Genomic DNA, 144,179 nt, shown 5'->3' on the forward strand with positions numbered 1-144,179 from the left:
GTCTATCCTATCAAGGAGCATCTGCACTTTGACAGTGGCTGTAGCAGATGCCTATGGAAGAATAATCAACTATACAGTCATATTATACTGTCTCCCTCCTTCCCAGTTTTCAGTTTCTAGTGATCTATAGCTCAGAGATTTCCTGTGCTGGAGAAGGTATCTTAGTGTTTAATAGCCTATGATGGATTTTTCTTCCCACCCACAATATCTTGTGACAACGAGTTTCACAGTTTATAAAATTGTGTGTGAGAGAAAGGATATCCCTTTACTTACTTGTACCTGCTGCTTGATGTTTACTAGCTCCTGCCATATGAGGCACACTGAAAAATTGTTCCCTGTTCACTATCTTCCTGCCATACTTCAGGATTATTCAGGTGCTTGTCATATCTCTATCTCCATCACCTCTTTTACAGACTGAAAAGACCAAGTCAGTGTACCTGCTTGGTATCCTTTGGTTGTACTAGTCACACTTTTCAGTGAGATATTATCATCTTACTGAGAAATAAAAAATTTACATTTGAATGAGATAAGGGAGCTTAAAAAAATCCCAATAAATTCTCTTAAGTTCTGACACAAAATACTTTTTTGAGTATATACCACATAGATACCACATTTTTGAGTATTTTTGAGTATATGCCACATAGAAACATGATTTCAGGAATGTTCAAAACAGTTTGCAAACTTTTTATAAGACTGATTCACCTATGTCTTTGTTAGTATGGCTCCATATATAAAAAATTGAGAGGAACCTTATAACCTCTTCCTTCCCTTCATCTAGCATCAAATAATTCATTAATATTTGGAAACGTGACAGCTTAGAAATCTGATCTAAGAAATCTTGTTGGTCTACATGCAAGAAACCCATGAAACAAATGGGATAAGCCATGCCTACAAAGGAAAAAGCTGACAGATCTTGTCATGACCATTTTGTATACAGAAAAAATACTCCCATTGTTATAGGAACAAATCTACTAATTTCTAATCTTTACTTACATGAATTTGGGAATGCAGATTTCATAATGGAAAGAAAACAGTAAATATTCCTAATGCCAGTTTGATTACATTCATTTATTCATTAATGTATTTGTTTTGATGTTCAAACTGTCTTTTTGAAACTATGTATTTGATTTTTCTAGTCATGATTTTACTTAAATGAACAGGATTTGAAGGTAGCAGTCTCATAAACACTTGCAGAACTGGAAGAATTTGTGTATATGGGGAATCTTAGAGATAAAATCATCATAAGAAAAGGCAAAACTGCTATGATTATATCCCAGGAAAATAGCACTATACAGTTCCTACAAGCAGTATGTATCTATGGCTTTTCCTTAAGTTTTAGCACGGGTAATGCTGCCAGGATTTTTTAAAAAATTATTTGCACTAACTTTTCTCATAGCACCTTCCTTTAGCATGCTGGCCAAATGCTTTCCTTCTTTTGCTTTGAGGCAATCCACTATTCCCTAGAGAAGGGCAAACCAGAGCCATTGCATGTAATTTGAGTCTTACCCCTAGGATCTTGCTTTTATTAAAAATCACCGCAGTGATTTTTAAAAGTAACGGTAATCATAAAAAATCACTGCAGTAACTCTTTTGTAAATGGTTGGTTTTTTTCTGTGTGTGTCAATTACAGTCTATGGTAATTTTATTTTAAAATAAAATGAAGGCAAGGGGTCCTATGAAGATGTTAGGTCACTGGTCTCCCTCTTAATTTTCCAGTCAATAACTAAGGGGAAAAAACTTCCTTGGAGCAGTTCCTCTCCAGCAACGTGTCTTCCACAACTTGGTTCAGAGGGTGCTCTAGGAAAGGCTCAGCAGGCAGTGATCCAAGATGCACTGGGATGGGGAGAAGGTACTGAACGCACTGAGCAGCTAAGCATGAAAACAATATATGAAGCTTCTCATATCACTCCTCAAGCAGGTGTGTCGATAAACCCTACATACACTTCTAAACTGCATGCAATCCAAACTGCTCTTACAAGTGTTAAAAATTATCACTGCTGGAAATGCTTAATCTTTAGATCAAACAGAGCAGAAACATTAAAAATGTTTGAGAATTAAATCCAACAAGAAAAAAACCCAAATTATGTTTTCCTTTATGTGGTCTGCCTACTATATTGGTGTTGTGAACAGTTGTGTGGAAATGAATGCAACACAATTAACAGCAACGCTAGAAACATTTCTATACTACTAGATAATTAGATTTTTTGGGTTTTTTGTTTTGTTTTGGTTTGGTTTTTTTTGAGAAATTACTACTTCATGTCTCTTTCTAATTGTAGGTGTGGTTTCCAGCCAAGTACTTGTCAAGTATTCTTGGTGATAGCAAATTGCAGGGTACAATTCTCTATGGAAATTTCCTCTAGCTTAAAGCCAATTTGCCTGCTCTCATGCACATGAAGCTAAAATAAGATACCTATGTGCACACACCTTTTTTGTATATTGGTTTGTATACAAAGTAAAATCACACCGGATTTTCCCATGTAACAGGTAACAACCACCAGAGAAAAATGTTTTACTGTAAAGTACAGGGTGCTTAATGTTCTTTCTGCACTAAGAGCAGCAGCAGACAGAATTGAGGTATCATCCCACAGTAAAAAGGGACATACTTCCCCTGTGGCAAGCTTTGCTGCATCATAGCAAAACCACCTTTCTTTTAGGTTGCTATTTCTTATTGAAACGTGGGGTGCCATTACAAGGGTAATTTGTAATCTTTTGGGGAAATGTATAAGGCAGGATGTCAATATACATTTAGTGGCTTTTATTCTCTGTCATCATGAGTTTTACTTGGTAGAAATGCCTGTTTCCTAGACAGATAAAGAACTTCTGACTAAACAGTGTAGAGCACCACCTAATCCTGATTCCTGTCTCTGGTGAACACTAGTCCATTTTCAGTGAGATGTGGAAAAAGATTAAGCAGCTCAGAAGCTGACCTGCTGCAAGGCTGAATGTGTGGCCATGTTGATTTTGTTTATCTTGACTGGACTATCTCCTTAGGAACTTTATTTAAAAATACTTTGCAATTTGTTTCATCTTGAACAATGCTGAGTTAGCATCTGATAAGGTTACAGCTAGAGTATGCTGATATAAAAGACCCATAATTTTGTTTCTCTGAATGAAATCAGACCGCTATGTTTGTGTAACTCCAGTTTTGGAGCTAAAAGGGGTTCAGGAGCAAAGAACACTGAGCACAGTGGTGAAGGAAATCTTAACAGGACAGGTATAGAAACCACCGAGCTTTGGCAGAAAGCTTAAGTTTCATTGTTTAAGTTAACAGAGAAGGTGAATCACAAGAAGGAGTAAGTTTGGAGGACATTCAGCATATGTAATTTTTAGTCATAGCAGGATGAGAATGCCACGTAATTCTATTGCGTTATTTGCCTCTTTTTTAGTAGTAGCAGCTATCCACAATACTGATTTATTTGTGTATGTTCACCTTACGTATGGGTTCCTGGGCAGGGTTAATTGGGAATAATTAGGCCTCCTATCGTTCTGACTTCCCATACAATTTAATTAGGTTTTCTTTTTCTCTTGTATGTCAGAAGCCTTTTACGGACTGAGATCTTTGATGTGAGAAAAAATCTCCAATTGCTAAAGCATACTTTGGAATTTCCTAGTATGTTCATGCCAGCAGTGCAATTTTATCGGTTTTACTAACAAAGGGTCTTTAGCCTGGGTTTGAGCAGCTACACAGCACAGTAGTATATTTACTAGGTAGCCATTGCTATTTCAAAGGTAGTACATACAAGGGAGGATGATAGACCTTCCTACGCACTAGTATGCTTTGAATTTTAAATATGAGTTCTGATGTTTACGTATTTGTGGTGCAGGTTTGACTGATTCAGGCTGTTGAACACCCGCTCTGAAGCTTCATTTGCCACTTTCTTTCCCCCAGATGTGGGTGGTCTTTGGATATTCCATAAGTACATTTTTGTATTTTAAACTGCCTCTGAAATACAAACACTATACTCTATCCACTGTTTTTTTATTTTGTAGTTACATGATGAGACTTACTTTTATTTGTGGTGCACGGACATGGGTAGTTATCAAGCACAAAGAAGACTTACTAGGGAGGTCTTTTAGTGTTAGATGTTAATAAATGGCTTTCAGTTCCATCACCATTCATATCTCTTAGCCCAACAGACCGGAAATTTGGAGAAAAGCCTCTGCTTTAACTACAAATTTAGAGTTGCCAGGTGTGTACGCAGACTTGGACTCAGTGCCTACAGTTGTACAGGGTGTACTCATTTACTAGCCAAAATAGGAAAGATCTCCTGCCCCTCCTGCTTCCTTTCCTTGTAGCTTTCTGTTTTAGGCTCCCATTGCCTACCTTGTTCTAGTTCTGGGTGTCATTTGAGTCAACTTATCTTACTAATATGGCAAATAAAAATGTCCATCTGTCTTAATGAGTTGTAGCAGGTCATGGCAGGATCCAGTGGATGCCACATCCTGTGCAGGAGACACTGAGTCGTTATGGCTAGGAGAAGAGGAGGAAGACGGGCCAGAAAAGGAACGAGGTTGCAGCCTCCTTAGATAGGCTCATTTCTACCTATGAAGCCAATGTCAAGCTTGTTCACTCCCGACTAATCCAAATGAAAGTCCAGGTCCTTCTCAGATCCTTAGCCCAGGCTGACACATGCTGCTCACATGCTGAGGTCTGGACAGAACAAAAATCTTGGCAACGCTGGCTGAATCCTTCCTGCTGCACTCCCTCTTTCTAGAAGACGGGAGAGATGAAGTGCCAGATAGGACAGAAATCTCTACCTACAACATAAACTGCCAAGAATACAAAAAGTAAAATTTTAGCATAAAGGGCAGCTCTTGTTACCCTGCCTCGTGTCCAGGGTAACTGGTAACTTTACTGGTCCAGATTGCACTCTATCTTGGATACTTACTAGATGTTTCATAAGTGCAAAAGTTGAGATCAATATAGACATCTGGGAAATCATTTGTGGGCTACTCAGAGCTGCTCCAGGGATCCAGCATCATCAGGTACTGCCGAGCTACAGCTTCTCTGTAAGGGCAGACTGTCTGGAAAATGGGGCAAGCATGCATCCCTCAGACACTGGCTGTGCAGTCGTATTAGCAAAACCGAGTCTGCAGTGTTTCTTTGTTCAAGCAGAGAACATTTACTGCTCTTTGTGGGAACAGATAATTGGGGAGGAAGTTCTGCATCATAAGGGGCATTCTGAGAAGATTCTTGGGTATGCTGTAGTTGATTTTCAGGGTGGTGCGTAGAGACCCAAGTTAGCCTAATGCTATTCTTCTGAAGTTTATAGAAAGCATATTCAGTGACTGGGCCAACATGATATATTGATTTTGTTCATGTGTTTCTGTTTATGGTGACTGAAGCTGGGATTGTGGTGATATAGTTCCAAAGATCATTAATCTTCTAGCATCTTTTTTGTTCTTTCCTTTTTGTTCAAGTTATAGATCCTAGCTGTAGATATAGCTGGAAAATGGCTGTCAGAATGGAATACGATAGGGAGCTGCTGGAAAGGAGCCATTGCTGTGCCTTGTTACAGATTCAGAGCAAAAGCTTTCAAAGAGCATTCATCCAGCATTCCTGCAACCACAGTGTGTGGCACTCCTGAAAAGTGTTTGGATGAAGGCATCTGACCCACCTACTTCACTTGTTAAAGGACATATTGACTACAGGGTTAAAGCTGGTGTGAAGAAAAGAAACCAGTGGAGGTTGATTTTAGTTTTGCTGGGTTGAAACAAAGTCAAAAGGTCTTTTGCTTAGTCAGAGCAATTAAAATGCAGTAAGCCAAACAAAGCACAATAACGAGTAAAAAGAGCTGTTAACTTGTCTGTGATTTGATTCATTTGTTGCAAGAAATGGAAATAAAACTGAGAATCCACTTAGAAAATCAGACGTTTAATTGTTCGAAAAAAATAACTGTTAAAGCAATCATGAAATGCATGCGTCCTGTGAAGGACTCTAATTCTAATTGCTGTGTGTATAACTCCAGCTCTGAGTGTGAGAGATAAATTTAAGTGAAAGCAGTGCCTCTGAGTGGAGTGTTTTGATCCAGGTGTAAAAAGGGATCCCGAGTTATCATCTGTAGCTGTTTCCTTGCTGATGCCTCTCACAGTGATGAGATTGCTCCCTCACACTGCTGTATAACTGAAGCTTCAGGTAGATAATGATTTAATTACTCAGTTTTTGGATCGTTGATCAGTGTCATTCGTCCAGGATGTGCTTTCAGTAACTCTGTGTATTTACTGGGTTGGTAGATATATGCACATGGGCTGAACTCTGATCTGTTCAGCTGAGATAACAGCATAGTATCAGTCTATAATTAATACACTCACTTGTGCTTACTATATGACTACAGAAAAAAATAAATACTGTTCCTAACAGTGTTAGTATTCATCCTTCTCTCTGAAATTCCTTGAGTAATTTTGTAAAGCCTATGTTCTCAGAAAGCAAACTGCAAGGAAAAATTTAAGAAGTTTCCTAAATTATGTTCTTTTGTTCATAATATAGTTTGAAAGTTTTATGGAACAACTAGATAGTGTTGAAGAACTTTAATTAGTTAACTTTTTACTTAGCAGCTTGGTTATTTCTGTCATTTTGTTGTTTCATTATATATGCGGCAGAACCCAGTTACAATCTTCTCCTTCCAAAGCAATGTATTTGTAACATTGGAAAACTGCTGGGAGCTGTGATTTTGGTATGCTTGAGTATGTGAATGGATATAGCTATCCATGTGTCTGAGGACTGTTCTATTCACATTGCATTTAACTGTACATCTATAATCTACTCAAATTCCCAACGTCACCTCTGTTCATGGTGGCTGTGGAGGTGCTATTATTGCCAGGAGACTGGAATATGCTTGCAGCGTAGCTACTGCGCATAAAAAGTGCTTTGTGTTTTTCACTGACAAGAACTTCAAAAGCGGTGGCCCAGAGAAAGATAGTGTCATTGAGAGCTTCTCTCTTGGCATTTGGAATATTTTTAAAGTAGAAAATGATATCTCCAAGCTTTTGGCAGTTTAACCAAATATTCCATTCAAGGTCACCCGGGCAGATCTTGTGCACTTCATACCAACTCGCTCAAGCTGAAATCACAGGGAGGTCCACCTCTTCTCCAGGTCCCTCAAGTGTATCTTTCTTCTGCTGGGATTTAAACCATTAGGGCAGTTGATTTCTCTGTCTTCTGTGGAGAAGTTGAGTGAAAATACTTCTTCCGTCTCTGGTATGGTATGTGCTATTTCTGATGTCTACATTGTGGCAGAACAGCCAGCTTGGAGTGAGTGGTTCAGAAACATGGTTAGGACTAAATAAATGTTCCCATGTTCAAATTAATGGCCTGGAGCTTTTTCCTTACTCTGAAACTGCTTTTATCCTAACAGAAGGAGTAGCCAATAAATAGGTTTGATGTATGGCACCGAAGTATAGTATAGCACTGTAGCAGTAAATTGTAGCAGAGTACATGCTAACAAACACAGTATCTACAAATTGATGGGTTTTTATTATTGTTTACTGTAAAAAAAACTTCCTGTAAAGAGACAGGCAATGCTTTTGTTTTGTTTTAATTTTACTATAAGAATGGATAAGGGACAGAGGGCGCAGCTTGTCATTCAGGGAGTGGCAGCTCTTTAGCTACCTCCTGTGTGAGCAAGAGGCAAGGCCAGCTCTGGACAGAGGCAAAGTAGTCAATCACTTGCGACAGCAGGCTCTTGACAGAATGACTCTGGATCCCTAACTGCATCTATCTGTGTTAGAGACAGGGAAAATCAAATTTGCTGGTGTCAGACAGTGGTGTCAGAAAATGTGAGAAGGCAGCTGCTTGGGGGAACATTTACTATTCTCCGACCAGGAACAGCAGGATCACAAGCCCAGTTTCCTGGAGTTTGCTGACAAACCTGTCTCATCTCTCACCTGTCTGTTCCAAGCAACTCAGTTTCAGGTGGGGTTCAATTTTTGCTAAGAAACTCTGAGAAGCTAACTCTGGCCTGGGGTGATATTTGGCTTGTGAAGCTGGATGTGACACAAGTACAAGCATGCAAACACACGGGAGTAGGAAAAAAGAGTAAGTTCTGTTCATAAATCATTCTCATTCATCTGCCTTATAAATGCAGGCAAAAGAAGATCACTTTATATAGGCAACAGGAACCTCTAACCTTTTGGTTAAAACACCTTTCCCAAGGCACTTTGTATAACTCGTACATCTATATTCCACTCATAGAATCATCACAATGCATTTCTTTCAAAAGTCTGTGCTTGTAAAGACATGAAAATTGCCTTGTCTAAAAGCTGTCTGGAATGCATGTTTCTGTCTATTAATATATGTCCATTAAAATATTTTTTTCCAGAAGAGTTATGCAGAAAAATAACTTTATTAAATGGGAATTGAGACTGGATTTTAAAAGTTGTGTTTTTAAAAAAGGAATCTCTGTCTCTCAAGTTGTTCAGAGTTGAACTTTTAAAAGAATTTCCTAAGCACTGAAAAAGTTGACTCTAAATCCTGGTCTTTCCCTTACTTTAAAATAGATGTTGTCTGCCTGCATTTTTTGAACTGCAGCATGTTTCCTACATAGTTCAGGTGCACCTCCAAGGCATCTCTGTTTTTACTAAGAGAGGAAATGACTCATCAACTGCTATTCAGCAAACACTATGTGGGCACTCTGAGGATGCATTGGCATTCCCAGCCTCCCAAACTAATCTCACAGTGGTACCCTATGAAACAATTATCCTGTCCCATTTGTGAACTATTCAAGAAGTTCCCCCATCTCACCACTTCAAAGGGTGTGGTATATGTCTTGTGACTCTCAAGACAGATGAAGATTTTGTTATATCTCACAGAGCAAGAAAATTTGTCAGCAGCCTTTAAAATGTAATGACAGGACCTGAACTGCATCCCTTACCGGCCTTGGAACAAAGTTTTGTTTGTACATGAATTGTTCTGAACCTCATTTTAAATATGAAATCAGCTTGGTTGAACCCTCATGCACACTTTTTGTTGAGACAGCTCAAGATATTAGAAGAAGTGCTGAATTGAGCAACTCATGGGTTCGCAAGACTCATGGGTTCACATTTTTGACTTTGCTTTTCTTCAGGCATGGAGAGAAGTCTGCAGAAGCCATAGTATTTGCTTCAGCTGACAGTGAAGTGCAGATTTCTTGGTTGTATGCAAAGCATATTGGTATACTCTGCAAACACTTACAGCTTCAGTTGACGTGGTATTGATATTTACACAGATTTCTTCTTGTTATACAATTATGCAAATGAGCCCAAAGGATGCTTAATCAATGACTAAATAACAGGGCTGAAATAGTGGTAATAAGAGCACAATATCCTTACTAAGTGAGCACAGTCAGAGAGAAGCAATGATAATCGTGAATTATAAACAGGTGCTCTGGAGTACCACATCATTGCACATTTTCATACTAGGAGAAAACAATCCTTTCATGTCCAGAAGTAAAGATGCAACAGAAGCAAGGACTTCATTTATTTGTAGTAGGGATAGCAATTTTAGTAATATTTTCACAAAGAGTCTTTTGCACGTTCCCCACCCTTATAATCTTCCTTGTCTGCAGGTTTTCAGTCTGTATTTATGAATTTATTTTGCTGTGCATCCACTTATGTATTTGAATAAGAGGTTTTCTACATGTATATTTTGTTAGGGCACTTCCTTTACTCCCTTCTCCAATGTATGTACAATGTGTGATTACATGAGGTTTTACTGGAGAAATGAACTTTTGAAGACAGAAGTCATGTTTGTTGCTTATCATGGTCCATATTCTATGTGCATCTATGGCAGTAGGTCTGAACTCATTCCTCTGACAGGAATATAGTATAATATATAATTGACGTTTCAATCTGAAAATTCAGTATTTTTTAGAAAGAACAGAGTTCCTCTAAAATAGGATGCTATATTAGCTGCTGAGTCTTACAAACACAGCATAAATGGCATCAGTCCTTGGCGCAGACCAAGCTGAGAAGAACTGGAGGCAGTTTTCATCCTAGCTATGAGTTCCCAGCCGTGCTGTCAAATAGCTACTACCTTTGTGTGAACTCTAAGGACAACAGAGATCAGTGAACCACTAGACCTAGCTTAAAGGCATAAGTAAGAAGTACTTCTTGCAATGTACAGTTGTACCTTGGAACTCAGAATATTGTGGAGGCCAAAAATACAGATGGATTCAGAAGACAACTGGATGAATTAACGTAAAAAAATTCCGCAAGAGCTATTAACTGCAAAGATGTGGGTACAGCTTCTGTCTTATGATGTCCTAAGAAGCATGTTTTCACAAGCTGCAAGTTTAAGTATCTCCGAATACTTTTTCCTTATAGCCTTTTCCTAGATAACACCACTGATCAGTTAGAGTTGGGACGTGGAGCTACACTGAGCTAGGCTGTGTCTAGGTAGACCAATATAGCCACATTTATTTGAGATGCAGGTGACTGCGCATGTCCCAAACATTCTCTTAAATAACAATCTACATGATGCACCCCAATTGTCCAGAGCAGAGTAATGATAGTAGTTAACAAGAGACATGGAAATTCCACTAATTTCCTGGTCAGGCAGTCAAAAGCTGGAAAGTATGGAAAAAAAACAACAGCGTGACATGGTACCAAAGGCAAATAAACAGTCTTATTTGCACTGCTCGCCTGGAAGGTGTTTCCTGGTGTCCTCGCCTGCAGGTTGTCCTGTTCCAGCCCCTTCCTCTAAGATGCTCACCTCTCACCTTCACCCCAAGGAAGAAGGAGGATGGGGTGGTTTGCTAGTGGGCTCACTACCAGGCAGAGCTGTGGGAAGCTGGGGACTGGCCCTGCTGTGGCGTTGCTGAGGCAGGGGCGGATGGCCGGGAGAGCTGAAATGGGGTACAGGGCTGTGGGCAGGGTGGGAGGAGCACCAGGGGCCTGGGCAGGGACAGGTGTGCCCTTGGGCCCCGGGCAGACCCTTCACTCCTTTTCCACAGGGTAGGTTAGCTCTGGACTCCACATGCAACATTTTCTCACTAGGAAGCGAAAGGAGTGAGTTTAGGCCATTTTAATGGGCACTGGCTGACTAACAAAAAAAGCCCATACTAATAAAAAACATTGCTGAAATAATAATAAATAATAAAAAAGTATTGCTGAAAGAAAAACCAAGAGAAAAACGCTTGTTTTCTTGTGTCCTTTTCCAGAAGGCAGAAGGGAAAGACAGAATGGAAAAAACTGAATTATAAACAGCACAGGAAAGATCAGCTCAAGGAGCTGTTGAGAGAAAGGAATTTGAATTATAAAGAACTAAAAAAGCCACAGCCCGCTTGCCTGAAGTGCTGGAAAGGCCATGCTGTTCTAGGGTCAGAGGTGGCCTCAGGCAGGAGGACACATTTGCTAGTGTGATCCACCAAACTTGCTGGACATGTTTAAGCTGGAATGGGCCACCAGCTTGTCCAGATGCTGGGGAGATCCCCTCCTCCACAGGGGTACTGGTGACTGACCATGCTGGAGATTAGACTGAGGTTTTTGACTCAGGGAAGACATGGAATATGGGAGACAACTTCTTGAGAGAAAAGCAGGTGACCAAGAAAAGGAGCCGGCTATACAAGACAAATTAGAACAGCCATCTAGCCTATGCATAATTCCTCAGGCAGTATGGATCCTGTATTTTTTACCTCAGGATAAAAACAGGGATGATGTGGAGATATTTCTAAGTGCTTTCAAGAGGAAGACTGAATTAAAGTAGGAGACTGATGGGAAAACGTAGTAATATTTCTTTTCGTGTTTCCTTATTCATAGAAAAGGCCTCTAGATATCGCATGGCTGACAGTGTTACGGAATATAGTAGTGGACTGCTTCAACTTCCCTTACTTAAAAAACTGGAAATGGTTTGAGATGGTACCCAGAATGTTTACGAGGAAATTTTAAGGAACTTACGAAATAGGTTGATCTTGAAGTATTTTAAATTAGGAAATTACTTCTAATAAGTATTTAACAGCTCTTAAAGAGTTCTACATGTTATCAGAGCTTCAGATATTTATGCTTTATGCCCGTATTAACTAAATTCTGTTACAGACCACAAACTAACATACAAGTAGCTTGTAAGATGTCCAGTAAATACTTGGAGCTCATTTCCATGTTTTTTACTGAAGGTTAAGAAAGCATGTTATCTATGCAGAGGCTGCAACAAGCAAAACCAGTAATTCTAGTGTCACTGTGAGGTCCATAACACATAATTGTCACCAGCAGGCTTATCCACATTAAAATGGAAGTGCCAGCTTCTGTTTGTGGTTTTGCTGTAGGATATATAGTTCACAGGCTTTAGTTACCCAGAAAATGGAGGTCCCACACTCTTTCAATAGCGAAGATGTGTTCTGAGAAAATAAGCATGGGAGTAGTCATAACTAACTCTAGATGCCTAAACAGTAGAGACTCGCTTCAGTTGCCTAAGTGTAGGCTTCTATGCAATTTGTGATGGCATCCAGTGTGGCTGCTGGCTACCACACCAGAACAGAGTAGGCTTCTTATACGTCCCCTGTCCTATCTGCCAAAGCCATAGGATGTGTACGATACCCTGCAGCAACTCAAATCTTACTAGATGCCAATGTTTAAGCAACTGAATTCAGTTCCAGAGAACTAGTCTAAGCAACTCATCTGTGGTCTCTCTATAGGCAGGGGAATTCTCTCCTTACTTTAGAAAACAATAATGAAAATGATACAAAAGTCAGTCTCTTTAATCGTGCTTCAAAGCCTTTCTGTATTGTGGAAGCTGCTCCTCAATGGGCAGGTCTCCCTCCCCTGAGATGGGGTCTGAGGTAGATGTAACATTCCCTCTCTGGAGATGCAGATCTTTCTCTTCTGATATGGTAGAAGATAAATGTAGAAGAGATCGCTAGCTTAGCCAGCAAATGCCCGTGTGAGATAAGTGTAGCCTTAGACACAGTCTTAAGCTGGAACAAAAGAGTATGGGCAGTGTGACAAGGTGTGGAGAGAATGAGGAATTGCTATCTAGGTAGAATGAGTAGGCCTGGTGAACTCGAGGCAGACTGGGAGGAGCAGTGTCCTGTCTGTCTGCAGGAAACCAAACCATTGCATTTAGAATCAGCACCGCATTCGCTGAGAATACGAACCTCCTAGTAGGACCCTCGCTCCATGGAGTAGATTCTGTACTGAGCCTGCTCTGTAGGCCAGTTACACTGCCAGCAATATTACAGCCTAGCTAGTTTAAAATTAGCCTCTGTACGTATATGTGAGCAGGATATATTCTTAAATGAAGCACTGGAAATCTCCCCACAAACTGATCGTTAACTCTGCTATTTATACTTAGAAGGAAAATTCACACTACTGTCCCAGCTAGTGAATAGAAGGTATTGATGATGGAATTTGGTCCCTAGGTTCTGCTACATGAGAGTAATGTGATTACGCCTTAGTAGAAATGGTGGCTGCTCTGGGAATTATTTTAAATCAGATTATGAATGTTGAGGTTCCTGAATGGAAAGTTATTTTATGTTATCTGAAGCAGAACAATGATCCCTCCTAAGTTTGTGTTCAATTATTTTGCTAAGTGCAATTATGTGTTGGTGAGCTACCACAATTTTAATAGGAATGCCTTGATACTTTTATAGAATTTACTGGATTATCAAAATGAAATGGTAAGTGAACAATCTGAGCATTTGCAATTGTTCATTGTTAAACTGACTTCTGTCCTAGATATAGAAACTAAAATTAGTGCTATTTACTCAGGCTTAACACCCGACATTACACTTGCAGGAAATGATAAGCTAGAGAGGAAGAATTCAAGATGGGGGGTAATCTTTAAGCAAAAATACAGGGGTGGGTTGGGGTTTTTTTGGAAAGCCTAGTTCAAAGAGTATGTAGGCATATAATTTGGGCATGCAATGCAATTACCAGAAATAATTTAAAATGGGTTACTTCACTTGAGTATGACTCTTTGAAGAATAAATAGTAATTGTTTTAAATGCATAATTACTTTAATATTGGCTCCTTTCAGCAAGTTGCAGACTCCTAGATTAAGCTCTAAGTCCTGTGCATCTGTCCACTCAAATTCGGTTTATTCTTCAGGCTGTCATAGTTCCATTATTAAACCCCTTGAAGCCCTTTGATGTGTTCCTGCACATAAAAAGACTGGTGCAGTCTTTCATGCAGCCTGATCTTTGCTGTGCTAACTTTTTTTCAGCACAACTGAAGTCTGAGAGCAAGTTAAAGTCATCATTAAAAAATCCTGCTAACACGAAATGCTGTATTTTAGAAATGTATTTATGTCCACATAAAAAGTTTTTTGCAAAGCCCTGTATGTGAGGCTGCAGATATATTTCTGATTTTCAGAAAGAAATCCAGTATTGGAACTTGGCTGTGTTTCTTTGGAAGGCACAGACTGCTCTCTGCGCTGAGCCACAGAACGGCGTGCTTTGATCTTATAGCTAAGTACGGTGCTCTGAAGCCTGTTGGGAAGCAGCGCTTGGGATTTATGTAGCAGGTCCTTTTTGGACAGTGCTGTGAGTACCATCTTGTGGACTCTGAGGTCCTGACCACCTGTGGCATTCAGCTGGGCTCTTGATCTACACCACCAAAACAACCTTGATTGGTTGCTTATTTTTTGCCTGATTTGCACAGGGTGACAACCATACCCGTGGCACAATTGTCTTTCTGCTGTCCTGAATCACAAGTAAAGGTTCTCTGTGCTATTATGTACCGAGTGTATACAGACATCCCACTTCTGTGCAAATACTTAACAACATAAATATAGCTGGAGGCTTCCTTAAATCTGTTGTATGTCCTCTCTGCTTTCCAAAAGCTCCTCTTACGGATGGCTCTGTAAGGCTTTGGCTGGTGAGCTGCTGAGATCTTGACTCCAATGGAGTCACATTGCCAAGAAGCTGGCAGAGAAGAGCATTCACATCTCAAAGCGGAGAGAAAAGGCTTTCTCATGGATAGTTCCAGTTTCTGCCAGATCCCTAAAATCTGTACAAATACCAGAGGAATCCAGGGAGTTTCTCTGAGGTGAGAGTGAAAAGAAAAAAGAGGCTGTTCTTTTATCACGATTTATTTGAGGAAAAATTTCCTTTACATTTTTCTTCTCCTTGATCTTGCTCATGTAACTTTTAGCTATTAAGAAATCCACGCCATCTTTTTAATGAGCAATAAAACATGCTGAACTCCTTGTGTTAGCCCAAATCTGATCTGAACAACTAATTTCTATTTTTCTGCAATCCCCTGTCTCATTTCTATTGTCTTTCACCTCAAGAGAAAGACTTCTTAATGCCGATTAACAATGCAGAGAACCCACATGTGCTTATTCTAATGCATTTTATAAGCCTTTGTTTATAAGAAAAGAACATTGTACAGAATAGTGAAAACTAATAGAAGTTAAGCTCTCCAGGAAGCATGGTCATCATTTATTCTGTTCTCTTTCTTACAATGCAAAGTTATGTTTTATCAGAACAGCCTGTAACTAAGTATTATTGACACAGCACTGAGACATTCATTGTTTCTTGCCTTTTCCTCTGGTTTACAGTTTTTGAGAGCGCATTTTACCTCCATGGGGGTTCTGCTAGTCCTCAGTTTGGTCCGAAGGTGGCAGCATCTTACTTCAATAGAAAGTTTCAATCCTGTTTGTGTTGTGGCTTGATCCTGGTATTGTCTAGGTCTTCTACATTAGACACACTTTTAGCTAAGCAAATGAAGACGTATTCTCTGCTTGCTTTCTGGAGCAAAAAGCTTTCAGTGTGAGGTACAACATCCCCAGAAAGTCTGCTAATTGTCTACAGATAACTTTCTATGTATGGTAATAAAAGCAGAATAACTGAATACTTTTCTGTTTGCATTTTAATGCCATGGTAATACTGTTACAGAATGCCTCTGACTGCAGCTACCACTTGCCCCTGGTACAGTGTTATAGCATGTCTGCTGTGACAAACCCTTGGGGGGGACGCTCATTTTCTGTAAATTTGAGGTCCCCTTTTAGCTACTCTGTACCCTCCAGTGCTCTTTGGATTTTGGCTGCTCATCATGTCGAGGGTGGAGGGGTCCGTATGTGCCCTTGTTATCCTGGATAGAGTTATTACCTAGGCCAGTTACACCTGGGTAAGGAGTTGACAATTTTACAAACTTCTGTTGGAAGATGGTTTTGTGATCAAAGTGCCTGGGGACTGAGATGCTGCTGGCTTCCCCTCCTGTCGTAACCTTCCCTTGTGAATTCAGGCCACTTCCCTTGGGTCTGGGTGCCCCACTTTCCCAGTTTGGAGGAGAGATAGCAACAGTGTCGCCCACACACCTTTTTTTCTGTCCTGCCAGATTTGGCTGTAGACTTTGCGGACAGGAAGCTTCTCTCCATCATTTGGCCAGGGACTAGCACTGGGGTGGGAGGATGGTTCCCCATCGAGACCAAGCAGGGTTGTCATTAGCACTGTAACATAAATAATGATTCAACACCCACTGAGCACTTTAGCCCTTCACTAAATGGGAGGGAGGGGGAAGTGCAGGCTGTGCTGCTGGGGTCAGGCTGGGTAGCTAATGGTTTTTTAGCCTCTCTGGTAAATCCGTGTCTGTAACAGCACAACAGTTTCTCTAGCCGTAATACATCTCCCTGCTTCTGCTTTTTTGATTTTTTTTTTTTCCACTTGAAATGGCACTGCTGAAGACCTTCATAATGGCTGAATAGACCTAAACAATAGCTGCACTGACCACGCCAGCTCGACAAGGCTGAATCACATACAGCTTATGCTTCAAGATCTGAGTTCAGAAGGAAAGAAAGTGGAAAATGTTTTGTGCCTCTGACCTCTCAAAAGTCATCTTCTTAGCAGCTCAGATCACTCTTCAAAATTATTCTATTACTCGTCCAGCTCCCTGACATCTGTTTCATCGTTTCCTGTCCAGGCAGTAATCCAAGTAACCAAAATAAATATTTTTTTTTGAAGCAGAACACCTTGTCTGTAAGCTTGCAGGGATGACAAACCACAGTAAATACTCCTGATTGTGTGAAACTCCATCATTACAACTTGAAAATCCAACTGAGAGGAGGGACAAGGTAAAGATGTGTGTTTATAAGAAGCAGTTCGTTACTGAACTAAGAGTATGTGGCATACCACATGTATCCCTATCAATGACATCGCCACTGTCAGTGGTGACGTCACTGATAGGAATATGCCACTGATTTACACTCACCAGTCTATATAAGGATTGCACTCTGAGAAGCAATAAAGACAAGTATGAGTGGATCAATAATTTGTCTTGATGCTAAATTACTTGGATGATAAAGAGTTGTCAACACGGTAGCGTTATGACTCGAGCTACAGACAGTCAAAACATCAGCTGATATTGATAATTACAGAGCTACGACAATAACACCAGCTGGGGGTCTGCTCTGTTAAATGGGCCCGGTGCTGATCTCATTTGCTGGGACAAATGTAAATTCATTATTTCACTGGAGTTACTTGGAGTATTGGTGAGCTCAGAATTTGGCTGACTATCCATTACTGATTTCTGAAGCATCATTTTACAACATTAGTTGCTTATTCTAAAAATCTAGGACTGTGGGTAAGCCATCCACCACTGCTTTGCATTACCTTTTAGTAACAGGATTCCCAGATTCCCTGGCGAAGCTAACAGTAAAGCAGTAAAGATTATATTTTTCCAGAAGTGTGTGGAAGTCCCAGCGATGCTTTGGGTCGCAGCTTGTCCCCTGCAATCATAGATGACCATGCAATGGGCCTTTTGCTTGTGCAGAACAGTCCTGAAGACGCACAGCCTTTCCTCCTATACATCTCCAAACACTTTATGAAGGCAGTTAAGCATTATAACTACATATACAAGACCTATTTAAATAGCAATAAGCCATAGTAGGCTGAGAATACTTAGTCTATTGACACACGTTACTGGTGGCTGAATCCAAGACTGCTTGTGATCCACCTGATAGATATGCCAGTAAGTCTCTCACTACAATTTGTCAGTTCATTGCTGTTGAAGCACACAGCAAATTACATTCAGCCAGAGTCCTGGGAGTAGAAATTGCAGTCGATATTATCTATCACAATTGTGGCATATCCTCTAATAGTGACCCAGCAGGCACTGGGTGTTTAAATTAACTACGATGCATTAGCCTTGAAGATAATTAACCTTTTTAGATTTTTTTAAATTCAGATACTTGTTCGTACATGCAACATAGGTCTGTGATACACTGCAAGAAATTTCTGGAGATTGCCCTGGCAACATACAGAGAGCAAATGACAGTGCCTTGTGCTTGCTGTTTAATGTGAACAGTTCAAGAGGGTAAGGCCATTTAGACTTCATTGAAAGGATGAAAATTGATTCTGTTTGTTCAGTGTGCTTCTGTAATATGTGGTGTAGGCTTGCTCCCTAATAAAGGGGTTAGTTTTTCAAATGGGTAACTTTTTACAAAGTAAGCATGGCACATGTGAAAACGATGACTGACAAAGTACAGGCAATTAGGGGACTGATCTGGCTCACTTAATCATGAAAAAGTTTTGATGATTTGGTGAACCTCCAAGATATGTGGCACATTTTGAGGTTTGTATTCCTGACCCTTCCCACTGACCCTCTTCCTGCCAGCTGCAGCGATCCACTGTTCTCAGTGCATGAATGCAGCTTCTCTTGCTCAGAGTCATGGGGTAACTCTGTGGGCCAGTGCTCCCGGTCAGCAGCAGTCAGCAGAAATGGCTACTGTGGTTGGATTGCTCAGCACTACATCCAAACAGACCCTGTTTGTTGTGTTAAATATGGCTGCAACAGGGCTCATGTTACATGGCATCACTGGTGGCCTCGGTTTGTGTGACTTAAACTTGCTCTTATTCTTTAAATTCAGCTCAGGACAATAAAAGGGATCATTAGTGGGAGAGTGGCCAGTGAGACATGCTTGGTGGAGACAGACAATAATTTAACTAATGTTGAACTTAGAAACAGATCAATATCTATCTAAGTCTATATCTAAGTTTATGTATATATATATTGAAGTTAGTTTCACAAGGGGAAGAAAGGGTTTTTTTGACACCTCTTATTTTGATAGATTCTACTGTGCTTTGTACTGAATAGCATCACTAAAGGACCTATAATATATAGTTGTCCAGCTGACACTGAAGCAAGAACATTCTCACAGGGAATTTTACTCAATCTTGTTTCTTAAAAATAATGGTGAGGCAGGTGAATACATTTTTAGAAAACCCAGCAGATTGTACTGCTTTGCTCTATTAAGTCCCTTAGCTTCTGCCAGAATGTCTCTGAGAAGCAGCAGAACTTTTATATGAAGTATAGTAGTGAGATGAGGGTGCTGGAATGGAAACTTCAAGCTTTTATTTCCACATGTCACCAATTCAGTGCCTGACCTTTGATAAATCCCATAACTGCTGTACAACTCAATTTTCCTTCCAGTGGCCTTGCCTTTCACCTTCATTAATTCCTGAAAGGCTGTTAACGCTTCAGAATCTTTGTCTGAAAGGTTTTAAGGAATGTGGAGCATTGTAGTAGGCAATAATAATAATAATGATGATAAATATCTAGTTCATGCTTGTATCTTTTTACTTGCTTTCTTTCTGAACCTAAACCACACCATTTTTATATTTCCCCCTCTTTTACTTTCTCCTGAAGATCTGTCTTTCTCCCTATCATCTAAAATGCACTATTCCATTGTAAAGCATGCATTCTACATTTATTCTACAATTTCTCATATAGTCCTATATGGAATTTAGCCGATAGATAGATGCATTTGCTAAACAGCGTGCAGTATTATCATTTGCCACAACACAGCATCCATCTGGGGGCAATCAATGTATTTCTACACATTTTTTTGCTTATATCCAAGTAATCTTTTATGTTTATCATAGCTTTGCATTTATTCGAAGCAGAATTGGGTAGTGGAAGTACCCTTGGAATTCAACTAAAGCACAAAAAGTTATTTCTGTGTTGAATCCTGTATGTGAATAAAAATTCCCCATATCGATACTCTACTCTTATAAAACTGGAATTGGAAAGAACTGCTGTATGTTCCGAATTGCAAAGTTGATGTTTCCTGATATTGCTCTTTCTGTGGCTGTAGTTCTGGCATCCAGGGCAGCAGAAACCCAGGGGAAGGTGTGATAAAATCATAGTTTCTGTCCTTACTGTGTTTTCAAAGAAGTTTTTCTCTTAGGCATTCAATTCCTAATTATTTAGACTTTTTTTTTTACAACTTTTAAAAAATTTACTTGCGAATGGAAAAATCTATAAATTCCAGGGAACTGTTGTAAAGTGTGCTCTCTGCTAACTGAACAAAGGACTGGATTGTGTTAAACTGTTCATGTGAAATTAATGTTATTTGTTCCCTTTTTGATAACAGGAAAACAAAGAGCTAATTTTTTTTTTAAATCTCTTTTGTATATTTATTTGTAAACAGTGCTAGAGGCTGTATGTCTCTCTGTGTAATACAAAGGTCCATAATATAATGATATACAGATAATATCCATCCATATGAAAACCATCAAGTATATTGGAAGTCTTTATAGTGATCTAAGACATGGAGTGGGTTATCCAAAAGTATCAATAAAGTGCTCTCTGAAATTGAATTGAACCATAATTACATTTTTCCAGATACTGTCTATAAAATCTGTGCCTGCATACACAAGCCAAATACACATTACCAACCCAAACTTCACAGTCATCTCTTCGACCATGTAAAGTGCATATTGTGCTTTTTGAGAATTTTGCATGTATAAATCTGGTTGTGTGTTTAGAAGTGTGCAAAATTGTGCAAGTGGCTCTCAGATTCTACTTGCTTATTTCAGATAGTAGGGAACAGGCCATCACGTAAAAGATTAAGTATATATTCTCTCAGAAATGCAGATGAATACATTATTTTTCATTTATGGCTGTCAGAATATGACAGTACTCTTGTCCTCTTATCACCACCAAACCGGACCGTTCCAAGTGCTGTTTTCTCTAGAATGCCATGGCAGGTCTTAAGTGTAAATGGGACTTGTCTCTTTACTCCTTTTTGATGGAGTGCATTTGACATAGGAAATTTTGCATTAATTGTTACTGTTACATCACTATTTCTTTTGTAAATGCAGGGCATGAGCTGTTGGCTTGCATAGTTGTAAGTTGAATTATGCCTCAATTCTGCACACAGTCAGGAAACAATAAATGAAGAGGCCACAAACACAAGCAGAAATATATTTTGTCATTTTCTGAAACTTTTTTAAAAAAAGAAGTAGCAGAAGAAAAGACTGTGATAGCGTAGGAAGAGAAGACTGTGAGAAAAAAGAAAACAAAAAGGGAATGAAGTGTAAAATATGACTCTAATGAAAAATTGCTTTCTTTAGATGTACATTTGCTTTGAAATCCATGCTGGGTCTCCTAGTACCTGCTGAGCTTAGCTTTAAGCCCTGAAGCTATGATTTAAAATAATATATATTTGCTCTTTCATCTCTGTACTCTATTGTATCAATTTCCATGAAAACACCTGGAAGGATTCTTAGAGCTCGTCATGAACTCTGACTCTAGAGATTTTCATCTTTAGTTCCTGCTGTGAACTGATACTACACATGCCACGATCTGTCTGTGGTTTCTTTCTAATCTTTGGTATAAAATGTAACATATATCACAGGAACCAGTGCAAACACATTCACCTGGCTAGCAGCCTTTTACAAATTTGTTTCCTTTTGAGATTGCAATCTGAGCTCATTTTTACTTAGAAAACTGATATACAATGCTGATCTCAAAAAAATTGGAATTTCTAAATCCAGAAAGTTTAGGCATGTGAATCCATTCAAAGTTTGAGTACCTAATTTCCAAAAGTATTTAAGGCTTTAAGGTATCTTTTCTTTTTCTTTCTGCTTTTTCTTATTTTTCTAGTGGTTATCAGGGGGCCTTTACTCTCCATGCCAGTGACAAGGACCTCAGGCCCCTCTCTTTACCAGATGCTCATATTTTTCCATTGCAAGGTCTTCATTGACTGAAAACCCACAAAACCTTCCGAGACTGTTTTGTAAGCGAAGGAATATTGATTTCACTCTGAATTAGATTAGTCACTGGTCTCCTACTGTTAATAGAGGGACAAAGATAAAAGCATCCTTTAGAGAATATTATGGGTTACATTATGATGATTTTGTCAAGGATCCTTAGTAAAATATGTCTGGGTATCATCCTCAGATGATATATAATAATATTGCAATACAACTCTACAGTTTTAGAAAGGTGCTTAAATGTCACTCCTTTTCCATAAGTCTTGAGAAATAGAAAAATTATGCAACATTACAGATTCATTAACTGAGTCACGGTCCCAAATTGAACAGACAGTCTTTAAGATTTAAGTGAGGAGGACTTTTTCCACACTTGTTATTAATTTTTGTCACATAACTTCCAATTCTTTCCAGTTCTTCAGAATAGTTTTAAAAAGAATTAAACAAAAAAATCCAAATTCAAACTGAGCTCTAGGGTGACGTTATCAGGGAGAGTGATACTATCAGCTATATGAGTCAGTCAGCTACCAAAGTAAATTCATGTTGCTAATTTTGCAGAATAAGAGTCGTTTTTTGAACACAAAAGGTGCCCCGGCTTTATGAAGTTTAGGCTTTTGACTGCAGTCTTTTGTAAGATGTTTTGATGAGATGGATGCTGAAATGTGCAGGAAGAATCTGTAGGACTTTTGAACAATGTTGTACTCATCAGTGCTTCTCTGTGCGTGAAGATAAGGCCCCTTGGCATTTCCTTCCTTATCCTGCATTAGGAGGAGTGTCACCAACAGGTCGAGGGAGGTGATCCTTTCCCTCTGCTCAGCGTTGATGACACATATCTGGAGTGCTGGGTCCAGTCCTGTGCTCCCCAGTACAGGAGAGAAACGGACATGCTGGAGAGAGGGCTACAAGTATGATGAAGGGACTGAAGCATCTCTCATAGGAGGAGAGGCTGAGAGAGCTGAGACTGGTCAGCCTGGAGAAGAGAAGGCTCACGGGCATCTCATCAATGCCATGTAAATAAATACCTGAAGGGAGGATGTAAACGGGATGGAGCCAGGCTTTTTTCAGTGGTGCCCAGTGACAGGACCAGAGGCAGTGGGCACAAACTGAAACACAAGAGGTTCCCTCTGAACATCAGGAACACTTTTTCATTGGGAGGGTGATGGAGCACTGGCACAGGTTGCCCAGGGAGGTTGTGGAGTCTCCATCCTTGGAAGCTGTCTGGATGTGGTCTTGGGCAACTGGCCGTAGGTGGCCCTGCTTGAGCAGAGGGTTTGGACCAGATGACCTCCAAAGGTCCCTTCCTACCTCAACCATTCTGGGATTATATGATCCGCCTCCAAAATTTGGACTAGAAATGGCGGAGGGATCTGAGAAAGGAAAAGACTCACACTCTCTCCCCTCAGAGAGTGGAGAGAATCAAGAAGGCATTCAGGCTCTGCACTGCAAGGCAAGGGCAGGGGTGGCCTTGTCTCCTTCCCAGGTGGCAACTGATGCCTCTTGCTGTTGCAAACCCCAGCTAGCTCCCACTGTCACCCATCTTCTGCCCCAACAAACCTCATCTAAACCATGCTGCTCCCCAAAACTCCTCAGCTTTCAAAAATATAAAAGGGCCCTGAGTATAATTTGGCAATGTCATCAGTTCCTTCATAATTGGCTGCAAAAAGACACTATGATATGCCATCTTCCAGGGGACAGAGTCTCTCCTTCCCAGCTCCAGCTGTTTCCATGGCTGAGCAGCAGGGGAAGGCGGGAAAAGACCCCAAAGATCTTCTCCATTCCCAGATCTGCCAAATATAAAGGTCTGGGCCCTATATGGGCAGCCACTGCTGGCTTCATCCTTGACTCACAGGAGAAGCTGGCTGTGGCTCTATATGAGAGCTGTATGTGGCTCTTAGAAGGTAACAAGCCAACGCTAAGCTCTTAAATCTGATGCTGTAGGAGATCGGTGTCTGCTCACACCACTCTGTTGGAGGCGTGTGCACCATACTCCGTTGGAGTATGTGCACCAGCACTGCAACGTTTTGTGAACTACCAGTATAACCTGGTTTTTGGTGGCAATTTTTCTCTACACCTTCCTAAAACCACCTTATTTAACAAGGTAAATATGGCAAAATTGAGATTGAATTTCTTTTATGCGACTTTAAATTAATGTTGTACAACAGTCTCTACAAAATGCTGTGTAAGTTGGTTACTTAGGGCCTTTTTCAGAATTTTTGCTGTAATCCTGGCAAAACCTTAGTCTGGATTTTATGTAGCCTCAAATACCTTAATCAAAACAGAGCATAGCAACATTATGGCTATCGCCAGAATTTGAGGAGTGGGATTTGCTAAGCAGTTTAGTGATATGAGTCCCATTAAGCCACTTGTTACCACTCCCATAGCCACAAATCCTCAGGTCTGCTTGTAGAGCTAGGGAGTCTCCACTGAGTTTTGGGGTACTGCAAAGGATATTGTGGTATTACTTTACACAATAATTAAATGCAAACTGAAGAAGAGAAACCTGCCTGTGTTCAGTAATAGCGAATCTTCAGATCAATTAGGGGGATCTGTCTATCACATATTCTTTGTTAGCAATCCGGGTTCCCTATAACTGAGTTTATGAAAGGAAAAAAGTTCTGTCAAACAGGTAAACAATTTTTACAGTCTCTATCCTAAAGAAAAAAGACACAAAACCGCTCTAGTCCCTTCAAATGATTTGCAGGGCACTGGAAGCACATTGGCAATCAAGTAATCTCCGTGCCTTTAGCTGCACTTTCTGCCATCTGGAGACAGAGTGCCTAGAAAGAGTAAAAAGCACAAAAATCCATTGTCATTGTGTAATGGGAAGAACTTTGTGTCTTTAGATATATAGGGAGAAATAGTGGGTTAAATAGCACAGTAAATGCTCATTTTTAAGAACAGTTGAGTCAAGCAATGTAACGATATGACCTCTACTCACAGATTTTAATGTTGGGAATCTCTCAGCCCTGGCTATTCCTGCAAATGACTGTTAGCAGCTGTAGCAAACTACCTAATTCTGGGAACTGCGAGTTACTATTTGGTGTCATGAAGCCTGAGCAGCTGCAGAGAATTACTTAGCCTGGAAGTGAGATGCTTCTTCAGGGATTGTGTTAGAATTGTGCTTTTTGCTGTTGCAGTCCTGGAAGCTTCCTGGTGCTGTCCTGACAAGGCATCTTGAGACCCACCTCCAGCAGAACATCACTTGCTAAAGGTAAAAGCCATTTGTTAGGTTTTTCTGGATGTTACCAGCTCAAATGCCTATTAATGGCAGATGCAACTGTTATCTGTGGACTTGACATATTTTCCAGATGTTCCTGGAAAGCCTTTTTTTTTTCTTTTTTAAAATAAGGCAATTATTTAAAATGTGAAGTTAACCACTGGGGAAATACTGAATTTCTTTCAAAATCTTCATATCTGTTTATCATTTGGGAAAATATGAAAATATGCTTTAACTGAAACACATGGAATGCTTTAATCAGACAATACAAGTTACTGGCCTCAGAGACTGGATGAAATTTGCTGGCAAAAGGGCAGACTAGATGACCCGCTGGTTCTTCCAGGCTTCCCGTTCTGTTAATTTGCTAATCACATCTGTGGGATTAGAAGTGTGTTTAGAGAGTTATGATGTCCAGACTATTTGTTGTGCTAGTTTAGTAATGTCCCAGTCCGGGGGAAAAAGAAATACAGCTCACTTGATGTCCTCCAAGCACAGGACTTGTCTGATGTCTTTTGGATTAGTTCAGCCCGTGTAGTGATTAAAAGAACTTATGTGAAGCTCAAACAAAGTTGTTTTTCCTTCAGTCTAGCAACTAGCAATCACACTAGTGGGCCTAATTCTCTGCTCTGTTATGCTGTAACCCTGCTGGTTTCAATAGAGTCATGCTGGTGCTGAAATGATTTAAAGGACCAGTGAGTGAAACATAGCAGCTGAAACATATAGACTATACAAAAAAGCTTACCAAATCTGGAAAGTTGATTGGCAGCTTTTTCTTTTTTAAAAAAATTATTTTATTTAAAAATCTGTTATTCCAGGACGTGGATGCTCATGTTGTGGGACTTGCCATAAAAGTTACAGAAACTGAGGTCTGGACTTCTGTTTCCCTTGGGCATCTGTTTATCTTTCCTTCAGTTCATGATTGTTCCTTCCTCTCAGGGTATTCTTTGGTGCTTTGTTCAGTACAAGGAGGCTCCTGCCACTTCCTTTGGGCGATGTGAACTTGTCTGGACACCGAAAATGAGAAAAGAGAGTACTTTCCCTGCTTTTACTCTGCTTTGTATTGACTTCTCTGATTTGAATGTTTTTCCACATATTGTTTTTCGTCATCTCACACCCTAACAAGATATTATCATATAAGATAGCACAATCTGTTATGAAATACTTAGGGCTTGCCAGCAGTTTTTATTTGATACTTTAATAATGATCTTTAGGAGAGTACTGGGAATTGTAAAGAACAAAGAATCTCCAGATGTCCTAAAAATGTACGACGTAGGATTTGCAGAATATTTCTCTACTTGAGAGATTTCTAATTTTTGTTTGGAACAGCACAGTCCTGCGTTACCCTTGCCTGAAGTAAAATGAATACAATTTCGTTTACAGATTGTCTCTTAGATTAGCCCTGTACCCTGGATGTGTCTGGTTTATTACTGGAAGTGCACTCCTTGCTACTTCTCCTATTCGCTGTGGTTCTTGTAAACCTACTTTAACAAAAATGCAGTATCTGAACTTAATTCTTTTTGCAGCTCACCTTCCTCTCAGACAAGGAAATAAATGTCAAGAAACTAACTATAAGGTTTTGGCATATGTCTGCTGAATGGCAAGCTAGCTCTCAGCTTCAATATTTTGTGCTATTTGAATTGTGCTGTACAGAGTCACATGCTTTAAGCTAATTGCTCCCATGCAAGAATTGTAGGAAATAGAAAAGCGAAGTTCCTGTGGTGAGTTTTTTTTGATTTTTCTGGGGGCTGAGCTGAGCCTGAAATAGAAAAATTCCTTCTCTACTCTGGTTTTCATCTTTAGTTTCATGTCTGTCTGGTTTTTTTTTTCTCTTTTTTTTTTAAATCACATAAGAAAGATGTATGTGAACCCAGTGTGTTTCTCACCATTAGATCAACTCAGGTGTCATAGAAGCCTAACCAGTAGAAGAACCATGCTTGACCAGATACTGTAGAACATATAAGAACAGCAATAAGCAGATTATTTCAAAGAACTAATTTATAATTCCAATGTTTTCTTAAAACACATTCGTTTAGACGTATCTTCTCACATGTCACCAATCCTATCTTTGCAGGAATGATGGCTGTTGTTCTAGGTGATTCTGTCAGTGGAGTTCCCCTGCTGGACACATGATAATAGGAAAAAATGCAGAGAGGTAACAGCTTAAAGCTTTCCCCTCATCGCTTCTTAACACCATTTCAGGAGAGGCTTATCTTAGTTTCCTGTTCTGAACCTCCGCAACTTCTTTTCTCACTTACGTTTGGACTTTTGGTACAGCTGTTACAATCAGTTCACATCTTTATTTGTTTTAACATGAATTACATTCTTTCATTTACAGGGGGGAAAACCAATCCTGTAGCTCTTCAAGTTGGGCTCCTTAACAGTAGGGAGGATTTCTAATGTGTATTTTACTTATTTTTTTAAAGATGTACCTATACTCGAATGTTCTAATGTTATTTCCAATAGCTTATTCTGTTTCTGAACGACTCTCTGTGGGGACATGCTTTATAAATAGTTTCTTTAATAATTTTAATTATGCAGCTTTAGTCTGTGATTTGACGATGAACTGCATGGAGGCACAAGGCTTTGCCTACTGCAATCACAGATTATGGCAGTCACAACAGTTTAAATTTCTTTTCTAATTAATGATAACATAATTTTCTAGTTACCCCATAACCTTATGGTCATTCATCTTAACTGTTGTTTTTAAATAAAAAGATTGCAGTCAGGAACCCAATGCTCAATGTTATAAACTACTATGCTATTAGGAGGAGTAATTTGTAAACTACTTTTTGGAAGCTACCCATCCCCAGTGCTGCCTCCAACATTTTCTAGTGCTGCCTCCAACATTGTGCTCAGCTCTGGTGAGCTGGGTAATCTGTGGTTCAGGCAAATAGTTTAGGTGTATACTGTCGTATCAACCTAGAACCAAACTCCTTGCCTTTCTGGAAAAGGGGGGGGGGAGGGGAGGGGAAGGGAAATTTCAGAACAGAGCAGTTTACTCAGATGAAATGAATATGAGTCAGGATGATCACTTCCTTGGAAAACTGCTCTTGTTCTTGACAAATTCAGGATGTAATTTGCCTTTTGCTGAAAAAATGCCAACATAACCTCTGTTTAGAAGATAAAAGGGTTGGTTTTTAACTTACAGGAGCTTAGAAAATAACTCATATACTAGAATTTGGGTTTTTTGCACCTAAGTCTACGTGCTTATAGTTGGATATATCCAAGTAGCTTGTCTTGTTAGGATTGTATGTATTACATTTATAGAAACGTCTTTCAGCCTGAAGGATCCCAGTGTGCTTATGAATACTTGCACTCATTGCTAGAATGAATTGTCTTCTCGGAATAAAGAGGGAGGTAAGTCTAAAAGTCGAAGCAATAAATCTAGAAGTATTATAGACAAGAAAAATAATGTATTGGGTTTTTTTTCTTTCTTCTTAGAAATTCAGTTTCACTATTATGTGTGTTAAAAACACTTTGATGTGCTCTTCTTTAGGGGACCAATGTGCATACATATACCTGATATGAATCAATTTTATTTGTAGCTCTGTGCTGATTGGAGTGAAAGTCTCTGTGGGAGAGGGAAACTGCAGTTATGAAAGGCAGCCACAAGGCTTCCAGATGCTGCACTCTTGCTTAACCAGTAATTAGTGGGTAATTTCATGAGTTACTGAGCGAGGCTGATAAGGTGTGGGTTATGCGGGTGGTATAATGATGTCTTCTGGGCTTGGAACTCATACTTCTGTCTGTTCTTGTGTTTGTGTTTTTTTTTTTTTTTTTTTTTTTATGGGGGATATAACTCTGTTGAAGCTAATTTTGTATGGGTGTTCTAATATCCAGATGGAGCACATGACTGAGAAATACTGTATAAATTTAAAGTAGGAACAGCTTTAAAGAGACAACAGGAAAGAGACTACAAATGTGTTAAAATCTTGGGGGCTTGAGGGTTCCGGACCCTCAAGTTTTGGAAATAGGAAGGTGGAGGTGGTGAAGAGTAGTGCAAGGAGGCTGAAGAAAACCTAGGAAAGACAGGGAAGTGTGAGGTTGCTTAGGCTACAGCATATTTCAGAGGAAATATAGGTGCAGAAGAGTGTGCTTGAACATCTAACTACTTTTGAAGGAGGCTTCATTCTGCAGGAGGAGGGAGATTCTTCTTGAATTCCACCAACCTGGGAGGTCAGAGGTGTGGACAGCCTTCCTGTTTTGGGAAGGAAGAAGGTTAAAGATACCAAAGGAGCCAACTAGAACAAATCTTGTTGCCTCAGGTGTGGAGTCTCCTATGTTTTGTGTGTCTTAATCAGGTTGTGCCCACCATGCTGGGAAAATAATGTTTTATGGTATATCATAGCTTCTGTGCTGCATGACTTTAATATCCTAAATTTGTAATTTAGAGAACTGAGTCAATAACACTCTCATCTGAGGTGAATTTGTGTGTTTACCTTGATCATCACAAAAAGGGTGTTCTGTCCTTCTGTTCATTCATATAGGAAATGCTGTGAGTCTTGTAAAATTCCCAACTATGAAATACAGATCATTCCAGGAAAAAAAGACTGCGAATCCAGCAGAACAAGTGGAAACTGCTGAAAACATTAGTTTGAAAAACACTGTTGTACCTCTTCAAAAGCATTTAGAAACAATTTAAATGATTAATAGGTTCTAAAAAATATTTCCTATGGTTTTCAGATATTCCTTCCCTCTTGGCCCTTATTATAAATTACTGTTGTTGTGTGAACACAATCTTTACTCCTTTGAATGAGTATATAGAACTCTTCTGCCCTAGTCACAGCCTTCAGGATATTGCAGATATTGTCATGGAAATGGCTTATCGTTTTTCATAGAGAAAATTCTGCCTCCAGGGTGCTTAGTATAACCTTATTAGTCATTACATGGGTGGAAGACTTTACTGAAATATTGGTGCTGCTTGAAACGGATATTCTTATAGGAGCTAATACTATCTGCCTTGAGGCAAGCATGCTAGAAATATCCTCCGTAATTCTTGATTAGTAACTTCCATCATACACTATTCTGGGAGGATCCTTTTCTTTTGGGATGAGAAAGGAAACCCTTTCAGAGTGTTACAGCTATGGCATGAGTGTCTCAGATTTTCTGCTCCTGCTAAGCCTCTTCCTGATGGATACCAGTCCCCAGGACCCTTAGTTGCTAGTAGAGATGGGCCTGAACCAAAATTCTGAGCACCAAGCTTCTCAGGTCCAACGAAGCTCTACTGTACCAGGCTTCTGAAGTTGAGGCCTTCGTATAGCTGTTGACCTTCCTCTTTAGGAGCATGCAATACTCCAGGTAGCAGTAACTGAATTAATTAGGACTAAATTAGCAATTAACTAAAATTTTGTATGGCCATGTTAAGGATTGTCTGTGTTTGCCATTCACTAATAATAGCTATGCTTTTCCTTGGGCTAATGAGTGTTTGAGTGATTGAGAGTCTAAGGGGGTGTCCTGCATGGTATCACCATTCATAGTGAGCATTTCCAAATGAGGAGAAGGAAATTATGTGTGTAGGTGTGTCTGGCACAACAAAAACATTTATTGAGGTCTTAAGAAATCCTGGAAAATGCTATCTGCAGTAGGATTGCCCAGATAGTCTGGGATCTTCTGAGGAAAACGGGGCTTTGTTCCGCCTGCATCCTGGGGCAGCAACACGCATGTTCAAAGTCTGTAAACCAGCCTGTGTATCAGGCCACTGAAGCCTAGAGGTTGCTTTTGCCAAACTTCAGGCCTTTTTTTTAAAGTCTGTTTTGCTTTGAAGTTATTAATGTTATACAAGGAGATTTCTGTGTCTCCACTGTGGTCAACGGTTACAGCTTCAAGAATGACAACAGTGAAATACCATTTGTACAAAAAGTGGGGACAGGAAAAATACATGTTCTTTTGCAGAACTCTGATGGACTCAATTTACATAAAATAACTTGTTTTGTGTAAATAAATAGGTGTAAGGTGTAAATGGGGATGGCAGCACTTTATTTTTGGGAGGAAGGATCCTGAATTAATTTCCCTCAGTATGTTCAGTGGCAAAAAGGAAATTACAGGCAAAGCCAAAAAGAGAACTGGAATTTTTTGTTCTCAGTGAAAACCTCAAGGATTAAAAGCAAAACTCCAAAGCTTTTCATGAAAGTTCAGGGTTTAGAAGTGGGCCATTTATCACAGAAGAAACCATGTTTTTGAACGGAACATTGTGTCTGGCTTAAAATCATAATGAATGATGGGGACAAACCACTTGATTCATTAGGTACATAGTTCACTTAAAAACCTGTCCTGTTCCTGTGTTGCTGAAATCACTGAAAACATTGCCTTTCATGTCAGCAGACCAGGACTGAACTGTAAACCACAGAAATAACTTATTTATTTAGGAGATGCTAAATCTTCAAAACACCGAGCAGTTTCTGTGATATACTGAGTACCCTTGTTTCCTGCTAGCTTGTAGGGTTAGCCCCAGCATTATGAAAAACTGACTGTTATGTGGCCCCTCCGTTTAGGAACCGCTGATACTCTCCTTTGTTGCTTATCAGTGTAATTTTTTCCTGAAATACTCTTGTGCTTTCTCTCACCACCGTTCAAGCACTGGAGGATTTCTCCATAAGATAGGATCACAAGGTTAAAAGGGACCTCCTGACCCATTGAATTTAGAGCTCATGAGAGCAAAATTTACATGTGGGAAAAAGAAAGCTTTTGGAAGACATCCTATTGCCGCCATTCTCTAGAGCAGGGCTGAAATTATGTCTGCTCTTGCAGCAGTACGTTTTACAATGACCCTCATAAACTTATTCAGCTTCCTTATAGTCTGGTTTTGGTCCTACCAACATGGCTGCAGAATCTGCTGACTCTACTGGCTGGGGAGTCTCTGCTGATCTCCAGCCTGCAGCTTGTCCATCTTCTGTACATTTGTTCATAATCCGTTGTTGTCCAGTTTAATAGCTATCCTCTCTTTTATCTCTGTCCTCATAGAATCATAGAATGGTTTGGGTTGGAAGGGACCTTAAAGATCATCTGTTCCAACCCCCCTGCCATGGGCAGGGACACCTCCCACTGGACCAGGTTGCTCAAAGCCCCATCCAGCCTGGCCTTGAACACTTCCAGGGACGGGGCAGCCACCACCTCTCTGAGCAACCTGTTCCAGTGTCTCACCACCCTCACAGTAAAGAATTTCTTCCTAATATCTCATCTAAATCTCTCCTCTTTCAGTTTAAAACCGTTCCCCCTTGTCCTAGCACTCCACTCCCTGATAAAGAGTCCCTCCCCATCTTTCCTGTAGGCCCCATTCAGGTACTGGGAGGCTGCTGTAAGGCCTCCTTGGAGCCTTCTCTTCTCCAGGCTGAACAATCCCAACTCTCTCAGCCTGTCTTCATAGGAGAGGTGCTCCAGCTCTCTGATCATCTTCATGGCCCTCCTCTGGACCAGTTCCAACAGGTCCATGTCCTTGTGCTGAGATAATGTACATTTCAGGCAGCACGCATATTCCCTCTCAGCTTTTTCGCTGCTCTTTTAAACAAACTAAAATAATTTAGTTCTTTTCTTGTAAACAGAACTGTGCTTAGTACTGTAGATAAAGCCTCAGCATTGCTATGCACAACAGCCTTAATACTTCCATATCTTATCTAAAAGTATCTGTTTAGAATAATTTTAAGGACCATGTTAGCATTTTTATGGGCACATCATTTTAGTGATGTTGTTCTCCTTAAAAGGAATCTTCTGTCTTCATTGTAGCCTGGGATGGTACAGTTTTAACAGAATCAAGGTTTCATCTGCTGCCTTTACGTTATTTTTCACGGTACTGTCATCTCACAACTTGTCTGTTATGTTTTGACGTTACTTAATATACCTTGTCATACTTCTGACACAATCACACATCCTTTAATTCAGGAACAACCTTTGTTGGGGCCTTTCAATACTACTGTAGCGTTATCCAAAAAAACAAATAATTCATGAAGTACGTATGGAACAGAATAACCCAGCTCTTAGCTGCTGTTATTTTTTTCAACAGCGTCAGAAGCAGAGGACTGGTCTTTGCTAGAATGCAGAAAGAAACAGAAAGAACTCAACAATTTATGCATCCTGAGACCTCAACACCACCTGGACTTCCTTTAAAGCACATGAAAATACTGCTTAGAAAGGGTGAGAAGTCAATTTTCAGGATAAGGAAAAAATGTGAGAGACCACAGCTAAGTAAATACATGGAAAGAAAGACTAGACACCAGGGGAATGGACATAAAAATGTGGAGGTACCTCAAAGGAAACCATAATCAACAAACACAAAGAGAGACATTGCTGGAAAAACTTTGCAGTTCCACGAAATCTTAGCAAGCCAAGCCACAAGTCTATAGTTGTAGCAGCTGTTAATTTCACAGCCATGGATGACATGGCATTTGAAGATACACCAACAAAGTACAAAAGTCGAGTGTGTATCTATTTTAATAATATGGGATTTTTTTTTTTTTTAAAGAGCAATACTTTACTCATTGCAAAATGCTACCTAGGGAGAAATGAGTTATCTATTTAGACTGTGGACGTACTGAGCATACTGGCAGTAAACTGTGCTTTGTAACTCCTACTGCATAGTGTTATTTTATTAATGAAGTGAACCTCGATGATATTTTAGAATTGATTACCTCGGGTAATTTAGCATGCATAATGATTCAAACAATTTTAATTCAAACAAGCTACAGGCCAGCGAAGAACCATTCCTGCCTGCTGTGTGCATATTCAGGACACTATTTCAGTAGGTCCTACTGTGACACAGGAGAATGTTTTTCGCTTGCATTTTCTTATCAGCTGGGGACACATAGGATTTCCTTCGCTTTTTTTGATTAGGGAACTACTCTGTTGCTTCTCCTGGCTCCCACTGGATAGAAGACACTTGGCATACTGTTGCGTGAAAAGGGGCAAAGCGGTTTTAGCAGAAGATAAACCCCCTTGCGTTCTAACACTCCTCACCGAGGTGGGAGGCTAGGCGCGGCTAGGTTTAAATTCTGAGTGATGCCCAATTCAGCACTATCAGTCCAATCGCGTTTAATATGTATTAAACTATTACGATTTGGATACACTAATAGTGGACTGCACCTTCAGTCTAGTCGTGCTCGTGAACTAGCACGGCCACTCTCGAGTCTTTGGTCGCGTTCAGTGAGAAACCAAAACGACTAGCTACTTAAAAAAGTGCAGTTTATTTAAACAACAGATATATAGGTTCTTAGGATTGCCGGTGATAAATACACTGTCTGCAAAGCACGTGCAAATGAAAGTATTGTTACATATACAAAACGCGCGACAAAGTTATAAACGATACAGCCTGGCTTTAAATGTAGGAAAAGAGAGTCTCTAGAGAAATTTCTAAGTTTCCCGAGAAAGCACTCGGTATAATCTAAGTCTTACCCAAAGGCGTCCCTATGGGGGGGAAGAGAGGCTCAGCCCGTCGACTGATCCCAGAAGTCAGTGATGTAATTCTTTATGGTGGTGTCTTCCCTGGGTATCCCCCCTCTCTTGGGCTATTTTTATACTATTTGTTATCTTCAAGGTGGAGTTTGAGTGACTTTAGTCATACATACTTTTATCATGATTGGTGTAAATTTCTCTCGCTTCACAATTAAAGGTATAGTTTACGAGAAATTCAGGGCGCAGACTCAAGAAGGAGTGGTCGCACCTTGGAGGCGGGTAGCCTTCGGGATGGAGGTGTGTTTTGGTATTATAATGACATTATAATGAGCAAAGTTCGCACAAAGGACAGCATTTCATCAAAATTTGACAAAATGTTGGCTCTGAGCATCTAGCGGGCAGCTAATTGGCAGCTTATCTGTTTCATGGTATCATCCCATTCCTGTATCCGCTATACATCATAAGGTAAAGCCACGGAATAATTGCATCCCGTCCCGTACCTCATGTAGCTTATCAGGGAACCACAGATGTTGTGTCCTTCATGCCAGCTGCGGCTATTTTCTACCTCAGAAGCCTCTTGATTTTATACTTTTCCTTAATGTGTGAACAATGCTGTACTTTTGTATTTTTTAGCCAATTTAGTATTTATTCCACACATACGTCCATCAAGATCAGCCTTAAGGTCAGCTTCTAGCCCACCATTGTACCCTTTCCACCCAAGTATAAAGCTTACTCTTGCACTGCCACCTTTAATCCTTTAAAGGTGCACTAATAACAATTCCACCATGACCCGTTCCTGACTTCTGGTCCTTCTGCACTCTGTATTTACTGCCTGTTCTCCAGAAAAGAGTTAGGAAGCTGGAGAAGACTGATTCTTAAAAGAGCTTAACAAGACAATAAAAATAGCCTCTAGAAGGCTGATGGATACTTCAAGCTAAGATACGTATAAAGTGGTTCTGCCCAGTTGATTGTGACTGGTCAGGGTCACACCTCAATGTCTGTGGAAGCTTACCTTGAACTGCTTAGTCCAAAGTCTATGCCTTGCAGTAGAGCTTTGCAGCTATTTCAGCTTTTTTGGATTAAACCTAGCACACACAGTAATGCTAAAGACTCCTAGAGTCAGTCTGTATTCTTTCATTTCTATGCTAAGATGAAATGGAAATCATCAGTTTTCAGGAGGTGATGGAGCAAGTATTAACCTTAAAGTGGTCACTGTAGTTTGAAAAGCAGAGTATGAAAATTGGGAAAATAAATGCTGCAGCACAAATGGCTTCAAGAATATCAAAGTCAGGTCTGCCATTGAACAAAAGCAATATGTGCTGGCTCTTTCATCATCTGATTGCTTAAAAAGGCCATGCTCTGGGACTGAAAATTAGTAACATCTTGAAGTTCTTGAAGCTGATGATATAAGGGAAACTAATTACGTCTGAAACCAATACCAAACTATTTTCAGTTAACGTTATCTCCTATTCTACTTCAAAGGCTGAACCCTAAACTGACTCAGAATATATAGTGAGGCTATCTTTGTAAAATCCCTCATTTCTGTTGGAGGAAACATGATGGACTTAAGATACACACACTCTCTGTCTGAAGCATTTGCCAGCAGATATTGCTGTTTGAGAATAGTACAGGTGTACAGGGAGGTCAGTCGCCTGACTGACAGCCGTTTGTGCGTATGTGGCATTGCTTTGAGGGTTACCATCCTCCCATGCTGTGCTGTCCTTTCAGAAAGCAATGCAACTCCAGGGGAGGACCCTGCGGCATCTCCCTGGAGCAGCTGATGACATTACCAGCGCCTCTGCAGAGGTGTGTGGTTTTGCACTGCAGAAGAGTCTCTGTCACATAGTTCCTGGAGTCCCCACTAGTGGCACCTCCAGTGGGCGGGGGGTCATAAAGCAATCCAGCGGCAGCAGCATCTTCTAGTGCTTTGGTCATCTGCAAAGCAAGTAGGAGCTTTTGCATCCAGGGACAGAAGTTGTGTAGGTTTGGAGGACATGTACACATAGATCCGATCCAGAAGGGGAGAGGGGAATCACAGCAGGTATAGGTAATCTGCCGAAGTCTATTTCACATCTTTAACCAGTCTTTGTATTTCTGAGCTCCTGAAATTTTAAGTCAATCATTCTGGTTTTGATCAGGGTCAGCTTAACTAGTTTCTTTATAGAGCACATATGGACCTGTCACTGGGCTGTTTAACTGACACATTTACAGTAATCATTCATCTGGCATGCAGCCATTAGCATATAAAACACTAGGTCTGCAAAGTTAACTTTAATAACGATATATTAAAAATATTCAGCAGACTTCCCCACCTTTTTCCAGAAAAACAGTCTGTGGGCTATCAAATTTGCTCATAATTGGGCACAGCAGATGAACAGCAGCCATCAAAAGCCACTCTGTGACCTGCTGGAGAGGAATGTTTCTTTCTTTATTGATGGGGCAGCTATTTAGTTCTCTTTTTTTTCATGGAGTGGTGAACTGGACTGGCCAAGCTTCACACCCACATAAGTTTCATTTCTGTATATGCCACATGTGACTGGTCATAACTAAAACACAATCACATTCCTTGTTCCAAGGCTCCTGCTGGCACAAAACCTTTGCAGTTGCACAAAACCTTTGCAGTTTTGCGTAGGTTTAACATAAGGGTATGGGGTTTGCTTTCCAGATGCATTACCTGAATACTTTTGTAATATTTGGCAACCTCTGGAAGTGCAATGCTTCATTTTTCCTGCGGTATTTGGTGGCTCCTGGAGAAGTCTTCTCCCATCATTGTTAGCATTGCCATACAGACTCCTTCTTTCGATAGAACTGTCTTTATTTAGCACAGAAAACAGGTGCTTGATGTTTCCATTTCTTTCTTGTCTTCTACTTACTCAAGTAATCGCAAGCTGTATGTGTAGCAAGAAGACTAGAAAGTATAGTACGTGTAGCTGAATTGCATATCAGCTGGATTGTACTCATCTCAGGTAAAATGTTTTGATTTTTAAACTTTCCAGTAGCAGCAATTTGTGCTTAAGGTTCAATAAGGTAGGTAATTTTAAAAAGATTTTACAAGCACTTATTTTGGCAAGACTGTATGTGCAGAAATTGCTAATAAAATTTCAGTGGCCTTAATCAACCCCATATACAATGTAATGGTGAAAAATAGCATGGGAAAAATATTCATACAGAAACATTTTCTCAGGCAGACTTTCTTCAAATAAAACAAAACTCTTCTGACGGCAGAGAAATGTCTGATCTTTCTTTACAAACGTGGTGAGCAAACCCAGTTCAAAGTGCAATCTTGTGCTCATTTCTAGATACTCAAATGTTTGCATAATTGGAGAAAGATTAGGGACAAAAGCAAAACTTGCTAGCCAAGTGTTTTTAGTTTTGAATCCTTGTTCAGAAAAAAATGTTAAATCACTTTTGCAACACTACTTGGCAACTACTTAATTAATGCATGATTGAAAATCTACTACAAGGGGTAATCATTCAAATGCAATAAGTAGCTCTTTTTGTATGAGCTGTTCCTGCATTTCCTCCATGCTTTGATGAACAGTGGAATTGTTGACATTTAAAGTGTCCTTATTGCCATCAGATTCATATAAGTAGAAATAAATAAAACCCTTTTAACCTTGGACTTGTTTTTTCAGGTTCTCTACAAATTCAAACAGACAGTAGGCTACATTTTTGAGGTTTTCTTTGTAAACATACCATCTATACACTGACTTGTTGAAAACCAGCACCCTCTCTCCCCAAAATAAAGCAAAATACAGTCTAGACTCTGGAGAACGTTTAAGATGTCTGAGAGTTAAACTTGCATGTAAGCAAAAAGTATACTGACGAAATATTGTTTATTTCTGATAGTGCTTGTTTCTAATGCCTGTATGTTTTTATGTTTTAAAGTTAACTGTGAAATCATACTGCAGAAGGATCTGGAGTACTTAAGTCCCATCATGAAATATGGTGCATGAAAAAAAGTTTGATTAAATTAAGGCTGACAGGTCTATTTTGTAATTAAGCTGGGTGGGGACAAAATTGGACGAGACGGTAGGATGCTACCCAAAAGAGGGGCTACTTGGTTTTTAATAACTGACCCCTGACAAAATTAGAATTTGCCAAGTAAAAAACTTAACCAGCTAAAATACATGTCTAGGGAGATTATTTTTCTCTGGCAGTATGAGATTTCAGATTTTGTATGAACCTGGGAAAGCTTGGTAGATACGGGTGTATTCTCTTGACCATTTAATAGAAGGTCAGTGAAGCTAAGAACAGGTCTAGATTATGTTTGTGTCGCTCTGATCTGCTCAGCCTCAGGAGGAGTGCAGCCAAGCGAAGTGCCATAACTACTGCTCAGGTGAAACCCATCGGGCGAAACACTGGGGCTGTGAGCACAGATGGCTTGTACAGTGTTTTGCCACCTGTATTATCAATTTAAGGGAGAAGTTGTTAAAGGCACACCTAGTTATTGGCAAGGTGATGCAGAAAAATGTATTTAGAAGGAAACATGAAGGTCACTTGGGGAAAGAAAAATCTGAGAAGGTCCAGAGAGATTTCCTGCTGACTTCAGTGAGCAGTGACATTGAGGAAGCTGTTAAACCTTGTCAGAGACACTGAAAATACAGGCCAAGTTGAGCCAGACTCCTCATATTAACCTATAAAAAAACCTGTTCTCTTGGAGCAAGTGTGCATAGCTTTGTTGTGTTAGCTGGAAAAATGTGCGTAGTAGTTCTAAATTAGTTTGTTTCATTACTGTAAGCTAATCTTACCATGTTGGATTGTACATAACAAATGATTTTTGCAAATTGTATTACGCTTGAGATGGCAGACACTGGAAACAGGATATAGATTCATAGGCATGTTTGCAGTCAAGCATGAACAAAACAGATAATCCTAGAAAAAAAAAAAAAGCCAAAATAAAACATCATTTTAACATCCATGAAATCACTATCTGGCCACTACCACATATTATAAAATTTCAAAATACCGACATTGAGATGTAGTCTATCGCCTATTATTGACAGCCAGTTTGACTGAAAACAATCAAACACTGAAGCTGTGAAACATTGAACAACTTATAAAGCTAGTGGCATTGCCCAAATGTTGCTTTATTATTTCTGAAATGGATTAGTTAGTTTGTACGGGTATCTCTGCATGACATGGTCTTTGGCCAGGAAAGTTACTCAGAAATTACAGTAACTCTGGTTTGAACAAGAGGGGCAAAACAGGGAAATAGTTCATTTAATAAATGCCTTTTTTTTTTTTCAAACAATGCAACATTTTTCCTTCAGCTTCTCCTTCTGCATGCCAAGAGGCTTCTTTCAGAGAGAGGGAGAAGAAAAGTACAGAAAGGACACAAAGCATGTGAACGCAGCAGGTCCCTCCAGCGTTTTGTGCAGTGCTCAAAGTACAAAGAAAACACAAAGTGATGAAGAAACGGGGTCTGACTGTTCCCGCTTTTCATTCCTGAATTTAAAACAATAACCTGGGGCAAAAGATTAAGAAAGAAGGTCAGATGGAGAGTCGGAAGGAGCAGAAGGGCTGGTGGTTTTAGAGACATCTCACTTTCCCAAAACCAGCTGAACAAATTACTGCGTGCCTCTGACTGAGCAGCAGATTGTAGAGACTCGAGCTGGATCTCTGAGCGCAGCTGAAGTGGTGCTTGCTTTTCCGAGCCAACAAAATGCTCATTAGCTTGTTCACGTTTGTGAGAGTGGAGCTGAGCTGGCGCGATCGCTGCAGGGAGAGCAGAGCAGGCAAGGGGGAGGGAAACCAGGGTCTTCTGCGAGGGGATGTCGGTGGGAAGGGCCGACAGTGCTAGGTCAGCATTATTGGCCCTGTCTCCCGCTCCATAAAGGTGACACATATTCCAGCCAAACTGGAATTTGGCTAACACATCCTTCCTTGAAGAAAATACTCAAATAAAAACCAAACTTGAAAATTGCTAGTATACTTTGCTTTTTTTTTTTTTTTTTTAAACAAAAACAAACCCAAAAAACCTGTGGCAAGATGCTGAGTGCTGACAGATTAGAGAAGCACTGAAGACAAGTCCATTTGGCTGAGTACACTGGGGACAGTATGCCTATTCTTAGAACTTATTATCCTAATAATTATTGCTAAGTACTTTAAAACGATGTATTTTGTGCTAAATACAGGCTCAGTGAGCTCAGTGGTGCCTAGAAAGGGAGGAATACACAGCTTGTATCCTGGAGTTTACAGTCTAAGACTTTATCATTGCAAGACACAAAGCAATAGGAAAGATGAAAGATTTGCAGGCTTCACTCTACGTTATCAAATTACTCCAGCTCAGAGCAGCGCTGCAGTCCATTGAAATCAGTTAAGAGTCTTTCTGCTCCATCTGCTTTCCTGGGACAGGACCCAGGGGATGGCTGAAGGGATGAAGACTTCTGGGGCCGCTGCTCACCTGGGTGGCTACCTGCCTCCTCCCTCTGCTCCTCGCCTCGCACAGCTCTGGCTCTGCGGCAGCGCTGCAGGGAATCAGGCCAGCTCTGCCCGGTGCTGATGAGGCTTCGGGAATTTCGCTGTCTAAGGGAAGAATGTTGTTATGTCTAACGTTTAATGCAGTGCTGGCACTGGGAGGCTGCAGGCAGATTTGTTTATTTGACAGGCTCTGCTAACTTGACTTTCTAAGGGTAAAAAGCTACACTGCTATCTGGAAAGGCTTCTATAGGAATGGATCGACCGGTTGCAAGGGTCACAATCACTGGGAGCCAACGGGGCTGATAAAGTGTGCCCTGGCCAGAGTCTGTGCTCCAGCTTAATACCAGTGTGGCACGGGTCTAACACAACCACCAAATTCAGTCCATTCCTGCAAGAGGCTCGAAAGGGCACAGTTTTCTGTACTGTGGGTGATTTCCCTCTTTCAGAATTATATTGGTAAGGTGGAGCCTTCGTGGAATCAAAAATGTCAGTAGCCTCCATGATTAGCTTTCGTATTATTTTTATGTTACATGAAAAAAAGTTCTTGTTCCTTCCGGTTGTGGAGTGATACTGGTTAAATTATATCTTAAAGTGAAGAAATGCTTGCAGATAGTGTTGATGATTCAGATGGTTTAGAAGACAGACTGTTGTTTTAAGAGCAGCATGTGCTTGTTCAGAAGACACCCTCAATGCCATCAAACGTAACTAACACTGACCAAAAAAGGTATTTCATCTCGAATTTGAGAAAGCATAAATATTTGAACCCAAGCAATAACATAGCTGCAATTTCAAAAAGCCAGTGGAAGAACAGCAAGAACCATCATATCTGTAATCGAAACTTTATAAAGAACCTTTAATACAATAAATATCCATTCTGTTTATTGAAATTAACTACATGGGCTATGTCTCTACTAAGGCCAGCAAGGAGAGCTGATGATCTTTGAGGTAACTGTTACCAAAACTTCTTAAGAACTAGTTCATCCCAGGAAGGACTGCTCCTCCAAATCTCGTCGTGCAGGTATTACAAATTGCTTATGACATTAGGAGACACCAAGAAGGCAGAGATGGAGCTTGGGGCTGTGAACAGGCACCAGGACAAGGATACCAGAAAGCAGGATGTGAAGAGCCAGAAAGTAAGGACCAATGCTGAGCAGGGAGAAACAGGATCCAAGGAGAGAAATCAAAGCAGCGAGCTCCAGAACCTCCTGAGAAGTCTTTTTGCAAGACACCCTCCTGCTCTCCAACTGCCCATTTTGGAAGTAAGGGAGGAAGGCTTTACTCTCCCACTTGTCCCCAGCCTGCTCAGGGACCCTTTGCAATTTCCAAATTTTTACTATCATCTACGTTGAAAAGTGTGAACTGTAAAGAAATAATTTGGTCTGGGTCTGTATTTAACAGAAGTTTAATGAACTGTCAGTGAACCTGGCCAATACATTGAGCTTGCTGTGCTCAAGCCTAGTTTCCATGTAATAAAATTGTGTGCAAAGCCATGTATTTTTGGATATATGAAAATACTTTGCAGATAAACATGTACACAAAGATAAACACATACAGACAAAATTCTGTGGAAAACATAACGTGTTCTATATAGTATGTATTTGATCTACAGTAAGTACATTCTGTTGTATTTATGCTTCCTATGCTTAAATGAAAATAATGATATGGAAGAATTTTAAGCTTTGGTCTCAGTTTCATCTCCTCAAGTTTCCTGAAACATTTAAAATTGTAACTGGAATCTCATGCTTCCTATGTAAATGTAATTTGGAACACAGGCTAATGGAAATATAGTTAATTTAAGCCAAAGATTGCAAGGATTTTGCGATATCTAAACAGTATGAAGGAGTTGAAGTCTTAGGTATTTAGTCTCTGAGGCAGCATGTAAGATATTTGCTCCTATTATGTGATTGTCACCCTTCTCATTGACAGCAAACAATTTTATTTGTTTGTTTAAGAATTTCAATCTGTTAAACCTTTCAAAACGAAAGCTGCTACTAGCGACTTGTCACAGAAATTCAACAAAGTAAAAAAAACTTTGTTTTGCATATCTGATACTACTGAAGATTAGTCACCTAATGTGATTCATGCACAGTGTACCGTGGATGATGAAGTCCCAGAGTCCTCAAAAAGAAAAAAAAAATTAAAAAATCAGTATGCCTTTGGAAGATGTACAGCTCCCATCCGCCATTCAACTTTTCTCCTTTCCTTTCAGGAATAAAAGCAGCAACTTTGCTTCTCATCATCTTTAAGTGACCTGACTCTACGCTGCTACTAGTGTCTGCTTTTTCACAGGACAAAAATCTCTCAGCTTTTCATCTCACTTTTATTGATTATCTATCAATCAGATTTATTGCAAAGTTGTATCTGACTCATGTTTTTGTGGTTTTGCTGTAGGATAACCACTTGGGCAGAAGCACACAGCCCAAAAGACAAATGAAGCACTATGTTCATCAGATCCTCTAGGGCATGGGGACTCTGAAAAAGTAAATGGTTCGGTTTTCTTATAGGCAAATATTGCCTTATGAGTTTTATTATTTTATTTAGATTTAAATCAGAGATTCCCTCTCTATAAGTGCTCCAAGGCACATTCAATTCAAAAGCAAAAGTCTTTTGACATCACGGGGTCTTGAGCTAATTTTTATAATGTTTTCTTTTTTTCATTTTTAATTTTCATTTTTATAACCTTTCTTTTTTTCAAAAGATATGAAAAGGTGCACCAAGGTTAAAGAGATAACAATCTAATAAGGTGTGATGTCAAAAGCACCTATTTTTGGTATAATTAAGTCACACTGAATTTGGTCCTCATTTAAATCAGAGCAAAATTAAACCCATTTTTGGATGGATGTACAGAAGAATTACAATGCTGGAACTGTTGAGAAATTTAGGCAGGACAATTGAATAGTATCAGGTTGGAATTTGGACATTTGTTTAGACTAGCATTTTTGCTTATCAAGGGTACCATTCACTTCTCAGTTCCTTTACTTCACTATTAACTGCTCAGGTTGGGCTTTTGACCTAGGAATCATAATTCCGTTGCCTTTAATGATTTGCAGCTCAGCACTTGAAGTTCATGGTACATAACTCATAATACTGATAAGAAGGTAGTAAAAGCATTTTTTAAATGCTACTGGTTATCTCATAGCAAATTTCCATTTAGAGAGAGTCACGCAACTCTGTTGTCCTCTCTCATTTCATTTGCGGACCAGGTAGAGATCACACATAATTAAAGGCATGCTCATGCATGAGTTTAGCAATAATAAGGCAGCGGTTGTGAAATGTATCTAAAACTTCAAAAGATAAGGTCCCAGATGAAGGCAAACTTGTTCGCTAAAAAACATGTATTCCTGATATGTGTTGGGCTGACATATTGAGTTTGTTCAGGCTCTGATGTCCAAATCAGTAGCAGGAATGGAGACGGAGCCCGGGCTAGGAAGTGATGCTGGGAGGGTTGGTGTGCCTACCTACAAAGCCAGTGTTGACACTGGTGCCTTGAGGTAATAGGAAGGACTGGAGTTTGTACAGAGGTACGATAATTCATTCCTTTTCCTTAGTGTTTATTATAAAAATGTGCAAGTTCAAGTTGGAGACTTGGCACACTCCATGTTAACAATATAACAACTTCCACTATTGTTTTACAACAATAAACACTTCCGATAGTAAAAAGCCATATTTTATCAAGAGATTCCGTGCAGTATGACCTATGCATTGCAATGTTTCTTGAGAGAAGCATCACACACAGCATCCTGGCTATTGCTGCAGCGGTCACCTCCATAAAAAGCATGAAGGTCAGGTAGAGTGAAAGTGAGAACTCTCCTACTTATTTAGAAGAGCTTTACCATCTGTTTCATCTTGATTTAAGGAAAAAAGCACCCAAGAAATCATGTTTCCTCTCTCATTTCATTAACAATCTGATTTTTCACACTGTAATAAAAATGAGTTATGCCATTCGCTGACAGCAAAGTTGATTTCCTTCTGCTGGACATGTCCTGGCTTTGGACCATGTACTTACCACCCCAGCTGTACAACAGAAGACATTATCCAATGTCTCCACCAGAGAATGCAGTAAGTGTGGACAGAAATGAGGGAAGGGGTGAAAAAGGGAAAGAGAGGGTAAACAAACACTATTTTACTAAATGTGTTTCAGAAGATTCTATGATGGAGATGTGGGTTAAATGGCAACTGGTCTTCACTTTAACTCGTGGTTGGGGGTGAAAGTGGATTTTTTAAAGTTGCCTTCTGTTTCTGTCTGCCATTATATTAATATTTATTGACTTTAATTTCCTTCTCCCTTCCAGAGCTAGCAGAGCTTTCCCTTGCCTGCTTGCCTCATGCAGCTGTCTCTTTATGGATGGCCTGCTTCTCCCCTTTGGTTCAGAGTATGCTCTTAGACAAGATTGAATAAATGCGGCTTTGCACATCTTTTCTTGTCCTCCTCCTAGAAGCGATTATGTCCAGAAGCTTGGCAGCAGAAGCCCAAGGATAAATCACCTTGTTTACCAGAGCTTCCTAGCAGTAGCTGCCTACTGATGGCCAACTCAATAGAACCATTAATAGGCAAAAGCCGTGTATTACCAGGCGTAAAAGAAAATCTTTTCATCGGAAATGGAGCAGACTGCATTTTACTGCAAAATGTCTTTGTTTTTCATGAAACAGGGACAACACAGCAAACAACTGGTGCTCCACTTTCTAAAAAAAAATTGTCTTTGGGATCAAAATCAGAGTTAAGTAGCTATTCCTATTAACCAGCTTCTTGCAGCATAACAGAGTTGCTACAAATGACATCAAACTCAGTATAACCAGGGAACTTGTGTCAAGAAAAAAAGAAATCCATTCTAAAACAACAGATATCACAACTTAGTCATCGAAATGTCAAAATATTTGAACTAAGAAAATGTAAATATTAACAGATTAGACTAACCTGCCAAATCACAGTTTGCCAGTGTTCCAAGTAGACAGACGGTGAGTTTCACCAAATAGACGCTGGAATTAAGGATGTCTTGGTTTTTTTTTAAATTTGTTTGTTTTAAAATCACAGTTGCATGCTATGTATAATCAATTTCCGATTGTATTTCATTTCACTAAAGTACTAGGAAAACTTCTGTCAGCTTTAAGATTATTCTGCAAAATTTATACACATGGAAATTTATTCTTAAGTAACTATTCTTGATTAATGATTTTCAATTACCTTCCTGTGTAGATGCTACTATATGAAATAAGTGTGTTTAATTTTGAATGTGGTAGCTATTACAGCCACTTTTCATGTCCTACTCTAGCCCAGATTAACTTTCTGGGTAGGCAAAAGTGTACTTTCTAATTTACAACACTTAAAAGTGAATTTGATGCCAAAACCACAAGATTTGAAGGGGGTGGCAAAATATAGTATTAAACCAAGAGATGGAACTGGAAGAAACAGAAAAACTTTTGGGCCCACATGGCCTTCTTCAGATCTCAGATGCCTGAAAATTTGCCTATAGCTGCTTTCTCTACAAACTTTATATTGCTTTTTGCCTTAAAATCACAGGTACAAGACCACTGCTACATGTAAAATCAGTTCCTTCTTCCCTTAATAATGAAAAAATAAATCCATGCTGGAAGACAATGGTGGTCATTAAACGACATTTGTCCTTTCTTGCTTATAAATTATGTTTCATTTCCTATGCAACAAGTTTATACCTTTTTATAGGCCAAGAAAACTGGTTGTGCTTAAAAATATGCTTGCTTTTATGGTTCAAAGACTCTGATGTTCAGGCTTTGAAACTTTTTGAATGGGTTGCTTGACCATGGTCAGTTGTTTTTTTCCTTTTACTGTACCTTGCAAGAGCCATGGCAAAAGAATGACTCTAGAGCAGGGGATATAAACCAGATTTAAATACTTAGCATTTTACTTCAGGCATCTGGCTCATCCAGTCATATTTAAATATAATCAAGAAATTCTTGAAATGCTTTAGAAGTTTATATTTCAGGGGAAAGGCAAAATAAGAATTCCTGTGAGAACAAAACCAACACAACATTGCCCATATCTGGCCATTTTATCTCCTCCCTACTTCATCTTGCTTTTTCTGCTGCAGAAGGAAATCCATTTGGGGTCACCTCAGAAAGATTCCTACCCCTTAAGCACGATATTGGTCCACTAACCAGAATACTGATGTATCCGTATTTCTGTGGGCATTAAAAAGTACTGATCTGGACAGAAAAGGCAGAACCAAATTTTGTGGATCGTAACATTCACAATATACGCCAGCTTTGCTGAAAACATTTTTACTCATTAGGCACAAGTAACGCTTCTAGGAAATAACTCCTTTTGGTGATTATTTGGACACTTTACTATTGTTTTCTTCTAGTGTCATTTTTGTTTGTTTTTTTTTTTTTTATTACCTAGCATATATTGGAATTCATGATTTTGTAATTCTTGTAATAATCTTTAAGGTAAGAGAATGGGCGTTGAGGACTAATAGCACTTCAGGCCTCCTGTTAATACTCACCAATGTAATCATATGTGTTCTTGAAGCACAGCTGTTGTCAGGGCCCCGTGGCCATGCAGCATCCGTCTAGCCCTTGGGCAGAGCTCCCGCAGAATGGGGGGGCTTGTGGAAGGGTGGAGGGTGAGATAATATCTGCTTGACTCCTGCTCCAGGTGCCAGCGCTCAAACGTTGCTCCTAAGTGAATAATGCTTTATAAGGAATCTGGATAAGCAGTTATGTCCCATCCAAGTGGGAGGTCAGCTTCTTCTGAGCACCCACCATGTGACCCTAGTCAATGCAGAAAGTAAGGACTTTCTTGTCTCGTGTGGTGGACAAGTGGCCACATAACCACTCTGCTGGGATCTTGTTCCTTTGGAGGCAGGAATGAGCATTAAATGAGCTTGGGAGTAAAGAAATGGAAGGCAGATCATAGAGTCTTATACTCCATCACTCTACCTTGGATCTGGATCAGCTGCCTACAGTTGGTTTCTGACTAAAAAAACACATTGGAACTGGACGGCATCTCTCTTCTGCAGAGATCAAGGCTTTCTTGCAAAACAAATATTTATCTCATTCTTAAAACTCTGTCCTGTCCTGGACAGAAGAAACACAGGAACCTTTTGGGAATGCTGATCTGCCAAGAGTATAAATGAATTTATGTGGCATTATTTAATAGCTACTGCCTAGAAGATTGTTAGAAGCCATAGATCATGATTGCAACATCAAAAACTCTGGAATGGAAACAAAATTTTCATTTTTTCCCCCTCCTGTCCCCAATTGCTTTATTCTGTTGGTGCTGTTTCTTGACCGCACTGTGAAAGCAATGTAGATGTTTTGCCTGTGAAGCTCAGAAGCATCATATTATGTTCAAGCTTCAACCAGGACATAGCTTTTAAAGATAAGAAATATCCAGCCTTCCTCCTCCCTCCCTGTCCCCCTCCTGCTTGCAAAAGTTGATTGAGAACTAACCACTGGAAGATAGCCACAATAACTTTGTACCTTGACATTCGAACTGGAAAGGATTCATTCCACCCACCAAAGCCTGCCAAAGGCAGGATAAGTCTTTAGTACATCTAGTGTAATAATTCAATTCTGTTTTAAATAGCTGTATTAAAAGCTTCTTGTATGCGTCTTGGGAAGCTATTCCCCAGTTTAGCAGGAGTATTTTCCTCTGATTTTAATTCTGTGTTTTCCAACTGGTGAGCAGATTTAAGCCACTGAAATGTTTGATCCAAGCTAAACATCTAGGCTGTTTCTGTAGCCTGTGGATTACCACCCTGAAACAGGTATTGAAGATAGATGAGATTAATTACCTTCTGCAAATGCGTTTTGATCTGCATTGATTTTGTTGGGAGCTTGGGGGACTGGGCTGGATACCAGACTTGTAAAGACGCGAGAAGAACGTCCCACCAGAGCAGAGCGGTCGTTTCTCCCACAGCTCCTGGTCACATGCGGCTCTGTCATGATGAAGGTTTCTCTCTTGGAGGAACACACTGGCTCCACTGGCAGTTAAGTTTTATAGTTACCATTACCTTATTCTGTTTATTAGCTTCCCTAGTTTTGTACTGACCTTACTTGACAGTCTGATCACGTTTGGTAACAGACGTTTATAGAGTGGAAATGAGCAGAAATGACCATTGTCATTTAATCTGATCTCCTCTATAACATAGGCCATAGGACTTTCTGAATTAATTTCTGTTTTAGCCAAACTGTTTGCAAGTGCAGAGACCCAGCTGCTACCTGTGGTAAAGTGTTAGAGTTTATTAAACTTCAAAATCTCTGTTTAGCTTCACTTTCCAGTTACGTTATACGACTAGTAGCAGAGATGTATATTTTTTTCTCTTTTCTTCCAAATTCTTTGTTTCCTTATGAAAAAAAAAAAGCCACTCTTCTTATCACATTTGAATTACAGGGGGTTTGGATGTGTAGATTTTTACAACCTATGCCCACACTGCTTGATTTTTTTAATTTTTTTTTTAAAGTAGATTGTCTCTGCCTTTCCACTCCTAATACTGGACTAACTCTTCTGAGCTGTGATAGTGTCAGGGAGTTGCAAATCTCTGAAGAAACTTGAACTCATGGAGTTGCCATATAGAGTAGACTGTTGTTGGGCCAGATTCCAGGCTCACCTGGTAACCCTGTCTGTGTGTGGCGAACACTGACTGTTCAGAGAAATTATTATTACTACCTGTTCCATGAAGTTTTTGGATATCTGATTTTAATTAATTTTTTAAACTCTTTTTAGTTTTTGATTTCATACCTCCTGGTATGGACGAAAATAAAGATCAAGTGGCGTGTTTAGGCTTGTGGTGCAGGTCACTGGAAAGCAGAACTCAGGAATGAAATCCCTATCCAGCTGCAATTAGTCAAAGTTTTGACATCAAATTCTTTCTCAGGATCTTTCTCAGCAAGAGGTTTTCATAGGTTCTTCTGTTAGAAGCTATTGCTATTAGCAAAAAAATTAGAAGTCTGCACCAAGATTAGAACTAAATTCCTGAGTGTCTGTGAGGAGTTTGCTGGAACATGGGGACGTGTTGCCCACAGAAACTGTGGAATCTCCTCCACGTTTGGAGATATTCAAAACTGGACCAGAGATGGCACTGAGCAACCTTCTGTAACTTTGAAGTTGGCCCTACTTTGAGCAGGAAGTTGGACCAGATGACCTCCAGACCTCACTTCCAATGTGATTCTACAATTCTAGTTTTCCATTTTTGATTTTCATCAATGATTTCTAAGACTCTTTCTGCTTTTGTTGTCTTTAGATGCTGCAGTCACACAGCACTGATAACCTGGAGAAGATCTGCAGCGTATTGAGGAGCTTGCAGTGTCTCATGTGTCAGATGTGCGAGATTTAACACAGCGTTGTCCTGGAAGCTGTAACTTCTGGGTGAAAGCTCCAGTAAGCCCAACCTGTAGTTTTGTTATTGGCATGTGATGGCAGAAAGACTTAAATTCAGGAATGGGGTCAAGGCTATCATTTGCTACCTTATGATATTCCTGGACTGAAAAGAGAGAGTCTTGTAAATGTCTGTGGTGATGCGTTCCCATGATTAACAGGGATGTCAAAAATAGCGAGAGGCCTCACTGACATTTGTAAAAGCAGAAATACTTTACTGTTCTCCAATGATGAGAAAGTACAAAGAAATCCGAAATCAGTTAATAATAAAGAAATAAAATAAATAAATAAATAAAAGACATTTAAATTAAATTTCCCAAACTTAGAAGTAAAATAGAGCAGAGCTGTGGTTCATGAAATAAATGGAGAGGATTTATAGGTCAGCCATTTCCATGGGTAGGTCTGAGACACTCAGGACCAATGCAGGGTGCTCCAGAAGTGTGCTTCAACCATGTTCTCACAACTCCAGGAGGAAAGGGAGCTCAGGCAGTAGTGAGCTTTGAAAAGTGATTGCTAAGCAAAGAAAATCACCGTGGAGTGTTTCCACACCGCCAACATCCCCAGTTCTGAGTTTTCTACACTTTACATTTACATTTTGCAAAGTTACAAAACCCTTTCTTGTGTTTTTGTGGTTGTTGTTGGTTGGTTGGTTTTGGATTTTTTTTTTTTTTCTTTTTCCTCCTTTGGATCTTCCCAGTACTTTGCTGGGCCTGTTCACCTGCCCTGGTGGCCTCCATGTATTTTCATGAAGCCTCCTGCCAAAGCAAGTGGAATATTCATTAGTCAACACTGATATAAAAACTTGACTGGTTCTTCTGTCTAAATGTAGATGTATATAGTGAAATGTAAACTATCAGATGGTGGACTCTTCGTTTCTTTTCAGGCTGCCATAAGGGTATTCAGGACCCGGGTGCTGCAAATCAATTTTCAGAACATTAACTTGCTTAGGAGCTGTTTGGTGATAGTGGACCAGTATTTGTTTAGTGCCCAAGACTGGAATTTGAGGCAAGATTGCTGTCTCTTAGCCCGTCATGGAAAGTCATGGAAAGACAGAAGGAAACCATCTCTACTATCATCACTGGGAGATAAACTTGGAGATGTACTCCTTGCTGTTAGTCTTTTCAAGAAAGCAATTGCTTTTAAATTCCCCTTTAAACCTTCTCTGATCCTAGGAGAGAGCCAGAAATCACTTCCCAGTAGAAATAACAGCAGAGGAAAGGTATCCTTGAGAAAGGATTGTTTGTTCAGCTTTGAAGTAGATTTTTGGTTTTGTTTCCTCCTAGCCATGAGGAATGGCTGAGCAGTTTTTTTACCCCCAGGAACATAACTGATGATGGCTTGCAGCAAATATTTTTCATCTGCAAAGGTACTAAAGGTCTCTGCAGGATGAAGGGCAGAGCTACTAATTGGATTTATGTGGGAGGACTATTGTACCTTCTGAGGAGCCTTGTTGAAATCAGTAGGGATTTTCACATATTTCTGCACTTCGGTAGTTTGTGAGTCTCAGTATCAACTACTGGGTAAGGAGTATGTATCATAGGGGTATCTACAACTTTGCAAACCTGCATATAAACATGAATAAGAAGTTTATGTATATAATGTGGTACTGGAAAGCAGCCGCCTCTGCATGGAAACTAATGACCATTGAGGTCAAGACAGAAAAGTAAAAATTAAAATACTCCTCACCCAAGAATAAAGCAAACAATGATATTTGCAATCTATTACTAAATTATCATTATAAGTTACTTCAATGACTCTTTTATGGCTGCATGTAGTTGACAGAGGCTTGCATTAGAAGATCCTACATGGGATAAGCTATGTGGGATGCAGTTTGCCATAGGAAAAACCCCTATTGACTTTACTGGCCTGAGGATTCTTAAGAATTCAATTCTTAAGAACAATGTTTATGACTCTACATCAGCTGCTCCCTAAAAATCTACCTATATATTGTCTTAAAGTGTGAGCCCAAGTCTGTGATTGAGCCCTGTTGCTTTCAGGCATCGATATTGGAGAAACCTTGTGCACTGGAACCGACTCCTAGTAGAGGCTGCTGCGCACCCAAATCTGCAGGTGGCCGTGCTTGTCTCCCCGAGTCTCCTGTCCAACACCCCATGATGTTGTGACTCATCACCTGGCAGTTGCCTTGGCCAGCCTCCTTCCTCGCAGGGTCTGAAATGTCATGAAGGGCAGGCAAATGGAGGACAGATGCTCTCTGGCAAACTGGACGCAGAAGGCATGGTTTTGCTTATTTTTGGAACTCCCCTCTTTCATACAGTGTCAACATAGCCTTTGAGTATTTTCTGGCTTCTCTTCATTCATTTCCTGCCTCACTGTTGATTCTCACACACATTTCTGTCTGGTGTCCTCAATCCTGACTCCTCAGGTTGCTACTTTTACAAAGTAAAACATCACAGTTTTCATCATGCATCATTGGGGTAAAGTTCTGCAGTCAGTTGCAATCGCATTGGGTTGTAATCAGAGGTGCTGACAGTATTACAGCCTGCAAATCTGAATCCAGATATTTCAGACCTCCCATTTGTGGTGGTCACATTTGAGATGCAATGGACTGCAGGGGGTCAAGGTCAAAATGATAATGCACCGGTGAAATTTAGCATGTTGCGACAACTAGTCATAGAACACAATGAGGTCAATGGAGCTTCTTTATAGCCGTTATATTATATATAAATATATCCTATTCTATAGGAATTCTATACCTATACGTCTATTCTATGTATATCCTACGTATTCTTTTTATATACAGAGAATATGCATTTTTGATATATATGTATATATATCATTGCTAACCTTTAAATTAACTTCAGTATCTCTATAGTTATGAATTAGATTGCTTATTTTGGTTTCTTCCACTTAATCTGGGAGTGTGTCCTTTAATAATACAGCTTCACTCTTAATGAGAGCAGTCATCCTAAACTCATGCCAGAAAAAACATTGTACTACAGTGCTCTATCATGTGTTACATTCATTATCTGACTGAAAGGCTGCACTCCTCCATACAATTACATTGAGGTCGAGCATAAAAATGTGTAAATGTGTGTACTTGTAATAGGAATGTGCTCTGAGGGTTAGATCTCTTTAAACAAAGACAGGAATTATCTCATTTATTTAGCCAAATCTTGATCCCTCCTTAAAACAGATCAACATCTAGTAGAGTGTATCCATGGCAGCTATCATAATAAACTCTATCTTAAAACAGTGAGGCAGTCTTCAAGGTCCACTCTGAATCTGGATAAAAGAATAAGCAGCAAGAGACAACAATGGGCAACAACGGTTGACTATAAGACAAACAAATTAAAACTATACAGTAAAGGAAGTCATAATATTACAAATCGACTGCAAATGTTCAGTGCCTTTTTAAATATAGAAAAATAAATTAGAAAAGCACATTTTGGCTTGTTTTGCTATCCTGAACATTTGTAGTTGATTTCTATGTGTTGAGGTTGTTTTTTCTTTAATTGAATAGGATCTGTGTTCTCCTAGGGATGTCCAATGTCTTGGCAAGGGCACAAAGTTCTGTGGGGCAGGATGACTGAGGAACTGAGGCTGGGATTCGGTGCGTGCACATGTACGTTGAAAAATGCGGTGACTGGAAACCATCTGTGCACTGAGATGCCTGTCGCGTTGTACAGATGAAGCAAAGACATTTCTCTAAGCCCAGCACCAGGCAAATAAGCCTTTGAAGTCCAAGCGCAAAGAAGTCAGCAATAACGAAGTCAGAGAGCAGTTACCGAATCCAAAGGGGTATTTCTCTCTCTAACTGAACTTAATAGCTGTGCACAAGCTGAAGGAAAGGTTTATTTCTTGTTTGCGATTGCCCTGAGTATTCAATTACCTGTCTGCAGGTCTGCAAAGCAGTTGCAATCAAGACTTCCAACCATCTCATAGAAAGACAACTATGTTCACAGCTGACACTGAATAACCTCTGTTTGGCTGGATTCTGTCCTGGTCGACATCTAGGGTGTTAGGAAGGTTTCTTATGATGTATGTTCAACGGAAGGATTCAATCCACCTCCCTTACGCTACGTTTACACCACTAAATTGCATAGTACCAGGGAAGATTTCTGTTTACTGAAACCAGCTCTGCTTCTGGGGTAGGAGGGTTTGTTGGCATGGATGGGGACTCTCCTGTGCTGGTTGGCCTGGATGCCAGAGAAAGGTACAAGGAACATCTGATTCACTACTGCCAACATAAGCAATAGACTTCAATGAAAAAATAAATATATCTATCTTCCTTCGCATAGAGGACAAACCAGTTTTCATTCTGGGCAGAAACTAAACCATTCTCAGCAAGCTGGTGGTAGAATTTGTCCCGATATAAAAAACTAGGATCTGTTTGCATGTATTTTATCATCCTTCACAATTCAGTAACTATTCCCATGGTACATTTACCAGTGGAATACGGAGGGTATGGCCTTATCACGAGTTGCAAGTATGAGCTCAACCTGGCTGCTCTCCTCGGGAGGATGACAGTTGTGTGACACCTCACAAAACCCAGCAGCGGACAGCATTTGGGGATTCTGGGTGTCCCCACTGATAGAGACCCATGGAGGAATGGATTCCTGCTCCAGCTTCACTCTTCACATGCCGCAACAACAAAAGGTTGCCGTTTTAGGGTTGGGTGGGACTTGCGTGACTTAGATGAGAAGTGCCTGGAGTGTTGTGAATTTGTTGAAGTGTGCTTAGAGACATGTTGGCATGTTGAGCTGTTAAATGAAAAATGTGTTTTACTGCCGTGTTGTAGGGAAGCCTTAGAAAAGAGCAGTCAATCTCAATTAATGTGAAAAGAATCTGGCCATGTGTATATTGAAAAAGGTTTGCTTTCTGCCATCAAAGTGCTCCCCAGCTGGATGTTGTTAATAAATAATCATCTGGTTTCACTTACTGCCTTAAAGTTCAAAATATTCACGTTTTATGGGTAGTCAAACAAAGTAGAGAGCAGGAAGATCGGAAGATCTGAGTTACCATTCCTGGATATTGCAAGTCATTTTATATAACCTGATGATACCAAAGATAATTATTATGGTCATACACAAAAAGTTGAAGTTCTCTAGCTGCTGCCTCCAGTGGAGGGGCCTCTGTTTAGAATTTTCTTCAAAGGTCCTTGTTTTGCATGTTGACACTTGCATATTTAATGAATGTCACTTGGGGTTTCTTTTCCTAAAATTATCTCTTGGTATAATATCATGATCTGTTTGTTCATCCTTTTATTTAGACGCCCATCATACTCATGCAAAAACCCTATTATATTTTACTTCAATGTATTTTATTTAGTTGAAAACTATGTATCATAGCACACCTAATCTGTGTTTCCTTTAAATGGAACAAAATCTAATCAGGAAGAGGGAAGTAATGCAATTAGCATTGGTTCACTTCATTACATTTTATACATACAAATATACATTTTATTTACTTTCTAGAACCTATTTGTTGTGAAAATTGTTTTCATCACAGTTAGGATATCCAAAGATGCCTAAAGGACTTAGACGCTTAAATACTATTTGCTTTTCTGCATTTGCTTCTGCTTACTGCAGAAGTTTTCCAGTGGAGAAAAGTCTGGGAAGTGTTTAACAGAGGGCTCACCTCAGAAATGTTATGCTCGTTTTTGTCTGCTCTTAGATTCCAGGAGTTCAGGACATGGAATGAATTTGCGCTTGGTTGATATTTCCAAGGTTTTTTTTTCTGAAAGTCTTGAGCAATTCCTCCCTGTTTAGTGTGCTTGGACTTCTTTTTCGGGAGCTGGCTTTCTATATGGCTATTTAAGATCAGCCATAAGAGTCACCCTGATTCCATATTTGCACCTCAGTATCGAAGATGGAATTTAAAAGTCAAAGCCCGATTTTATCAGGTGAAATCAGAACTCTGAATGGTTTTCATTTCAGCTCAAAGTTCATTTAAATCAGGTCCAGCCTTGAGCATTTGAGTTATAAACACGTCTTCATTTGTAACCTAACTGATGTTTTGAGCAGATGAAAAAGTCTTATGAAAGACAGGCCTTGGCTTAGCTAAATGGTCAAGCAGAATGCCTGCCTTTAAGATGGTCTTGCTTGTCTAGTCAAAGCTAAGGCTTTTGTGCCAACAAGCCAAAAGAGTATCTGCTATCTTATGCACGGCTGTAGACTACTTAGTGCGCTTGTCTTGCTGACTAAGTACGCTGGGCTAGGATCCTTCCAGTAAAAGCTGAAAGCATGGTAAGAGAATGAACAAGAGTAAACAGCAGCAGTTCCCCCCGGTCCTGCCCGCAACCCCCCTCCCCTCACCCGCAAATCCCTCTGGTCTTTTAAAAACGTGTGATGTAATTTCTGAGGCAATATTGTGTTTGGGTATAGGCTGTGGGTGTAGGTTTTTCCACAGAGTCATCTGGCTCACATGGCCTAATTTGAACAATACATTTGAACGCAGCTAGATGTAAGAACCTGGATGTTGAAGCAGAGAGAAGGCCCTGCAAATGGGGGGCTGAGGATGCGGTGACAGCAAAGAACGTGTCGAAAGAATGGCAGATAATGATCTGAGGCTTAGATTGTCAAAAATGAAGTGTATGTCTTATTATCAGCTATCGCTGTACGTGGACACGGCAGGCTGTCACCCACCATCAGTGACAAATTGAAGATGAAGGATCCTCTTGGAAGTTGGACTGCAGCTCAGGCAGAACTGCATTGCACCAACCACTTGGATATGACCTAACAATGAGATTCATTGCAGGCAGCAAACTGCTTAAGCTAATTAATAGAGGTGTACTCTTTGGTGTGCTTAGGTAACGATCTGTAGTCCTGAGTCAGGCACCTGCTGGAATTGAGACAGTTCATAGAATCATAGAACAGTCCAGCTTGGAAGGGACCTCAAAAGATTGTCTGGGCCTACCTTTTGTGGGAAAGGAAGCCTAGATAGGATTATCTAGCACCCTGTCCAGCTGCATCTTGAAAATATTCAGTGGTGGGGACTCCACCAAGTCCCTGGGGAAGTCATTCCGGTTGACTCATCTGTTTGAGGATGAAGACTTCACTCAGATGAAGAGGGGAGACTTGATGTTGCTACCACCTTTAAAATGGTAGTCCAGCTGTCAGGACACTTGTCTTGGACATCAGATTTTTAGGCTAAATACTTTCCATGAAAGTATAGTAACCTTAGAATAGGAGACCTTTCTGGTCATGGCACTGTACATCTCAGTTATAGAAGTGTTGCCACTCATTGTAAAGCATTGCATCAGTCCCTGGCAGGGAGAGTTTAAGCATGATCATGTAATCTTGATAAGGACACTCAATGGGGAAACACCATTTTCCTCTATGTACAGCTCCGATGTGAAGCATCTTTGCTTGTGAGTCCCAATCCACGTGGAGCACTCGGGTGCAGGCTCTGCTGAGCTCTGCCGTGGCACAGCCTTGGATGGAGCTTCTCGGACCCCCGCAGACCTGTCTGTGGAAGAAGAGCCGTGGATTGACCCCATAGACCAAGGCACCACTTTCTTGCCTGATTTAAATTTTAAACTCCAATATCCCATTTTTGATCAGGCCCACAGAATGTAATCTATTGTAAAGAGGTAACATGCGTAGTTTTAAAAACATAAAGGTTCAAATAAATAAATTCTTTGAGAGCAGTGAAAGATTTTCTTGGGAATATGTGCTTATAGAGCATATATTTTAACTCTATGTGTAAAATATACATTCACTGGACTTAGTCTGCAATGGTTTATATCCTTCTAGTAGCAAAACGTTATTGTTTCATGAGACTGCCTGATAACTGAAGATGTGTTTTCAAAACATTAATGAGGAATTTTTCTATTATTTTGGAAGAAAAGGTTTGACAGTTCAAGGCAGTAAAATTCCTGTCTTGCAGAAAAGAACATAATTCTACCTCCGTCAAGAAGCAAGACCAAAATTCGTAGCTGATTGCAACAATAAGCTTCCAGATTTTGTAAAAGAGATTTTGTTTTCCTAAATATTTGTATCAGAAATATGCAGATAAAGAACAATTTAAAGAAAACAGTTCTTGCAGCATAGCTCGTGCACCAAACATAAAAGCTTATCTGCTTTACTTTTTTTTTGTCCAAAATTTTCCGACCACAAGCATTTAGTGTGTGAAATCAGCTCTGGTGTTATTCATGTTCATCCTGACTAATTTAAATAGCTTTAGGGTTGCTTTTTCTAAAAAAATATTAGAAATATATAGGACTGTGAGAGAAATACGGGGTCATTTCTTTGTGATTTAATGTACGAAATGAGCTGGTGGTCTCAGCTCAGTTCCTTGTTAAGAAAAAGTGTTGTCATTGAAAGCAATTAAAAACCTGGCATCTTTCACAAAGACCATATTCAATTTTGGAAATTAACAAATGAAAGCCAAAATTATATTTGAATATGCTTATTTTAATCATCCTCCTACATCAGTTTCAGTTTGTAACAACCATATGCAGTAGAACATTTGGCTATTTTCAAAATAGTAATTTCTGATTTTAATATTATTCTGTTCCAGCTTATACACAGCCCTTTTGTTATTAAAAGTGTTTCTATAAAAAATATGAAACAGAAACACAAGATATATGACCCTGAATTTAATGGTACACATTTTGAATGGAGATCAGTCACTTCAGTATTTACAAATCAGGCTGGAATAGAAGGATAAGACATTTATAAAACAACTACCAAGCAAATAAGTGATTCACAGAAGTTGCGGGCAAGTGACACATAAAAGAAAGGGAAAAAGTGAAATAATTTAATGTGAATAACTCTCCTACAATAATGTTCAGTAAAACATACAGACATTTTGTGTTGAGAGCTCATATTCTAGACTTGACGTTGTTTTTCTTTGAAGGTAAGTTTGTAACCTAGCTTCAATAAAAGTAATTTCATTCAAGTAATAAAGTTTGAGTTCTATTTTTCATTCAGACTATATTATCTTTTAGCTGGTGAACTCCGGGCAGCCTCTTCTAGGAGCCTACAGCTCTGACGCCATGTTGTTCTCCACTTAACCAAGGGAAAAGTCCTGCATCACTTTCCTTCATGATCATGATTGTGTAGTTCGTTGTCTCCATAAAGTAAAGTTATGAAAGAGGTTATGTGTTTTGTGGTTTTGTGTCTTCTGCTTTTTGTGAAATTGAATGGCAAGGTAGAGGAACACTGGCGTGAACCTGCAGTAACCAAAGTGAAAGAGACATAGATCGGGTTTTAGGTGAATGGTCAACTCTTTGCAGACCACAGCAAATGTTCCTTGTTTTACCAGTTTGTGCACTGTGATTTAAAAACTTGTGTTTTAAATATTTCTTTTGTTTCATAGAACTTCTCATAATTAATCTGGGTTAGAAATTAAGTGATTTACCGTTTTAGTGATTCTTAATATGCTTTATAAGGAACAAGGATTCTTGTTTTATTCAGGAACATAGGAATCTTCAGAAATGTTCAGCAGAGTTATATAAAAGATAGCACTTTTAACAGACTTGCCTATGGTGCTGATTAATATCAATCTTCTTATTTCAAATATAAATAAGAAATTATAAACAAGACAGAAACAGACAATAATGGAAGTGAAGCCATTTGAATCTATCTGGAAAAGATTCATAAGTCGCAGTTCCATGTCTGTTATGGGACAGGGAACAAAGCTTCAACCTGATTTACAGACTAAATCTGGTTGAACTGTAAGACACATTTTCTCCTCCTGATAACATACTGAATTTATACCAATAAATAATTCCAAACATAACTATTATGGCTATAGGTAATTCAGTTCATTCAGGTACAACTGATCTTACTAATTTTCATCTTCCCAGGGCAGGTATCTAACAACACACACCTGTGAAAATGTTCTTAACATCTACACTTATTAAAGCAATATATACAACAACACCTCATACCAGTACATTTTCCCAGCCAGATTTATTTTATGGAAATGAATGGAATTGTATTGTTGCCAAATGCATGCTAACTCAAACCAGTACCTGTTCCTATAAGCCTCCATATATTTTAAACAAGGAGATTTGCCTTTGAGAAGGGTACACTGAGAATAGTGGTAAATCCTTCAGCACGCCATATGATATTGCGCATTTGTACCTTGATCCTTTCTTTGAAAGGCTTCTAAGTCAGTTATGGGCCAAGTGGGCTATGCTAATCAGCTGAGTTTGAAAGGTCACAGATATTAAACTTAGAGTAAATCAAATGTATTTTTAGTTTATAATGACTAACGGATGAACACACCTGTTCTTTTTTTGATTGAAGCAAAGATCTTGGTGTGTTACATCTTTGTTTTAAAAGAAATTTGCTCAGCCATTTTTTTCTCAAAGCATCCATGCCATCTCTATATGAAAGAATCCTGATGCGTTTCTTGAGCTACTTCCATGTTTGTAGGTGAGAGAAGTGAAGCGAATCATAGACAGACTTGGTATCTAGAGTGAAGCAAAATAGTAAATCTCCCCAGGGCACAGAAGAAGGCAAGTTTTCCTGGGCCAAGGAAGCCAAAATAGCCATAACTATCTTCCTACTTTGTCTATGCTCTGATGTAGACAGACTCGCTACCTATGCCTGAGGATCTGCCATAAGATGCTGGTTGCTACTTAAAAGGTGATATCCTCTTTTACCTAGCAGCAGCAGTGGTCATGGATATCATACATCCCACGTACCTGGAAAAAGCTGCAGCTCAAACCTACGTTTTCAGTCTTGCTCACAGGAATTTCTCGTATCATGCCCTGTCTTTGTTTTGGGACTTCTTACCACTCAGAGGTGGTGAAGAGCTCAGGTATGCCAGCCCCTACTTAGCCCTCAGCTGGAAACCCCTTCATGGAGCAGTTGGCCCAGAGCATGCTCCCTATATGCTCTCTACAGCTACCTGAAAGGAGGTTGTAGAGAGGTGGGGGTCGGTCTCTTCTCCTAAGTAACAGGTGATAGGATAAAAGGAAATGGCCTCAATTTGCACCAGGGGAGGTTTAGACTGAATATTAGGAAAATTTTTTACACTGAAAGGGTTATTAAGCATTGGAACAGGCTGCCCAGGGAAGTGGTTGAGGCACCCTCCCTGGAGGTATTTAAAAGACAGGTAGACATAGTGCTTAGAGATACGGTTTAGTGATGGTTTTTGTCAGAGTTAGGTTGGTGATTGGACTAGATGATCTGAAAGGTCCCTTCCAATCTAGGCAATTCGATGACTCTGTGTTCATGGGCTGTCTGGACCCATGCTCTGCCTGTGGCCAGGGTGAGACCCTACCAGGGTACATATACACCCAAATTGCACCAGCTTGGGCCTCCTCATCCAGCTCCTCCTGGGGCCTTCTCCTGGCTGGCACCTAACAGGTCATCCGCACTGCTGGCAGGGATCCAGAGATCCCAGCAGTCATGTGTCCCTTCCCTTATCCCTAGTCCTCTTCTGTGAGCAATGGATGCAGTTGAGGGTGAGGTGCTTGATAGTCACCTCTGTGCTCCTTGGACCCATGTCTGAGCCTTCAACCCTCACATTGCTCATTAGTTGTCCTCCTTGTGCTTCTTTCCTCATGAACTATTTATCAACTGGGCATGGCTGATAGCAGTAGTAAGGGCAGGAAGGAAAGGAGCAGTTGATCCCAGCTCTGAATGTGTGTTGAGCTGTGGCTCCATCCTGATGGCAGTCCTTGGAGTGGTGGAGGACTCCAATGGGATCCCACCTGTGGAGATGTCTACTTCCCTTAGACAACAGACAAACACAGAACAAACCCCCTAAACCAGTAGTTGCTACCTCTATCCTTCCCATCACACATGGCAGCAATAAGCCTGGCTCTTTTGGACTGTACTTCCAGCTACCTATCCATCTGATCCTCCTCTTTCAAGAGGGCAAGAGTGGGAAGCCTTCAGCCCTCATCTGTGGAAGGGAAAACTACAATCATAAGAAGTCTTGAATCAGAAGTTGTGACTAGCTGCAATACTTCCCCATAACAGCTAAATACTAGCTGACAGGACAGTCCTGGGTCACATCTCTTAAGGAGCAGGTGTTGCTTCCTTCACCCACTACCATCTAAAAGAAAATGTTATACTTGATTAATCATGGTTTTATTTTTTTTAATGTTCTGCCAACAGCATAGGACAAGCATCACAAAGCGACTTTTGTCAGGTTCTTTGCTCTAATCATACGCAGAAATCATAGCATAAAGGTACAGCACTCCTCGGGCTCTTTTAAAGCCTTATCAAATATCATTAAGTTGAGCTATAGCATATTCCAAATGCTACATGAATAAGTGGATGCCTGTTTATGAACAGAAAGTTGCAAGGATATTGCAGAAGGCAGTAGGTAGGAAACATTTAACAGTAGCAGAAAAGCATTACCATGGCTGGCTCTTTGGGAGCCGAGCACATGATCCACGTGGGTTATATCTGACTGGTAGGTATACAAATTTGCAGTATGATTTGGAGACATTTTGAGCTAGAAAGAATGGTTTAAAGAGGAGGAAAACCTGTAGATTTGTGAAGGATTTGTCTCTCTCAGGAGTTGTTAAAATCTAAGGAGGTGTTTCTGCAACTGCACCCTTCCAAGGGAAGGAGATTGACCACTGCATTTGAATCAAAGTCTCACCTGTGCACGTCACCAAATTCTCCACCCCTGTGTGAATCAGTAGAATATAGCCCTAATCCCCTTCTATGTGTGTTGCCACTGGGCCCAGATCAGCATCCTTGCTGCCCCACACGCTGCAAGCGTCACTGGGGAGCCCCAGGGCTGCCCAGGGCGAGATCTCATCCCTAGGCTTTGTCCCCAAGCCCAGATGGTCTCTTTTCCCTGAGACCACCCCGAACACTACCGGTCCCTTATGATCTCAAGAAGAGCCTCTGGTCCCTGAACCAAAACTTACCATCTGGAAGATAAAGATGAAATAGGTTGAATTTTGTCAACGCCAAAGAGAAACGATGAGTCGTAAAGCACACTCAATCTTACACAGGAGTAGACTGCTCAATTCACAGAGAAGCATAAGTTCCAGGAGGAAAACATAAAAGTGTAAAAAAGGGGTTATGAAGTAAAATTATATTCTATTTAGAGACGGGACAAAAAGTTTGGCTCAATTTCTGAAGCACAGGCAGGGTTTGCTATTTTCTCTGAACCAGGGAAGTTTTTGTGCGCCTGTGGTGGAGATAGTAATTTAACAGTTTTCTGCCTTGGCTGAGTGCAGGGGGGCAGAACCACTTCTTGAGAAACCGGTTGTGCTCGCGGCACTCAAGTGTTCCTCTCCTTCCCCAAAAAACAACTTTTATGTGAAGACTGGGATTTTGAAAACCATGCAGAGCTGGCCTGACTCTCCTCCTAAATGTCACAGGGAGTGCTGGAAGCCGCTTCTTCTGTGGTTAGCCGGCGACACATCCAGGCTTTGGAAACTCTGTATAACGGCACAGATTTCCACAGGAATCAAAACCAAATGCAGTGTCCTGAGAACAGTTTCAAAGGTTGGACCGATCTTGTATGTCAGAGCTGAGTGTCACTTAGAGGCAGTAGGTGTAATGCGGTGCAGCCCCTCTCTTCTCCCCAGCAGCACAGAGGAGCTGGCAGGCTCTTTCGTGCATTGCAGATGAAATCATGACCCCATTGACGTTAATGGGAGTCATGCCACTGGCTGAGATGTAGCCAGGATTTTACCCTCTGTGAGCGTATACAATCCAAAATTGGAGATGCACCGAAGAGTCTCTTCATTTTATTACCCGGAATTCCACGTAATGCCTTTGTCCAGCTCCGTTCTCTGCACATCTTTCCAATCTGCATTTTTCTGTGGCTATTAAAATTTCCTAACATTGCACCACTTTGTATCTGTATCTCTATTTGTATTTTTATGTGTGTTTTCATAGTCCCTTCTGTCATTTACTGAAAAGGATTTTGTAAATAAATACAAGAATTGCAAAAAGGATGAAGGATATTTTAGGAAATAGAGGATAAAATATCCTCTTGAAGGATATTTTCATTTTTGGTTGTGGTTCATCGGAAAAGCACTCAGCCTGAGAAGACCACCCAACATGAATGAAAACAAACACCTAGAAAGAATTCCTTATTCAGCAGGTACAGAATCTCAAACTCCTGCTGCACGTGGAAGGTGGATAGATGAGTTGGATCAGGAATCAGGCAGGTTTTTTTTCTTCCCAAACGGTGACAGTTACAAAGAGAAACAAAAAAGTAGAGAGCCCTTTCTTCCTCCATTGTGCTCTGCCCTATTGAGGAGCCAATGTGGAAGCAGATAAATTAAAACGAGCACTTGGTTTTTTTTCCTTCCTCTCCTTCATTTGCTGCAAAATATTATATGTCACTACAGGAATCTCTCTGATGCTTGGGGGACAAATGTCGCCTATGAGAAATAATTGTTTGGGTGAAGGGAGAGGAGCTTCCCCGAGACACACCAAACTTTTCCAGGATCAAAGTTGCTTGCAGAGTGCCAGCTCAGGTGAATAAAGTCTGATCTTGCTCTACAGAAAGCTGTGGTCATTTTTCAAGAGCAAATATTTATATCCCAAGTATATATATCACATGAATATATGGCACCTGGCCGCATAGAAATGGATGAAGTGCAAAGACCTGTTCATGCTCTTGCCAGAGACAGCGTCTGAAGCAGATTATGCAGAAGTGCCTGAGAACACGTGTGTTGCTGCTGCGCACGTCTCATACCTACTCCTATTGAAACTGCGACATGCAAGGAGACAAGGACTGTTTATTTCTTATTGTTTATTTAATTGGACACAAGGGATGTTCAATGCCTTTCTCTTGCCCTAATTGCACAGTCATAATGACAAACAAATAGAGGAAAATATAGTCTGTTGCCCACTTCTTTCCTGAGTTGGAAGATACGAGAAACAATTTAGGTCTCCTCTACCTCAAAAGACTATGGAAAAATTGCTATAGATAATAGACCGTGTAATACTAATACCAGTCTTCTATACTATCAAGGCTCCCTTACTTATGGTTTTAATAGCGTGAGACCAAAGACTTCCAGGGGAAAATTTAGTGAGTAAATACAATCTGTTGTTCAGAAGGAATCTGTGTAAATTAATTACATGCAGAAATGGTTTAGAAATGCTTGTTAATAACTTCAGTGCATTACTCAAAGGTAAAATAATGTTTGAAAGATATTCAAAATAGCTTTAGTAAAGTAATAAAATGTGTCTCAGTGCTCTTTACGTGCAGATTTATTAGCATAGTCCTAACTGAAAATGAATTCTCAGAGTGAAGCGGGGAGAGGAGGAAAGGTTAACACTAGGAAATGTTGAAATGTGTTGGCTGAATATCCTGAATGAGAATAATCTTCCTTAGGGGCACCGCAGGTTCCTTGTTTCCTTCTTATCCTCCTCACTTGCTGCAATGACCTAAACCAGTGGGGTCAATGGAGTCCCTGCCCCACCTTCTTTCCTGTTGCCTTTATTGCAGCCTGGGATTTGAAGTTGTTAATAATTGTTCAATGCACCCCAAAGAAAGCTACAGTTAGCCTATACATGAAGTCACGTACCTCTCCAATGCACTGATCACTCAGTCTTTTGCTTTAGGAAAAAGAGAGAAAAAAAAAAGCTTGTTTGGAAAAATCTTGGTTCATTTGAGAATTTTCAATTCTAAGTACTAATTTAATGAAGGAAATTTTAATGACTTGTGCTGTTGCGATTATATTAGGTTACATTTGTCAGCTTGCTTCCCTTCTACCGAAAGACCTCCAGACTGGCCAGTAATCTAGGTTTGCAGGAATTCCTACACTTTTTTTTCCAGCTCCCCCTAGCAATGGCTGATGAGGAAAACGAGAGGTGCGTCCTGGTGTCAGTGTGCATGTAGCAGGGTGCCAGAGTGCAAGGCAGTACTGATGCCAGTGTGAAGGCAGCAGCTTCTAACTGGGAGACAGGGGGGATGCAGGAGCCAGAGGAGAAGTGCGGTTAAACCTTCCTCCCTTCCTGCCTCTCCCCCTGCACCACCAAACCTCCCCACCTCAGACTCTGCTGCTTTTTTCCTGGCTTCCCTTTCTCACGGCCTAATTCGGCTCCTCTCCAGCTGGTCTCAGGGTTCTGCACCCGCTTTTCATTTTCTTCTGTTTTTTTACTTCAGCTTGGGCATCGCAGCCCATCAAGCTACCCGGTTATGATAGCAAACCGATGCTCTGTGTAGTCTTCATCTGCCACAGAGCAGAGGGAGAGTGCTTTAATATTCAGTTTACTAATGATCAGGCGAGCCTGTGAATTCCTCTTTAATCTCCCGTGAAGTATTTTAGAGCGACACACTGAGGGTTCCCATCATAACATTCCTTAGTACAGAAAATACGAGTTGGATGACACCATCAAGGACCCTTAAAAAAACTGAGGTATGTTTAAAGGCTGTCAAAAAGTCCACTTGCGCGTTAGGAGACTATGATGAGGTCTCTTTTTCCATAGAAAGCAATGAGATCTCAGAAGACAGCAATGCCAAGGCACAGCTGGTCCCTGGACTGCTTGCACCGCTCCCTATCAGAAGCAAAGCAAACCAGTTTAGCACATCCTTGCCTTATGTGTCCCAGATGACACAGGGACGCTATGTTAAACCTTGTGCAATTAGGTAGAACAGGAATTGAAATCCAACTTGTGACAGGCTGGTTATACCGCTCCTAGCCAAGACTTTAAAGATGTGTGGAGAGTAATTTTAGAAATGCTATATATGTACGTTGCACTTAAAACCCTTTGCAAGCCTAAAAGGATGTTTGGAGTTACAGTTTAAAAACAGTGGGATTTAGTGCAACAGGTTTTGGCAAATGAATCACTGCAGTTCCTACAGCTGACGAATTAATGTGGGCCCGACGGACTAACATGTACCATGTGTTTATTTTGGCAGCAAACGTGGAAAAATCATTTGGAGAAAAATTGTATTATTCAACAGATTTCTTTTTTTGTTTCATTTTGTGTTTTTTCCTTCCCTTAATTGAAATCACAAAGGTAAGGCTCAGAAAGTCTTTATGATTGGTACCATATTTATCATGTTATGAGAAACTAACGATACTATTATATGATTTTTTGTGTATTAGGCTATGTGATCATAGTATCTCTCTCAACTACTAAAATGGAACAACACCCTCCCATATCCCATCTTGTAGATAAATGAAGCAAGTAGATGTCAGACCAGAAAATGCACTGCCATTTTTTATGGTTTAAAACTCATTTTCAACGTGAAACTTTTTTATAAAAGTCCAAATATATCTGTTCTCAAGCTAGTTTATGAAAGAATAATAGTGTTTCACAGAATCATAGAATCATAGAATGCGTTGGGTTGGAAGGGACCTTTAAAGGTCATCTAGTCCAACCCCCCTGCAGTAAGCAGGGACATCTTTAACTAGATCAGGTTGCTCAGAGCCTCATCAAGCCTGGCCTTGAATGTCTCCAGGGGTGGGGCCTCCACCACCTCTCTGGGCAACCTGTTCCCGTGTCTCACCACCCTCATTGTAAAGAACTTCTTCCTAATGTCTAATCTAAACCTACCCTGCTCTAGTTTAAAACCATTGCCCCTCGTCCTGTCGCTACATGCCCTTGCAAACAGCCCCTCCCCAGCTTTCTTGTAGGCCCCCTTCAGGTACTGGAAGGCCACTATAAGGTCTCCCCTTCAGTGTTTTCCACTGAATTAGTAACAAATTCTTTAACTCAGTTCTATGGAATGTAAAATATACCAATCACAATTAATTTTTTTCAAATAGGTTTGCAAATGTCGTCATATTCAGCTGCACAAGTTAATTTAGGACTCCACGTGACTGAAAGGATGAGAAGGACAAAAACTGTACCTCCCCTGAATGGAATTTGCAAGTTCACTATGTCTCTTTCGAACCTTGTAACCCCTTATCTCACACTGATTTTTGTACACAAAAAAAATGCTGAATAAGGACAGCTGTCCATTTTCAATAGCACCTTGATTGTTTTTTCCCTTTTTGACTCCTAACTTCTCCTTTTCCTTCCTTCCTCTTCCTTCTTTCCACTTCTTTCATTCCTTCCTCCTTGCCTTTCTTCCTCCCTCTCTCTTTCCTTCCATCCAACCATTATAATGAATTACGTGAGATGTAAACGCAATATCCCTGGCAACGTTTTGTCTCTCTTTTACAGGTTGGGGTAGAGCAGCACTTTGTGCTTCTCCAAACTGCCTCAATTCTTTTGTGACCATGTCTACATACCACAGAAGCTACAAGGCTATTCTTGTACACATGAGTGTTTAAATTAAACTGCATGCGTCTCAGAAGAAAAATAAAAAAGCACCAACCCTATTATGAGAATGAGCTAATTCTATGTGTGACATTCTATGAATTTCTACCAATTTTGTTACGTGGGAAATAGATTTCATTACATTAATGCTTTTCTGTCCTAAGATTTCTGACAGATGGTATCTTTTGAAATTCCTGTTGGCTTTCCCAACCCTGCTAGACTTCTTTTTTTCTTTCTTTTTTTTTTTTTTTCAATTCCTTTTAAAAGGTCTGATTACAAACAGTAAACAAATAACTAGACTTTTCCATCTGCAGAGAATTTAAAATTAGGTTTCGTTAGCAGTTGGGAAAGTATGCCATGGAAGCTTGGGGAGAAGTGAGGAGAGTGACCTCTAATGACCATTAGCCCTGCATTCTCTTCCTTGCCTCCTCTTTCCTTTAAGTCCAGCAACAGGCAACATCTGTAGAGACACTGTCTGGCCATCATTCATTTGGATTCCTACGTCTGTGTCCACTTCCCACCCTCAAGCATGGAGAGTGTCAGGAGGGGTATAGTCCCTTCTCCTTGGAATACCTAATAGAGTGACGGACCAGTAGTGGATGCTTAAGAAAAGATTATGAAAAGTGTGCTTGTGACCCACAACTTCCAAAAGTGTAGTTTTCCCAAGCATTAGAAGAGAAATTAGTCCTGTGTCGCTCAACCCAGGACAACCAAGAAGACACAGGTTGTGGTGACATCCAGTATTTTACTGGCATTGAGTCTGAAGCATAGAGCCAGTACAGAAAAGTAGATCAGAATCCAAGAGCGCCTCTGGTTACCAGAGAAAGAATAGCCTTTTCTAAATATCATGGTGGCCGCTTGAGAGCTATTGCTGTGCCAGAAGACGTCTGAAGACATTAATTTCCAAAGGCTGGTTTCAGTCAAACCTTTCACAGCCTTGTAACAATTTTGCTTAATTTAATTTCCTTTTGTTTAATATAATTTCCCCTCTTTTAATCTAATTTCCTATGTTGTGTTTTAATAGAAGATGAAAAGTAAAAATGGAAAAAAAATATCAAGAACAGGGACGAAAGGAAGACGTATCCAAACATATATCCAGGCCCTTATGATTAAGTAAGTTCTAACTGACATATTTGGTAAGTTTGTGAACAGAGAAATGCCATTTTTTTGCATCTCTCTTTCTGTGTGTCTGTCTATGCACTTAGCTCAATACGAATGTCTGTGTTTTATGGGGACATGAAAAAAATGCAAATGACTTGTCCTGTAAATCACTTTATCCAAAGCAACAAGTCTCTGACTAATGAATCAATGTCACAGGCACATCCCAGAAGGAAAACACGATTTCGCTAACATTTGTGCCTAAATCATTGTCTTTGTCTTGGCTACTTCAGCTGGTGTTGGGACAGTGCTGATCACAGAAAATGGGGCGGTTATGTGTGTCCCTTTCAGCAACGCTCTGAGAGGGAAAACCGTACCAAAGCTAGACAAAGAAAACCCTAATTTGCTAACACAATAAGACAATAGTTATAAAGAAAAAAAAGCCCCAAAATAAAAACCAAAATCCAACCCCCCAAAACCCCACTTCAATATTTCTTATAGGTATTAGAAAATGCTTAGACTTCAGAAGAAAGATAAACATAGTAAGGCATTTTAGATATTTAAAACATCTTATTTTAGAAAGTGTATTCCTCAGGGTCCAACAGATTGGCAATAATAAAAAATGAAAAATTAGTTCTGGTCACTAATTGATTTTCAGCTTTTAAATTTCCCATCCCCTTTGATTTGTTTAGCCCACTTGTTGGTATGCAATTAGAATAAGTTTAAATGACAATTAACGACTGTCTGAAGTGGATGCTTGAAACATTATAAGCATCAGGTGCCATTTGTGAGACCTTACTGCCTGTGACCATAAGGCTTATGGGAGTGCTTAGTGAAATTTTTGTCTTTAATTTTAATCTTGTAGCCTGGCCACAACACTGGCCAATTAATTTAGGCTCATAAAAATTAAGATCTCTTTAAGGCCTTGATTAAAGTTATTTGGGGAAATGTCATTAAAACTACCCTTCTACTGCTGGAATCAAACCTGCCACACCAACTTATATCTTAGATAATTTTTTTTCCTAAGGCAGAAGTTAATCTAAAAAATAACATATTCTTATTCCCTGGCTTAAGTCTGTTTCAAACAGTTTTCTTCATAGAGAGGGGAAATATATTGCTGTGAAAAGAACTGGCAACACTAAATATCAGTGCTCTTGTGTTCAAGAAATTGTTCTTGTCTCTGACAAGGAGGATGACAATTTGGAATGCAGTTGGAAGGGTATGGATGATTCAGTAATTAAAAGGAGTGTGATTATACCAGAAGCTACTCATGCTGCCATTTGTGACAAAAATAATTGGCTGAGGAAAAGAATGTCTTGGCATTAAAGAGCTCTTTGCAATATATTTGAAATTGTTTCTAGGAATTCAGCAAAGCTGGCTGTACAAATAAAGGTTCAAAAGTCTGACATGAGTGGAAAATATAAGGAACTATAGAGATAGCTTCTGAGCATATGGCTATATATGTTCCTGTTGATAATTTTTTCATGCTGTTACAGACAGAGGGGAGCATCTGCAAAGCACACAAGAAGCAAAAAAAGGCTGGTGTTGACAAGTTCACCCAAGACAATTAAGGATAAGTTATTGCTTTAACAACATAGACCCGAATGTGGGGCAGGGCAGAATTACATGACCCAAAGAGGAGCATCTGCAAGATTTTACTTCTCAAAGCACAACTCCTAACGGCATTTCTCCCTGGGCAGGGAGGCTGGTACGGAGTTTCCCTTGTGACTTCGTAGTCCACTTCCCTGGCACATGTAGGTCTAGGCGAGTCATTTCCCAGGTTTCCCTGGAGAAAGCGCAGAGGCTGTTTTTCTGAATTGCTCTTGTGAAAATCTGTGAAGTGAATGGAAGCTGCTGGTTTGCCCAGGCACAGCAGGTCCACAGCTGGCAGAAGATTATGTGGCAATTTGGCAGTCTACTCACAAGCTTTTACTTGTACAAACACTGCAAATGGAGGGCCAGATTCTCAGCTGATGTCAGTCTACACATTTATATATCTCCATTCATTATCATAGTCTTGCGCTCAGTGCAGATTGTCTTGATATTTTTGTTTTCATTTGCAGGTGTATTGTTTGCACTCAGATCAGGGGTGTCCTACTGGTTTCTCCTCTTTTGCTGCTTACCCTTCAGTTGATTTTCCAGATGAACACTAAATTGAAACAAGAGACCTGAGTTGCAAGTGGGATTGAGTAGCCTGGAAATGTGAATAACAGCTGCTCTGCAATTAAAGAGTGTTTGAGCTTGCCCACAGACATCTAGTTTTACTTTTCTCACTCAGACTGGTTGCCACATGATCCACACACAAGTGGCTTAAAAAAAGAAATAAGAAAAGAAAAAATAAATGGAATCTTTTCTTGAAAATCTTTAGGAACTGTAGTGAAGTGACATGACTGCCAAGAAAGCTTTATTAAATAGCCATTAAACATTAAAAAAAAAAATGTTCTTGTAAGAGTCTTGGCCCCAGTTAGCTCTGTGGACTTGGCATACATTCTAAAAATTCTGGATTTCTTTTAGTTCTTTAGTTTTGCTCTCTAATCACTGTTTGACTTCAGAGCCAAGGACCTATGTGCTTGCTCAAGAATTAGTAGCTCCAACTTGTATCTGAAGAGTCATTGAAAGATTTGTATCTGGTTTGGCAATTTTGTGCCCTTTGTTAAATGCCATAAAATGCAGTTCTTCTCTACCACATCATCATTAAGTAGACTAAATCTGGCTTCTTATTTGGTGATACTTTGCCACAGAGAGCCTTGTAACATTACCAGTAGGACTGGGTGAGATATTGAAGTCATCCCTCTCTGTAAATGATCAGACTGTTTAGTGGTCAAATATTTCTGAGTACAGCATTCATAGTCTAGGGAGGGGCTGAAGGTGTTTGTGCATCCTCTGCTTTACTCAGCTTTTTTTGATAAGGATAAACTTAAAGTTCAAGTTTATCAGCACAAAACCTAATGGTAGGCACCTCAAAAGAAGTCTGTTTTCATCACTATGCTTAATACACTTATAAAAATATACTTTGAAAGCCCTTCACTTGGGAAACTAACAGATCAGCTTGGGTAACCTTGCTGTGGAGGTTTATTGTAGTGTTTCTGCCTCCAGCTGTCCACCTCGTGCTTATGCCAGAAACTATTAAATGATCCTTCTGGTTTTGGCTGAAGTGGTTGACGCCACTTCATTTTTTTCCTAACTCCTTACTTGACAGTAGGATGATAAACTCTGGTAGGGTGGCAGAGCAAACAGCTAGGGGCTTTATCATCTTAAACTGTGCAGGGAATAAAATACTCCAGACTTGCAAAAATTATATATCTATCTTCCACAAAGCCACCCTCATCTGCTGCAGAAAGAGGGTGCTTTTTACCTAGTCAGTTAAAGGGCAATTACTTTTCAGAAATTCCTTCAATAATGAGTTGAGTTTTTTAGCTCGAAGCAAACTGATGTGGGTTTGGTTTGATTCACAAAATGGAGAAATCAGCAAAGTACCAGACCTGCCTGAATAGCAGCAGTATTTGCTAGTGTGACACGAAAGTTCAGGTCGGGGTCTTGCACATGTTGTACAGCAGAGGCAGGAAATCCTCCCTAAAACACATCCGATGGATTTCTGGTGGCTGAATGAAACCAGCTCTCAGTGTAACCTAACCTTTCCAAACTCTATGAATTGCTATGAAACCGTATTCCAAGAAATGTATTGCAATTACACACGGGCATGGCTTCACAGTAAGCCTTTTTTTCTTTTTTTTTCTTTTTTCTTCATTAAGAATTCTGATTCAGAAGCAGAAGCTGGCTTTGTTTGGCACTGAGGGAGTTTTTCCTGCCACTGTCTATTCTGTCACCCCATGATCCCAGCTACCCAGGAAGACGGGGCACAGCGCAATTTGTGAAAACAAAACTGCAGTTTTCCAGGCTAAAATTCATTGCAGTTCAGGAGTTGGTACTTGAGATGTGACGGAAGCAGAGGTGGGCAGACCATTGCAGTTGGGAAGCAGTAACTCTCCCAAAATAAGCTGCTCTCTGCTTTGCATGGGAGCGCCAGTAAACTAAGGGCAAAATGTTGAACTCAGTTGAAACTTTACCACCTAAATTCTGTTTTGATCCTCCAAGGGCTTTGATTGGCTTAGAATAGAAATGTTAAATTGTAATTGCTTTGTATAAGTAGAGTTACTGTGTTTACACAGCAAAGCAAAGATGTGATTACAGCATGAACTAGAGCATAAGCCCTCTGGGCACCAAGGGTACCACACGTCATTTGCAGTCAGTGCTATCCCAGTATATCTTCATTGCTATCATTACCTCTGCGAGCTAAGTTTTGATTGGTTTTGGTCTGTCTGTTTCTGCTAGAGCTGCCAAATGTGGCAAAATGGAGGCATTTTGTTGCTCAGACCTGTCCTAAGGAAATTTAATCTAGTCCAAACAGAATCACTGCATGGGATTCATCTCGCCTAATTTTAGCTATTTAATAGCTAGGCAGCAAGTTGAACTAGTTAACTAATAGCCCCTGGAGAGGGATGGCCATCTCCAGAGAATGACTTGTCCTAGCCTGTGTCTACAGTGAATCATTTTCCGTAGGCACCCATCTCTCCCTGTTGATTGTTGAGGAGTCTAGATGACTAGCCTAGATGATGACTGTAACTTTTTGGTAGCGGAAGTTGGGTAACATGAATCCCTCCAAATAACTTTTATCTAGGCAAGACAAAGTTCCCATCTCAAGGTACGCTGCATGTAGCCAATGCTTGAAATGCAGTGTCTACAGAAAGGGCTATAGGACCTGTGAACACAAAGAGTGTGATATACTCTTCAAGCCTTCTGTAGCCTGGCTAGAGAACAGGGCTCATCTTATAGAATGAATCATAGATCATAGAATGTTTTAAGTTGGAAGGGACCTTAAAGATCATCTTCTTCCATACCCCTGCCATGGGCAGGGACACCTTCCACTAGATGAGGTTGCTCAAAGCCCCATCCAACCTGGCCTTGAACACTTCCAGGGATGGTGCCTCCACAACTTCCCTGGGCAACCTGTTCCAGTGTCTCACCACCCTCAAGGTGAAAAATTTCTTCCTAATATATAATCTATACCTACCCTCTTCCAGTTCAAAGCCATTATCATTCTCCTTATTTGATATAATCAGCCTTAAGCTGCCTTTTTCCCAGTGGGTCTTTATGAACAACACACAAAAGGGAATGATATCACTGCTCTTCATTCATGCTTATACAGCGCTCTGCAAGCCCCCGAGAGAGGCTTAAATAGATGTTCAGACCATGAAGAATTAAAGTTCAGCGCCTGGTGCATTTTGACATTATAGCTGCAAATAAGAAGAGGACAGACCTTGCCTCTGGGACTTAAGGCATTTTGACAATAGCTGGCTAAAGTATTCTGGAGGTGACCAAGGTATGAAACGGACAAGTCCTAATGAGCAGATTCACACCAGGCCCAAAATTAATTTTATTTGACTAATGCCAGTCTTACTCAATTATGGTGACTCACAGTGTTTACTTGTAGCATGAACAGAAAGAACCAACCTAATGTTTGGAAATGTCTGGCTTCTCCGAACTTGTTAGACATGTAGTTTATTTCTGTTCTGAGGAGATGGGGAAAACAAAAAACAACCCTCCACCCTGGCATGTAATGCTTCTATTCAGCAGCAAGCAATAATTTCCCCATTGCTTCAGCAATCTTTTGTCATGCTTTTTTTTTCCTTCCAGCTAACTCAGATGCTGAACATGGGAAAGTTGACTTCTTTCTCAGCTCTGAGTATTTTTTTGTGAAAACTTTCTAATACATGAAAGGATTTAGTTTCAAAACACCAATTTTGTAGGCAACTAACAAAGATGTCTTTTTTCTCCCCTTTTTCTTGGAATTGCTTCTTAGAAAAAAATCACAGAAGGGGGGTTAATTTTTAGATAAAAGCTGCTACTTGTAGGAGACCTTTATATGCTTAAGAATTTAAAAGAAATGTTGAAACTTTTGATACGCTACACAGACAATGCCCTTCACATGAAAATCATTGTAGATCACTCAAATGCCATATAGTCTTTGTGTCATGATAACCTACTGTATAAAACTAAACAGTCATAAAAGTAATGATTTAGGCAAAAGGTTGCTATTTCATCTGGCAGTATAGTTATTGTAATAACAGCATATCTAAGACATGAGAGACTTTAAGAACGGGGGAGACAAAAAGAACTTTAAAGCAGCCAGTGTCTGTTTCCCCTAAGCTACTAAATCACATCCTATTTCAAACCAAGGTACATGTTTAAATTTCCATCCAAGTTCTAATCCAGTGGCTTTAAGCTAAGCTAGTATCTGCTGCTGAACTGGATCTGCTCTTGGATAAGATTCCAGCAATGCTTTTTTCTTAATCGTGCCAAGACACTTGGCAAACTGCATCAATACAGACCAAGGGCATACAAGTCTCTCTCCTGCTTCAGGTTCATATCTCTTTTTATCTTTCTTCTTGTGCTGTGACACAAGATCTCTGGATAAAATTATCTGTTTTAGAGCATGCATTATCATTGTAACACTATAGCATTGCTAATATTAGTAGAATAATGGCATACTTTAAAATGATTCATATTAAAGCACACAGTTAAATACTGTGCCAGACTACACACCCAAAGGGTTGGCATTCACCATATCTAACTTGATGTCCCTTTTGTAGGGGATTTAGTTCAGTGCTCAGTCTCTCTATACAGTGAAGCACGAGAGACACTTCTAAAGGCTACTTCTAGGTGAAGCGGCTTGATTTCTAGAGGTGCCTTTGTGTCTCCATCAACTGTAGGAAAAGTCTGTATTGTTGCATGCCTTAACCAGGACAAATCTAAACTAAAATGCATTTTCAGCTTGCACTTTGGAGTTCCCCAATTTGTGAATGCCAGACTTTGTAACACCAACATCTTTTTTTGATACTGTATTTTCAGATACCAATTACATGCTAAAACCAACCACAGATGGATCAGTCGTGTAATATCTGCTAGTACAATCTCACTCCTTCAACAGCCCCCTTGCCTTTGATCTCCAACACCCTGATCCCACTCCAGTGCTAACGCTGCTTTGTCCCCACTTCTCTCACCATGATGGCCAGCCCTTGCCAAAAGTTAGGGAAAATGCTGGACATGAGCCTTTTCAGGAGGTATAAACAGCAGCACCAGCTGTCCTATCTATGACAACAGTTCCCTGATTACCTTATGCTCCTTTTTTCTTATACCCCATAAGCTCCTCCCTCGTCCCTACTCATCCCATCAGCCCTTGGTTCTCATCTGCTCCCCTCCCTCGATGTAAGGAAACATGCTGAGAGGTGGGAATTTTTTATTGCCCTTAAGAGGGAGAAAACAAGGTAAACAGAACAGTACAGCAGCTAAATTTTGGGGCTTTATATGTGAAAACAGAGTGAGGAGCAGGATTGTAGTGAGGGCTGTAGAGGATTGCATAGGTCTGTATTTACAAAGTGCTTCAAAGTTTGGAATTTGTTTAGCCAGTTCTCAGGCCCGAATCTCTTCTGTCCCTAAGTTTTAATTAGGTTGATGATATATCTCATAACTTTCCCAGTCCTGGAATGAGGGGCTATTAGGTGTGTAGTCCATGTTTGGTTCCTATCTAAACAAATGTTTAAATTTAGCCCTAGGCAGCTTGAGAAGGTAGCAACACAGTTTTAAGGTCTGGGGTACTGAAGTAGGCTTCAAAGCTTTGGATAAATGTATATCTTCTCTGTTATTAGGTGATAGCTAAATAAATAGCTGTAAGTACAAGTAAGCAGACTATCTGTATGAGAACAAAATCTGAGAGTGCAGTGCAAAGACTGACTCTAAAAACATGAAGAGGTGAACTGAAGCAGCAGATATGAACACTCATGCCTGAACCTTATTTCTGCTTTTTGGAATACTCAGGGGTTTTGTTTTGGTCCTCTACTTTGTAGGAATTTTGCTGATATTCAATACGTAATATTAGATAAAGCTGTCATCCAGGGGCTGAAAACCCGTGATATTGATGTACACCTTTAACATCAATCTGCAAAAGATGAAGTTTCTAAATTAGGAGAATTCTACCAAACTTCTTTTGGTCAGGACCTTTTCTTCTTAGATGAAAACACTGCCTTCCCCACCTGGTTGGGAAGAAAAGAAAGCTTGCATGGCTTTTAGTTTCTTTGAAGTATAAAGCTGACAGGACGAATAAGGATTTGTCCTCTTCTTTCGGTATAGGTGCATGCAGTAGAAACAGTGACAGGCGGATGATAACATCATTCCACCGTATTTGAATATTGTGCTTATAAATATGATCAAACTTAACCGGAAAGTTTTAATGAATGCAGAATCTCCCCACTGAGCAGTATGTTTCCCTGATCCCTCGAATAACTCTATATTGAAGCAAATAAACTTTAGCTATAAAACTTTCAGAACACAATCTTTTGATTTATGTTTCTCTTTGCCTTCGTGGTGGTACAGAGAAGATCTATACAGGCAGGATGATGTACCTCTCAGGGGCTTGATCAAGCCACTCTCAAACTGCTGCCAAAATATCTGGTCATTTATGTAACTCAAAACATTCTGCCATGCTAGAAAGGAAAAGTTGACTGCTGAGCACCAGGAGGCACAAAATATTTCTACCCAATGGATCACGGATTTCCCTGTGTCACTTATTTTACCATTTCGGTGCAGTACCATATGTTCCCATACAGTTCTGTAATATGACCCATATGTTTGCTTTCCGTGATGAAAACCAAGGAGGCAGCAAATTATCTGCAGCAATGACAGATAAATCGTGATTTTTTTTATTCCTGAGCATAGATTCATTTATTTTACTGTTTATATTCTGCGGGGTAAGTGCTCTCCAGTGAAGGCCCATATTTCGTGAAAAATTGTGAACAACTGTTCAGGGAACAAATGTGCATGAATGTTCCTAAATAACAAGTGTCATGGCATAATCTATTTCATTTTTAAGCTAGGGATGGCATTTACAAAAAATACCACCTAAAACTTCTATAACTGTTCATCTCCATTGTGGAAAAAATTAAAAGAAAAAAACCTGAAGATCTAATTCTTCCAAGTGAGCAGAGCTAAGTCAGAGGTGAATTTGGCCAAATCAGAGATCTGCGTGTCAGCTGTCAACGTGGAAATGAATTAAAGTACTTATCAACAAAACTCTGACCAGGTTTGGGATGAACAGGGAAAACTGAATGCAGCTCGGAATGGTTGAGAGTTACTCAAGCCGTGACTCTCTCCACCTCTGTGTGTGTATGCCTGTGCCTGTGTTTGCACGTGAGAATAACTATGAAGCTTTGGTCTTAGGCAGGCCTTCTGATGATAGCATAATGTTTTAATCTTAATGTGGCCTAACTAACTGACTACATATGGAGCAGTGACATAGCTGTGACATTCTTTCTTTTAAGACAGAAAAGACTGACTAAAGATTGAGATGATCTGTTTAAGTCCTATGCTGCGTTGCAGACTGCTGTGACTTTCATGGGGTTTTTTTCATTGCATACAGCATACTTCTTATTGTTTAAACATCTACTAGAATTTTTGATAATTACAAATTATGGTACAGATGGTCTACTAAGGGACATTTGGAAAAACTTAAGAAAGTTAAATATGTGAACTCAAACCATATTACATGCCCGTGTGGACACTTGCTCTGGGAATTACAAAGAAGTCCTCCATTCAGTTTAACTTAAATCACTTCCAAAATAAATGAAAATAAATTGTATTAAGGCTGCCAGTTCACCAGAAGGAGATCCACAAAAAGAGCTATGTCAGATCAGCAAGTCCACATAGAGAGCCCATTCAGCACAATTTTTATGGTGTCTGGAATTTACAGTCACAACAACTGCAAGTGTACTCCCAGCAGACCTCTAACTCTTTCCCTTTCTGTATACTGAAAATTATGTAAAATAAGGGTTAACATGAAAGTCTTAATCCAGCTGATAAATCTTGGATGTTTCTGAAAGCTTTTGGCTATGCAACTTCCAAACACCACACTCTGTGATTTACCCCAAGCTCTGTAGGCAAGAGAAGATGGAATTAAAACTGAATTTTTGCAGCATTTGTGGAGTTAATGCAGAATGTAAATGCTACTTAGCAGGGTTGGGTTTTGGGGATTTGGGTTTTTTTTCATGTTTGAACAGTTAATGAACACTTCCAGACTGTGCTCGTTGTTGTGCAATTTAGCAGGATGTATGGATGCCATGGCGGCTGACTTCCCCTGAGGCCCATTGCTTCCTGATCTCTGCTATCAGATCAGATTTATGACGTGGATAAAGAGGGGTTTGGGTCCATTTAAGGTTTACTGCTTATTGACCATTAAAACTGCTAAAGTGATTTCTAGCAGCAGAGAATATTATATTGGAGATCAGGATTACGCAGGGAAGTGTTTATACTTTTTAAGGCCTACCAGATTTCTGGTTCACTGTGCTGCAGAGCAAAGACCTTTTCTGGCTCCAGCAGGATTTTCCTGGTCGAAACACATCCCTGAAAATACTGCAAATGGATAAAACAGTTTACTGAAACCTGCTAATCTGAAAGTAAAAGAAATCAAAAGATGCAGCTGAATCCTTTCTGCTTTAAATTCAGCAGTCTTTGGAGGCTGTGTGTCAGGCTCAATGGAGGCGAGGTTGATGGACATCATGGAGTTATACCACAATTTATTCTGTCCATTTATTTTATACCTTCTTCAAAAGGGCACAAGGGCCATTTTTTCGTAGTCCAGAAATGCATAATTGCACTTTCTGATATTGTAAAGGCAGACTTGTTTCTGCTTTAATTCTTTGGATTTTAGCTTCAACTTCCTTCACTAGTTTAGCTTCACTAATTTTTCCGGATTTTTGTTTTTAATGTCTTTGTGTGGTTTTGATATCACACCCATGCACACTCTTAATGCTGAATTCAGGGTTTAAAACAAAAATCTGGGAAATGATCTCATGTTTCTGCACTGATGAAGCCTTAATTTTAGAGCATTACTATTATGAAATGAAGGCTGCATGCATAGTATATTTTGAATAGTTTCTCATGTAGCTGCTCCTTCATAACGTACATCAAAGTGCGCTATCTAAACCTTGGGTGGAGGGAGCGGCTTGGAATCAGATGAGCACCAAAATACCTACACACACTGAGTTTTCAAAACTGAGCTGTTTTGGAAAGCAAGCTTTCCAGTCCATTTCTGCTTTAGTTTGGTTTGGATATACTGCAGCATCAGCACTGGAAACAATAGTTCCTTTACTCCGTTTTGTCAAACGGGAGGCTACTTCTTGTCAAAACTACCCCTGGCCAGGCCTAGATAATTCCCCAGCACTGTAAAGGAAAGTAGAGAGAATGTACATTAAAAATCATAAAAAAACTGAGGGAGGCCCTCCAAAGATGAAGACTTGAGTGGATTTTTAGTATCTATGGGCAACATTTCCAAAAGAAGTCAAGTTGTGTAAGAATGTAATCATTAAGGTGATTTTGAAAAAGTTACTCAGAATCAGGGAAGTTACAGTCTTTCTGTTGTTTCTGAGTTCTGAGTATTGTGTTATTTGTATTTTGCATTGGAAAACATAAAACAATGAATAGAAAGCTAAAAATCCATTAAAACAAAATGATTTTGCTCAGGTTAAGTTCTAGGTTTTGGCAACTATTCAGTCGTATTTAAAAATTGGCTTACATTTCTGTTAGTCTTCAAAATAAGGTAAGAAACAGGTGAATAGCTAGTAAATCAATGGGTCATTCCCACTTGATTCAGGTTTCTTCTGGTACTGTATGAGTTAGTTACATGGTTATTTTTTCACTAAACAAGTCTGGGATGGTTGTTATCAATCAGCCAGAGATTCTAATTCTAGATGAGAATGAGACCTTTTTTTTTTTTTTGATGAGATCTTTTTAATGAGATCTTACCTCAAGAGCTTTCCTATCAGGTATAATGTCCTCAAAAGAAAGGCACATGAGAATAACAGAAATGGTATCAGTTCCTCAGTTTTATTGTTTAGTCTTCCACTAGTTTATCCTCTGCCATATACAGGCAACTTAAAATTAGTGCTGGTTTTACTGTAACTGTGATGTCTCAGAAGCTGTTTCACAGGCATTTCAGCCATCTAGCAACCTGTGCTAGAGAGGCTGAACATATAGGTATATACTCAGGGACAGGGACGTTTCTATCCATATTTACTCTATGTTAGTGATTATACATAGTTAGTAAGCTTGCTTCCTGCTAACCCCTGACCTCCCATCATCGTGATAGCTTGGCTATAAGATGCTGTCTGGAGATTTCTCTATACTTGAGAAGAGTTGGTTGGGAAAGCTGCAATACAATAACTATGCCAAAAAATGTCCTTAGAGGGGACATTCCTTTGTACTGGAGGAGCTCTTTTGTTGGCATCCTCAAAGAGAATTATCTGTACTCACAGAAAGACTTCTTGCTGCAATGGTAACCATAGCTTAATGTTTTGGGGTTTTTTTGCAGACGGAGTTATATCATGTAGGACTGCGACTTTTTCCCATTTGTAACTGATTCATTTATACTTGACAAATGTTTTAAGCCCATTTATTCTGTCACCAAAATCTTACTTTGTTATCTTTTCAACCACCCCTTTGCTTGAACTTGGACTCTATAGTAGAAGTTTTATGCCTGTGCCAGAAATTGCTGTGGGAATAAAGAGCACGAGACTCTTCAAATGCCAGTAACACAAAGAGTCATCAAGATAATCATAGTATCTCAGTGCTTGAGGGAAGCACCACTTCATAAGCAGCACAAACCCAATGTTGTCTTTTCCCCCTTTTATGGTAAGACCTACTACTATACGCACTATAATTATGTGAGTCTTTAGGGTTTTTTTCATCTGGGTAGGAATCTGTCCCAGAGCAGCAGGTCCTGCATGTAATCAGAAAGGAACTGAGATACAGGGTTGTTCTGCCATCTTGGGGAACAAATAATAGGTTCACAGCACAGTTTTTAACCACTTTCCTTTAAAGCGTCAGATCTCCTACAGCGATGCAAATCTAGTTCATCTACTGGCCATAAACAATGGGATAATTAATGGAATACTTCAGCTTTGAAATTGAATCCTTATGATCTAAGAATTATGAGTTGGATTGTAATCAGTCTTTGAGCCATTTGATGGATTCAGATATAATTATCACCTCATAAGCCATGGAGTATGTCGTTACTGAGTATTTGTTATATAGCCTTTGTCATGTAACTACAGAAAGACTGCTCAGGGATACATGCTTTATAAAAATGAGTGAAACTAAATACTTACTTTCCTTTCTTTATGTATGTTTATTGTTTGGCATTTTCTCCATCAAACTGTTTACAGGTTCTGAGGCAGGAGAATTGTTCAAGTGCACTTGGAAAGGATATTTCTTTGCAGGTTACATGAAAAAGCACTTACTTGGCTGCATTTCTTTATAGACAAGGCAAAGGAGAAAGCACATGATAAGGTTTGTATTAGTAAAAATGTAAATTCCCCAAGTAAAATTAATTTTATCTCTTAACTATTGACCTGAAGGTACAAGATTTTTTTTTTGTATGTGCAAATGCCCCCGCATACTGCAAATATATTCTCTTGCAACAAACTAAAAGCACGGCAGATTCCTCATTAAAACTATGGGGTTTTTTTCCACCATTCTGTTGCAGGGAAAAGACTTAAAAGAAAATGCAAATGTAGCGGTTGATATAACTTACATCCACTTAAAGAGCTCTTTGCACAACCAGAATGATATAAAGCATTCAATGTTAATGAGCTTCAAATCAGGCATGTAGACAGGAATATCAATACTTATCACTACCTTAATTGGATATTCGTTTTGCTTCTACACACCTCTCCCCAGGGGTATGGTAACTAAGGCCAAGTTTATTCTTGGATCACTTTACTTATAAACTGACTGATAGGTAAAGGCATTCCTAGCGTGGGTGCAGTTAGCCTGGCATTGTTTTGCCATAGAAGCACACCCTTCCCTGAAACAAGGAGACACACAGTTTGCTGGTGTAACTGTCTAAAGATCAGGAGTTTCTGTCAGCACAGCCACTCCAGCCAGGGATCAAACCAACACACGTGTGGCAAAAGTCCGGGGGGAAAGACAGGGCTTAGGAACGGTGCGATATGGTCCCTGTGCTGAGAACGATACTTAGCACTCACTCCCCGGGAAGAGGAATGAAACATATACAGTATTATTTCAGATCATTCCCTGTTCCTTTTCCATATCCAGTGCCTCTCCCAAATGACTCGCTCAGTGCAATAAAATAAATGTATTGTATTTTATCTGATGTTTTGTCTACTGTTCTCAGCCACCTCCCTGTCTTGTATTCTTTCATCCATGTGACTCATCTTCTTTCCTTTAAAAAAGCAAGCATGTCAGGGCATTCAGGATATACTAGAGAAAATAAGAAGCTAGTGAATTTACTTGATCTTTCTTCCAGGATTTCTGTTGTGTAAAAAAAAAAAAAAAAAAAGAAAGAGCAAGCAATTGTTAGTTAAAAAGGAAAATTCTGGATGAAGCATTTCCCATTCTTCAAATGGAATCAGAATGAAGACTTCTGAAAACTCAGGAAAATTAGGTTTACAATGCCATTATTCCCTCCTTTTCTAGTGGGATTTCAGATACATTTGCTGCGTTTGATGCAGCAAACTACCTAGGAATCTCAGTCATATTTCAGAGCACATTGTGAAGCTCATAGAGACAAAACAGAAAAATATTTTCTGACATAAGGAGCTTACAATCTGAATGGAAAATCAGAGACCATACAGATAAAAACAGACAGAGCAGAACACAAGGTAACTAATGTTCATTGTTTTTTGTGATGCCAAAGGACAAATAAGAGAACCTTTCTTGTGAGAGGAGATTGAGAGGAGCTAGGTTTGTTTTACCTCAAAAAGTCAAGGTTGAGTGTACTATTTGTAGATACATTTTGGAGATGGCTAAATATCAGGGAAAGAGAAGAACTGTTGAAATTCAAGGATAGTTCAAAGCAAAATGTACACAATTTCATCCTAAAACAAGCTAGCTAGAAGAAGATTTGTATCTCTTGGAAGCACAGAAATGGCTTTCCAACATGGGAAGTAAGAGGAAAGAAACTAAATCACTTCAAGACGGAGCATGAGGTATTTACAGCAGGATAGGGAGGATCCTGGAGTTAGGATCTACAACTTGGCATATGAGACTCTGGCTGTTCAATTTGCTGATATCTGCAAGAGAGGCTGGAGGAAGACTTTATTGCTGTTTGTTGACCCTCTCTGTTTGCACTCTATTCATACTGTACTTAGTTAGCTCTGTGCTTCAGGACCTCTGCCAGGTAAGTGCAGGAACAAGGAAGAATGTCCTCTTTTCTCCCCTTCAATGCAAAACACGGCTTCTGGGGAAGATGGGGTTTCACTTCCTTCTCGTATGTCAGTGATCAGTGTGAAGTCCTTGAAATACTGAGATCATTTTGGCTTATGTGCCTTAATCATGTCCTCAAGGCAAAAATCGGTCATTATATATCAGGATTTGTACTGTATTTTCTATTTAACCACTAATGGATTGGGCTTTGGATTTTGGTGGGGGAATTGCCTTCCTCTGCTCTATTTTCATCTAACAAGTCCCCTGTCTATGGCAGGGACCTCAGATACTGCATTTCCCATGCTTTTGCTGGTCCCTTCATTTGGGATAGGCTACTTTGGGCAGTCTTTCTTGTATCAGAGTTTCTAATAATGTTCCAAAGATTTTAGTGTTTTGTGGTTTGTTTGTTTTTTTTTTTTTTTTTTTTTTTGTGGTTTCTGGTATATGGGATCATGCAGTGTAGAGCTCTCTGGACCCTGCATTGAATATGAAATACTTGTCTGCCTGCAGTTGCAAAGGATTTATCTTTTTAGGATCTGAAAATAAGACAGTGAGGTAACTCTGTGGATGTTTCTTGTTAGCACAGGGGAAGGGAGCAGAGGGAATGGGCATGAAAATGCTTGTCTAAAACAACTGTACATGAATGCTGTAGGCTGAATTCCCAGGGGCAATGTTTTGGCAATTAAAAAGCCTGCATCCTTGTCTTTCCAGGGCATTACCTCCAGTGGTCTGCAAGTACAAGGGAAACAGCTTTTGTGAGGTGGAGGTCTCTGTTGAAGGAGAGGGACTGATTGGGGAAAAGGGTGTGGAGCCCTGTACCTTCAAAGAGCATGCCATGGGGCAGGGCATGAAGACATTCTTGGAGAGATTTTCTGTGAGAATGAGAATAAAGCATCCAGGCATGGGGAAAATCTGGATTTTTTTTTCCCTGCTCAGAGGACCTGAGGCACCTGTGGCTGATCACAAAGGGAGTTCAGAGCAGTAACCGCCGCCGGCACTGGCAGCAGAAAAGGATGATTTTTTATCCATATATGGAAGGAGCATGAAGGTTCCTTGAAATGATTTTACTGTCTTTACAAAGGGTGAACTGAATTTAATAATCACAGGAAAGACTGTTAAATGTTTCTGTGGCAAAATCCACATGACACATCCACACCGACTCCACATAAATCGAGGGATTTATCTGATGGACGGATGAACGGAGATTGAGAGGTGCTGAGGAATTCATGGGCCCAGTGAGCTGAGGCTAGACAGGATGCAAGCTAAGGGCATAAAATCTCCTGTGCTCCGGGCACTTTATTCTGCTTTTCAGTTAAAAGTTTAACCACAGTACTGATAAAACTCACAAGAAAAAAACCCCAACAATTGAAAGCATATAATTTGACTAAAACTTCCAGTTTTAGCAAAACAGTGTTTTCTTTCGGAGATGCATGTATTTTGTTTAAAAATTTTCAATTATAGCGACATATGACACCTTTTACTTGAGGCAGACAACCCACTGGGCCCCAAGGACAGGACTGCTTGTGTGCCACCGAACACAGGTAAGGCATTGTCATCCTCTGGCATCCAGGTAGGAGCTCCTCGGACCCACCCTAGGGACTCAACAGCTGTTTTCCAACAGAAGCTCTTAGAAAAAAAACAGCCTAGCTGAATACACCATCACTTTCGGATAGGGTTTTACCTCATCAGAACATTCCCATCTAGGTCTTATTCCAGCACTGGATCAGATGAGCCGGCTAGTCCCAATGGATGTGCAAAAGAGAATAGCTGGAAATAAAAGAGATTACATGCAAATGCTGCCTTTTATCAGCCTTAAATCAGTGTCTTTTAAGTTCCTTCCTCTTCCTTTCTAGTAAAAGAAATGGAAAATATGTTGACTTTGTCTTTGCTCTTCATTCCTTGATGTAATCTCCCAAATTTCAAATAAAATTGTTGCTACACATAACATTAGATCCTGATACTTGGATATGAATCCATTATTTGTGTGAGACAGAAGGCACTTATTTTATATATTTTAAAACATGTTTAAAAATGTGCCTTATGGAAAGCATGCCTTAAGGACAATGGGTAAAACTATGGTAAGGTCACAGTATAAAACTGTTCTGAAACAATGCTTTTCTTCTCAGTTCTGGTGACAAATACAAGACTCCTATGGATGAAGAGCTTTCAGGACTTCCATAATAAATAACAGGTAATCACAGGAATCCTGACAGCCGTTAGAACTCACTTACTCATGAGGGTAACACAGCTGATCCCTTTGCTGATCCTTAACAAAAATTAAAAGGCACGAAAGCCAGGGATCTGGTTAATGTAGTTCCTATCCAAAGGGCAAGATTAATCCTCTGTACTGGAAGCAGAGATTTGCTTTTTGTTTTTTTACAATCACTGTACGTGATCAGCATGGCATAATAATATTGAATCATGTTGTTACTAAACATTTCTCAACAAGACACAATTTACTCTTGAACTTTTGTTCATTTGTATTTGACAACCGAGATGTTTCCTTTTTTTTCCTTTTTTTTTTGTTATAGAGGGAAAAATTCCATCTCACTTGAAAAGTGTTTCTCATGTGTTTTTCATCAGAGACCAACAATTATTGTTTATGACCTTGGATTTTAATTGTAAATCCAAACCCATCATTTTGGAAACTTTACGAGTTTGCAAGTAAACCTTGTGCAAATTTTCCGTGCTTGAAATCTGAACACTTGTTTTAGCAGCATCTAATGCTTGGTCCTACATATGCATAACCTGAAGCCTTTAGCTTCATGCTGAGAATATAACCAAGCAACCTGCTAGCTTTCAAGCTATCCTTATTATAGCCTTGATTGTCTCCACATCCTTTGGCTGAGCAATGGAGTCTTTTGAAACTTCTTGAAAGTCACTCAAGTGATTTCTTCCATCCTCTCCTGGCTAAAGAGCTGAGTATTGACTCAATGTTGGGCATTGAGACTGTGCAGTTATGCACCGGATTGTAAAACTTGCAAGAAATTTAGCCAAATTACAGAAAAAGCAAATCACATAGCATCTGTAAGTGCAGCCTTGACAGAAAAGAGTCACTCTGTCCCAAAACTACCAATATTGCTGTAAGTCAGCAGAAGCATGTGGTTATAGACTGTGCTTTGCGAGAACCAAGGTCCCACCACAGACTTCCTATATAATTTGGGCAAGTCACTTTGTAATTTCTCTCTGCCTCAATTGCCCATCTTTAAGGGACAGACCACAATACTTTGATTGTCTTGCCTGTGTAGCTTTTTGTGGTACAGACTGTCTCTAGCTGATAGCACAGCACTTAGTACAGTGGAGCTATGACCAAACCGTGTTTCCCTAGGGACTTCTGCAGTAAGTATGGTATGCACTTGTCCTTGTCAAGGCAGAGTACATGTTCTTAGCCTGATAGCAAGAATCCGGAGCTTTAGAGATGCACAGTAATGCCATGATAGAGGTTTTCTCTCATCATCTCTGTAGAGGGCAGACTGACAGCAGTTTGCAGGTTTCTTTCACTCTCCTGGTTGCCCTTTTGCAGGAGTTAAAGGGTCCTCTCCATCTGAAGGCATCTGAAGGCTCATTGCACAAGGAAAGGCTGGAGGCTAATAACAGCATCTTGAGGTCCCTGCTGTGACCAGCAGAGACCTTCAGATGGAATAATTTTAATGAACTTCACATGCTTGTAGTGTTGAGAGCTAGTTTCCTTGACTCCTTTTATAGTCATTGCAGACAAACAGACACTTCCAAGATGGGATTCATCTTTCCTATTTTAGGTTACTATTTTAGGGTGAGATAAATCATCCCCTGGAGTGTCCTATTTCTTTTCATTGACTACAAAGAGAGTCCAAACAATTACCTCATGCGTGGACTTCTACCCTGTAGATCTGGACTTCAACTCGTGGTACTCATACAGGATCTACAGACGTCACCATACCTTCCCAACAAAGTCAGTATCATTGTCTCCATTTTGTTTTTTCTCAGTGGGGACACTGAGGAGCAGTGATATGACCACAGTGTTCAAGGCCAAGCAGTCCTATATTAACCCTGTGCTTGATACACTCAGTAACAGCGCAGACCCAGAACAGCTGTTTTCTAAAGCCTGGCACCACTCAGTTGAGGCACTCCATGTTTAAAACTGCTGAATGCTTGGATCTAAAGGTCTTGGATAAAGCTGCTCTAAACTAGAAACACAAGTTGTGCCTCATAGTTGATGCTTGTCATTAGTGCAATGAGTTTTAAATTTTAAGAAAAAGAAATCACCAAAGGCAACACAATAGCAGCTACAAAAGCCACCTGAAACGGATTATCTGAGACATGTCACATTAGACATGTGACACTTGGTGGTGAGTGAGAGCTCTTCTGAGTCATTCCTAAACCAAGCAGAAAGCCTGCTGTGTCTGCAATACCTGGGTATAACAGTTCTTAAGACAGATAATTCTCATGGATTTGACTTATTTTGAATTTCCAGGGTATGAACAGAAGGATTAGTAAAGATGGTGTAATGTGGCATGTGTAAAATAAAAATGAGTGGAATAACTGAACAGCTGTTAACAGCTAATCAGCTAGCTTAGCAGCAGCATGCTATCTAGCTACTGAATAATTAGCTGCTGTGTCCATTCCTCACGACAAGTCAGAGCAGAGCAGCTTGCGTGAAAGGCACTTTCATGTGGTTTCTCTGAATTGTTTGAATGGATGTGACTAGCCTCATCATTTGGTGAAATCTGTCTGGGGGATGAGATAAAAGACTCATAATCTCTGCCACCTATCACACAGCTGTATCAGACCATGTTTCTGTGGTTCTGTGGTGTGATCCCCAGCAGAATGTGTCCTGTTGTGGAGACTCTTAGTGACAAGCACCAGCATCATGCAAGGCTCAGCTGATGTAAGATCCAGTTCTAGGCATTTGCACTCTTGGCTGATTTCGGGGGGCCAAGTACTGAGCAGTTCTACCATTTCTGCAGGAGTTGGCACCACTTTCTATGATCATGCAGCTCTCTATTGTGGCAGAGCGTAATGCTTCACATTCTGACCTCAGGAGATCACAGAGGTGCCTTAAGGAAACACAGCATCTTGAAACAAGGAGGCTGCAACCAGTTTAGAGACAGCTACTGCTCTCCAAGATCCCTCCCTTGCTCCTGCTGCTTCACTTCCATTATGCTTCTCCTTTCTGGCACGTCTTAGTTTCTTGCTTTTCTCCTTCACGTTTGTCATCTTGCTTCTCCTCCAGTAGCCTCTCCTTACTATCTTTCAGCATTCTGAGCGTGATTTTAAACCATTTCTGGGCTAAGTCCAATATGTATAGATACCCCTCTAAAGGTAATATCAAAAGTAAGCCAATGTAGGCATCTAGTGAGGAGACAGATTGAATGCTTTTCCGATTTGGTTTCATCTCTTCACGTTGCCTGAACCTCTCTGTGTCAAACTCTCTAATCGCCCGTAACAAATTCAAAACATGTTGTCCAGCATCAAATAAATACACCAAAGGGTGAACTTCACAAAATATTACAACTTGTTTGACACTAGGGTGGCCAAGAGAAAAGAGAGTTACTGTGAGAGCATCATCTGAAGGAAAAGCTACAATGTAAGCTCAAATCGTTAGATAGAGAAGACACAGAAGCTCTTATATAATGAAATCAAAAAATTTAATTTGAACTGACAATCAAACATCAGACATAAATCTTTAGGAAACTAGGGACTGTTAGTATCACAGAACCACTTGTTTACATCTTTAGCAAGGTGAAGGAACGAAGAAGAGAAGAGAACAACTTGGCAGACGAGGCAGAGTAGTGTCTAAAGACACTCTGGATGCATAATGCCTATTATTTAGACGAATTTCACTTTTTGTCTAACTCCATTGATGAAATGTGCTATGTAAATCAGGGAAGAATCTTGCTTTCCATAGCTGTTTAGAAAGACAATTTTGTCTCATCCTTGAAGAATGATGTAATCAAATTTGAGATTTTATATTAAAAAAAAAACATGTTAGGTTACGGAAAGGGGAAGGCATTAAGCTTCGGTACAGATTTTGTTTATGATTCAACAACAGACCATGCCAGTGTAAGTTTTTTAATGGGCACTAGGATTCTCCTAATTATGAATCACAAGTAACCTTGCCCCACTGGAGAGACAGCAAAAGCTGATACCCTGGTGTTGATCTGACAGGTAATTATACAATAAATACAGTTGAGCCTGTACTGAGACTTTATGACCTCTTCTATGCAGCCACTACACCCATGTATATGCACATATTTCATCAACTAAACTCTTAAGTAATAGTATAAATACAATAAATTTTGCAAAGTCGTGTTTCCAAGAGTTAATGGCAGAATTAACATCATGTTTTGTGTGGCTTTAATCACATCCCTAGAGGTGTATGTTTGATGACATTAGTTATTCAGAGCATCTTTGTCTCACTCAATGTGGATGCTTGCTTATTTACCCTGTCTACTCACACTTTTATTCTATTCTCATTACTTAGTGCATTTATATTTTTAAAAAAATCTGATTAACAGCACACTAATCAGATCTTCATGTGGATTCCTCTTTTGTGCTCATCATTATTTGACAATGTTCCCAGATTTCTAATACAATGTTAGTCTTTGTGGTGGGTTGACCCTGGCTGGCTGCCAGGTGCCCACCGAGCTGCTCTATCACTCCCTCTCCTTAACCGGACAGGGAGACAAAATACAATGAAAAGCTTGTGGGTCAAGATAAGGACAGGGAGATCACTCAGGAATTACCAACACAGGCGAAACAGACTCAATTTGGGGAAATTAATTTAATTTAATGCCAATTAAATAGAGTAGGATAATGAGAAATAGGAACAAATCTGAAAATACCTTTCCCTTACCCCTTCCTTCTTCCCAGGCTCAACTTCGCTCCCAACTCTTCTACCTTCTCCTCCAAGTTGTGCAAGGGGATAGGGAATGGGTATAGTAGTCAGTTCATAACCCTTTGTCTCTGCATCATCACACTCTTCCCCTGCTCCAGCATCAGGGGGACACAGTCCTTCACAAACTTCTCCAGCATGGGTCCTTTTGATAGGTGCAGTCCTTCAGGAAAGGACTGTTCCAGTGTGAGTCCCACCCAGGGTTGCAGTTCTTTCCAGGAAACCTGCTCCGGCATGGATTCATCTCTACAGGCCACAGTTCTTGCCAGGAGCCTGCTCCACCATGGGCGCTCCACAGGCTGCAGCTTCCTTCAGGGCGCATCCACCTGTTCCAGTGTGGGGTCCTCCGTGGGCTACAAGGTGTATATCTGCTCCACTGTGGTCTCTCCATGAGCTGCAGGGGACAGCCTGCCTCACCATGGTCTTTACCATGGACTGCAGGGGAATCTCTGCTCTGGTACCTGGAGCACCTCCTCTCCCTCCCTCTTCACTGGCCTTGGTGTCTGCAGAGTTTTTTCTCACATTGTCACTCTTCTCTTCCATGTGGTGCTGCACAGCTTTTTACTATTTCTTAAATATGCTATCACAGAGGTGCCACCAACGATGCCGATGGGCTCAGCTTTGGCCAGCGGTGAGTCTGTCTTGGAGCTGTCTGGAACTGGTTCTGTCTGACATGGGGGAAGCTTTTGGTGTCTTTTCACAGAAGCGATCCCTGCAGCCCCCCAGCTTCCAAAACCTTGCCATGTAAACCCTATACAGTCCTGTCTGTCCTGTCCTGGTATCTTAATTTTCTGGTCCCAAGCTCTTCTTCTATCATAGTGCTTCATTCAAACCCTGGGTTAACTGGTTCCCACATCCCCACTCACAGCTCTGTCCTCCACTATATCTTCTAGTTCTTGCTTTATCTGGTCCCACTGTCACTAAGTGTGCTCATTGACTCATTTCCATCATCTTTGCAATGTCATTATGAGCAACCCTAGTTTTTCAAATCAGCCATCTCTCTCCTAGATTCAAGCTGAATATCAGCAGAAAATCACTGCAAGCTCAAGAGGCTCTGGCACCCTGTTCCCACCCTGCATTAGGGGACCTAACAATTCTTCATGAACAAAAGCATGCTCAGCTTTTGGTTTTTCTGGGCTAATACCTTCATTTTTTTGGTGTGGTCAGCACAAGGGGTCATGAGAGACGTGAACAAGCTTAGGCAGATTTCTGCAAAGACAGGAATTGTATCCCCCCAATCAGCGGGACCATGCCACCCACTAGGATTTTCAAGTCACAGCTTCAAACTGTGGAGGAATTAGAGGGTTACAAAATGAAGATGTCAAGGACTGGAACAAACTGTCTCTCCCCCAACAATTTAGTTTTTGGAAGTGGTTGAAGTGTTGGTGGGCAAACAAAATAAATTATAGCAGCCCAAGGCAAGCCCAATGCTTACTATTCGTTCAGCAACGAGTCTTGGATGAGAAATGAGATGTGGCCAGACAATGCTTGACTTGAGAACTAGCAAAGAAATGGTAGCAGGTTGCCTGGGGGAAAGCCTGGTGTAGAAGGAAGGGCTCTGAGCTCAGATGAAGAAATGGCTGAAATCTGACAAAACTGTGAGCAACAAAAGTGATGGTCTCACAGTGGGACAATTGTGTCGGGGGGTTGATGTCAGGCTCAGGGCAATGAGGGCCCCAGGAGAAGCACATGACCTGCTGGGAATATGTTGGAAGGCAGTATTTTGAACACACATCCATGCTGCCTGTTGGTGGACACTGGGTGACAAAGCCCTCTTCTCACCTGCATCCCGCTGCTTCTGTGGGAGGAGCTGTGCATTCCCCTCTCACCTGCAGACCTAGAACAAAATGGGAACTGAACAAAACTGATTGTGTAGGTATATCCTCTAGCAGGAAACAATTCCACCAATGCCAACGATTTCTACTGGCTGTATCATATTACCTACTTAGCTTGGTATGTATGATCTATTGATATTATTTTTGATTTTTATATGGATTATTTATAGAGCTCTTAGTAAGCTCAGGGTTTCGTTCATGGTTCACACAGTACAAGCAAATTAAGGAAGCAATATGTTGTTTCCCAACATTGTATTTGTCATGCTCCTGGGACTGCTTTTACATCCAGGTGTATAGTAATATCTTTTGGTTTTTCAGTGAACAGAAGAGTCTAGTGTAAACTGTGACTTTTCTTAAATCACTGTCCTTTGAACTTTTATTGCAGAATAACTGTCTCTTGGAAGCCTGTTCCGCTGGATCCTGTCCATTGTCTTATTGTCCAAAATTAGTTTTTCCTGGAAATATTAATTTGTCTTACAAATACAGTAGGTTTAAAGTGGAAGCATATACTCAGGTAAACAGATACAAGAATAGCTAAAAAAATAATATCAGAGAAACAGGAATAAGAATAGGTATTAGGACTTGAAGATAAACCATACTACAGTTATGTAGCTGCTAGTACGAGGTAGAGATTTCAGAGGTAAGGTTATTACTAAAAAAATCCAAACTTTTCCAGAAAAGGTAATTTAAAAACGAGGTTACCAAAACCCTTAAGTCTGTACTGCAGTGACTCCATCTAATGACGACAGGATTCAGGCAGATTTTAGTACAGGCGACCTCAGATGAAATGAGAACAGTTTCGATAAGCACAATCGTTAGGCAAGAAGAGCCAACATGCAAACTAACAGAACGTACAGGGAAAAGTCACAACAAGGTCTGGGTGGAAAGCCCGCTGGTGTTTCTCTTACTGGGTGTGTGAATGCCCTGGAGACTCTGCAACACCAACGTGTTGCATAGCCAAGGGGAAAGGCGTGAGTCAAGCTCCAACAAGTTCCCAGCAGAAGAGCCCTTGCTTGTCTTGGCCGACGGGCAGCAGCAGCCCGGCACCGCGCACCATCTGTGGCCGCGCTCATCCTGAAGGAGCGACTACATTCTGGCTGAACACCGGCAGGGGCCCCTGGGACTCCTGCGCTCCCCTGACCAGGGCCAGGGTCACCACCTCACTCTGCGTGACAGGAACTCCCATTACCCCTGGTAATTGCCCCCCGCCATTACCAGGTACAGGCAGCCAGGCTGCCATGCAGCATCCCCTGTGAGCCCCCCGGGGGCTCCTGGCAGTGCTTCCCACGTGCTGAGACAGGGTCGTTTATCTCCATCACTATTTAGCTTTTCTCACTTCCAGTGAGGAGAGCAGATGGGGTAGTCAGCATCTGCAGAATCTAATAAATGCTAAGAGATATGAGGGGATGCGCCTGCTCTGAGAAGCTGAACAGATGTGCTAAAATTGAGCTGTATCCCCAGAAGGCTTTTCATGTTGATTTGTTTATTTTTTGGACAATATCAGTCAGACTGAATTGAGCTATCTGGATTTTATGTTCCTGGGAACCAGTTTCATTCACAGACCTTATGCCAAAAATTAAAAATTATCTAAAACTAAAGATGATTTCTAGAAACTGCAAAGGCCAGAAGATGTCTGAGGGCTGCCTTCTCTTCTGTGAGGAGGAAAATAGAGCTTGAGGCTTTGGAAAAACTGGGCCCACTTCAGAACTCAATCACTGGAAACTCATTAACTAGCCCCGAATAGTATCAGGACAAGTCAAAAAGATGGAAAGGCAGGCTTACTGTTGTGACAACCTGGTTCACAAACCATGAGGTGCTCATTTTACAGATATCAGAGGACAAAAAATCTCTGGCCTGTGGGCTGATACTCTCAGAAATTAGATGAAATGTGTCGTCCTTATCCATTTAACAGAGATAATGGAGAAGGGAAGACCAACAATGCTGAGCACTGCACATTTCTTGTGGGAGCTCACTCAGTAGGAAAGTGGCCAGAAGGCAAAATTTGAACAACACTGGAGATATCCGAGTGACAAAGACTGCAAATCAACTCCATTACACAGCGTAATCTATTTAACTGCAACCGATATCCTAAAAGATGGGGTTGTGCCCAGCAGGCCTACTCAGCTGTTTGCTTTTCCAGTCATCCAAATCTCTGCTTATTTCAGTATTTTGATATTCTCATGGATAGTATTTTACCATACTTTGGTCAGGCTTCAGAAAATAGACATATTTTAAGAGTATGAAAACAGCAATTTGATTTTTTCATAAATGTATCTGAGACCTTTTTTTTGCGTACCATAAAGGAGAAGTATCTGCCAAGGTAACAGGTTTAGATGGAAGAATACCTAATTAAAGTCCTCTGTGCACAAATTGAGGCAATTCTGCATGGTACTGCTCGACATATTATAAACTAGAAAATGTTAGATATTAATTATTGACACAGCTGCTGTCAGTTTTACAAAAGAGTAAAAATGTGTAAATCTATTTGATTATTCTAGAAAATGTACAAATAACAAGTAGAAACTGCAAGCATAAGTTACAAGCATAACCAATACAGACAACAGTATAAGAATATAGGAAAGTAAGTACTATAACCAGGGCAACCTGACCATTTTGTATAGATGTCAACTTTTCAAATGGAGGAAGGGAATGCTGTGGAATTTTGCATTTTATCTGAATTTTCTGATTATTTTTCTATATACATTTTCTCAGACCAAAGAGCTAGATCAGAGCACTTCTGAAGAGTTTGAGAGTTCAAGCCTCCAACAAAAATCTTCTACAGAAAAGCTTCATCACATAATTTCTTACATTTGGCTCTTCAGAGATGAACTGGTAGTCTCCCAAAAGCGTGTGACTAAATTTGATTGAAGTCCAATTTGTTACACATGTAAGCATATTTTCTAAATCCTCGTTTATGAGCAAATAAATGATTATCAGACATTTTGATTCAACAGAACATTCTAAGAGGGAGTGATTTTTCCCTTCCCAGCACTCCCAGCATAGCTTTTAGTGATGCAGCAGTTCAATAGCTGGGAATGTTCAACATTCACCTGTACTGGTTTTGGATGGGATAGAGTTAATTTTCTTCATAGTAGTTTGTATGGGGCTATGTTTTGGATTTGTGCTGCAAACAGTGTTGATAACACAGGGATGTTTCAGTTATTGCTGAGCAGTGCTTACACAGTGTCAAGGCCTTTTCTTCTCACGCCACCCCACAAGTGAGTAGGCTGGCGGTGCACAAGAAGTTGGGAGGGGACACAGCTGGGAGAGCTGACCCCAACTGACCAAAGGGATATCCCACACCATATGACATCGTGCTCAGCAATAAGAGCTGTGAGAAGAAGAAGGAAGGGGACAGACATTCGGAGATACAGTGTTAGTCTTCCCAGGTAACTTTTACATGTGATGGAGCCCTGCTTTCCTGGAGATGGCTGAACACCTGCTTGCTGATGGGAAGTAGTGAATGAATTCCTTATTTTGCTTTCACACATAGCTTTTGCTTTACCTATTAAACCGTTTTTATATCAACCCATGAGTTTTTGCACTTTTAGCCTTCCAGTCCTCTCCCCATCCCACTGTGGGGGGAGTAAGCGAGCAGCTGTGTGGGGCTGAGCTGCCCACCGGGGTTAACCCACATCCCCCCAGCATCTCTGTGGTGGAAGACAAGTTACTCAACATATTGAAATATGATTTCTATTCATTTCTTGTGTTGGAACTATTATTTACTATTCTCTATGAATTCGCTAGGAATTCACTGTTTGATTTTGGGACATGACTGTACTTTTCTATTTGGGTAGCTCAACTAATTGAAAATGATTGATGATATTGATTCTGAATATGAGGAGTCTTCTGATACTAGCTGGGGGCAAAAAACCAGTTTGCAACAATAATAATAATAATGACACTTGTTTCTTGAAGTAGCTCATTGTCCAGAAATCATGCTAATTGGAAATTAATTTTTTCCTTTTCAATGTTAAAAATTTCTGATCTGTGCTTCTTCTGCCACGTATAGACACTCAGTATGCTGCATTTTTTTTTTTTCAGGCTTAAAAGGAAGTATTTGTGGTATTGATAACTCTGTATTTAAGGCTGAGTTTCCTGGACAGCTTTTATTGATTAGGCACAAGCAGAGACAGGGATGTCCTTGTAAGTTCTTGATTCAGTGATCACTGAGCACAACAACAGTTGTCCCACATCATCTGCTGCCAGGCTGCATATTGTAGACCCAGGCTATTTATTATGCCTTGGAGTTTATGGTCCCAGTACTCAAAGACCCATTCATCCAGAGTTTTTGAACTCAAATTATCCATTTGCAACTAAAAAACAATCCCAGAAATAAAAAATGTAAAATCAGTAAATTCAAACTAAATTTCCAGCGAGTGCGAATAACTACAGTGAACTTACTTTCCTAAGACAGTTCCAACAATGTATTTAGAAGTTGTTCAATGGCAGTTATCAGATGGTAATTTTAAATAAGCCTTCTACTTTAAAGAAGCAATCTAAAGTCACTCTGAATTTTTCAATACTTTTTAGTTGGTTTTGGTGTGACATTTTTGGAATCATGTAGTATGAGATACTTGACAGGAGTCTATATTCATGGGAAAAGAAGTTCAACACTATTTGAGGAACAGGTTTCCTTTAAGGTGTATCCAGAAATGAACTATAGAAACCTGAAATTCTTAGTGAATTGCTCTAAGGAAGCCATACGCTTGCCAAAAGGAATGAAAAAAAAAAGAAAATCCACTCCCAGAACTTTCCATCTTTTCTTTAAGATGAATAAAGAGCTCCTGTTCCCAGTTCTTCAAAATCTCTTTGGATTAACTGTGATGTAAATGAGATCAAAACAGGATTTTCTAGCTATAATAGTTATACAGAGCTGCCTACGAGCTAAATCGAAGAATTCAGCCATCTGGGAGAAACCTGAGAAACTCCAAAATCCTGAGGTGAACCTTACTGTAGGTGGTTCTGGCAAAGTTGAAAAACATCTTCATGCCTAGAGAATGTACCATCAAAGGGACAGTCTCTTTCAGAAATGCTCATCAAGGATGTTACTGGGCCTTATTCTCATCTGACTTGAATGACCAGCTTGTAAAAAACAAACAAGCAAACAGAAAACCATGGGTACAGAATCAAGCTGTAGATCAGGATTAACTCCATCCACCAAAGTCACAAGTTTTAAAGCAATGAAGATCAGTCAAGCGCATGTGCCACGTTGCCCACTGCCGACAGCTTTAAAAGCGCTCAGTACGCTTTCTGAATGCGTTCAAAATGCCCTGCTGCTTGCCAGATAAGTTTTCTTGTAAACCGGAACAGTGATGGGGTGTTACTGCTACTCTAACATCTCATGAGACCAGCTCTTCTTACACTGCATTGTACGCTATGCTTGCAATGTACTGGATGTCCTGTCAGCACATTCCAGTAATTTGGTGGCACAGCCGAAACAGGGAGAGAAAAGAAATCGTAGTTATCAAAACAGGCAACAATATGAATCTGTTAGTTAACTTATGGCTCAGGATCTTTCTAGACAGGAATGCTGGCACCAGTTTCCTACAAACTAGTGCAGCTCTGCCAACGCTGTACAAGTGGTGCATGAAATTTTAGTGTGAGGGCTGTTTAAAGTAAGCTTTTGATTGAGGATTAGGAACAGTGAATGTTAAGCCACGGGACACCCCTGCAGTGTGCTCTACTCCACGCTCAGAAAAATAGAGGTCTGGGTCAAGAAAACATGGCCTACATGATGTCATCTCTTTCTGAGATGATCTTGAAACGACCTTGTTTCTCTGAAGCAAGGGTGAATATGTCTTTTCCCAATGACACGCTGTACCTATCTTTGTGCTCCTATTGCCAAGATGGCTGGGCTGTGCTCAGTTTCCATGCAGACTGAAAGCAACAACAGCAAGTAAAGCCTTACAGTTTCAAGACACGTCTCCTCATGAGGCATCTTCCAGTAACAAAATCTCAGCTTATTGAAAGGAAGGCCTTATATCAAAAGTCTGATTCATTCCAACAAACTTCATGTTATGATTCGATGCTCTTCCCTCGCATTATCTCCGTCTGGTCAGCAAAACTATTTTAAGTAGGGTATGCAATGAATTTGGATGCTGGCAAAATATTGCCCTGGAGACCAAATTTAAGAATTTCTTTTCTCATTTCCCAATTCAAAGCGCATCTCAAAGTTTTTCTGGCTCTTTCAATGAAGGAGCTTAACAGAGACTTTCTCTGCTAAGGCTGTTTTATTTTTACAGGCACAATGAAGATTTCTTTTCTTATGGGTGGATAAAGGAGGTGTTCCAAAATGTTTACCAAAGAATAGCTGTTTACAAAACTAGCATCTTGCTTTTTGTCTTGGGTAACTTAGCATCCATAAATGGCAAGAAGATTGTTCTGGTACTTCAAGTCCCTCTGCATTATTCATTAGGGAAGCTCAAGCTGAATAACATTCTCTGGGACAAAGCTGTTGCTAAGCTTAAAGTTTGGGAGATCTAGTAATGCAATTTTGCTTATCCTTCTCCCCAGGAAACTCTTCCACTCACACGATGTGAGGATACCGTGACTTGGCAAAATCACCCTTTGTGCTACTTCCTGGATACTGGACAACAGGACAACTATGTGAAATGAAGAGAAGATTTATTAACCCTGACACTTCAGCAATGAATCAAAATGAAAGGAAAAGGAGGCAGAGGGGGGAAAGAAAGGGGGGATAAATCTAGTTCCTCATGGCATCCTCCATATGGTATGACATGGCTTTTCCCAAAATGAGCAAGAAGAGAAAGCCATATGTATATGTACATTTTGTAACATATGTACCAGCTTGAATGACAAATGTAACTTCACCTCTGCCAAATAAAGGCCCATCTTCTATTTGTCCTGTTATAAGGCAAGCCACAACATTCAAGATATCCATTGCTTTTTCAGTCACTTGTCTACAGAGTGGCTGAGTGCACGATTTCCACAGTTGCAATTTCACTTTAAGGAAATGGGGATTTCACGTTTGGATAGCAAAAGAAAGCTTCTGTGTTCTAAAAAAGTGGAAAGGACTGAGGTTCAAAGCTGAACTGCAGCTTTTGCTGATGGTTAGCTTTTGGTCACAGTGTCAGCAGTGTGATCCAGGAGAGCGTGCTCTCCTAGCACAGAGGGTTTTGGCAAGGGTTGAAGGGTGAACTCAGCTGGGGAGGCGTACAAGAAAGGTGAAAGGAAAAAAGAATCTGGAAACCAACCGCAAGTAAGACATATTGCAGAAGCTTAAAGCATTTCTGCAAGATTATAAAAAGATTATAAGACTCTCTGTCCCTGTGCATCAGTCCTTCCCGAAATTCCTAGACATGTATAGAAGCAGAAGAAGAAACAGTCTGAAATTAAGTCCAGTGCCCCTGTATTGAAAGAAAGCACAGTAAACAGTGAGTTAATTTGGCTGCAGTGATATAGGACATTTGCCAAAGTACTACTCTGGTGCATTTTTCTCAGCTCTGACTCTCCAAGGGTGTTCTACCTCCCCTCTAACTTACACTGCAACTCTGAGAAATGACTTCGTGTTTCAAAAACTCCCTTCAAAGGTTAGAGGCTCTTGGAAATGTTCTTATTCTGGCATTCTCAGCAGAAAAATCATGGGCTGAGTGAGCACAAAGACTACCTCTTGATCCCTAGAAATGGTTCCTCTGTGGCTGTGTGGAGATATACTGGCAGGTTGTTAGGAAGAAAGCTTGCACGGCTTCCCCCTTCACTAGGCTGTTTCTGCAGATAAAGCTATCAGATCTGCTTTCAGTGTTGTCAGTCCGGGACTGGACTAGTCTGTGAGTGATGTCTGTGGAGATCAGGGGAAATCATGCCTATAATACTGGTCAGAAGCACCTTTTATGAGACTTACATCTGCTATAACTTTATTTAAATAACAAATATTTCCAAATCCTTGGTTGTCTGATTTTCATAACATTGCGATATATTTTTGTTTGTTTTCTCATCTGCTTCTTAGCCCCCACAGTTAATTTGCCCATGGATCTTGTGGGAAACAGGTTATAAGATTCTGATGGGAGATGAAATGAATCTTTTTCAGTCAGATATTTTCCAGTATAGCTACTATTTTTCATACAAACACTTTCATTTACAGAACAGTATGCACTTACATACACCACATATTTTAAAATAGCAACTTTTACTTTAATTTATTTTTTGGGCTCAGCTCTGGTCAGTTAAAATGAAACCATTGTGTGTTAGAAGAATGATTCAACAGTTGCAGTTATCTATCTTACAGTGGGTATGAAATTATTAATTATTTTCACTTTATTGAACACAGAAGCTGTGCGAGTTCTCTGTCAATGATTATTATAATTACTATTACATTTTGAATTGATATAATAGTGAGAAATTAACAAACCAAATCTGAGTAGCAGGTAACTTTGAATCCTGTGTTGATTTATCTCTGTTCATAGCCCTCTTTTACAGGCTTTCCTGACTTCCTTTACAGCACAGTGCAATTCTCAGTACACAGTTATTTTTATATTCACTTGTCATACAAGTTGCCTACGGTATGATGTTCCCATTTATCTTAAGTATCCACATGTTCCTAAGACGTAACCATAGGCTGAGTGCCTGCACGGTTGATTGTATAAAATAGGTGTGTCCCGGGAGTGCAGCGTGCACTTAGGCATCTTTATTTTGGAAAGTATGTTTTGCATTCAGTACTGCACATTGTGCATTTCAGCTCAATGTCTGCAATTCATGGGCATTTCTTAAAAACGCTCTTTGTTAAATAATCCATCCATATGCATTTGTTTCATTGATTATAAGTGACTGTGATTACTAGTACTACACAGCTAGTAGAATGCGTATATAATCAGTTCAGAAGAACTTAAAACATGTATTTTGTTTTCTGGGCTCACAATGACCTAAGAAAACTGGTCATGACATGTGAATTTAAGGATCATAGTGAGAACACTCAAAACACAGCATTGGAAGGAAATGGGTCACTCATGTCCAGTCCAGGTAGCATAGCTCAAGAACAGACTTGACCGTCGCCACCAAAAGGTCTAAGGTCAGAATTTGTGTGTTTGGCCTCCCCTGACTCTATACAAATGGTGATGGTGCTAACGAGTTGGGGAAAAGATTTGTTTGCGTAGGACTGCTTCTAAACAGAATGCTTTCCAAACTTTTCCATGCAACATCAGCTGGTTTTAAATGATAATATTTTTATCTTCCACTAATACACTTAAGGCAAGACATAACAGCCTTGTTCTGTTATTTTACTGGAATTCTTATTTTGATGTCCTCACATCACTTCTTTAATCCAATTTCGGTCTGAACGGCAGTGCAGTAACTGGTTTATAGTCATGGAAGCGGCTTGTGCCAAATTAGAAAAAGCACATTGTTGTTATTTTTGCAAAGCTGAACTTGTTAGGGAAATTACAGGGGTAATGCTATGACAAAATCAACCACTGAACTGTCATTCTTCTAGGTCCAATTCTAGGACACTTTATATGGGCATACAAGGTCCAAAAACTGTTTAAAAACCTCAGTGGGAAAGAGCCAAGAGAAAATCAACATAGAGCAACAAAAATCCCTGAAGAGTGAGTTTGTATGTCCATGTGTCCTTTATAGGAAATTTCTTTTGTAAGTTTTTGAAGCTTACAACAAACAAGGGATGGAGATGTTTTAACATTGCAGGACTACAGCAGTGGCAGTTGTCCCTATTTATGAGCTTATTCTGGTTAGCCTGTAATCCTCTAGTGTATTTTTTGGAAAGTGTGAATCATCCTAATCCAAAAAGAGCCCTTGCTCTTATCACATAGTTTCTTTGGAGACTAAAAATCACATCAAAGTGCTATGTTCATAAGGAATGTTGGGTAGGATGGACATCATGAGAAGGGAATTTAGAAGATTACTGTGAGCTACTGAGCATACTGTGCATCTTGGACATACCTGTATTTTCCTTGATCTTAACTCCCAGGTGGAATGAAGATTTTCCCAAGTAGATGGGATTCCAGAAAAAACATATGGAGAAGCATGTTTGTAGAGCATGGTCTAAAACTCTGACAAAAATGATCTGTGAACAAAGAGTAATGATACCAGAATGGAAAAAATTATTTCTATTTTAGATTTTCTTTTGCCAAAACTAACAGTCCCTCATTTGAATAATGACTCATGGCACAAAAATGAATATATAGTGTTAGTTATTGCATATAAATGATTACACGCAGGTTTGTTATTCTGTTGTTTAAAGATGGAGATTGCATATCTGAAATGTATATGTAAAAATATGTAATTACACTGGACAAACACAAAATTTTAGGTTAGTTCTGGGAAAATCACATCATATAGTTTTATATGGATGTCCTCCTCACAGACTTGAGAAACTATGAGTTCCAAGACACATGAGTTAAATGTATGTGGAGCAGAAACAACGAGATAGGGACATAATGGGATTTTGAGACAAAGAAGTTTATGTTTGATATCACAGCAAAGAGCAGAGATGTGGTCAAAACAGCAGACAAGTGAAATGATGAATTAGATGTACAAGTAAAAACTGTCTCAATTAAAAACAGAAAAAGGGGTGCTGTGTTAACCAAGGCACAGCATGATTCAAGATGCTTCCAGGAGGTCATATAGGAATTCTCACTATTGTTATCCTTATCGTTATCATTATCCATATGCGAAGCTCTAGTCATGGCTGCAATTGAAGATTGTGCATGGTGACTGCCAAAAGAAAAGGATAAATGGTGATATTTTCCACAGCAACTCAAAAAAGGAACATCGTGGGGAAAATTATGTGCTCTGTTTTAACAATGACAGGTAGATATTGGAGCTGACAGCTGGACAACCCTGAGAAAATGTCAGAGACAGAGGCTAAAATTTGAGTTTACATGGAAACAACTGGAGCTGAACTGAAAAATATAGTTTTATGAGATATTCAGTTGAGATGCTACCTGAATTTGGTTTTGTGGAGGAGATTACCACAACGGAGAAGAGGAGGTGATGAAGGACAAGAGAAGACATACACATCAAAGGAAGAGGGAAAATGGGAGTAATACAAAAAAACTTAAGGAAAAACTGGGAGTAGAAGGGCAACTGAGAAAACAAGGAACCATAAAATCCAAGAAAGAAGAGGAGCTAGGAAAGGAGCACTGCTGATGTTAACAACAGCAGTTGATAGGTCAAGAAGACAGAAGAGGCACTAATGCTTCTGAGGTTTGGTTTTTTAGAGACTTTAGTCTGCAAAAATTTAAGACACTGCCATATTGGGAAGTATCTAGGACTGAAGAACTCCAGACACTGACATTGAGATGAAAGCTGGAAAAGTAAAAGATGATGGAGGTTAAAGCTGATGAGCTAAGTCGAGTTAAAGGTGTTGTTTTTAAGATGCAACAGAGTAATGGACTATGGTTACATGATAGGGTAAAGTGGGAGGGGAGTCAAGGGTTAAGTGGGAGAATATAGGACTGTTGGGAAAAATCTGATACTGTACCTGTCTGCTATTTAATGGGAAGCTATATTGCTCTGTTGGGAAATACATCATGAATAAACCATAAAAATACACTTAAAAAAAAAAAAAAGTGATTCATTCTATATAAGAAAAAGATCATCATTTTATCCAGCTGCTTACCAGTAGCATAAAGCTGGTTCCCATTATTTTTCATGTTCTCTTCTACCACTTTCCCCCTCTTCTTAAAGTGCTACCATATGTTATACACCTTATTTTCCTGAAAAACTTATTACTGGAAACCCAGTGGCATATGTGCAATGTTAAATGCTGATGCCACCCTCTACCTAACATGTAAATGTATAACTACTGACTCTGCTTTCAATGGAAGCTGCAAACTTGACTTTGGCTGCTTATCATCTCTGAAAATTGAGTCCCTCTTTCAGACGCCTGAATGTAGATTTAATTTTCTAACTGTGAACATTCTGGTAGCATTTTAAAATATGTTGAAGAGTAACTTCCAAAATAGCTTTTAAGAAATTAAAGGTTAGATGAAATTTAGATCTTTGAATTCAAGGTGACATCCCTTTCCCTGACTAAACAATGCAGGTGTCTGGGATACCTTTTCAGCAATTAAACTTTATATATACTTGGATGGGTTAGCGCATCTGCCCATACACTGAGCATCTAGATGTATATTTTCTGCCTGTGGACATTTTGGGGTTTACAAATCTGGTAAGGATCCCAGGCTAGAGTGGGTTCAGTGGTTGTGAATGCATTCTTGCAGAAGCAGGGTCAAAAAGGAAGATTGGTGGCGGTGCTGCTGCCACTCATTCTGCTACGAATAAAAACAGTAGGAAAGAGCTCTGGTCTTTGCTCCCTGAATTGTTGAGGCAGCTTACTTTAGACAGGCACTGGACAAAGCCCAGAAATGATCCAGAGCACCGGGATTCCCTATTCCCGGCAGCACAGTCTAACCACCAAGCTCCCTCTTGTTTACTTTTCTACTGGTCCCATGACTCCGTTAGTCCTGGATGCTCTTGGCCACATTTGAAAGAAACAGTTGGTGTTTTCTTTCACCATTGAAATATTTCCTAACTTTGCTACTTCACAGATGTTGACTATTTGTTGATTCGCTGAAAGCCTTTAAAACAACCTCACTTGCTTCCTCTCTTCTCTTTTCAAGGTCTAAAGTTGGGCTGCTAAATTTACACTGTATGCAGCAGGACATGTGGAGGATTAAGAGTCTAAGAACCTGCAACCCATTCCAGGGGAAGAGGAGATGTTGAGTACCTTTGGAAATCAGAAAATATCAGGAAACTCAAAATTCACATTGGAGATAGATTTAATTTATGTCATTCAACTTATTGCTTCTGATTTTGCTCCCTCCCACCCCTAACCCCCAGTCTAACCAGATATGTGGCCCAAATGTGTACAAAGCACAAGTAACTACGCAATAATTAAAAAAACATTAGGAACTCCTCTTCTGATCCTTATTGGAAATCTTCAAAATGAAAACTCAGGTGTAGCTCCCACATGTAGGCCCAGAAGCTTCAAACCTGAATCTGTTCAGCCGAGTAGGATCTGTTTAATTCTGATCTGTTTTTTACTTATCAAATGCAAGAATCATCTAGTGGGTTTGTTCATGGGCTTGTTTTATTAGCAAATAATTCTTCTCTGTCTCAGTTGTTTACATTCCTATGTGGCCTGTTTTGTCAAAAGATACGCAACATTTGCCAAACGTACTTCCTGGAATTTCATAATTGCACTCTGATTTGTTTCCTCTCACATGTCTAAGGATTTCTTTTCAATTTAAAAACCAAAAAGCAAAGAGATGAACTCAGCTTAAAAGGGCTTGTTGGCATCAGCATCTATGTATTTTGGGGGTTATCATGAAACCGAAACAACATGAGATTAGGTGGAGTCAATTACATTATTGACTGCTGTATTTAGAAAGAAGTGAAGGAAGCGTCTCTCCTCTGCATTGTGTGGACTTCACCTGTGGAATCCATTACTGCAGGAAATAGTTTCAGTCAAATATTATGGCTAAACTTTAAAAAAAAGGATACGTATAAGTATTGTCTAAGAATAACATCTGTTGTGACAAATGTTAAGAGTACTTCAATACACTGATCTCATTAAATAACACTGTAAATAACATTTCACAGCCTGGGAGGAGTATTGTTTTGCTTTGCTTGCTGGCTTTTATGACAGAAAAGCACTGGCCAGCCTCGGGGGAGGTATGCAGAATCACAGGATGGCTGAGTGGTGGAGGCCCCTTGATGATCCAGTTCAACATCCCTGCTTAGAGCAGGGCTGCCGAGAGCAGGCTGCTCCAGACTCTGTCCAGCTGGGTTTTGAGCACCTCCGAGAACGGAGACTCTACAACCGTCGCTATAAAAAAGTCATTTGTTGTGTTTAAATGGAATTTCCTGTGTTTCCATTTGTGCCCATTGCCTCTTGTCCTGTCAGTGGACTACTGAGGAGGGCCTGGCTCCAACGTCTTTAGTCGCCTATCAGGTATTGATAGGGTACTGCTGTGCAGGCCTCCTGCCACCTTTGCTTGATTTTCTGCTCACGGGAATGGAACAATCTTGAGCATAGAGGAGATGATCCTTGAAATTATCAACCGCTTTCCTGGATCCCTCTTCTGTTCAGGGCTGAATCCCATGGGACTTTTCTGAGCAGATCCCTGAACAGCCTAAACTCTGCTCTCCTGAACTCCAGGGTTGTGATCCTGCTTTTTCGCTTGTATTCTCCTCTCAGGATTCTGAATTCTGCCATCTCATGGTTACTGCAGCCAAGGCTGCCCCAACCTTGGCATTCCTGAAAAGCTCCCCTCATCATCTCCTCAGTCATTTGTGTTAGGAAGTTTTCATCAGTGCATTCCAGAAACATCTTTTATTGCTTGTGCCCAACATATTGTCTTTGCAACAGACCCCCTTGCAGGGCCTGTGAACATGAGACTTCTTCCAGTTGTCTGAAGAAGGCCTCATCTACCTCTTCTTGATCAGGTAGTAGCAGATTCCCAGAATATGTAGGAGTAGTGTCTTTGGAATGAGTTTCTAAAAGTATCATACCTGTGAGTTGTTTGGGCCATCAGCTACGTTTCCATGCCGAAATTTTGGGAAGGCAGGAAGGTAGCATGACTGGTATTCTACCATACCTCTATGGGATCCTAGTCTTTTCTCTTAGACAATCCCAGATGGAAACAACGACTCTGAAATTCCTTGAAAAGCATCAGTGGAGGACACAGAGGGAAGGCAAACATGAAAGAAAGCTATAGCCGAAGACATTATCATATTTAAAGAGGCTTAATATGAAGTGTGGATGAAGCCATAGAAAATTATTTCATTGAATTTGTGCCTAAAAAAGAGGCTTTTCAGGGCTTCCTTAGTCTGAATTGACACACCTTCTTTTAATTCTAAAAAACTGCAGAAAGCAGTTATGTTTTAAAAGCACTTTAAAATGTGGGAATTTTTAGCCATTATATCCTGTCAGAAAACTCTTGTATTGCACATTTTAATCCTTGAACATAAGGGGACTCTTTGTTACAAATGCTTGTTTCATTTCAACAGAAAGCTGTACAAAAATTTGACATGAAAATGACCCTACAAATCCTTTTATTAGTAAACCTTTTTTGTTGTTTCTACTGTGTATTTTCTGAAAGTTGCCATTTTCTGTTTCCTATACAGTCCCGTGTGCTCAAAACACAGGCTGACAATTGGTGTGATTTCTTCTCTTGTCAGGCCTAGTGGTAATCTTTACAATTATGTGCAGAAATTTGAGATTTTTTTTTTCCGCAGTTATGAAGATTTGCACTTTTTGCACTCATGAAGTATGAAGTCAGGTGTTCTTTATAAGGTGGCATTCTTCCAAAGGCAGCTTTGGGAAAGCAACGCATTCTCTGTTAACCCTCAACCTGCTTACTTGGGACCTTACTTACTTTTTCCTTACTTCAGAAAATACTTAAAGCAGAAATAAGGGTAGATTTATTATTAGCAACAATGAGCTTGAATTCTCTGAGATCATGAAACCATGGAGGAATTGTTGAACAAGAGACAGAATCCTCATCCTGACCACTTCTTCTCGGGTCTCTTTTTTTTTTTTTTTTTTTTTTTCACAACAACTATGTCCTGCCCTAAATAAGTGCTTGCATGATCCAAATGCTTTGTAAATGGTGAAATACCACAAAGCAATAAAATAATTGACTACAATCATTTTGAAAAAGAGTCTAGGTATCATATTGATGTAAACCCAGGCTGTGGTAATCCAGTAAGAATTATGTTAACAGTAATATAAAATTGCTTTTCGGACCCATTCCCAGACCAGAGGAATGCTTAGCCTGCTGATTTAGTCAGTTGTGGAGCAGCCTGGTCAAGTTTGACATATGGCAATACAGTTGGAAGAAACACCTAGGCTTGACTTATCTTTCTAATTTCTAGCACTCCGAGGGAAGGCAGAGTCAGAGCTAGTCCAGGACACCAGAACACATTCACCCAACAGGAGCACAACACTAGAGGGAATCTCTTGAGATCAGTTTAAGTGCTCAGACAGAGGTGTCCTAGACCATTTGGGACATTTTAAGTATTCTTCCCGGTCTCCACCTGCCATCCCAGAAAGTTTCCTGTAGGTCGTATGTCTCGTATGCTAGTCTCACGAGGATGTGTCAGATAGCCTAGCATGTCTACAATGGCATTTACTGCCTATGACAGGGCAACTGAGTTGCTCCCCTAATGGCATGACATCCAGCTGAAGCTGCTATCAGACAGAATTCAGTTCCTAAATTGCCTACGCCCCATTTAAAAACTACCTAGGTTTTCTGACTGTATCCTAGAGATGATTCTGTGGTCCTGGTGTCTCATATAATGAAAGAGAATGCAGACATAAGTTATTCCTGATGAACTTGAATTGATTTTCAGCTCAAAAAAATATTTATCTTGAAAGAGGAAAAGTTTTCTGCTCAATTAATTTTTGAGTGTTTGCGTGAACAGCCTTGTCTTCCTGATATTTACACTCTTCTCAACATGAGCATAAATACAGAAAGGAAGATGACTTCTTCTGACCTTGTTTTTTTAGGCTAAGCAAAACTCATCTGGATCCTTTTCATAGATGGTCTCTCCAACTTTCAGAGCATCCCAGGAGCCTTTTCTGAATCATGTCTGACCTCTACTATCTTGAGCATGGCTGCCAACAGCCGTGCAGTTTCACCAGTTCCTTGCAGATTAATGTTAACAGACTCCTAATTCACTTTAGAGTTGCATTAGCCTTTTTCATATCTTAAAATAGTATTCAGAGCCAAGCTTTTTTCTTCTGTCTTTTCTAGCACTAGAGGTACAAGCGGTGCACATTACTGACAGGGTGGGAGCTGGGTTAGTTCTCTACAAAGATTGTAGAAAGTGTATGTGGGGATGTAAAGAATCAGTACTTAGAAAGACTTTCCTAATTAATATTACACATATTACATGTGTTAAATGAAATCCTATCTGGAGGCTTAGCACAGTGAAGTCAATAATATTCAAAAGATATTTCTTTCTAGAATAATAATCTTTAGTGTGGCAATAAATGTAATTAAGTCGTTCCTCAAAGTTCCTTTTAATGACTGCTCTGTGCAACTTCAGGAAGTAGTTTCATCCATTTAATATTTCACAGTTAAATTCAAATTTAATATATTTTATTGAAATGATACAGCATTTAATTTTTTTAGGCTATCATAACAGCATTTTGGGAAACTTCTTCTACCAGGTAATAACTGTAAGTCTGTTTTTTCCTCTGTTGGTCTGCTGTCTGCTCAGAGGGTGTCTAGGAAGGTCACGCATGGCAGAAAACTCTTGACACTTCTTTATCGTCATCTGTTTCATAGAGTAAAATACCAAAAGTGCAAAGAGCTTTCAAACATCTGCCTGAAATATTCCTTTTTAAATGAAGAATGAAAAAAACTTGAGACAGCAACAACATGGTTTTCTGGATTGTCTTATGACACCTCTAACTATAAGCAGGCTCTGCCAGTACGTCACATGTGTGGTTCATCTACCAAGGAAGATGAATTGGAAGGGCAACAGTGACAGCATTTGTATATTTAGATCTTACATGGCTCAGGAAGAGTGTGTACTCAATGGTTGGCCATAACGCTCAATATTAGTCCTGTAGTCAACCACAGCTCTGGACTTTGCAATGAATTTTTGACAAAAAATTGGCTCCTGTTTGTACTGTCCTTCAAGTGGCTTTTTGGAATGGAAATCAACATTGTTTACTCAGAAGCAGCTCTCTAGCTTGACAGGGAAGCCTCAGATATTTTTACAACTGTTAAACTTGTATTTGTAAACAAATACTGATGTTCCGTCATGCAGATACGCTGAGCTGCTGAAACGCCAGTGTAACTTGTTGTACAGAACGCTCACAGCTATTCCGGCACTTACCCATGGGATTTATAGGCATTGCTTTCTGACATACGAGCTTCGGAGTGGATAAAACCACTGCAAATTGTCCTGTTCTGTAATCTTGCTAAGACACAAACAGAGAGAGTTTATTGACCTTTAAATGTATAACAGATTAAAAAATCTGGCAGTGACCATAAAACTGATAAAGTATCATAAAATGTCATCTTGTACCATAAAAAATGTGTCAGAGAGCAAATAAAAGCCTACTTAAAGTTGTGTACTTATTCACCCATAAGAGATTTTCATGAACTTGTAATTTTTATGTATATGTCTTTAGGTGAACTTGATAGGACAAGGGAATAAATTTAACCAAAATGCAGGTTGAGAGATAAACTAATGAATGTATTCCTGCCATTTTTTTCAAGCAGATGCTATGTTCTCTCCTCTTTCTAATATTTCCTTGTTTTATATATGAACTGTGTGCTTGCACCTGGGGAAGTCAGTCTTACCAAAATCATCTCAGGAGACCCCAACAGCTTTGAATGGAGTGTTGCACTGGTAGTGTTTATCTGGTCTAAGAAGGATGTTTGGATATTTGAAACTTTGCTGACAAAAGCACGAGGGTTCTGTACGTTTCATGCCATCTTGCCCGTGGGAAATACACAACATCTTACAAAGTTTATCCTGGTAGGGCTTAACTTCACTTGATGTAACAGAGGTATTTCTGAGAAACAGTCCTTTTTTCATTTTTTAGTAGATTCATCTTACTTGCAACTATTCCTCTTATTTTTTTGTGTCATTCTTCGGCCTTGTTAGCCATTATACCTTTTTTGTTATCTATAAATCTTGCTACTGAGAAGCAATGAAGAATCCTCCTGAGATTACTAACTCCGTGTAATAACACCGGTTCCTGGAGAAAGATATGCTAGAATTTGCTAGATATTAGGAATCAGTTCTTTAGTGGTACTGGACTCTTTATGAGATTTGAAAATTTTGGTGACTAAGGGAATATATTTAGTTCTCAGCACATGATATCCAGAGAGATGCAACTTCTGTGAAGACTATCTTCCCAGACTGCCTTCACACACAGATATCAAGCATTCAAGCTGCTGCCTGAATACTGCCCAACTTAACAAAGCGTGTCTATCTCACCTACAAAGACTTTGCAGACTCTGCATTTTCATGTCCTTTTAAAATTTTCCTAGACCCCATACCTACAATGTATATGTAAATTAAACCTTTAAAAATGCAGTAGTCTTCATCAGCCTGGAATAGTGATTTGATAAGCTCAGTCCCATATCAGCTACCTAGCCATACAATGATGCTACAAATGTCACAGCTTTGTCCCGTGAAACCAGTTTCAGCATGGGATGTAAAGAATGTAGAAGGAAAAGCTGTGAGTATAGTGGTTCGCAAATGCTCTAGGGAAGAAAAAAGCACACAGGAAAAAGGGAGGGAAAAAAGAGAAAAGAACAGAAAAAGGGTGAGAGGAGAGGGAGACAGAGGCCCGCTCCAAGCAAACTGCTTGTACTCAAATGTACCCCATCCCCCATTGTCGAGTGATGACTAGGAAACTCTGCTATTGCACAAATCATAAATAACTGCCACTTAAGCCATACAAAGTCCACATTTACCGCATCCAAACATCTCAGTTGGACATCTGTGGGACATTTCCTGTAAGCCAAGGCAAGCCTATAGATCAGAATTTATATTCCAGCTCATGGAATGCAGTTCTTTCCCTGACTCATTTTGATATACCCATGTGGTAAGAAACGTGAAAGGATGGTTTTGGTTTGGTTAGAAATCTATGGCTTGTCTTTCTGACAGTCCTTGGTAAATGTGAAAATTTTCATCTGCTCCAAATCCAGGCTCTAATGAACTTAACTTTGCTTCAAATATAGGAAGATAGTAAGTCCAAATAGTACATTTGCCCACAGCAAGAGCTAGTTTGCATTATGCGTTTTCACTTGTTCAAATTAGTTTAAATCACTTCCCACATGATCAGAATAAGTAGCCAGGGATATACCTGACTCTTTCAGCTTTATTGGTGGAACACAGAATCACTGTATAACTATGAGGAGTTACTCATACTCATAGTGACTGGAGTAATTCTGGGAACGTTCTTCAACTTTCCCATTATGTCCTTAGCATTTCCCTATGGTATATAACTTTAGCAGGTATAGATTGAAGACTCTTGATGAATTGATGGAGGCAGCAGAAATTACAATTTCCTAAAGATAAAAGAGAATTAATATCAAAGGAATTTTAAGAGATATACCTATTTTAGCACCAGATATGCAAGGCTATACAGCAGAGCTCACTGAAGAGAAAGTGACCTCTATCAGTCTAGATTAAATTGACAAGAAGATACTCTAGACAAATAACTGCTAGGCTAAATTGTACAATTGCCGGGACTCATCTTGAAATTTTCCTTTGCAATTTCTGTCTTCTTTCAATTGCCTGAAATGAATTTTACTCAGGGGGCAATAATTAGAAATTGTTCTCCCATTCTGCGCTAATATTTTATCAATAAAAAGAGATGGCCAGACTCTTTTTCTTTCGTTCTTCCCTTTCCCCAGACATCAGAGTAAAGCAAAGGAAGACAAAGTAAAACAAGAAAAAGTGAAGCAAAAGAAACTTTTAAATGAAATACTTACACTTTTCGTACAAAACTGATTTTTCCCTTTGGAATGAGTATTTTTCTTCCCAATTTTCTATTGAAGTCATAGTTTTTAAAGTCAACCAGTGCAGGTGATAAAGCTATCTCACCCAAAGACTGAATATACAAACATTCAATCTAATGAAGAAAAGATAAAGCTATCAGCATCCTTAAATGACAGCATCAAGATGAAGAAGCATTCATTGTGTAAAAGCTGTTATGTTCAGTACTCATGAAAAGGTGTGTAAATGAAGCATAACAGTTGCAGTCTGAGTTACAGGGATCCCAGATGCTACAAATACATCTATTATTATCAAAAATAGTATTGTATGCTATTATTCCCCATTTCTAAAATTGCTTGGCTGACAGATTTTCAGCTTTTCAGGACTCAGCTGTGCTGAACATGACATAATGATTCTGCATTTTATTCCGTGTGAAGATCCTCCTGATATTAATACGCTCCCCCCAGTTGAAGAAATGCCTTCTTACACAAGTAAACTTGTAACACTGGGTTTGTGCTTAGAAAACCAATGTCTTTCCAGGTTTTGGAAGTTAAGCCACACTGGTGTGTGACCACCACAATTTTACTCTGAAGTCTGTATTCCATATTTAATTGTTTGAGATACTAAGTACAAAATACTAGCTGCTCTCTCCCTTTATCAGACCATTTTTCTTAATATTTAATTCTTCTGTTTTAGATTTATCACGTCAGCTATTGCACTGCTAGAGATATATGATGCCAGCACCATATTGGTTTTCAGGCTTCTGAGGGGAGTCCAGCCGTAACTCTCAGGCTTTTCTGCAAAGGTGCATTTATAATTCTGGAAAGCTTTGAAGGCTTAGCCTCTAGGCTTAATATCCCCTTAGGAAATGGAAATTCTTCTCCCATATGGAAATAATTTCAGCTTGCCCACCTCCTCCTTCACCGCACTGGCTTAATCCACTCAGCTACAGAAAGCTGCCAAGTCCAGTTACGAATCTTAGTCTCTACATGTGTTTTTTGCCAAAGATCAGCAGACAAACCACACAGTGGGCCATGAATATTTGCTAAGATGTGTCAGAGTGCATCAGCTAACACGGGGCATATTCCATCCCACACATACTTCAAGTCCCAATATCTTTTGCAAAATGCTGAATTAATATTATTATTACCTGCCGACTTGTCCATTGACACAGCTAGTCACAAGAAAAAGGACTGAATTTCAAAAGAAAAATTAAATATTCACTGTCTTCCACTTTTTTCTAATCTCTTGCTCTACCATAAGACACCAGGCTCCTGCCTGAATTTTGCCTCACTGTAAGTGGAGAGACAGAGTGTAGTAGGAGATGTAGGTATGGTCAGCACTGTGCCTACAGGGCCATACTAAGCCCAGAGAGAGGAGATGATGAAAAAATGTGAAGTCATGGAAGAGAGATTACCATATTTGGAAACCAACTTTTGCTTCTAGCTTGAAGGATGTGTTTGGGCAGGTTTTAAAGTCTTTGTAGGAATGGCTAGTTTTATGAACATCAGGGCCCAAGTGTTATTTAAAGGGGATGAGGATACAGGGATGACTAGGCTATCAGTAAGATTAGGATAACCCAAAGAGACAGAGAAACCCCAACAGCAGGCAAAGAGACAGAAACAGAAGAAAGAGGAAATGGATACTGAAATTATCTTGATGCAACAGAAAGGTTGGGAAAGAATAATTAAAGATGAAAGGAAAATGAAGGCAAAACTATTCAGTAGCAAAGACCGGAGTGATGTCTTGACCCAGCAGCCGTTGATGAGACTTTTGCTTTTGCATTCAATAGGGACCTAATTTTACCTCCCATCTCAGAGGTGAGAAAAATCTTGACTTCGGGCTGAGAAGAAGCCAATGAAGAGATTTAAACAGGAGCTTGGTAAGACTGGAGTAGCACACAAAAGGTTGAGACTTAGTAAGTGTCCTATGAATCACAATAGACTTGTTGACAGTGACTGGCTTCTTACGTAGTTGCTAAAAGAAATGCATCTTTGTGCACAAGATAAAGGAAGCCACGGATACGGAGTGATTTTGGAAAACATGAATGGTTTTTCGGGCAACAGGGAGGTTGTAGAAGTAATGAAACAAAATCCACGGGAGGCTGCTAGAGAAGAGGTTGCTGCAGCAAAAAGGAAGAGATAATAAGAGCCAGAATGAGCTCAAGCAGAGAGGAGGAATACACAGACATGGACAAGCACAAAGCGGAAAGACACGCTGGGGAGAGGAAACAGGGAGAGAACATAAAAATGTCACCAAAACTGTAAACTGACCAGGACTAGGGGAGGAGGTTGGCACTCATTGCCAAGAAACAGAGGGAGAGTGTTTGTGAAGGAGTTTGGTTTTCACAGCACCGTATTTCAGACAGAGTTAGGCTGGTCAGAGGATGTAAACAGAGAAATATGCAGATGTTCGTCTGAAGGGAGAACCACATACAGGACAGATACTTAAAAACATGTGGTGAGTTGATCTGGATAAAGAAAGTGCAGTGGAAGAAGGGAAAAAAGACTAGAAACAAAGTTTTGCAAAGCTGAAGAACATGGAGGTGTTTCAGTGCATTTAGCAGGAACAGGTCAAAGCCTGCTGGAATGTGTGAAACCTACCAAAAGGAGATGATATACTTTTTGTTGGATACAATGCTGCCACAGCTGGTTCATTATTAATACAAGATGTAGGTAGCTCATCCTTGTGATATGCTTTGTGGTTGGTTTTTTTTGCTACAGAGCACTGATGTAACTACAGTCCAGGTGGAAAGGAGAGAAAAAGACACGTTGAAGGAGAATGCACCAAATAAATTAAAAGTAGAAGACGTATATGTTAGGTTATGTTACTGAAGGCTAGTCATATTAAACTAAGGCCTGTCGAAGATAAGAGAAACAATGATGGTTGGAGAAACCCCCCGTAACCTATTAAATTCAAACAGGGTGCCCTGACCTGGCCACTCCCAGGGTTATTGAAAAAAGATCAGACCATGGTGTCTGGAAAGAAACCAAGAGGAACCAAGAAAAACACTGCAAACTGGCGAGGGTTACTGCCTCCAGGGGCACATGGGTTCTTGTGGGGTATAGGGGGCAAGAATTGTGGTACTGGGTAAAACTAGTAGACCTTTTAATAGGAAGGTGCAAAACTTACTAAGGGATGTTTAGGGGAAGGACCAAAGGAAAAGGGAGGGGTGAGAGTGGATCTAGGAGGAACAAGCATCTCTCCTATCTTTTTATTTAAATCCTGTTTCTAAGTGGATTCTCCATGGCTGTGCTTTCTAGTCTGAGAAATATTGTGTTGTACAACCACTAACGAAAGTAAAGTTGGACTGGGTGGTGGGTCGGACAAGAGGTCTGAGTGCCAGGAACTGGAGAGAGAAGGGGACCATTGGTCTGAGGCGGCCGTAGATTTGGGGGTCAGCAATGGGAGAGGCTGTGCGTCTCAGGCCAAGTACTACAGTCCCATATTGCATTTGCGCATGCTTAACTGCTAATGAAGTGCAAGACAGAATGGCCGACGATCAGGGTGGGAGACCTGACCACCAGCCATGGAATAGGACCATCCACCAAGAGCAGCAGAGGGAGACTAGGAACAGCTCCTGGATCCCGAGAGCCTTGGGCCAGCTTCTGGTGTGACACACACCCTCTGTGTGTAGGACCCACCGGTGGGCCTCCGGCCTGAGCAGCTGAAGAGGTGGAGTGGGCTGGAGCCCTCTGCATGGCTCATGTTTATGAGAGGGCTGTTGGGGTTTCTGTGGGTGCTGGCAAAGGCACCACACTCCGTGTTGGTCTGCGTCTCCGCGCGTGTGTGCATGCGCACGTGTGTGTGTGTGTGTGTACACACAGGTTGTGGGCCCATCAGGAGCATAGGCTCAGCCGTCACCCAGTCTGCACCTGGGGACACAGGACTTGTGTTCCTGGGGCTGGGACAGGAAGGATCCACCTGGGCTCTATAGGCCACTGGATTCAGCTGCTTCTGTCTTTTACATATGTGTATACACACACACGTATGTATTTATTTATGTGCACACAAATATTTCTTCTATTTACTTTTATAATTACATTTATATTTCTATATTCTCTTCATCTGGATCCTGAATGCTCATTTGAAAGTTATTTTGCTTTTTTCAATTTAAAAATGGTGTCTTGACGTCATTCTTGGAGACTCTCTAATTGTAAATATCCAACTTTGTATAGACAAGGAAATGTTAGCAGGGGACTGGTTTGTTTTCCTGGCGTATCTCCAAACATCAGTGATTTAGAGACAGTGCTAGAAGAGCTGGCCTGAATAGAGGCTGATGGGATACAATAGAGTTCTGAACTTCTTTTCATTTTAATAAAATGATGTTTTCAACATCTGGAACAATTCTAAACTCTCAGTCACAATATAATAATGCACAAAACATTTAAACGTCATAAAATTGCCCCTTAACACTTTGATTAATTGATGGTTGTCTTGAATCCGCTTGCACCAGAGTAAGTATAAATGGATTTAAGTGTTAAGAAAGCCACTGGTTTAGTTTAATAGTTGTGTTTCTTCAGCTGTGTGTCCCAATGGAATTCTTATACTTAAAGGGACTGCTAAATATCACTTCGTGTGGTATTGGAGAACGACACTTGAAGTGTTTTTTATGTGTCAGGGCTTGGAATGGATTAATACTGGTACGGTTGTAGCTCCAAGGATGTGTCAGAATAAGCTAATATTGCACCCTGCTAATTTACTAGAAGTGAGTGAACTAAATCCTGTCAAAATTAACAGGGTTTTCTTTTATGTAAATTGTAATAGATTCTGGATTTATCCCCCCTGTTTTATATTTGTCGTAAAGAAATGCCACCCACGTCTGCATAGAGTCTACACATTTTTAAGTCTCCTTGAATTCTTAAAAATCTCCTTGGAAGATTGTGTAGAAAGTGCTTGAATTGAATAACAATGAAAGTCGAAGGACGTATTAAGACAACAGCCTTGCTCCCTGACCGACAAGCCCAGTGTATTGCATATCCCTTACAGCAGGATAGCACAACTGTCCATAGTAGTAAAATTCCGTATTCCTGCATTACTCAGGTATATGTGCATGCTTGCACAACATTTTAGGGTAAGGATTTCTGTTACCCCTCCTAATCTTTTTAAATAATTGTAGTAATGATAGCTATAACTAAGGTAGGCTGGTCTATTCTAACGCCTGATTTTATTTGCTTACAATGTCACCGTAATCATGGAAGCTGGAATTTTCCATGCTTGCTCTTCATTTCAGGCTGAATTTCTTTGGAAACTTAGGAAACCCGTTTCTGCCAACTCTGTGAAGCTGCTTAAGGAAGCACAGCAGATAGTTTTAATCACGTTAAAAATAATTTCTGACCTTTTCTAGGAGAAGCTTTTGTGGTTGTTGGATTCTGCAGTAGAAATTGAAGTTTGTACGATTTTTCTGTCCTAAACTCAGAATTCGCCCATTGGTTGTTAATAAATCTGTGTACATCGAAGGGTTTGTAACTGAGTGAAATCTTCGAACACTTAATTAAGAATATCAGGAAGCATGAGTCAGATATTTTCTAGAGGATATAATTAAGCAAATGCCCAAAAGCACTTCTGGAAGACTCAGAAATAGGATGAGCCAAATTCTTTGTCAACATGGACAGACAGTTCATGTGTTCAATGGGAGAAAATAATAACTTTGCTGTTCAAGAAGAGTTACCTTGGTATGTTAAGTTACCTTATAAGTTACCTTATAAGTTACCTTACAAGTTACCTTACTGATATCAGGAAGGTTCAAGCTGTCTTTTATATGTACACATATGAAATGTGACCTTGTTAGGAAAAAATGTCTTAGATTTGCAGTAATCTTTGGTAATATCTGTATATAAAAAAATAATAAAAAATAATGGAGCTTCATAACAATGATGAGCTCTTCCAGCCTTGGAAAACAAAAATCTAGAAACTCCTTCAGAGAAGTAAAGAAGATGTACTATTGTAAAAACATTGAATGTACTATTACAACTCTAAATTCTAAACAAAAAATTATTATATGAGACCTATGCAGATCATTTCAAAATTCTTCACAAACTTCCCAGAGATCTTTTTAACTTAAAATGTGTGTTTTCGTACTTTAACCAAGGCAGGTTTATAGAATATTTAATCTTAAATCAATTTAGCCTGAAGGAGAATGTTGACATTATTAGCATGTACTCATCAGTGTATATCTTGATGGTGGAATCTATATGCAATCTATATTTGCTATAAGCAAAAGCTGGTGGTAAGAAGTCTTGTGGAATATTTGCTGATCTTCATCTGCGATGTAGGTATAGCATAAGTGATTTCATGACCCATAGAACAGCTAGATGATAGGGAAAGACACTCACCCAGCATCCATTAGTCACGATCCATACGCCAGTGAAGCAACAGGAATCTGAGGGATGCCTCTGGTGGAACTACATAGGAAATGCAGCGGATTGATTGCTATGAGCAAGTTCAGTTTTCAAATTGGTGTGGAAATTGCAGCAAGATTGATTGGAGAAGTATGTTTATATCCTGAAGAATGGCTGAGAAAGTCTTTCCTTATTTAACTTGCTTTCCTCCGTTTCACATTCCAGCTTTTTCTGGAATGTTGGTACCAGTAAAATTAATGCATCCACATAATTTGTTGTGTCAGGAACTGATCCAGCTTATAATTAACCTGTCAGAATAACAGTTAGTTCTCTGATCCAGCTCATCAGGCAGCCACTGAAAAGTAGGATCAGCGTAAGAAAAGTAGCAAGAATGAGACCACCCCCTTTTGGCAGTAGCCACCACTTCTGTCAGTGTAGAGTGATCACAGACCTATAACCAGAGCGAGCCAAGGAATTTATTTCACCCAGTCTGTCAATGGCAGAATGACAGATTCATGCAACCAGTTACAGTAACTCCTATGCATTGCTGCACAAGTCCCTTAGACTATTTGGTGTTGCTCTGAAAGACCCCTCTTCAAATCAAATGTTTATAGATAGTAACATTTAAATTCTATTCTAGCTTTCACAGTGATAAACAAAAGTTTGAGAAGGCAACCCACATGCATTTTAAATGTAAAGGAACACGCAGATTAGTTTTAAGCTAAGGTCATGATGTTGATTTTTAAGACCACCTAGTGATTGCTGAATGCTTGAAATAGGCATTACTGTTAAGAACACGGGGAGCTGTGGAGTCGTTGAGGGCACAACAGGAAGAAAACTGTTTTTTGCAAGGCTGAACAGGGCCTTGTTTGATCTGTAGGACCGCTGGTACTGCTGTTGATGCATAAGAAGGAATGAACTTAGATGTGAGAGTCAGGTCCAGCCTGTGATGGGAAAGCCGCTAGTTAGAAAAACAAAACCATATTTTTGCTTGCGTACAAAGTACATTTCCTCTGGAAATCTTTGAGAGACAGTAAATGCGGGGCACTTGCAGTGCCATTTATTGTCTGAGCTTACAAGAACTTGCAGTCTGGCCATCTCTGTTTGGATGTTTGGACCTAACAGAGTAACTTTTGAATGCCACATCCAGTTTCTTCCAGTGCATCTTCTGGGCATCAGCGGGCAGAACCCTAGGGGTCTGGGTGGAAATCAGAAAGCTAAAGGATGAAAAGGGGGGACACACAGAATCCCTGGCGTCTGGTTAGTCGACAGAGCATCTCTTTAATTGTCTATTAAGCAAAGACACTCTCAGAAAACTATTAACACATTCCAACAGAACAATGTCCCTCGTTTTAGCTATTCTCTTTGGCTTTTACAGTATATTGTTGAAGAGAAAGACAAATCAGGGAAAATACAATTATGAATGGTAGATGGAGTAGGTATCTATGGGAGGGCTGAGAAGAGGGGATGTGGGGGAACTCTAAGTGGGGTGTAGGCCCTGGAAGAAGGTCCAGAGAAGAGGGGAGCGAGTGGAAGGGTTTGGTATTGGGCCGGGAGGGAATGGGAAGCTGGGAGGAGAGGGGAGAATGGGCACTGGGGAAAGTGAGACTGGGGAATTTAACGCTGTGGTCCTGGTCATGGGTGTAGCTGCAGACTGGGGAAGGAAGACAATCCTTGGCCTAGTGGAAGGAATGCACAGAAACAGGTTAACATGGTGCCACAGCATAATATCAGATACACCAAGCAATGGAAAGAATGCCTGAAAAAGAGTGAATACTGGTAAATAAATCTTGGGGGAATAAGAACAATAAGATGGAGATGTGCCAATAATACCATTGGATGGTAGTAACAGCACTTTTACAACAGCAGGAATTTCCTACAAGGAGAAAATATGTGTATTTCTGCATATTTCATACCACCCCATTATTTGACTGTTAAAGGTCTGATCTGAAATCCATTTGGTATTTGGCTGATATAAGTGCAGATCGGATAAAGCCTTCAAAGATTAAGAAATTGATCTAGTAAGTTCATTATTGTTGATAGCAAAGAAGGTAAGAAAACATATACATCAAATTTCAGCATTAGAATAGTCTCTGTTTTAACACATAAATCACTGCTTGACTTTATTGCATTTCTGTTCTGGAAAACTTATTAGTACCAGAGATCTAAACTACAGAGAAAAAGAGAACCGCAAGAAAACATCCAGAATATATAAATGCCACTTCCAATAATATAGAACTAAACAATTTCCTTTAAAGATCCCGGTTTGTCAAACACTGAAATGAATTATGTCCTATTGCATTAAGAGCTAAAAGCAGCAACTGGCACACTCTATCCTTCACTTCCACATTCATTCAGATGTAAATCTGAATTGAAGTGATAGCAACAGAATTTTGCATGCAAATAATTTGGGAAGAAGTCTTCACAGTTTCTCACGCAATCTGGCTGGATGCGTTCTCATGCAATTCACGCTGAATGGACAAAAAGTCACTCAAGGCCTGTGGCAGGGTTCCTAGTACTTCCAGCCAGTGTTGGAATTGCGTCAGAAATTCTGGTTTTCATTTAAAAAAAGAGTAAGCTTCAAGCGCCCGTGTCTGGGAAGAATAGTTTGAGTACCTGTTTTAGATGCAATCAGCACCTAATTGCAGGCAACTTTGTTCCTTCATAGAAGCGGAGCACTAACTTCAAGGTCCCCACACTTTGGGGGGCTGAAGGAATGCAAGGCTCTGCAAACTCTGGTCCCCTGTAAAGCTGTTTTACATAAGGAAATGAACAGCAAGCCAAGCTCCAGTGACCCTACTGGCCTCCCTCACAGGAACAGAAAGTCCTTGACAACATACTCGTTGGTTATATGATGGTGGTGCAGTCTCTTGGGACCTAAGGAATCTTGGAGAAGATAGGCTGGATAACAGACAGGGTCAGAATTCATCTCCCTAATTCATCTTCCAAAACAAACCACAGTATCATGACACTTTCATGGAGAAACCTTGACCAGAACTACAATAACTTGGTAGTAGAAGAAGGACTAGATACACCCTGGTCTGCAAGCTAAGAAGAGGAGAAAGCTCAGATTGTTGCCTCTATCTCTCTGGGATGAATGAGAAACTCTGGCACCTGGCAATGCCCAACATCATGCATGGGGTCCCTAGAGCCTTAAATATGTGACCGCGCAGTTCCTTTGATAGAAGTATACATTAAGAAGTATACATCCAGAGGTGCTGGATGAGATGCTGTAATAGATCCCATTCTTCTTCCTGGTCTCTTCTATTCCCTACTTTATTTCAGGTGAGCTCTCGGATGAGCACGCAGCTAGATGACTGTCTTCCTTTGTGCGTGAAATGTCTGTGGTGTATGTTGCTTGTTTTCTCCATGTGTCCTCAGTGAGTATGCAGGGTGCTGCAGTTAGATTTGCATTCTTAAGTGCAGTTTAATTTTTCGAGTTAGGGTGCATATCTGTTCACTGGTTATTTAAGTCAAGGTGAAAGAACCATATAGTTATATATGCCATTATCTGGGATGAGAGGGTGTACGGCTTGTGAAGCGTTCAGCCCCTGAGGGAGGTACTACAGCCCAATCTCCAGGAGTGTTCTGTGTCTTGCCTAGGCAGGCTTTACTGTTGTACTGTTCTACTTTTACCAAGGAGCAGAAATGTCAACCCAATTCATATTGTGTTATATTTTTCAACAAAAGCTATATGAATTAGGAATCAGAAATTTCTTATTGCTATAACATACCAACATTTTCAAAGCATTGAAATGCCTGTGAAAATGCAAAAAGAACAGCGTTATGCTAGGACCAGAAAAGTAAACCACATGTCTATCCTCTCTATTACAATTGTCCTCATGAAAAGAAAGAGAAAACTTAAAGAGGCATTTTAGACAAAGAAAAACATTGAATAGAAACAATGCATGGAAAAATAATATGTAAGACTGCATGTAGTTCTTTCAAGAGACACGAAGGTCAGAGTTTGACTGATACTGGTAACAGTCCAAATTCAGATTAGATAATCGCCAAAAGAGTTTCAGAAAAATCAAAATACTCAAAAACCAGTATTATGTCACAGTTTTGCCATAAAATATACTATAAATATGCTGGTATTTTGTATTCTGCTTGGACTCTGGGGAGACAAGACATGTCATTGTTGCACCACTTCTCATGGGGAGCTAATGGCTTCTAACGCATTTTAGCATAAGTAATCCGTAGATACAGTACTTGTTTGTAAGAAAGCTTTTTCTCAATATTTCTCTAGGTGTTGACATTACAAAATTCAGCCAAAAGGTAATGTTTCATTAGGCTTCCTCAATTACCAAGCAAATTATTACAGTAAGTAAGAAATGGTAAGTAAATAAGCAGACAAAAGGCCTGGTGATTCTAAATAAATCGCTGCTCATCCAAAGATAACTTAAATTGTCCCAATAACATTTTTTTTATTTGTTTCTTGTTGTAAGCAAAATAGGAAATTAAAACATCCCTGGCGGAAATATGTTTGGCCACACAGTCCAGTCTAAATAATGCTTTTCTTATTTCCTTGCCTTTTTAAAGTAAACGCTCCTCAACAAAAAAAGCTTATCTTTCATTGTCTGGAATTATATTGCATTAGTCATTCTGCTGCACACAAAAGCAGCAAACATTCAATGTGCGTGCCACAGTGCAAGGAGACATAAGGCATTTATTATAAATGAATTCCAAATAATTAGTGTAAGAGATCATGAAATGTACATAGGAAAAAAGATTGCCTGAGATGTATTGCAAACAGGAGTGGGACCAGGACATTAATAGGCAACCTGCACTACTGCTGTTCCCTCAGGGGTCTTCTGCAGGTGGTTCATATTTCTGGAGTAGAAATGTGTGCTATATGAAATGGAAAATTTATTTAAGAAATTTTCCACTGCACCATTTGAGTTTTGATTTTTCTTACTTCTGTTGTCCTTGAAAGTTGGACGATTGGTTTATTCTTGTTACCTCATTTTGGAAAAGCTCTGCCTTTTAAAGCTCCACTTTCACTTTAGAGAATTGTCATTTCCTCGCTGGGTCACAGCAACACCCAAACTACAGAAAATGTAAAGATAATGACAACTTGGGCAAGAGTTAATGGGATAATCAAAAGGAATCAAGAATTGAATGTAGGGAGGCCTAAGCTTTCTAAATGAGCTGGGGCACTGCAAAGAAAACTTTAGAATATCCGTTTAGGACTCCACTATATCATATCCCAGAACACAGTTTCTACTATCAGAGTTTTCTGCATGATACAAAGTTCATTGCTTCTAAAGAATTTGTACTATTTATGCTCTATATGAATTTATGCTTATAGCAAACTGCTTTATCATGTAAAGCCTTAGGAAAGAGCTACCTATGAGACAAATGAAAGAGAACCCCAAATACCCTTTGAGATTTTTTTTTTTTGAAGAACAGTACATTACAAAACACTTGTTGCTGGACAGAAAGCTGTTCCAAATTTCTGGCAAAACTCAAGCCCCTTTACTGCTGTGATGCCAATCCTGCCTGTGAAGAACACCTTTTTGCAGATTAGTACTGCACAGTTGCTGGTCCTTGAAGTCAGGCTTGGGCATGCTAACATTATTATTCATCCCATGTGGTGCTAATAGAAAAAGAAATAAAGGTGAAATGTTTATGAGGGTGAATTTTCAAATTGGCCAGTAAATGAATTTAGCACACAAAAAGTTGATAACATTTACTGGGCCACAAAAAGGCAAAGTAAAGCTATGAAGCACTAACAGACCATCCTTAAAACTTTCCAGTCCTCTTAATAGCTGAAACAAAACTACCATCATTAAATGAGCAGTGAAATGTGAGCAGTAAGATAAGCTCTTAAAAGAAAACATTTAATGGTGCCATACCTCTATACTTTCACAGGAAAACACTTCAGAGAAAGAGTCATTTAGCAACTTGAATCTTAGCGCTTTTTGTTCAAAACTCATTAAAACCCTTTTGAAAATGCGTGGATATTTCTTTTCAACTAATGGCCATTCTACACAGTCCTTCAAGAGAAGAAGAGACTTCTTCATGTCTTTAATCTAGCAAGGTTCTTGTTACGTTCATAGGCCCATAAATCACTAGGTCAAAGTTTCCCACTGGCCTTTTATCATGGCCCTGATTCAAAGCCGCTGAACTCAATGCAAAACCTCCTGTTGACTTCATAGGCTTTGGATCAAGGCCCAAGTGGCTACTGAGTGGAGCGTATGAGAGACTTTCTAACCTGAAAGAATGACCTCATTTATAAACAAGCTCCCTTTGGGGAAATCTCACATATTTTCAGTGACCAGTCAGAGGCTTTGGTGGGTACAGTTTGTAGGTGACTAATTAGTACCACATAGCAAGGCTGAGATTTCTCTAACAAAAATATGTATGTCTGTGTACTGTGCAGGGAACATGGAGCAACTGGGAAGCATCAAACCTCCTGTTCATGTATGCAAAGAGAGTCAGGTACATCTATGCAAAGAGACCCAAGTATGAAGCATGTTATGCAATTTGTCTATGGAAGAAATACTTACCTGATATGCTGAGGAGTGGTTAAACCTACTCATGGATGCAGCAACTCTAGTGCATTGAAAAACAAAGGTAGAAAAATCTAACAAGTTAACTCCAAACTGCAAGCAGAGCGGAGGACATCATTCTAACAGTATTGTGATTTTCTGCATGCTGCTGCTGCTGATAGCCTTGATATTCTGTACGTCTGGATGTTGTCATGGTTTAATGCCAGCCGGGAGCTAGAACAACTCCGCTGCTCACTCACCCCTGCATTTGTGATGAGGGAGAGAATTGGAAGAGTAAAAGTGAGAAAAAAGCTCATGGGTTGAGATAAAGACAGTTAAATAGATAGAGCAAAAGCTGCATACACAGGCAAAGCAGAACAAAGAATTCATTCACCACTTCCCATGGGCCGGCAAGTGTTCAGCCATCCTCAGGAAAGCCGGGCTCCGTCACGCATATACAGACACACCTTTTAAAGTTTATTTATCCTTATGAACAATCAAGCTTAAGATTAGAAAACAGCGGTGAACACTACTTACCCGCACCACTAAGATTTATAATAAATATAAAAATAATAATATAAAAATGATTTATATTATAGTTACTTTTGAGAAAATGAAAAAAACAACAGACAGGCCTTGAAACATAGAAAGGAATTCTGTGTGTCTCTGTTCATGTCTTCTGGAATATTATATGAAGCATAGTCCACAGGAAAGTACAGAAGCTGGATGCCAGTTTCTTGTGAATTTTATCTGCATCTGATTTGTAAAAGCTCAAGATCTGCTACTAAAGAAAAAGTATTCCCATTTAATAGCTAACCCAGATGTCAGTGGTTAGATATGTACCACAGTTGCATCTTTTAGAGATGTTTTCAGCTTGGGAGACAATGGTGCACACATTTAGAGATTCTTTGCTGGAATAAATCCTTTTCTCAATGGTCCTAGTGAAGTCCATTCCTATTTTTAAAACTTCTGAAACTAACCTTTTTATGTAATTCCAAGACGCAGTCATCTAGGAAATTAATGCTCTGATGATGTGATAAACTCCTCTGAGCTGCGGCAGTTCCATTCGATTTACTTTAGCTGAGACAATAAAGAGTTTTAAATTAAATCAATAAAGGTCATTTTATTTAGACAAGGATGATTCTTCACAAAGCAATTTCTCTTTAGCACAGAAAAGCAGAGAATTATTGTTCGCAAGACAATAATTTTTCCTTTTGTTCCAAGTTAAGCGATCAACCAACAGCCTTCCCTCCTCTCTGTTTTGCTGGACTTAATATTGATTGACTGAAGGTGAGTTCAAGCACTTAAAGAGAAGTCAGTTAGAAAAGCAACATGTTGCTTCTCATCATCTGGGTGGAGAAGATGGGTGTTCTGTCATCCTTCAACACAAACAGTTATGACTTGACTGAGCAATATGTTATACAAAGTGAAAGAACCTCTTAGGGGAGACAGAAATATGCCATAAGTTATTGTTAAAGAAGAAGAAAAAAAAAGCTATGGCAGATGTGACAATATGTTTTGGCCTGTTTTTTCACTTCTTTGAGGTTGCTTTTAGAACTTGACAGTGAGGCACTCTCCAGAGCTGCTTTCATGCTGTGAGAAGGGTGGGAAGAGAAAGAAACGGAGAAGCAAGCTGTGGGAGTGCAGTTTTACTTTTGAGTACATGGAAGAGCAGTATTTCTGAATATCAGCACTTACACATAAGGATTACAGTTCCACAGTGTATAAATGGGGAAATTTTGGATGGAAGTCCCCATATTGTCATATGTTCTCCTCAGGGCAAGAATGTTTTCGCTCTTATATTTTGACAGCCAAAACAGATTTGCTGCAAAAGAACAGTTTGTAGACTTTTCCATTTTAATCGAGCTAGAGCCACAAATGAAATCTATATCATTTCCTTGTGTCTTCAGAAATATAATTTGGGGGTGGGGGGCTGGTGTTGTCCTGGATTCCCACATAAACTGCGAAGTCAACATCAGATGAACAAGATTTCACCTCTAGTATTGCCACAGATTGGTGGACTGCTTCTTGCAAAAGAACAAGAAACAAGAAAAAAACAAGAAACAAGAACAAGTACACCAAGAACTGCTGACACTACACTAAGACACTGCCCTCATTTGAATGGGGCTTTGAGTTATGAAGGGCCTGGACATCTGCTGTGATGGCAGGCCTAGATACATTGTTCTTCTAGGTGCATTCAAGCTCACTTTTGATGCTAATTCATCGCTATTGTGATACGTTGCATCACATGCTCCATAATTAGGTTTCAATCCTGATTTGATAATTAGCTCCAGGTAAGCGCAGATAAGAAAAAATTACTTTTGTGCCTGTGAGAACATGATCAGTATCGTAGCCATAATGAAGGGCTCAGAGATCATCTCCTTGCATGAGCTGATCTGATTCCATATTAATTTTTAACATTAAACTTAAGATGTCATTAGTCCAACAAAGCTTACATGATAAGCAGAAATGCATATGTTTTCCCTAGTGTGCTTAACTCAGCCAGCTCAGTGAGGAGACTTGTCAAAGTTTAGGCTGCACTGCGCTGGCCACTAAACGAACCACAGATGTTCTCTATTAACCCCTCTCCCTTCCCAGAAGGGGAAGGGAGAGAGAATAAGAGAGAGAGAGAGAATTCTGCGTTGAAAAAAAAAACCCTAAACCTGCTTTATTGAAATATTAACAATAAAAATAAAAAATAATATTAACAAGAAAATAATGAAATATGTACAAACATATAAAAACCCAATATCAAGCTCGCGGGATGACGATCATGTCACCGCCAGACACTGGAACTGGAACCAGCGGCAGACAGGAACTGGATTCAAGAAGTGAAGCACTGATCGGGATCAGAGTCAAATGGACGGACAGAGTCCTCCTCAAACACCCGCCACTGAAGAAAAAGGCCGATCCCTTTGATGCCTCAGCTTTTATACTGAGCATGATGCAGATGGGATGGAATACCCTGTTGGTCAGTTTTGGGTCACCTGTCCTGTCTGCTCCTCCCCACAGATGCAACCTCTCTGTGCTTTTCCGCTTCTGACTCTTCAACGTGGCACATAACAAAGTTACCTGAAAAGTATATTTGGTATTTAAAATGGACTCTCAATTTTTTTTACGGGAGGACAAGTTTTCAAGAAATAATGCGCGTAGGGGAGAGAGAAAATATCAAACAATGACTCTGAAAAATGGTTCGATATCAAGTACAGACTAAAGAAGCTATTTCTTTTATAATCAGAGACACTGTCAAAAATGAGTAAGTGCAAATGCAACCTCGTTATATCTTTTTGACACAGCGGAGGGAATTGGGGCCTATGTTAATTATTCCTTGACCAATGCAAGTAACAGAAGAAGCATTTAAAAATATCTAATTATCTTGAAGTTTGGCACATCTTTGTACATAGATAATTTTTAATGACTGTGCAAGAGACTGTATAATAAAATTTTTGGCAAGACCAAGGTTTTTTGATTTAAACATCCGTGAAGTTTAATAATCAAGTGTGACATTCCTAGAAGATGTTTTAACTTGTATAACTAAGTAGGAGAACAATATGCAAAGGGGAGTCAAGAAGAAAACAGACCTGTTTCTTTGTGAAATTAATGGGGGACAGCAGGCCAACTTCTTATGCCATAAGAGTCTTGTTGTAGCTTTTACCAGCATTAAGGAGAGCATCTGAAATCAAAACAATTAGTGTACCAAATCAATATGGTGTAAGTGCTGAGTCATATGGATCATGTGCACTGAGCAAAAGACAAGCATTAAAATATATCTCTGCACATGAGCTCTGTTCAAAACCAGCCCTTAGCTACCAGCAATCTTTCACGGGGACAGGCAGTAAGGTGAAAACATCATGAATGCTCCACGTTTCGGCATCAGAACGTGCCAACAGGAGAAATATATAGATCAGTTGCTCTCTCCTACTCAGCTTCATGAGGAGATGCATGCAAGTACCAGCAATGCCCACCCAAGGCTCTGGAATCACCCCTAAAAATGCTTAAGGAAGTTAGGTCACTGTAATGCTACTTAGACAGGAAGGGGGGTGAAACACAAATACCAACTACCCAACTACCAGCCAGAGAAAATGGTTCAGATCATCACTTCTGAATACAGTTTGAGAACATACCAGAAGGAGAGACAGATTCCTGCTGAGAAAGGTTTGTTGGTCTAACGCAACTTCAAACCCATACCAAGACATGTCATGGAGAAGGTAGATGTGATTCTTCTCAGCCTCACCAGCCAAAAACTTGACTTTACAGGTGGGAAAGATAATTTAATGGGTACAGAACCTCTAAGGAGATTTGCTTTTTTCCCAAGAATTACAGCTTTTTGATGATATTACGTGATGGCTTTTGTGCCTTGCTTTCCTGACGTATTTCCCCTGGACAGAGTTCAGAGAACTTTCAGTCTACGTAGTCTGTGTTGTGGCATTGGATTGGTGGAAGAGGAATAAGGAAAGAGAATTCTATAGCATTTATTTTTACATACCTGAAAGAAAGAGTTCTACATCAAGGTCAGGTTGGACGGGGCTCTGAGCAACCTGCTCTAGTTGAAGATGTCCCTGCTCATTGCAGGGGAGGTTGGACTAGATGACCTTTAAAGGTCCCTTCCAACCCAAACTATTCTATGATTCTGTGATCTGAGCATAGATGGGAGCTCTAGTACCTTACAATGAGTCCCTAGAAACTGCTTTGCTCTTATGTCTTAGAGGTGCCAATGACTTTGTGCCCTGTGCAGCACAGCTGCTGCTGATAATACAGGTAGCTATTTCATATAGATAAAACAGTCCAGGAGCTACATTTTAGTTCTTCTGAGGACAGGAAGGACCATGAACTTGTCACCCAATTTTGTCCATACACGTTCAAATAGCACCACTAGACATACATCTGCACAGCTTACACCCGGAAGAAGAACAAAGGATACAGCTTCCCACTCCACTTGGTTGCTAAAAACACCATCAACAATTGTATGGGGGACACAGGCTCCTTGAACTCAGGTCTTGGCAAACAATGCAGGTCTTTGGTTCATCTTTAACTGGACAACTGATGCAGAACGTCTCCTATTATAAATTCAGTTGAGTTTTACTCTACTCAACAGAAACAGTTTTTCTGGATGGATGGGCCGTTTCTTACAGACAAAGAGTACATTGAGAGTAAATTAAGCACATCTAATTGGAGAAGCGAATCTCTCACAGTTGCAGAAGACTTGGTCTCAGTAAATAAGCAGCTCTTCCCATGCCAGAACTAGCAGTATCACAACAAAGGGCTTCTTATGCTTTGTACAAGCCAAATGCCATCAGTCACAATATGATCACTATACCTGCTTTTATATAGAATGGATGAATACAAGCCCTTTATATGAATTCCTTTTCCAGTTCTTGTAGCTGCGGTTGGTGCTTACACACTAATTAGTCCTTTAGTAAGCACTGTCTTTTATAGTTATGGAATTCTTTTAGATGCACAGCATAATTTGTCTTTTAGAGTATGGGCAGAAGCAACAGATGATGTGTTCCATTGGAGAGCAATAGATAATTGCTGAACAATTCCTCTTGAAGGCTTCACTGGGCAGAACGGTCAGGCTCAAACTTAGAGCAAAGTTGAATGATGATGCTCCCCACTCAAGTAGTTTTGGAGAAGTGTCTGTTACAAATTAATTTCTGTATTGACTATGATGAAGGAAGTTTTCCTATTATTTGTGATGGTATCCCACAAACGAAGTCCTCAGTCCTTTAGGCTGATTTCTGTGCAAACGTAAGACAGAAGGCTGATGTCTGCCTTACCAAGCTTTACAGTTTATATACAAACCAAATACAATTAGTGGGTAAAGATGGGATGGCAAAGATGCACAAGGTGATAAGGAGAAAATGCATGTACATGCCTAATGCTAGCATATAGCTTAATGACCTAAAAGAACCATATTCAACAGAAATCCAGTCATATTACTTGTGTGAAGAACTGTTCTAATTAAGATTACATTGCTGTGTGTGAAGAGGTTTCATAATAACACCAGCTTCATGTAAAAGGGCTTTTAAGCTTTAATTTGTCATTAAAGCAGATCAATTTCCAAACCTCACTAAGCAGACAGTTAAAAAAATTGTGGTTTTAAACTATTAGATTAACTCAGTTATTCAGTGACGCTCCATTTTTGCATAATTTTGGCAGAGACTTTACTAGTCTTGCTTTGTTTTTTTTACTAATAAAAGGTCTAAAAAAGAAAACAATGATCAGATTCAAACTGAAGCCCCAGAGGCAGGAGACAGAAGAATTAGGTTCTCAAACCATCTTAATGCAGCTCTATTCCCGTACCCCTTTTTTGGGTGAATAATGCCCAGTGTGACTGTCGCACCTATCTTAGGTGTGACAGAGCAAGTTCAGGTTCTAGTCCAACATTTTTAAGAAAGCATATAAGCTAGTGTCTTGAAAATATGATAAGAACTCTGCCTTGCTTGTTTGTTATATGTAATCTTGCTTCAACAAGGGAAGGGATTTGTGACATAAATGTTCCATGGTCATGTAATTAAAGCCTTCTTTGTAAAATGAGGAAGAAGATTTAAGATTGCATGGGCAACCCACACATTGGCATTTCCTAACTTGATTTTTCTCCCAGTATTGTACCAAAGATACTTAATAATTAAAACAAAAAAAAAACCCAAAATAAAACCCTGAGGCAGTACAGTTGGAGTGGGTCTCATTGTAAAGTCAGAGTTTGCCTAGAGCTATCTTAGTCATGACAATTATTGTCTTTTCTCAGAGGTAATTCTTGGCAAATGTTGGCTATACAAAGCACATATTGTAGACATAAGTTGTGGACTGTATTTAAGCAACGACATGAGATTTTTTTTTCTGTCCCTTTCCTTTCACAGCCTGCTTGAAATATAAAGGCAGATGTCATGATCTCAATGCAATTAGTTAAACATGGGTGTACTTTGCTCTTTTAGATGCCCCAAGACACCCTATGTGACACTCAGATGTTAGTCCAGAAGGGCACAGGTCTCCCATACATCCTGTGTCTTGTCTGCCATCCCCTGTGGGTGTCCTGGATAACCTATGGCACCAGACACATCTGCTTAGGGAATTTTATCACAGTCTATGGGTCTGGATTTATGCAGTGACTTGTTTTCATTTCAGTGAAATATTCACTGAAGTTTCTGTGGCAAATCTCAATGTTCCATTTATTACTTCTTGCACCTTTTTATAGAATGGCAAAAGTCACCACGCAGCATCGAGGAGTGTTCAAACTGATGAAGACACCAGTCTCTGAGCAAAGAGAGGAGTTCAAAGCATTTCTCTGCCATTGATTGACTGGGTGACAAAGTCCAAACTGCTTCATTTCCCCTTTGAATTAATGAGGATAATAAACTGCTCCTTTCTAAAATGCTCTGGGCTCAAGCTGTTAAGACATATAGGACTTTTCTTATAGAAAATTATCCATATGTGGGAGTATGTGAAAATATTGCAAGCCAAAAAGTTAGCACATTACTTCTTTACAAACACTGACAGTTAGACCTTCCAGGTAACTGTAGTAGGTGGAAGAGAAAGGGGGTACCAACATGCTAACTGAGGGTTTGCCAAGTTTTACTTTTCTCCTTTTTGAGGAAAGAAATGCAAGGGATGGAAGTGGGGTTAGTAGAAAATGCTTTTCAGAAGCCAGCGGTAAATGAAGCTCTGGCTACAGCCAACTGTAAAGATTTTTTTCTGGTTTATAAAACCGTGAATTTAGACTCTAGGCTGCCATTCTGATTGTCCTTATTAGGGTGAGCTGAGCCAACAGCTTCTTGTTTTAAAATATCTTTTCCATAACTAAAAAAAACCCCACATAGTTTCTCTAGAACTACCACTGCAGACTGATATTAGTGGTCTTGCTTTGAAGTTAGAAAACATGGAAAACTTCTGTCAGAGCCAGCCTGATGATGTGTTTGTGCTTTGTACTGCTGTTCAGCTCAAGATGTCACTCCTTGGACTGGCCGCAATTGGCAATGCTGCTGAAACTGTGGATTCAGGTCTCCACAGAGAATCAACCTGAAAAGCAGAGTAAAGTAGGTCTTTCAAAGATCCCTCCTGCTTAAAGTAGGTTAGTTTTGGAAGTAGGCTCGTCTACTTAACACTAGCATGGGGGTCTGAAATTTTCCCTGAGGATGTATCCAGAAAGTCAGACTTAGGACTACCTCTGATTGATTTGAACAGCAGAGATCAGTAAATAGGCAGTAAGAATTCGTTTCCATCCTCCTTGTCCAAGAGAAGCTGATTTTCAGGATCATGTTTCCAGAAATTGGTGATGGATGGTATAGTAGGCAAAATACAGATGCTAGACCACAGTAGAGATGCAGGAGAACAGAGAATGTAGAATTTGTGTGTGATCCACAAGGATAGTGAGTTAAATCACGGTGGCAATTTCATGAGGCCAGATAAATTCACTTGGCAGTTTATAATTCCCAATCCCATCTGCTCCTTTTCTCTCTCCCTGCTCTGGGCTCCCTGTGCTTATTTTGCATGAGCTGCAGCACTGTGACTGACCACCAAACCCCTGTAATGGAAGGCTCAGAGAAAACAGATATTCCACATATTCCTTCCTGGCCATTGGGGTTGCCCAGTGTCATGATGATGAGAATACAGGCACTGGTCATGGGAATCACTTCTCGTTTTTAATTTAACTCTATGTTGCAATAGCTATACTGTACTTGTATTGTGATTTTAGTATGTTGTTTTATCACTGTACTAAATCAAAATTCCATGAAATGTCAAGTGTCTGAAATAAGTAAATTTGGTATTAAACTTTAAACCCTCCGCATGTGGAATATGTAACAGAACCTAGTCAGAGAGTATTGGACCCTGACAAGCACCCATGACATCCCACTGTGAGCAGATTTAGCTCACTAACATTGCAAAAAAATACCCTTACAAAAAGAAGTGGATTCTTTTCTGTCAACTCAGTGATGCTGAGTTTTCTCAGGGATGTGTTTTATGGGAGTTGTGAGATAGGGGATGGGATGAAAGCAGGGAAAAGTCAAGGAGAAGGAGGAAGAGACGGGAAGAGAATAAGACAAGTCCCTTTGGCTGTAGTGATCATCTGAACTGATTCAATTGCTTGTGAAATCTTAGCCTAAGGTTTTATTTTTGAGGGCTAAGACTGTGCACCCAGCCATTTTCTGTTTATATGTTTTAACTTGCGATAGTTGGAGCCCTAAACCTTGAGCCCTGAAACAAGGCCTGCAGCAAGTAGAAGGAAAATATGGCAGAAAGTATTGGACAAGGCTTTGCGAGTCATCAATCCCAGTCATTTCACAGCTGAGCCTTGTGAAAACAGAACATTCTTGAGGGCAGATACGGTCATATTTGCTCCTCAACAAGCAGATGTTTACTGCAGAACTTAAAATAAGGACATTCTGAGTACAACCACGTGAGAAATCACAATGATGCTCCCAGCTCTCCCCAGAGACTGGTCCTTCTGGCAGAGCCAGGTCCCCTAAGCTCTCATTTATAAGTGCGAGACCAGTACTTCTATTGTGCATGATCAAGTCCAGACAGGACCTAGAGAATGAGAAATAAAACAAAATAAGTTGATGAAGGGGACACTCACTGTAGCACATTCTATATTCAAACATATTCACTAATAATCAGCCAACTTCTTGGCCGCATTTTTATCTATAACATTTTCTGCTCAACACAGGACTGGCTCTGGTCTATATTATTGAACAATCCTGGCACTCTTTGTTGCAAAGGCACAGTTCTTAACAGCACTGAGTGCTCTGGACCCACGGAAAAAAAGTGTACAAGCACATATTAGCTACCAGACAAGTGTTGTTGTGCTTAACACATGTAAAATTGCTTCCTAAATATCTTACAGAAGAGCAGATGTGAGTCATACTTAGTAGCGATGTGGTTGTCACCCTTGACGCAAATTCTTTATAATTTGTTTTGTTCTTTCTTTTCCTGCCTCTAGATTTGTGCTGGTGAATGCAGAAGGCTTTCTGTGTGCATTGCATTTGGCATTTAACGTTGAGCAATCATAAGACGCTAACCTCTCTATTCCACCGTCACTGCTGATGCTTCTGCAGTACATTCTTTGTTCTATGATGATTTTGCTTCATCGTTTATATGGAGCTCCCTGGAATCAGTTGTACAGCTTGCAGAACTTCGTTCCCTTTTCCCTTCTCCCAAACAAGTGACTCAATCTTCATTTTAATTATAACAGCTAGTTTACATTTAACTCTAACATCCGTTACTAGCCCCAAACAAAAAGACAGGACAAATGGACTTACAGGATCCATGATGTTCTTGGTTTTCAGAGGTGGGGAGCAGCTACCAAAATGTCTTAAAAATACATAAAACATTTTCCAGATCTAATGGCAGCCATACCATGATTATCATCCCAAACTAATGGAATGGTCCATTTGCAGAGCTAGAAACAGGAGTCTCTATTGTGGACTGCTTGAGAATTCCTCTTTTCCTTGCATTTCCCTTTCAATTATGAAAAAAACATGGAATGCATTAATATTTTTTTTTTCTTAAATCACTACCTCAGTACAACAACTCTGACCACAACTACTTCATATTCTTTTAATCAATTGTCTACTGAAAAGGAAACATATAAAGTACATATTAGATTATTGAAAAGGAAGAAGAGAAGGGAAGGGGAGGAAGGTACTAAATTGCCTTCAGTAACATTTTCATAATATTGTGTTTAGTCATAACGCTCACTAATACTTGTTTCTCACCATCTTAGTTAATATTCTTTCTTTTCCTGAAATGTTCTTTGTAAAAGCTGATTAAAACAAAATTAAGAGGTTACTGTATTTAAGTACTTCTGTATTAAATGAAAGAAAATGAAAGCTCTGCTTTACAACTGCTTACCTTTACATCTATGATATAAAAGACATTTTTCTTTTTAAAGTTCTGATTGCTAATCTAAATTCTGAGTATGATTATCTGCTCCTTTTACTGATAATATTGCAATATGCATAAAATTGTCATAAACACAGTGGACAAACAAATACTGCTAACTGCAGTAACACAAGCTTAATAGATGATAGATTCCTTTAATAGTGAATAAGAGAAAGGATTCAACCAGAACACGCCAAGGTTAGAGGGACGGGGTGCTAGCAAGGGCCCTCAGCCTGTTGCTCTGAGACATGCTGACTACACTGCAGCACACCTGAAGTCTCAAGAGATGAGCCAGGGGCTCCTGAGGTAATGGGAGCCAAGAGGGAAACACCAATGAAATACCTGAAAGGAATTAAGGGGTGCTCCTCTAAGAAGGTGACGTGGCTGACAGCCCAGCTAAAATGCCTCTACACCAATGCCTGCAGCATGGGCAACAAACAGGAGGAGCTAGAAGCCACTGTGCTGCTAGAAAGCTACAACCTAGTTGCAATTACTGAAACTTGGCGGGACGAACCCATGACTGGAGTGTCGCTATTGATGGCTACAGGCTGTTCAGAAGGGACAGATGAGGAAGGAGGGACAGAGGCATTGCCCTCTACATCAAGAAATGGATAGAGTGTGATGACCTATCTCTGAAGAATAGCCACAAGCAGGTTTAAAGCTTATGAGTAAGATTTAGAGACTGAGGCAATAAAGGGACCCTTGTAGCTGGTGTCTACTACAGGATGCCTAATCTACTACAAGCCTATAGACGAAGCCTTCTTATTCGAGCTACAGGAGGCATCGTGCTTGCAGGCTCTCCTCCTGCTTGGGGACTTCAACCACCCTGACATCTGCTGGAAAGGCGGCACAGTGAGCTGCAGGCAGACCAGGAGACTCCTGGAATGCATTGAGGCTTACTTCTTAAGCCTGGTAATAGACATCGTACCAGAGGGCATGCAATACTGGACCTGTTGGTCACCAACGCAAGTGAGCTAATTGGTGATGTCAAGATTGGAGGCAGCCTCGGCTGCAGTGATCATGCACTGGTGGAGTTTGCAGTCCTGAGGGATATGGGTAAGGCGAAGAGTAAAATCAGGACCTTGAATTTTAGGAAAGCAAACTTCCAGCTGTTCAAGGAGGGACAGGGAGCAGAATAGAGCTTGCAGATCTTTAAGGATGCTTTCCATAGAGCACAAGAGCTCTTGATCCCCAGATGTAAGAAATCAGAAAAGGAGGGCAAGAGGCCGGCATGGCTGAGTCGAGACCTGCTCATCAAACTAAAGGGCAAGAAGGAAACACACAGGTGGTGGAAGCAGGGGCAGGTATCAAGGGAAGAGTATAGGGATGCTGCCTGGTTGTGTAGGGGTGGGGTCAAGAAGGCCAAGACATGGCTGGAGCCAAACTTGACAAGGGATGCAAAGAATAACAATAAGGGCTTCTGCAGGTATGTTAGCCAGAAAAGGAAGGTCAAAGAAAGCATCTACCCTCTGATGAGCAAGACTTGTGAACAGGTAACAATGTATGAGGAGAAGGCTGAGGTACTCAACAACTTTTTTGCCTCAGTCTTCACTGGCAATCTCTCTTCCCACACCTCTTCAGTGGATGGCCTGCAAGACAGGGACTGGGGGAGCAAAGTCCCTCCCACTATAAGAGAAGATCTGGTTTGTGACCACCTGAGGAACCTGAACATATATAAATCTATGTAACCTGAGGGCATGCATCCCAGCATCCTGGGAGAATTGACTGATGCAGTTGCCAAGCCAGTCTCTGTGATATTTGAAAAGTCATGGCAGTCAGGTGAAGTCCCCAGTAACTGGAAAAAGGGAAACATTGCAATCATTTTTAAAAAAAGTAAAGAGGAGGACCCTGGGAACTACTGACCTGTCAGCCTCACCTCTCTGCGTTGGAAGATCATGGGACAGATCCTCCTTGAAGATATGGTAAGCCCATGGAGACAGCCAGCATGGCTTCACCAAGGGGAAGTTCTACCTGACCAGCCTCATGGCCTTCTATTGTGGAGTGACTACATCAGTGGACAAGGGAAGAGCTATGAGTGTTGTCTATCTGGACTTCTGTAAGGCCTTTGACATGGTCCTCCACAACATCCTCCTCTATAAATTGACGAGGTATGTATTTGATAGGTTCACCATTTGGTCGATGAGTGACTGGTTGGATGGTCACATCCAGAGGGTAGTGGTCTACCGGTCAATGTCCAGATGGAGATTGGTGACAAGTGGTGTCCCTCAGGGGTCCATACTGGGACCAGTACTGTTTAATATCTTCACCAATGACATAAACAGTGGGATTGAGTGCACCCCCAGCAAGTTTGCAGATGACACCAAGCTGAGTGGCGCAGCCGACACACCTGAGGGATGGGATGCCATCCAGAGGCACCTGGACAAGCTTGAGAAGTGGGCCTATGTGAACCTCGTGAGGTTCAACAAGGCCAAGTGCAGGGTCCTGCACCTGGGTTAGGGCAACTCCCAGTATCCATACAGGCTGGGCAGAGAATGGGTTGAGAGCAGCCCCGCCGAGAAGGACTTGGGTGTGTTGGTTGATGAGAAGCTTAACATGAGTTGGCAAGGTGCACTTGCAGCCCAGAAGGCCAACCGTATCCTGGGCTACATCAAAAGAAGCGTGGCCAGCAGGTTGAGGGAGGTGACTCTGCCCCTCTACTCCGCTCTCATGAGACCACACCTGGAGTACTGCATCCAGCTCTGGAGCCCTCAGCACAGGAAAGACATGGATTGAGTCCAGAGTTGGATTGAGTCCAGAGGAGGGCCACAGAAATGATCAGAGGGATGGAACACCTCTTCTGTGAAGACAGGCTGAGAGAGTTGGGGTTGTTCAGCCTGGAGAAGAGAAGGCTCCAAGGAGACCTTATAGCAGTCTTTCAGTGCTTAAAAGGGGGCCTACAGGAAAGATGGGGACAAAGTTTTTAGCAGGGCGTGTTGAGATAGGCAAGGGGTAATGGCTTTAAACTAAAAGAGGGAAGATTTAGACTAGCTCTAAGGAAGACATTTTTTACAATGAGGGTGGTGAAACATTGGAACAGATTGCCCAGAGAGATGGTAGATGCCCCATCCCTGGAAACATTCAAGGTCAGGTCGGACAGGGCTCTGATCTAGTTGAAGATGTCCCTGCTCATTGCAGGGGAGGTTGGATGACTGTTGGACTAGATGACCTTTAAAGGTCCCTTCCAACCCAAACTATTCTATGATTCTATGAAATCCCATCCTTCTCTCCTGAATGTGAAAGAAGCTCAAATTAGCCTCCAGATGTAATGTTTGTAGTTTGTTCATTTTTTCTTGATGGAACAAATATGAATCTTGGCGCAGATCATCCATAACTCTAGTTTCTGATCCAACAATATGTGGAAGCATATGCTTAATTTCAGACTTGTGAATAATCCCATAGATCCCATAGATCCCATAGTTCAGGGACTAAATGTGGAACATAGCTTTGTGAGTCAGGTGTATTCCCAAGTTGAATAATCAAAGTCCAAAGTCATAATCTACTATTCTTCATAGATGAACTACATGAAATGTATGTATAGTGTAATAGATTTTCACAGAGAAACTGAAAATCTGCCCGAAGATGCCTAACAAAAACATATTAATAGATAAAAATATATGTATGGATGAAAAGACGACAGGAATTCACACAAAACAAAGAATTATGTAGAGCGTGATTCGCCCCACCTATGTGTTTAGTGTCATAGGACTATGCTTAATTTTTTATTCAGTTTTCTTTAAGAAAGTAACAAATTGATCTGGCAAAACACATTTCCAAATAGATCTCTCTTGGCAAGATTCTGGAGTGAAGTCCTCTGAGAGGGGAGACAGTGCAGCCTGAGAATTTTGGTTCCCTGACTGCTTTGGAGGCCTTTTTGCATTCCTTGTTTCCCACTCAGAACAAAATTTTAAAGTTGCTGAGGCAGCTTCTTGCAGTCCCTCTGCCTGAGAGGGAGGGAATGTGTACTTGATTCATAGCCCACTGGACTCAGAAGAAAATCAGTTGCTGGCTTCAACAGCCTCATGGGATTTGACTTGTCCTCCCCAAATTAATAATTTATCTGCTCAAAAATCTGCTGCCTGAGAGTGAGAAAGCGTCCTGATACTTATTTTGCAATAGTTGTAGAAAAACACTGAGTCCATCCCCAGTTCCATTGAACACAATGGAACACTACTTCCAAAGGAAGTCCATGGTACCTGGGTTGCATTAGTGTGTAGCTGAGTTTCCTCCTTTCAAGGAAAACTTGATTCTGTAAACCAGAACATTTGAAAATCCAAAATGTGTCAATGAAAATAAACTTTTAGAAGAGTTTAAATGTGATTACTTGAACTCCTCCCATGGCCCATGAATGTACACGTTCAAGTCTCAGCAATTCTGCCGAGAATTTCCTTCTATATCTGTTTATGAAGTATTAAGAACAGAATGTCTGTTTTAAATTAATAACTTGACCACTGTTTTTCAGACAGGCTATATAACGGTCTTTCTTATTGTTTTTTCCCTATTCTCTAAATTTTGTCTTCCACTTTATAACAGCAAGTTTTCTCTAAGCAGCAAAGTTAATGAAGTTCAGTTTCCTATGAACTGCCTTTTGTCCCATGGACGCTTTGCTGGTCAAAGAGAGCATACAGAGCTATTTGTATGTGGTTTGGTTGCTGGCAGATGTGCACAATCTCTGGCCATGCAACTGTGGCCAAATGGAACTAATTCTGCCTGCCTTTCCTCAGTGGAGAAGCTAATTTGGGTCTTTCTCCCTAACCCCGCATTTAGTTTGTAGGTATTTTAAGTCTTGCATGCCTCCTTTAAATAAATTGCTCAAGAGGTTCAAAATCCATTTGAAAATAGAGGTTGCAGGCAGATGTCAGATAAACAATACGGTTACATCTCTGGAAAGCAATTCTCCCCCACCCCACCCCCCCCAAAAAAAAAAAAGAAAGAAAAAATCTATTAATTTCGGTAGATTGCACAGGTATAATCTTCCCAAAGGGTTATGGAGAATGGACAAATCAGTTTAAACGGCAGTCTCTGGAAACTTCGTAGGTTTTTTTCAAAAGTATGTGAAGGAAGTCTTCCTTCAGGGGAAGAAATCTTCTTTGTCTTTCCTCCTACCCTTGTCAAAGCTAAAAACTTGGAGGAATTTAGTGCAACCTGTACCAAATTTGTTAATCTGCAAAATCAGCCTAAATCTGGGCTAGTGATGCGCTCCTGCAGTTGAACTGAGCTGTTAGAGTAAGACTGATGTCAAGATAAAGGAAACACTTGGCAGCTCATTCCTTTCAGAAAATATGTTTGCCTACCTTACATTTGTATTTCAGATCAGACTCTGTTAACTCTACAGGTGATCTTTAAACACAAATACTTTGGAAGTATGCTTCAGTATGCTGTGGCAGCTAAAAAGCTTCTCCGTCAAGTCCAGTTGTAGGGATTACACCTCTGGGGTCATCCGACAATAAGGGATTGATGTCCTGAAGGCTCAAGGCTTCCCAAGGAAAACCAACCCTTTTTTTGCATGCTACCATGCGTATTTAAAGTAAGCCCATGAAGAACAACTACATTTCATATTTTCAGATTGAATCCATACTTGAGTACTGGAAGAAATATTATGAATAAGGCTTGAAACCAAATTTAATTTCACATACATTTCACTTCTAACCTTTTACTTCACTGCAGTGAAGTTTTTCTCTAAGCTTCCTAATTAAACAAATTCTAAGCTTGGCTGGCCTCACCGTACCGTACCGGAGAGCACAGTGTCAGTGAGGGTGCAAGTGCTTAACTGTTAATAACATTTCCAAATTGTGCACTCTGGTTGAGGACAATTTACAGATACTTAACATTATAGACTAAAGTAATGAAGATGCCCAGTAAAATCTACAGGAAGTATAGCTAAGGAGTCACAGGTACGTTTTTATCTGTATTGTTTCTTCTTTTCCTCCCCCCAAGCAGATCTAAATCAGAAGAGTGAGTTCAGTGGTTAAAGGGAGGAAACCAGGCTTCAACGGAGTGAAGGTACACATCAGCTGAAAATGCTGGCTTCTGGAAATGAGTTATTTTATAAGGTTAAGTCAGAGTTTCCATCAATGCAACCGTATTTTTGTCAGTCAATCACAAATATTTTCCTATTGATGTTAGTCTGGAATTTGTTCAGAATTTATTAAACAAATAATAACAGCAAGTCAAAAGAAAATGCCTCAGCCTAACTTCATTTTAGTCTGTCTCTATGCCTCGTGCTTCCGATCTGTTTTCAGTTTCAGCTTATTATTTGAGACATAATTTGAGCATAACTGTGACAAACAGCAGCATTGGGCCATAGGCTTTCTATGTCTTTGCAATAAAACCTTTATGTTTTCACCCAAGCTATTACATCTCTGTGTGCAGTGTAAACATACCCTGATTATATCATTTCCACTTGTGTATCAGTATTTAGGCAGAATTTGCAGTTCGATGGAAATGACCAATTGTGCTTGAGATGGAGAGGGATCCAGCTCACGTGCCCTTAGCATTGTCATCTGTGGTGGTGTAGCCCACCCTCCAGCATGTCCTGTTT

This window comes from Chroicocephalus ridibundus, chromosome 3, assembly GCF_963924245.1.
Source record: "Chroicocephalus ridibundus chromosome 3, bChrRid1.1, whole genome shotgun sequence".
Classification (NCBI taxonomy): Eukaryota; Metazoa; Chordata; class Aves; order Charadriiformes; family Laridae; genus Chroicocephalus; species Chroicocephalus ridibundus.